Source organism: Triplophysa dalaica, chromosome 1 (assembly GCF_015846415.1).
Source record: "Triplophysa dalaica isolate WHDGS20190420 chromosome 1, ASM1584641v1, whole genome shotgun sequence".
In the NCBI taxonomy this organism is placed as follows: Eukaryota; Metazoa; Chordata; class Actinopteri; order Cypriniformes; family Nemacheilidae; genus Triplophysa; species Triplophysa dalaica.
Window position 1 is genome coordinate 649426 of NC_079542.1, and position 144179 is coordinate 793604.

The 144179-nt window shown below is 40.3% G+C and overlaps 7 protein-coding genes and 2 long non-coding RNA genes across 15 annotated transcripts in view; 4 read left to right on the forward strand and 5 right to left on the reverse strand.

Annotated features, from left to right (window-relative positions):
* rela (v-rel avian reticuloendotheliosis viral oncogene homolog A) overlaps positions 1-1134 on the reverse strand; it is a 6793-nt gene extending 5659 nt beyond the window's left edge. Inside the window, exon 1 of the mRNA XM_056743695.1 lies at positions 949-1134. Coding sequence (XP_056599673.1) covers positions 949-955 — 7 coding nt within the window. The 5' untranslated portion in view covers positions 956-1134. The remainder of the gene's footprint in view (positions 1-948) is intronic.
* Positions 1135-2930: 1796 nt separating this feature from the next.
* si:cabz01076231.1 (calcium-binding protein 2) lies at positions 2931-7945 on the reverse strand. 2 transcript variants are annotated; one of them, XM_056755154.1, is made up of 9 exons: positions 7808-7945; positions 6632-6776; positions 5617-5660; positions 5382-5535; positions 4410-4440; positions 4181-4324; positions 3435-3544; positions 3177-3324; positions 2931-3054 (listed from the first exon to the last, which is right to left on the reverse strand). In XM_056755154.1, exons 3-9 carry the CDS (start codon positions 5652-5654, stop codon positions 3026-3028), a joined length of 654 nt encoding a protein of 217 aa, XP_056611132.1. In that variant the 5' UTR covers positions 5655-5660; positions 6632-6776; positions 7808-7945; the 3' UTR covers positions 2931-3025. The 2 variants fall into 2 exon arrangements, with proteins under 2 accessions (XP_056611132.1, XP_056611125.1); XM_056755147.1 differs by lacking the exon at positions 7808-7945 and adding an exon at positions 6987-7332.
* Positions 7569-15900, forward strand: LOC130427589 (butyrophilin subfamily 1 member A1-like). Its single transcript, XM_056755136.1, has 9 exons — positions 7569-7788; positions 7879-7926; positions 11887-12249; positions 12320-12619; positions 13247-13339; positions 13418-13453; positions 13565-13606; positions 13683-13721; positions 13828-15900. The coding sequence occupies exons 1-9, from the start codon at positions 7608-7610 to the stop codon at positions 14436-14438; spliced, it is 1713 nt and encodes a 570-aa protein (XP_056611114.1). The 5' UTR covers positions 7569-7607; the 3' UTR covers positions 14439-15900.
* Positions 15901-20958: 5058 nt separating this feature from the next.
* Positions 20959-21608, forward strand: LOC130419402 (uncharacterized). Its single transcript, XR_008906503.1, has 3 exons — positions 20959-21026; positions 21218-21286; positions 21514-21608. It is a non-coding gene; the product is annotated as an uncharacterized LOC130419402 (long non-coding RNA).
* Positions 21609-22354: 746 nt separating this feature from the next.
* LOC130427510 (uncharacterized) lies at positions 22355-26828 on the forward strand. Its single transcript, XM_056755035.1, has 9 exons — positions 22355-22637; positions 22907-23152; positions 23638-23988; positions 24085-24193; positions 24352-24443; positions 24586-24703; positions 25161-25245; positions 26122-26284; positions 26653-26828. Exons 3-8 carry the CDS (start codon positions 23776-23778, stop codon positions 26126-26128), a joined length of 624 nt encoding a protein of 207 aa, XP_056611013.1. The 5' UTR covers positions 22355-22637; positions 22907-23152; positions 23638-23775; the 3' UTR covers positions 26129-26284; positions 26653-26828.
* Positions 26829-37109: 10281 nt separating this feature from the next.
* Positions 37110-66912, forward strand: LOC130428869 (butyrophilin subfamily 1 member A1-like). Of its 2 annotated transcripts, none has more exons than XM_056757192.1 (9): positions 37110-37250; positions 37341-37388; positions 62851-63213; positions 63286-63582; positions 64703-64795; positions 64874-64909; positions 65021-65062; positions 65139-65177; positions 65284-66912. In XM_056757192.1, exons 1-9 carry the CDS (start codon positions 37181-37183, stop codon positions 65892-65894), a joined length of 1599 nt encoding a protein of 532 aa, XP_056613170.1. In that variant the 5' UTR covers positions 37110-37180; the 3' UTR covers positions 65895-66912. The 2 variants fall into 2 exon arrangements, with proteins under 2 accessions (XP_056613170.1, XP_056613245.1); XM_056757267.1 differs by having other exon boundaries at positions 63292-63582.
* Positions 66913-67203: 291 nt separating this feature from the next.
* On the reverse strand, positions 67204-76276 carry LOC130428743 (uncharacterized). Of its 2 annotated transcripts, none has more exons than XM_056756997.1 (9): positions 75868-76276; positions 75181-75290; positions 74958-75042; positions 74688-74883; positions 74425-74493; positions 72988-73910; positions 69607-70394; positions 69249-69437; positions 67204-68837 (listed from the first exon to the last, which is right to left on the reverse strand). In XM_056756997.1, exons 1-9 carry the CDS (start codon positions 75990-75992, stop codon positions 68590-68592), a joined length of 2733 nt encoding a protein of 910 aa, XP_056612975.1. In that variant the 5' UTR covers positions 75993-76276; the 3' UTR covers positions 67204-68589. The 2 variants fall into 2 exon arrangements, with proteins under 2 accessions (XP_056612975.1, XP_056613056.1); XM_056757078.1 differs by having other exon boundaries at positions 69607-70391; positions 75868-76274.
* Positions 76277-87892: 11616 nt separating this feature from the next.
* LOC130424640 (serine/arginine repetitive matrix protein 2-like) lies at positions 87893-102027 on the reverse strand. 4 transcript variants are annotated; one of them, XM_056750493.1, is made up of 9 exons: positions 101941-102027; positions 100037-100105; positions 96972-99246; positions 96568-96664; positions 94532-94661; positions 93148-93435; positions 92627-93011; positions 90956-91115; positions 87893-88299 (listed from the first exon to the last, which is right to left on the reverse strand). In XM_056750493.1, exons 3-7 carry the CDS (start codon positions 97231-97233, stop codon positions 93003-93005), a joined length of 786 nt encoding a protein of 261 aa, XP_056606471.1. In that variant the 5' UTR covers positions 97234-99246; positions 100037-100105; positions 101941-102027; the 3' UTR covers positions 87893-88299; positions 90956-91115; positions 92627-93002. The 4 variants fall into 4 exon arrangements, with proteins under 4 accessions (XP_056606471.1, XP_056606462.1, XP_056606445.1 ...); XM_056750484.1 differs by having other exon boundaries at positions 92627-93435; positions 96972-97177; XM_056750467.1 differs by having other exon boundaries at positions 92627-93435.
* Positions 102028-131122: 29095 nt separating this feature from the next.
* Positions 131123-132175, reverse strand: LOC130437728 (uncharacterized). Its single transcript, XR_008909224.1, has 3 exons — positions 132040-132175; positions 131801-131937; positions 131123-131183 (listed from the first exon to the last, which is right to left on the reverse strand). It is a non-coding gene; the product is annotated as an uncharacterized LOC130437728 (long non-coding RNA).
* Positions 132176-144179: the final 12004 nt, after the last annotated feature.

Consider the following 144179-nt stretch of genomic DNA (forward strand, 5'->3'; position numbering starts at 1 on the left):
CATGAATCCATCACTTTAACTGTCCCTACATGAACCTATAATCCGTGTTCAGAGCTCACCGTGGAACGGGGGCGGGGATTCATTTGCATATTCATGAAACCATGCATACTTAATGAAGCAGGGGTGTCGAGTTGGATTCCAGTCATTTTAAGGCATGAGGAATTGATAATGACATGCAAAAACGTTTATAGATGCTATTTCGATGCTTAAAGATGAGTTTTAAGAGATGAAATGATCTGTAGAAGCGAAGCGTATGACGCAAACACCCGCCCGAGCCCAAACTGTCTGAAGGAACACTGTTTACACACATAATAAATCTGTTTGTGCGATGATGACTATAGAAATAAAAGAGAAGTGATCTGAATGTGCAGCTGCTGGTCTGCTCAACTGAAACCAGTGAAGTGTGATAAATGACAAGTGAGTTATTTTGATTATACGCCTAAACAACATCTGAGTATCTCGACAGAGAAACGCATCATCAACGTCATTAATAAATGAAAATAACTGATGATGATTAACATGATTGTGTACTCAGTCCCATCTGACACACGTTTTTATTTACAGTTCAGTGTTTGTTTTTGTTTAGAGGGAGGAGATGCTGAGGAGTCTCGTCGTGTTGTGAGATGAACTCTGACACACACACACACACACACACACTTGTTGAAATGATCCAAATGGAAAGGAAAACTTTTAGTGTCGTGTTTCACTGTGTTTATGACGTAACGCACGCACGTACACAAACACACAGACACAATGTACACACAAACAGGAAGTCATTAAATCAAGTGACAGGACTCTCGGTGATTATTCTTAACTTTCTCGGTGTCGGGCGAACGGAAGCGTTTTCACATTAGCACCGGAGCGCGAGCTTTGGGTTCGGGAGTGTCCTCTCGGCGCGCACACGACACGAACAAATGCGCGCACGCGCGGCGATCAAACTTGACTTACCGTCCATTTCACCGTCTGTCGGGAGGCAGTCGGCCGGTTTCGGACTTCGGTGAAGAACTAACAACCCTAAAGAAACACCGCGACGACGCTTTCCTTCCGCGAGCCTCCGCGATGCGAAAGTGTCCCCTGAAGCCCCGCCCTGCGGAAAAACCCGCGTGACGCACCTACATAACAGCACACACACACACACACACACACACACAGAAGTGTGCTCACACATGAAACACGTTCAGGGGCGATTCCGGGATTTTTTTTAAGCGGTGACACAGGAAACCGGAAAATTCTGCCAATAAACAAACACATAAACAGACGATTTCCGGTCTTATTGTGGCACACAAAGCCGTACAGGTGACACTGAATCCATTACAGTAAAACGGTAGTAAACACTTATTGAAGTTTTTTCTTTAAGTCGAGAAAGTTTTATTAGACATCACACATCAGACGTTCTCTCTCACAGCAGCTCACTAACGCATTTTTCTCGCACGCGCGGCGGGGAAACGTAAAGTGTGTATTCTTGTAAGTATCGACCGATCAGTGTATGACATCACAGTCCCACGAGAACGACACGAGGTCATACGGGGCAGTCTGATCTCGCGACACCTTGATTGCACATGTCGATCGATCTGCGCAGCGATGCATGACCGAAGCTAACGTCTCTGACTGTCTGTTACACTTTTATACGTTGTTTCCTGTAGAACTGGACAGTAGTTACGTGTTTCTAATCAAGTATCTGTATAATTGATCATATAAAATATTTTATAAGAATGATTGTACTTTCCTTCACTACATTATAAAGCAGATGATCATACTTGTTCATACATTCAATTTCATTACCTTAAATGCTTAAGTACATTAAAGGGGTCATTTGACGGGGCTATACCGAATATTATTGTTTGTTTTAGATGTAATAAAATGTGTATACACGATTTAAGGTTAAAAAGCGCTGTATTTTCCACATACACTGCATGTTCGTATCTCCTCTTTGCTCCGCCACTGATACGCGCAGATATTTTATAAAGCTCATCGCTTGAAAAGCGAGGTGTGCTCTGATTGGCCAGTTCATCAGTGTGTGGTGATTGGTGGAATATTGGAAGCGTGTGAGGGAAATGTAACGCCTCTGACCATATTCGGAACATCAAGCTTCGACGGTACAATGAGATTTACAAGAGCGCCACCTTCCTGCGTTTAGATTTGGGAGGTCTTAATCAAATCGTGTTACGAACTGACGTAGATTTGTGGGGGTGTGGTTACACAAGCTGTTTCAGGCAGGTCTGGTTGAGCATGTGCTTTAAGATAGAATGCACCTTTTGTTCCGACACTAACATTTTTGCAATTTTACATGTTTAATACATGCATGGGCAACTTAATCATCTGGTGTCTTATTACATTTCATTAAACTAAACTATGATGCTTTACAATGACATGTTTATTTTAAAAGGAAGTACTAGTCTATATATGGTGTTGACTTTATTACCTCATTTGAACACATAGCAAGTGGAGAAGAAAGACGAGATAATTTGATATTCTTGTTTTTATTGTCAGTTATGTTTGTTAGTGTGTTTGTTTTCTTTTCCCCTTCTAATATGTGAATGAATTGTTTAGAAAAATATATAATGGACATGTTAATGTTTAATAATAATAATAAAAAAAGAAAAATTGTCAAAAGCCTGTAAAGTCTTACACCTGCGGTCGGGTGTGACACCTTCAGAGGGAACAAAATCAAGAGCATGATTTTATGACGCAATGCTTAAAAAACACATTTTTACATTCATGAAACATCTGCAGACTTTATAATCCTGTGGTGTTGTGCTTTTATTTCAGGAAGTTCATTTGCATGTATTTATTTCATTGCAGTTTAACAGCTGTTAATGAAATCCACCCGAGATTTATTATGTTCATATGAAAATAATCATTTCCACACATTTTTTCAGATCTTTACCGTTTATTAACAAAACTGAAAAACATATGACATTATGTACAAAGTCCTAGTGATGTTGTTGAGAAGATGGAATAAGTAAACAACAGTGATGACATCATCCTCTACCTGCCGCTGTCTGATGATGATGATGATGAAGATTCACCGCACTGACAACATCATCACAAACTCTAGAAGAAAACAGATCCGTCACTTTCATCACATATGGACAATATGACCATCCACAGCAAAAGTCAAAAGTGTGTGTGTGTGTGTGTGTGTGTATGACATAGACGTGTGTAGATGTGCTCACCATCAAAGTCCACCGTTCCATCACCGTTCAGATCTAACTCCTTGAGAATCTCCTCCAGTTCTCCCTTCTTCAGTTTCTCTCCTAACAGAGTCTTCAGCGCCTCCTTCATCTCATCCAGAGTGATCTGTCCATCTCCATCTGAGTCAAACTGTCTCACACACACACACACACACAGAGGAGGATGAAAGCCTCTGTTATACACACTACTCATTAGTTTGTTTGTTTGTTTGTTGTTCAGAGATGTGGGAAAGCACTGACCTGACTGAAGGAGCATTTGAGTTCTCTGAGACCGAGCATGTCCGCTGTCTCCACCATCATCCTGGGACCCATCAACTCACAGAAATCATCGAAATCCATCAGACCGCCCACTACACACACAAGACAACAACACAATTACATCAGCTGAAGCTAAACACACACACACAAACTCACACACACAATTACATCATTTGAAGCTAAACACACACACACGCTCATACACACAACTACATCAGCTGAATCGAAACACACACATACACACACAAGGCAGTAACACAATTTCATCAGCTGAAGCTAAGCGCACGTAGGCACACATGCAGACAATTACATCAGCTGAAGAAAAACACACACACAAACATACACAATCCTGAACATGCACAAACAAACACACGCTCACACACACACACACACACAACTACATCAGCTGAAGCAAAACACACACATGCTCATACACTCACACATGCACACACACACTCATACACACACACACACACACCTACATCAGCGGAAGGGAAGCAAAACAAACACACACACACACTCATACACACAACTACATCAGCTGAAGCTAAACGCACATTGGCACACATGCACACAAACGCACAATTACATCAGCTGAAGAAAAACACACAAAAGCATGTACACACACACACACACACACACAAACATACACAATCATGAACACACACATGCACAAACAAACACACACACACGTATGCACACACACATACACACAGACGGAATCTCACATCTCATTTTAATCTGTTGAATGATCTCCAGGAGTTCCATCTCAGTGGGCATGTAACCCATCGTCCTCATGCATTCTGCCAGATCTTTATAGTTCAGATATCCGTCCTGATCATAATCAAACTCTTTAAACGCTTCAGCCAGCTCTGAGAAACACACACACATCACAGCACATGTATGATGTACTCATGATGTTCATTGTGATTCAATGATGTCATGATCAATACTCACCATCCAGCTCGGGCTGAGATAACTCTCTCTCCTGATCAACACACACAGAGAGAGAGAGAGAGAGAGAGAGAGAGAACAACACTCACAACAGCTAAACAAACCATCTTCACCACAACACACATCAGTGTAAATGAAGAGTGACACTGAATCCCTGTCAGCACCTATTATTACCTGCATTACACGGATTACACCAGTGCTTTAACACACACACACACACACACACACATGTATGTTTTATTGTCTCTGTGGGGACAGTCCATAGGTGTAATGAGTTGTATACCGTACAAACTGTATATTTCATCCCCTAACCCAGAGGATCTCAAAGTTTATATTCAAAGGTCCCAATCTGAATTCTTGTCAAGTCAAAGGTCCGGTATAATTATTATTACAAAACTTGCTCTTAATAAACATTTAAAACAACTTTAAATAAGTAAAAAAAAACAAATCTATATGAAGAGTTTATTTGGGAAAACAGATTTAGTTTAAAAAATCATGTTTTTATTGTGTTAGTTAGCTGTATTTTATATTATCACTTAATCAAAAGAACCCAGAACTGCAGTTTCATTGATATTAATTTGAATTCACAGTAAAAACATTGTTTTTGAACATCTTGTGTACAAGTTTTTTTTTAAGTCAACTCTTCATATGCTAATCATCATATTCATGACGTCATCTAGTCGTACTTGCGTTTACTGTCTTAACTGTTACATACAGTGATGCGTCTAACAGCAATAAACGCGTTTTACGTGATCGGTCCCCTACACGGGGTTTGTGCGCGATGCGCGCCTGTGTTTGTGTGTGTGTGTGTGTGTGTGTTTGTTTGTTTGGAACTTGGCGGGCCCGGATCGAATTCCCTCCCCGTCTAAATCCGGACCAGAGTCCGGACTTTGGGAAGGGCTGCACAATCCCTGAACCTAAAGATCGTTGATTCAATATATGAAACGATGAGTGATGACGTAAGCAAACACACACCTGACCAAAGACGTTGTTCAGCAGGTTGGTGTAAACTTTATTCATGGCTTCCTCGCTTGATTTCTTGTTTGTTGTTTTTGTGTTGCTGTCACCGGACGCTGTCTTCCGGAGGGCTGATTTAGAGACGGCATCGGACGACTGGACAGATTTAACGCTGTCACGGGAAAACACCCACGTTTCATTTTCAGTTATTTGATCTCAGTTAAACATCACAGAAATGAACAGATTCCTCTACCTGTCTGTGGATGGCGCTCTCTCTGCTTTCTGTGCCATTCTTCACTGTAGGGATACAGCCACAGCGGGAGGATTTATATTCTTTTTTATTCACCACAACGCATATTTTCATTGTGTCTCTTAAATGAGATGTGTATCATAACAATCATTTAAAACGTGTTATACCATGGTCTGTTTGAATACAGAATTCTGATTGGCTGGAAGGTGTGCAACATTTTAAATTTACTGACAAAGTAACCCTCATTTTCAGCTCTTTGACCTAAAATGACACTCTTAACATAAATAAAAGCTTTTATCTGGCATATAAACATGGTATAAACGGGATAATCCACGGGTTCTTTTCCTCGTCGTAAATCGTGCATTATAATCCTTTAATGAACGGCTAGCCGTGGATTATCCCTTACTTGATTGTCAGACAAAGATAAATAATCTCCACCTGTACTGGGATCCAAGACGATATTAAGAAATTGTATCCGATGTAACAATTTTTGGTTCCCAGAAAGTTCCCCTAACTTTACAGAAACCATGAAACTAACGTGTTATTTGCGTAAAGATAACCAAAAAACAAATATTTATGGTTGAAAAACAATTAACCTGAAAAGAACGTTCCCAAAAATAACTAAAAGGGAACCAAAAACTAACGTTAGCTAACGTTACAGAAACCATCAAACTAACGTTTTATTTCCCTAAAGATAACCAAAAAATAATAATAATTCTGTTTGCAAAAAATAACTAACAGAGAACGTTATTTTCTGATTATTATTGTTTAAAACAGCCTGCAACGTTCTGAGAACGTTATTTTTGATCCCCCAAAAATAACCAAAAGGGGACCAAAAACTAACGTTAGGGGAACGTCCTGTATTTGCTGGGATTTAGTAAAGGTCATCTGAACAATACAACTTTACTGTGAGATAGAAAATTCATTCACAATGTTATGAATAACAGGCAAGTTTACTTGATATCAAATAAAACAGTTTACAAACAGATAATTCATGATGGATGAATGATGTTCTTACCCTGAACAGAATGAAAGTGTGGCGGATTCTTCACATGTGTGTAAAGTGTTCGTCTCGCTGTCACAGGACATTTTAAAGGTGATTAATGGATCAAGAGTCCAGATTAAAACAGCAAGCGAGTGGGCGTGGCCTCAGTCGCAAAGCCCTTCAATCACATCAACATACTTTTAAAACGACATATCATAAGGAAAGTAACTTTGAAGATAATAAGAAAATATGTTTTTTAAGATTATGAATTAACATGGTGGTTACTGTTATTTGTGAGGATTTACAGATGTACACAATGCTGTCAAATTTACTCATGTTCATATAATATCGTTAATATTTTTTTTAATTTGGAAAGTAATTTTATTACCACAATGATAACGTCCAGAGCTGTTGAAGAACAGAGTTACGACACTCGCACAGACGCCCGTTGCGAGATATATTTAGCAAAATGTATGCAAATATAGTTGCTGTTGTCTGTGCCGCTAAATTGCATTCAAATAGTTGAATTTGCTTGGAACTATTGAGCGCTTTATGAACCACGTGACCACACGTTGCCGAGATCGAGTGTCGTAACTCTGTTTTTCAGCGGTTATGGAAATGTCTGAAATATGATATTACATTCATGCATGATGTCCTCATTCTCCACTCCTGTAGATGTGTTATTTATCATGACAATGAAAACATTTTACGACAACAAGAAAATAAAGTATGTGAAATAATGTAAACAGCTTGCGTCACATTAACTCATATTTCTTCTCATGATCGTTAAATTCATATAAGAGAATATAACGATCATTCATTTAATCCGTAGATTTGCCTCTCGTGACTTTCTCAGAATGAAGTTCGTGTGTTCTACGTCACTATAACATAAAACACAAATATAAACACGGTCACATGTTACAGACTATTATTAATGTTGACTTTATTGTAAACTGTGTGTGTTTTTGTAGGCATTTATGATGATGATGTATAATTGTGAGCTGATTTGATGACGTGTGATCGAATCCCGAATGGAGAGAAAGTGAAACTAGAGGACGAAACGAGGCGGGATTTTGCGGCCATTTCTATTGTCAGATTTGAGCTCTATATCTGTATTAATATGTGTATTATGATCATACTGAATATGTCTGAAGGCTTCAGTTCTCGAGGACAATCTTTATGTGTCTGCAGTGAGTTTCTGTTGTTTACATTAGTCGTGTTTGTGTGAACACCTCGCGCAGCTCCTCGTGACTCTGTTTTATTCTTTTATATTCTCACAGGAATGCTGTTGTTGGTTGTTTTCAGTCTGATTCTCGTGGAGGCTTCAGGTAAGAAGAAGTAATGCTTCACAATGCTTTCTGTTTATAAAGAAACACGAGATCAATGACAATCTCTTTCTCTTCGGTGTTATTTACATGAACACATGAGACACACAGAGCGCGTGCTCACTCTTCACGTGTCTGAGATTCAACCATCTTACAAGAGAGCGATGTCGTCTAATAACCGTCGAAATAAATCCCGGACGTCTAGAATACATGGCTAGATTTGGGCTGTCAGTATAAATCTAAAAGACTATAGAATACATCTAAACTATAGATCAAGAATACATCAGTCATCAATAGCAATCCGTGTATCTTTCGTTCTTTTCATATTCAATTTTTCATTTTCAGTTATTTGATCTCAGTTAAACATCACAGAAATGAACAGATTCCTCTACCTGTCTGTGGATGGCGCTCTCTCTGCTTTCTGTGCCATTCTTCACTGTAGGGATACAGCCACAGCGGGAGGATTTATATTCTTTTTTATTCACCACAACGCATATTTTCATTGTGTCTCTTAAATGAGATGTGTATCATAACAATCATTTAAAACGTGTTATACCATGGTCTGTTTGAATACAGAATTCTGATTGGCTGGAAGGTGTGCAACATTTTAAATTTACTGACAAAGTAACCCTCATTTTCAGCTCTTTGACCTAAAATGACACTCTTAACATAAATAAAAGCTTTTATCTGGCATATAAACATGGTATAAACGGGATAATCCACGGGTTCTTTTCCTCGTCGTAAATCGTGCATTATAATCCTTTAATGAACGGCTAGCCGTGGATTATCCCTTACTTGATTGTCAGACAAAGATAAATAATCTCCACCTGTACTGGTATCCAAGACGATATTAAGAAATTGTATCCGATGTAACAATTTTTGGTTCCCAGAAAGTTCCCCTAACTTTACAGAAACCATGAAACTAACGTGTTATTTGCGTAAAGATAACCAAAAAACAAATATTTATGGTTGAAAAACAATTAACCTGAAAAGAACGTTCCCAAAAATAACTAAAAGGGAACCAAAAACTAACGTTAGCTAACGTTACAGAAACCATCAAACTAACGTTTTATTTCCCTAAAGATAACCAAAAAATAATAATAATTCTGTTTGCAAAAAATAACTAACAGAGAACGTTATTTTCTGATTATTATTGTTTAAAACAGCCTGCAACGTTCTGAGAACGTTATTTTTGATCCCCCAAAAATAACCAAAAGGGGACCAAAAACTAACGTTAGGGGAACGTCCTGTATTTGCTGGGATTTAGTAAAGGTCATCTGAACAATACAACTTTACTGTGAGATAGAAAATTCATTCACAATGTTATGAATAACAGGCAAGTTTACTTGATATCAAATAAAACAGTTTACAATTGTACAGAATTCTGTACAATTGAGATTCCAAAATCGGAAAATTAAAAAATGGTTTGTTATTTCGTTATTCGTTTATAAATGTAATACCAAAAACCAAATAACGGGTCATTTTTCGTACTTTTGATTTAATGCTCAGATCAAAAATCGGAAATGAAATAAAGGGGCACGACCGATTTTGATTTTGATACTTAATTTGTTCGATTTGCGTGAACCGGAAGTTATCTTCGTGTGCGTGTGTGTGTGTGTGTGTGCGTGTGTGTGTGTGTGTGTGCGTGTGTGTGTGTGTGCGTGTGTGTGTGTTGCACTTGGAAGTTTTCCGCAATAGCAAAAAGTTAAATGAATCCTGAAAAAGCTCAATCTTGCAGTGATTGTATTTTTTTAAGAAATTTCCTATCAACACCATGGCTGCACTGGAATCATATGCTGATTTAATTAAAGACTTATTTGAAAGTGTCAAGACACATAAAGAGATTTTCACTACGCTGCAGAAGAAGGGTATCCAGCGATGTTCTGCTACAATAAAAATATCTTTCTTTTGACTAGATGTTAGTCACGAATACTGGGTATAACTCCAATGTAGAACGTCTAACGTACCCTCAAAGAAAGTCGAGATATGGCACCCCAAATTGTCCCAATAACCCCAAAATGCAAAAGTAAAACTGTTTTCTTGCATGACGGTAGACATCAAGACAAGATATAACCTAGCTGTGGAACTTTTAACGCATAATCAAAGACATACTTGTACAAAAACACAGTTCTTGTAGAGGCACACAGACACACGCGCAGGCACACAGACACACGCGCAGGCACACAGACACACGCGCAGGCACACAGACACACGCGCAGGCACACAGACACACGCGCAGTCACAGACACATGCGCAGTCACACAGACACACGCGCAGGCACACAGACACACGCGCAGGCACACAGACACACGCGCAGGCACACAGACACACGCGCAGTCACAGACACACGCGCAGTCACAGACACACACGCAGGCACACGCGCAGGCACAGACACACGCGCAGACACACGCGCAGTCACAGACACACGCGCAGGCACAGACACACACGCAGACACACGCGCAGGCACAGACACACGCGCAGACACACGCGCAGTCACAGACACACGCGCAGGCACAGACACACGCGCAGGCACAGACACACGCGCAGGCACACAGACACACGCGCAGACAGACGCGCAGGCACAGACACACGCGCAGACACACGCGCAGGCACAGACACACGCGCAGACACACGCGCAGGCACAGACACACGCGCAGGCACAGACACACGCGCAGGCACAGACACACGCGCAGACACACGCGCAGTCACAGACACACGCGCAGGCACAGACACACACGCAGGCACAGACACACACGCAGGCACACGCGCAGGCACAGACACACGCGCAGACACACGCGCAGTCACAGGCACACGCGCAGTCACAGACACACGCACAGACACACGCGCAGGCACAGACACACGCACAGACACACGCGCAGTCACAGACACACGCGCAGGCACACACACGCGCAGGCACACACACACACGTGCAGGCACAGACACACGCGCAGGCACAGACACACGCGCAGGCACAGACACAGACACACGTACAGGCACAGACACACGCGCAGGCACACACGCGCAGGCACAGACACACGCGCAGGCACACACGCGCAGGCACAGACACACGCGCAGGCACACAGACACACGCGCAGTCACAGACACAGGCACACTCACACGTGCAAGCACACACACACGCGCAGGCACACACACACGCGCAGGCACACACACACGCGCAGGCAGACACACACACGTGCAGGCACAGACACATGCGCAGGCACACAGACACACGCGCACACAGACAATCTAAAAAATGAATAGTTGGTTTTATTTCTTCATCCCCTCCCCTCTTCTCACTGGTGCTTGCTGGGAAGATGATCATCACATCATCTGCCAAATAAGAAAATAAAAACATGCTTGACAAAATATTTTTGACTTTCATAACACAAACTAAAACCAGAGTGGTTGTCTTTAGCTTTGTGGCACAATATGTCATTGCAACATAACTTTTTAAAATGTTTTTAATTATCTTATTGTATTGTCTTTATACAATGCCATAAATTGCCTTGTGTTTTATGCAAAGCATGTAAGATCCCCTTGTTGTTAAAACATACCTTGCCAAAACAAAGCTATAAAGCTATAGATAAAATATATACATGGCTTTCATACCAAATTCTAATAGGTTGCACATTTTGGATTATGATAATTAGAGTTAATGGGCACACGGAAACACTTGCATGTAAATTAACATGTTTAAGCTAACCACAACATGGCTACACATTGTTAACGGCTAAATTTTACTTTACAAATTACATACACGGCCGATTCGCACGGGATTAAGATCACAAACAACCTCTGAATGTATTACACATGACTAGAGATAGAGGCAAGGGGGACTGATATTCGGGAGCGGTCAGGAGAGTTTCACTGTCGGAATATTATCATACAGACGGGACCATAGTTCTCCTACCCAGACCAATATCTGATCAAATCAGTAACTCACTCATGTCCATGTTTTTTCAGACTCAAAGCACGCAGTGGAGGTTCTCCCGGGTCAGATTGTGGGTCGGGTGGGTTTGGCGGTCACTCTGCCCTGCTGGATCTCTCCTCAGACGGACGCCGGGACTCTGGAGGTCCGCTGGTATCGTCCCGAACGCTACGACACTCCTGTTCTCTTCTATCAGAAAGGAAAGATTCAGGAGGTTCAGGAGGAAGGGTACAGGAACCGCAGCTCTCTGAGCCGGCGCTCCGCTCTGTCTAACGGACTGAAGGACGGAGACGTGTCTCTGCGTTTGGACAATCTCACAATTCAGGACGGAGGCGTGTTTTACTGTTATGTGAGTGGAGACTGGTACGACAGTCAACCTGTAACGCTCAACATCAGCGGTGAGTCAAGAGAAGATTTTACAACATGTGGTGTTTTCTGTTCTCTGTTATAAACCATCTTTCCGTTCAGCTTTAGGACGGACACCAGTCCTGTCTCCACAGCCCCTGAATGACACACACGTGAACGTCAGCTGTAGATCCAGCGGCTGGTTTCCGGAGCCGAGTGTCGTGTGGATGTCAGCCAGAAGAAGGCTTCTCTCCGCTGGACGAGTTTGTCACAGTCGTGGAGCTGACGGGACGTTCTCTGTCCACGGCTGGAAAGCGGTCTCTCTCTCTGATGCTTCACAGGTGTTCTGTCTTCTGTCACTCAGCAGTGGAGAGGAGAGAGAGGGAGCAGTGGACGTACGGGCCTTCAGACCTTCACCGTCAGGTGAGAGAACATCTCAGATTGTGAAAATATACTTTTCAATTAAAATACATTTGTAGAATAACAGACGTTGATAAAAACAAAACGATCGTGAAACGAGCTTGAATCAAGTTAATGTGTATGACAGACAGACAGTAATGTTTCATTTTATTGGTTGATGTGTTCTTTAAAAACTGTTTTATTATAGATTTATTATAGATTCTATTCTTAGATATGAAATCTCTACAATACACAAGGTTTGCCATCTAACTAATGTACAGAAGCGTCACAGTTCAGATGTGTGTTTAGTCATCAGTCTGTGTGTGAGTTTGACAAAGAGGTGTTGTTCCAACACAAAATAAATGTGTTTGTTTTAAGAGCAACGTTATCAGTGAATCCAGCCTGAGCAAACTGTGATGTTTATCTGGTCAAATATAAACTCCACATTAAATATACAAAAGTGTTCACATTTTTCACAAAGTCATGTTTTTATTGTGCATTACAGTTGGTTGGTTTTTGTTTAAGCCAAAATAACAAAAAAATACAACTAAATAACATAATAAAACAAAAACATGATAACATAATAAAATGGAGTTATCTCATTTTGGAACCGAAACTTTCACATGTGTGGCCTTTTGTTTCTTTCTGAAGGTCCGTGGAAGGCTCTTTTCATCACTTTTGTGATTTTTGTTCTTCTGGGTCTGTTTGGTTTCGTCTTATTTAAACACAGAGACAGACTAACAGGTGAGACCTACAGACAGTTTACAGACATATTTTATCCAGCACATCATGTGTTGACATATGTTTTGTGTTCACGTGTAGGTAAACAAACAACAAAGAACGAGAACGATGAACTGAGTGAGTATTATCATTCATTCAACAGTCAGATGAAGGTTCAGGATATCTACAAATGCTCATTGTTCATTTTGTGATCTGTGGTAAACTGGTCTAACACTCATTTCATTTCAGACAACAGAGAAATGAAAGCAGAAATCACAACACCGTCCACTGGTGAGTAATAATCTCTTCAGTTTTGACATTCATTCGTCACTTTTTATAAATATTTGTATTTTTTCTTTCATTTTAGCTCATGTTGAAATTATAGAGCAGCTGAGAAAACACTCAGGTATGAATGGATCTCAGTTACTATACAGCTTGTGTTTAATTGTTTGTGTTTATAAAATCTCAGGTCATTGAGAAGTGTTGTGGGTTTATGTTTATTTTCCTGACAGTTGTGATCACTCTCGACCATGAGTCTGCACATCCAGATCTGAGGATCTTAAAGGATCATAATAAAGTGAGAGACTCTCCCAACTATCAGCAGAGAGGAGATGAATTTCCATATGAACTGTGTGTCTGTGGAGCTGAAACATTCACGTCTGGACGACATTATTGGGAGGTTGGGTTGGTTGATAATAATGTAGATCCTAAACATTTCTGGCTAATTGGCGTAGCAATAAAAGGGAATTATCAGTCTGCAGATAAAACTGGTTTGACTGCATCAAAGGGCTTCTGGTGGTTGTGCTCAGACGGTCCAAAAGGCTTTTACACAAACACTGAACCACCAATAACTCTCCCTCTTTCACCCAGACCTCAGTGTGTTGGTGTTCTGTTAGATTATGATTTAGGTCAGCTGTCGTTTTATGACGTCACTGAGAGTAAACATCTACTGACCATCAGCACTAGATTCTCTGGACCAGTTGTTCCTCTCTTTAATCCTGGTGTAGGTGATACAAGTGCATTAAAAATTGTAGATCCTCCAGAACCTCAAGAATCACCTGAAGAGTCCACTCAGCCTTTACTGCAGAACTCACAAACTCGGTCTGAAAAACACAATGTTTAACCTTAGTGGCCGTATGGGTCTTTAAACATTTGTGACCCTGGACAACAAAACCAGTTTTCTGGGTCAATCTTTCGAAATTGAGATTTTTGCATAATCTGAAAGCTGAATCATTAAGATTTCTATGGATGTGTGAGTTGTTAGGATAAGACAATATCTGTCTGAGATACAATCGTTTAAACTCAGGAATCTGAGAGTGCAGGAAAAACTAAATATTGAGTAAATTGCGTGTAAAGTTGTTCATCAGAGACTCTGATGTCTTAATAAGGGGCACCACTCAGACAAACAAAGTTTTGATATATTTTAGGTAGCACATTTTCAAAATATCTTCATGGAACATGATCTTTACTTCATATCCTAATTATATTTGGCATGAAAGAAAAGTCGATCAATTTGACCCCCAAAATGTATTTTTGTCTTTTACTAAAAATGTTCCTGTGCTACTTAACACTGGTTTAGTGATCCAGGGTCACATCTAAGTGTAAAACATTCAGTATCTGACGCTTCAGAGACACGCTGGGTTGTGTTTGACTGATGCTGGAGATTTCTGCTCATAATGTTGTCAATAATGTTCAGTGTCCTCTAAAAAGAGAGAGTCATTTGCTTTATATGTCAACATATGAGGAGACGCTGGGATTGATCTGCTTTAGAAACTTAAAGAAGTAGTTCACCTTCAAAATGAGAATTTGTAGTTTCAGTTTTTGGTCACCATCTCCTTTTGTGTTCGGCAGAAGAAAGAAAATCACACAGGTTTAAAATGACAACAGGGTGAGCTGATGATCACAGACTTCTCATTTTGGAGGTGAACTTCTCCTTTAAAGACAGGAAACCTGATGAATCTTCTTAAGCGTTCTACTGAAGAAACAATGTCACCTACATCTCAGATGTCCTCATGAGGCTAAATAAACCGCATGATCTATATAACGCGTCATCATATAGTGAGACAGACGGATAGATCAAACACAACCTTCACCAGCATCTGTCGATCTGTCATTATATTTAACATGAATCACAGAAATGAATGAGCAGTATGTGCACATCACACACATGTTTATATTCACATAGAATTGACTTTTTTAAGTCTGTGCTGATACACAGAACACTCATATAAAGGGTTAAGGAAATAGAACTCATGCATTTATTTCATCAAGGTCCATTAAAGTTCATCAACATGACGTTTGTTCATCATCTCTTTGGATTGAACTCTGTATATTCTGATAAATGTAAGGTTTGAGTTAACCGTACTAATGATGACACCAAAATGTGTCTTCATATCTTACCACATGTACAAACTAAATCTACATTTTCACTTTGAATGAACTTTCATTTGTATTTGTGCTCAGATAATCTGTGTGTAAACAATGTTGTGTGTTGACCGTGTGTTAAACTCTTCTGTCTCTGTTTTTTTTTTTTTTAAGTGAATTGTAATACTGTTATATTGATATTAAACCTGAAACGTTTTCAATTCAGTGTCTGATGAGATTGCTGTTGATTATATTTAACACTTGTCATGAAGATGGTGGTGAAACACACTACGTCACTCATTTTTACTCGTGAATGCACCAGTTTTGATGTTATAATCGCACGTCAAACGCTACAGAAGATAGAATGGGTTTTTATAGCATGTAGATATCATATATAAATATTTTGAGAAATGTCTCAGTGGTTTTATTGCCATAGATTGGAAAACAAAGGGGGCCCAATGTTGTTTGATGATCAACATTCTTCAAAATATCTTTTGTGTTCTGCAGAATAAATACAGGCAGGTTTAGAATGACAGAAGGTTTAGTAAATGATGAAAATTTATGAATGAAATATTACTTTTCACTATAACATGACTTTGGTTTATTCTTATGTGCAAAATGGACTTAGCAATATTATTGTGTGAAAAACAAATACAGTTGAACAGGCCAATCTAAATGGTCCAAACTACAGGTAAAATGGAAGAATTGTGAGTTTATTCAAGTGTTTTTTTAAGTGAGTGTATTGACTGTAAACTTGCTGTTAAAAGTGGTAAATGAACTGATGAAAGTAATAAACTACTTAAATGACAATATATTATTTTTAACTTGGCAAAATATAAAATGAACCCTGTTACACATTCATGTGGAAGAAAAGTGGCACATTTACTAAAAGGACAGCCCGTCAATTTTATGGAAAAATAATACGTGTGAAAACGGCGGTTATTTCTTTTTGTGAGGTAAAAATCTAAAGGACAAAACAAACTCACATAATGAGACTTGACAAGCAAAAGAAAATGCATAAATATAATGGGTACAAGAAACGTGACGCTGATTGGTTGTTTGTTGTCACGTGACCTACGGTGGGCTTTCGTGAATCTAGAAAATATATAAAATATGTGTTTAATTTTTTAATAATAATAAGTTGAATATTTATCATTTTTATTTCACTTAATTTTCCGTTGATTTTTTAAATTAATTTATTAGATTTCAGAGGATGGGGCAATAAGTGAAGCACAGTCATTGTATTTAGTATGTCTTCGTTCATGTGTGTGTCTGTGTGCTTACTGCCTGTTCAGATTTCAACCTATTCAATGTAGTCCCTGTTAGGCAGTGTCAATGTTTCATAGCCTAAATTATTCTCCCCATTTTTAAAACCACTTAGAATAACTGAATAAAGGCACATTTTTATATAGGAATATATAGAGATATAGCAAATGCAACAAAAGTAAAAACATGTTAAACTATTCTGATGAAGCATTTAATAAAAAAACATTAAATGCAAAAAAATCTCCCCAACAAAGTAGGACATACGGCAAAAATATATATTTTTTCAGACCAAAATATATTTAAAATATATGTTATACACAGTGAAGCTCAATGAAATATATTTTTAGATGTGAAAATGTATTTTGTTTTAACAATCACATATTAAAATAGATTTCAAAATGTATTTCAGGGCAAGAAAATATAACTGTAGCCATACATTGAGGGTAAATCCAAACGTGGATGGAATAGCTTACTACAGTTCAAAAGATTAGATTCAAGAGATTTAATATTTCCTTTTAGATACCATGTTTATTATTGTCTATTCTTGTGTTTGGAGTAACAGTTACAAAAAAAAAAATGGTTGTTTACGGAAAAGACAGAGACAAGGGTTTAGTATGAATTATAAAACAGCTCATTTATATAATCCTTTGAACATTGAAAATGATACAAATGACACTTACATCATACAATGTTTTACAATCTGGTTGTATTACAATGTTTAAAAGACAATCTATTAAACATTTGAATTTTGTTTAAATAAACAGAACAAAATGTATAAAGCTGCCAATATAATGCACAAATATCCTCAATAAATATTCAATAAATTCATCATCAAAGTTTACATAAAATAGATAAACTACTTGCTGTGTATGCTAACACAAAAGCTCACATTGTATTACACAAAATGCCAGTTTAATGCACATGAATAACAATTTAAGCAACTCTTGGCTTCATTTACCATCTGATTTAAAGAATTCACACCCATTAATGTTTCTGAAAATGTAATCAACTTTGAGTTTTTCAGTATGAATGATCAGACATTTGCACTTGATAGCTGAAGCGGGAACAGCTGTAAGATGTCAGAGATGTTGTGAAACTGGCACAGAGATTTTGCTTTGCACGTTCATAGAATCTTCCAATGGCATAACACATCTCATCTTCATTTTGGCAAATCAAGAATCTTTTAAAACTAAAAAAGCTTTGATCTGCATCTTTCAACGCAAAAGTGAATGAAGTGTGTTTAAATACACAACTGTAATCTTCTGATTGAATGACCTCGCCCTTTACAATGATCTGTTGAGAGTACTATACTCTGTCTCTTTGCACCCCATACTGATTTAAAGCCATATAGTCATCTTTATCAAGTTATCTCACTTTAGGCCGATCCAGTGCAGTGATACCACATGAGTCACATGTTTCAACTGTTTTGGTCCTGTCAGAATTTCGAAGATCTCCTTACATTCATTAGAGGCATCTTTCATGATCCTTTGACCATAAAAAGGTAAAGCTTTCTGTAACCAAAAAGTTTTGACTATCTGTAGTGCCACCCCTTGAGAACTTTTGATCATGTCTAGAAGTTTAGCATTATATGACTCAAATACAACGGCAAATGAGCCACCAATTAACTACACATCTTGTTAATGGAGGGAAAGATGGACATTATAAGACATATTGGCTTCTCCATAGTATACCTCCATATCTTTCACAAAATGTGTCAGAAATGCCTCAGACTCCCTGATATGCTCTCTGGTTATGTTTTCACCCAACAAAAGTGATTCACCCTTAACTAGTTTGGACCAGTGATTCAGCAATGGTTCTGGAAAGAGACCTTTTAGGACAGGTAAGCTATAATAAAAGAGCCACATGTACCACTCATGGGCCTTCGAGAATTTCCTCAACGTGACTGTCCTTGACACACGAGTACATAACATGGCAGTTTGACCTTCAAAAGCAAATCAACCATCAGGTTTGTAGATCTACCAACATACCAATGCATTTCATGGTTTTCACTGTTTAACCACAGACCCGTAACAGTTCTTGCAACACACAAAAGTACTGAATGCATATAGTCTGGGACTGACCCTTCAATAGCATCAAGATTGGGAAGTCAACACAATATATTTGGTCCTTTGACCCCCAAAACAGGCTGAACTGTTTCTAGTGCACTTTCTACAAATTCATGGGTTTGGTCCTGACTGCGAAGCTGGAGGTTTTCCTGAAAGGGATACACGCCAGTAGTTCCTTACCCATTTAACCATTTTTCCTTTGTGAAGGCAATAAGAGAAACCATATTCACCATTAAACCGTTTAACATTCTGTATTAAAGGTCTGACAACTGAGTCACTCACTAGAACTAGAGGGAATACTTTTGTATTGATAGAAAGACCCTTGTCCGTTTCCCAGTGAATCCACTGTCTTCTAGCTTTACACATTCGTCCACAAAAGGCTTTAAGAATGTTCTCATCTCCACACTACAGTCCACTACATTATCCCGTCTCATTTTCACAGGCAACTCATTAATGGTGCATAAAAGGGGCCAAATAATACAAGGGGATTTTTAAAAGCTGCCACACCATCACAGCTAAATGTTACAGTAAGAGATTGAAGGGGTGTATCTGAACCACCTAAAGCTTTCTGATACAGAAATCCATCAGTAATATCGCTGACAGATGTTTCTGTTTCTGTTTGCCTTTGCACCAGTTTGTCTGTAATTTCTGGGATTTTCAAAAGATTATAGTTCAATGTTTACACCACATTAAGACTTTCCAAGGTCAGAGCTGTGCCCATGACATGTGGTGCAAATGAAAGTTATAAGTGAATGAACTATTCATCTTAAAACATACCTAATGACACTCCTTGAGAACATTATCAAATTATTCTGCTGCCTTAATTCTAAAACGGGAGATGGTGGTCTAGTGGGTTAAACCACTGAACTGGTAAATCAAAGGTTGCTGGTTTGATCCCAGCATCCACCACCAGTGTGTCCTTGAGCAAGACACTTTACTCCATGTTGCTCCAGGGGGATTGTCCCTGTAATAAGTGCACTTAAAGTCGCTAAACCTTAATATTAGACACTTTGCGTATTTATGTACAATTTTAAAAGCAGTTTGAACCTTTTATCAAACTCTAGCTATCATGTGCTATAGAAGTACAGGTTTATTAAAAGTCTTAGATTTGTTTTTTATGTATATTAATAGGGTGGAATATGTAATAAATTAAGAGTTTATTTGTTTTTCCGTTTTAAAAATAAAACTGAATAAACGAATAATCAGCTAGGGTATTGAAATCGACAAGCTAAGTGTTAGATTTACTTTAAATGTGAAATTAAACGTCCAGTAGGTGGTTAGTTAATAACTGGAATATTCAACCAAGTTTCACTCAAGAACAAAGCAAGTGTTTTATTGAATCACTCACTTTCACTGAATCATTGTCTCATTGACACTCATTTAGTAGAGAAACACCGCTAAAAGGCAGATGTAACGTTAAGTGTTTAAATAAACATTCATGCACATTACTTAGGAAAGTACGACACTACCGTTTAAAAATGGAGCGGCATCGCCCATTTAGCATCGATGCTAGCATCAGTACCGTGCAAGCCTTATAAGAACCATAAAATGATCCACACACCTTTTTTTCTGTGGTTCTTGAAGGAAGTTTCTCTTCGTCATTAAGAAGGTTAGGAGTAATTAATAACGTTTATACGAGATCCTCTATGGAGGTTCGCTCATTGTGGCTGTGGACGTCGAAACGAATCATGTGATCAGCTGATGAAATGAAGATGACAGAATGAGGATTAATCGGAGATCTATTAATAGTGAACATCTCAGCTAAAAACATAATGTTCTTTCATCGATGCTTACAAGAAGTAATCCTGCTATTTGGATAAATTGAAAACTAATTCAATCATTCATGTTTCTACAATATGTTAGGCTATTAGTTTTAGTTTAATGAAGGATTAAAGGGATAGTTCAGCCTAAATGAAAACCTACAAGTTTTTGTAAATTCAATTTTTTAGACCGATCTGAAAGACCAGTTGCCTCAACCAGTGCCTCTTCAAATAACCCTCAAGAAGTTGAGCTTGGTAAGCAATTTTTGTTTTTGTTGATTCGATGTACAATCATGTGTTCAACCAAATGCTGTTTATCTTTCACGTATACTAACAGACAGGTAATTTGATAAAATACATTCCCATATGAGCTGCTCAACAGTGGAAAGAGTTCCCATTGCATCTGTTCTGTTCTTTGTATGCCTGCTACTGCATTAAAATTCTAGAAACTACAAACACATCTGAAGCCTCAACTACCAAACATTTTGGAGAAGTAGATGCACATCGGATTATTGGTATGCTTACTTTAAATTTGTTTTGTGTAGTAAGTTTTTACCAATCAGAACTGTCTCTGAATTAATAAAAGAGCAAGCATTTTATGAAAATGTACAGATTTGCTTCAGAACATTTAGGTGTAGCACTCAAGAGATTGTTTTTTTAAACAACATAAACTGTGTTTGTGTTCTTTGTTTACAAGCTTGTTCATGATAAGGAATTGTAATTTAAATTAATTTATTGCAAGATTTACAAGTACATCTACTCCAAGATGCAATGGACTGTGATGAACCCAGATCAACAGCATCTAATGATTGGGCACTGAGGCGATCCTTGTCTGAAGAACGCTGGCAGGATCAAGACCAAAACTCCTTGACAGTTTGCTTGCTTCAGACTGTGTACATCTTGGTCCTTGTGATCACTGCAGCTTGAAAGAAGCAGTCATCAGGTGCAAGGACTGTTTGCCGAAACCCCGTTACTGTGGGAAGTGTGATGTTTCTACGCATCAACATCTAGTTTTTCACAACAGAGAGACTCTTATAGATGGTTTCTATAAACCTGTCCCTCCATCAACTGCTGTGCAAGACTTCAGTGGCCAAAATGTCATATATGAGCAAGGTAGGAATTACTGGAAAGCTTTTTTAAGCTTATTTTTATATATGTTATTTTTTTGTTAATATATTTTTCCTTTCATCTAGTGTTCTTGCTGCCAATCACACAACCTGAAAAAGTGTGTGATTGTGACCCTCAAAACCTGTCAATTGCATTTATACCCCAGAGATTTTAAAATATTTTTTTGAATAATTATTACATTTGCATGTTCATTGGTTCTCTTTCATTGGTTATGGTAAAATCGCATGCGTGTAAACAAATACATTATTTTATTTTTTAGTAGTTTTTTATTTTAATATTAAAATGATTTTTTATAATTTAACATTTGTATTATTTAATTAATCGTTAGCCTTTCATATAAACTCTTAAACCCCCGCAGTTCCTTCACAAATACCATTCTGGAAAACCTTGACATAATATAATGTTAAGTTGTTAGAAACAACAAATGTAATATTCTTACTCTTTGTATTTTTATAATGATATGACATAATATTATCCCATTCACGAGTTCACCTGAGCAGATAATGAAGATAGCAGGGGTAGTAAAAGTATGCGTGTTTGGCGTGCTGTCCGGGGAGCAGGTTCCGAGCTCGCCGATTCCATCCGATCCCGGAACGCTCCCGCCCCCCAGTAGGGGCGAGTGTGCCGAGCTCGGAAACGGCCGAACCCAGAACTCACCCCCGGAGTTCTATCGACAAGAGCTCAAGTAGAGGAGCCGGGGAGGTGGTGGGATGTGTAATCCTTGAGAGATGGCTTCAGGTAAGAATCTTTCTCTACTTATGTGCTGGTTCGCTTGAGCTGATAGGGTAGAGTCTATGATTGCTGATTGCGAACCAGCCCGTCTTAATTATATGCTCTGGCTTCTCCCGAACTTTGTTAATCTATAGTCATCCATTAACATCATTTGAAACAATTTAGGTCAAAAGTTATTTAAAGTTGTCTTATTATTACCTAAAATGTGTAATTTAATGGGATGTAATTGGAATCAGAAATGGATAAAAAAATGTAAGTGATCTAATCTTTTTCAGGTCGCTATGACATGTACCTGCCAGTTATGAATTGCAGAACATGTCTTGCGTCATGGACACCTGAAGTGGGGGACCTGCTGTGTAGTGGTTACTGGCCGGGCACTGTGGGATTTCAAACCATATACCAGCTAGACCTTTTCATCTCTTTTGAGGACTTGAAGATCAATGCACCTGGTCTTTCAAGACAAGCATTTGTCAAAATGTTAGAACAGCGCTCACAACAATCGGAAGGGTAACATTTGGAAGGTCATTTGTTTTCTTCATTTGTGCAAGTCTAACTGGCATGTCACTGTATTCAAATTTTTGTAATTCAATAGAGGTTACATTTGTGGCGACATCTTCCAAAAAGCTTTCCTTGAATGGACATATTGTCGTCATGAAAGAGTAAAACAATTCTCTTGCCCAGCTTGCACCCCAGATACAGTTGCTGTGTCTGCAGATGGAAACAGAAAATTATATAGATTCAGCAAAACAAAGGGGTATAATATTATTGATAACATTACACTGTCAAAATGTCTTGTGAATCATTTTTGCTATTTTTTAAACCATTTTTTGATGTAGTTTTTCTGGCCAATGACAAAGCTGTAGCAACATTTGTTGATTATGTTCATGAGAAGATCAAGCCAGTAAGATATTTGTCAAAAGACTTAGGACTGTAGTCAGTAAATCAGCATTTACTTTGTGTATATATTTGATATGACTCATATATATTTTTTGATACTGTGTTACAGGTAAATGGAAAAGGCACCTGTGGAACATCAACATGGGCTGCAGCCAGGGAGACCTCTAAGAAGACAAACTCCAAATGTGACGAAGAAGGCCTAGAGGTGGCAGTTTGCAGACAATGCATATTGCGTAGAGGTCTGAACATGTTTAGGGGGGAGATATTTGCATACCCTCTGTTTTTGCAAAATGATCTGGCCACAAAAACAAATTGCAAGTTCTTCTGCACCGACATCATGTGTAGATATTGGCCTTATCTACAAAAGGTGGCTCAAGCATTCCCAGAAATGAAAAAATTGACTGAGATGACGCCATTTCTTTCGGTCATGCATGCAAAGGGGCATTCTACAAAATGTGAGGTAAATATATCTTCAAACAATATGGTAAGTTCTTTACCTGTTTGACCTCCTTGAACTCAATATGTGTGGTTTGGACATCTGGTGTGCATGCTTTAGGTGCAGTGGGGTGGCAAAAACCAAACAGGGGCAGGCACTACCATTGGTGAAGAAGTTGAACAAGTCAACAGCTTTTTGTCCCGTGTGGCTCTAACTACAAAATACATGAGTAAGTGAGTTTTTAAGGCTCATGAGTGTTTTTTTTCATTGCTCACGGATTGTGCTTTGGTAGCATTACAATTAAAACAGCTTGCTTTTTTCAAGAATCATACTTGGAGATTAACCATCACTGCTCAAAAAGCTCATTTAATTCTTTCATCTTTACAGCGCAAGTAGATATGATCACATTGCATGCCAGAGGATGGAATGAGCGAAAAAAAAGAAACCTGCACAAGTACTTGTCTACACGGTATTTGAAGGTAAGTAAAAACTAAAAAATATTCATCAATGCAGATTACATTTCATCTGAATGATGTTCGCTGATAACTTGTATGTACTCAGTTTCTTATACATTTAGGATTGCCACAGTTTTGTGTGACTTTCCATTAATTATGCTTTTAGACTATCCAGAAGACAAAGGAAGTCAAAGAGGACATTGAGGCTATAAAGGAGTCCACGCAAAGGTCCGATGAGGAACTACAACAGCGGGTTACTGATGTGAGACAGTGGGCAGTTGACAGTAAGTACTTGTTGCTGCCTCCTTTAAATAAAAAAATTATTGAATACGTTATTTTTCCTTGCTGGTTTGTGTTTAAACACCTGACTCCTCTAGTGACATTGAATGACCAAACCAAACAATAAAACAATTGGCATAATTGGGAGCTCTTTCTCTTTTTAAAGTAAACTTAGATGATGAAACTTTCTCCCTAAAAACTTCATAACACTTATTCACCAATTAGCAAACTGAGCAAATGTTCTCAGATTCTTTGGCAAAACATTTGTTGATATCCATTGTCAATATTTACATATATTCTTATGACATTCTTATTGAATACTTATTTTTTCACTAAATGTTAACCACCTTATCCCTAAAAATGTCTATATTAGGTGTTTTATAGAAATAGTATAATTGTTCTATTTTTGATGCAACAGAAAGTGCATGATATTGATTAAATACCTTTACTAAATATTTACAGCTCCAGATGACCTCCGAACAGATGATCCAGTGGCGTTGCAACATCTGATTGAAGGCCTATTCTTGGACATCCAGCAGAAAAAGAGGTATATGTATCGTGTAACCGGTAAGTAGGCTCCATGCCTAGGGTTGGGTATTTTGATGATTTTGATTTCCGATTCTGCTTATCATTTCAATTGTAATCGATTCCCAGTTTTGATTCCACAGTTGAAGCAAAACTTTGATCTGTAGGGTCCTTTAAGCCTGCGTATTGACAGGTTTGCCAAAAATATCGGTTTATGAGCACCATTCTGTGTACATAGCAACCATGTTTTGTCTGATTTATAAAAAATGTATTACCATAGTTTAATACCAACTACATCATGGTTAAATAAATGTGTGGTAAATTTGTATTTCATTTGCTTTATCCGAAGTTTACACATGCACATTTCTGAAAATATGCACATAGGAATTGATAAGTGTAATTTAAATTTCAAGTGTTCGATTCTTATTCGATTCGATTCCGAATTTGAATTGAATTTTTCAATTCCTAACCCTTTCCATGCCCTCATGTACTTGTAGGGTTAATTTTAAAATGTGATATGTATTGATATTATTAAGTTATTTAAATGTTATCACATCTGAACACTGAAGTCTCACATCTACAGTACACTGTGCATATAGAACCATTATTAACCTTTATACTGTGAGTGTACATTGAGTGAACTGTCCTAACTCTGCCTATATGTCCAATGTTACCAGCACCCAACTTTCTGGATAACTTGAAAATTGGTCACTTACAAGGTTATCTATTATGTTTTTATGACCACAGTTGTATTATTGTAGTTTAAATATTCTCCAATTGCATTTTTAATCCCTGATGTTCTGTGAGCTCTATACCGTAGTTTATAAGGCGCCATTAGCACAATGACCTTCATGCATATCCTCCTGAAACCTCTTTCCGTGGTGTTTTTGTGCTGCAGACCGTAACAAACAGCGACACAAGATCCGAAGACGGATTGGAGAGGATAAGAAAAAGCTGTTTAATGCCATATTAATGCCAATGTCTTCCAACCACAACAGAATCTGTTGGTTCAATTGAAGACCTTCTTACAACAGAAAGTCCTATCTGGCCTTGGGATTCTGGTATGTAAAGTTTGACAAGAATCATTTTGGTGAATCCTCTTCAAACACTTACTTCATTAAACTCTGGCTTTCAAAGGAAAAGGCCCATGTGCTTATCGTTTGTTTCAGACCATAGAAATGCACAGACATCATTGCATTCTTTAAGCTTTTTTTAGCTCACTCAAACTACAGTCCAGAGGAAGTTACTACAGGTCACTCCTCAGAGTAATGTGTCAAGTCGGTTTGTCCTTTTGTTTCCCACACTGTAGATCCAACACCAATCACTTGTTGCCTGAGACATCTTTTCCACTAACATCGGATATTGCTAACAAAAGGCATTAAGATTAGTAGTATTATGTTAATTGAACTGTTTTTTTTTATCTTTGTAGAACCTGACACTTCCTTAGGCATGAAGAAGAAAGTTTTTGACAAGGTGATGTAAGTGGAGAGACTGATTGAGGAAGAGGCTGTACTTGTAGAGGAAATGAAACAACATTGGACACAGCTTACAAGAACCTACAGGGCCTTGAAGGACCAGGCTAGTGCAGTGTCAGATGACCTGGCCACACAGAATGAGTACTAATTTCTAAATACTGTTTACTTAGTATAGCCTAGTTATAATAACCTGCTTTAAAGATCATACCTGGAAAGTCCCAAATTGATGCATTGGTGCATACTTCTTAAAACTTTCTTATTTTCTATCCGAAATGTTAGGCTTCCCTTCAGGACTTTCTGGTGAAGCTTACCGTGGCCTATACAGTGCTGTCCTACAAAAATGTGAGGAGATCAAGAGAGACCTGTTGACTGTTAAAGAAATGTATTCCCGAATAGTGTTAGGTGGCAATGATGGACTTGTTGTTGAAGAAGAAGATGAAGACCCCTTTGAGCGAATTATAGTTTTGACTAGAGTTTTGACTGGTCTTCTTACTCTAGGTGGCTCAAGTTTGCTGGGTGCAGTAATTTACTCCTCTCCTGTAAAAGTAGCAACTTAAATCAGACTTTCTCTGCTCTACTCAGCCACTTTGATGAATCTGTTTTTTGAAGCCATGTTTTCTCCCCATTGTAAAGAATAAAACCTTGACCCTGAATGTTCTATCACTGCCTGACTGAGTCTTGATTCCTTAATTACAAAATATCATTTAACGTCAAAGTTTGGTTATAGTTTGTAATTTTTTCTTGTACAAATTTGTTTACTACATACTTCACTACATTAACACATGGATCAATAACAGAATTACAATATAACAAAAATATTATAACATGCAATACATAAAGTTTCACCAAACTTTTTGATAATAGGCTTAATAAGTTAAATGTTCTGTGATCGTGCTTAAATATTTAATTTTGCTTAAGATGTACTTAAGATCTAACCACAAAACACATTTATATACAAACCTGATTCCAAAAAAGTTGTGACACAGTACAAATTGTGAATAAAAACAGAATGCAATGATGTGGAATTTTCAAATTTCAATATTTTATTCAGAATTCAACATAGATGACATATCAAATGTTTAAACTTATAAAATATATAATTTTAAGGGAAAAATAAGTTGTGTTTTAAATTTCAATAGTATCAACACATCTCAAAAAAGTTGGGACAAAGCCATGTTTACCACTGTGTGGCATTCCCTCTTCTTTTTATAACAGTCTGCAAACGTCTGGGGACTGAGGAGACAAGTTGCTCAAGTTTAGGAATAGGAATGTTGTCCCATTCTTGTCTAATACAGGCTTCTAGTTGCTCTACTGTCTAAGGTCTTCTTTGTCGCATCTTCCTCTTTATGATGCACCAAATGTTTTCTATGGGTGAAGATCTGGACTTCAGGCAGGCCATTTAAGTAACTGGATCCTTCTACGCAGCCATGATGTTGTAATTGATGCATTATGTGGTCTGGCATTGTCATGTTGGAAAATGCAAGGTCTTCCCTGAAAGAGACGACGTCTGGATGGGAGCATATGTTGTTCTAGAACTTGGATATACCTTTCAGCATTAATGGTGCCTTTCCAGATGTGTAAGCTGCCCACGCACTCATGCAACCCCATGCCATCAGAGATGCAGGTTTCTGAACTGAGTGCTGATAACAACTTGGGTTGTCTTTAGTCCGGATTACATAGCGTCCCAGTTTTCCAAAAAGAACCTCAAGTTGTGATTCGTCTGACCACAGAACAGTTTTCCACTTTGCCACAGTCCATTTTTAATGAGCCTTGGCCCACAGAAAACGCCTGCGCTTCACAATCGTGTTTAGATATGGCTTCTTTTTTTACCTATAGAGTTTTAGCCGGCAACGGCGAATGGCACGGTGGATTGTGTTCACAGACAATGTTGTCTGGAAGGATTCCTGAGCCCATGTTGTGATTTGCATTACAGTAGCATTCCTGTATGTGACGCAGTGCCGTCTAAGGGCCCGAAGATCACGGGCATCCAGTATGGTTTTCCGGCCTTGACCCTTACGCACAGAGATTGTTCCAGATTCTCTGAATCTTTGGATGATATTATGCACTGTAGATGATGATAAATTCAAACTCTTTGCAATTTTTCTCTGAGAAACTCCTTTCTGATTTTGCTTCACTATTTTTCACCGCAGCATTTGGGGAATTGGTGATCCTATGCCCATCTTGCCCTTTGAGAGACACTGCCACTCTGAGAGGCTCTTTTTATACCCAATCATGTTGCAAATTGGTCCTCCAGCTGTTCCTTTATATGTACACTTTTCCGGCCTCTTATTCCTACCTGTCCCAACTTTTTTGGAATGTGTAGCTCTCATGAAATCCAAAATGAGCCCATATTTAGCATGACATTTCAAAATGTCTCACTTTCAACATTTGCCATTAAAACTTTTCATACTGACATGTTACTCTCCATGTCGTGACCTTTCCGAAAATTTATTTTGTTTGGTCTTATTACAAGATTTCATTTCAATATTTCATGGAGACTGCCCGGTACCAGGCATTGTTTTAGGTAAACCTTTGGAACCCGACCTCACCCTTCAATTCAAGTTTATTTATATAGCGCTTTTCACAATGTGTATTGTTTCAAAGCAGCTTTACAGGGGCAAACAGGAAAAACAGAAAAGTTAAAACACAGCACAGTGCATGGTATTTATACAACGAGTAAGTTCATTCTAATAAATAACATCTAATTTCTAAATAAATAAATAAATGAATGCAGTGTCCCGGTGAGCAGGCCAACACTGCCCTGCTGTGGCGAGGAACCCAAACTCCAATGATTGATTAATGGAGAAAAAAACCTCGGGAGAAACCAGGCTCAACCGGGAGGGCCAGATCCCCTCTGACGTGTCATAGCTGCACTCAAACTGCTGACATGTGATTTAAGTTTAGCATTTAATACCAAATATTGTAACTTCAGCATTAATAAGACAAATAGTCCGTCTTTGCTCTTGGTTGGGGATGTAGTGGTCTGAGCTGGGATGGTCCGATGGTCATATTTCTCTTGGCAGCTGGTGGAATTGCCTTAGATGGAGCTGGGATGGTCAGTCAGTATGCAGCTGTATCTGGTGTAATCTCAAATTGGGGATGGGCATCTGTCGGTCGCCTGGACATGGTGGAACTTCTTCCTACCTCGGGATGCCCATAGAGGCGGAAAGAGAATAAAGAGAATAATTAGCGTAGCTGCTGTTCATTAACTATGCATTAAGTGAAAGCTTGGCTGAAAAGATGTGTCACAGGCAATGCCATCAACAATGTGTTTATTAAAGTAGTGAACATATGTATGTGCCACACCCAAGACTCAGTGTGTATGCATGAGTCATGAACTTGTAAGCATCTGCAGTAGTCTAAAGTCAGACAAATGGTATATTATTTTCATAGAAAGTTCACACAGCAGACATTTATGCCATTATTATTGTGTTTATTACAGCAGTGAACATATGCATGAAGACAAATTAATACATTTCTCTGTACAGTTTTACAGGATGTCAGTGAAAGTGGATTTGATTTATGTCTATATTGATGTACACTTGGATGATGCGATATGGAAATCATTACAGAAATACATCTATGATTTAAATTCCATTTGATGGGGTTCATCAACAGGTATGCTTAAACGACAAACAGCATGTATGCATCAAGACAAATGAAGACATTTCCACATACTATTGCAATCATAGCTTACATACATACACACACACACCACAATAATACACAAAATATATTTTAACGCAATGCTCTTACCAATGGGCTACAGGAAAGCTACTGATGTAAATGTAAATACAGAAAATGTTCTTAACTCTTTTTCTTTTTCTTGCTGGCTTCCATCTGTTGGACTGGATCTGTATCAATATATCACACTTTATTATACAGTAAGTTATTACTTCTTAAGAATGTCAAGAGTTCGGACACACTTTACTGAGTATTAAGGACATACAGTGTACTTCATTTATTGGTCTATTTTTGGCCTTCTGGGGGGCTGGTGGCAGTGGGTTCTGGGGGGCTGGTGGCTTCTGGGGGGCTGGTGGCAGTGGCTTCTGGAGGGCTGGTGGCAGTAGCTTCCGGGGGGTTGGTGGCAGCAGCTTCTGGGGGGATGGTGGCAGCAGCTTCTGGGGGGTTGGTGGCAGCAGCTTCTGGGGGCTGGTGGCAGCAGCTTCTGGAGGGCTGGTGGCAGCAGCTTCTGGGGGGATGGTGGCAGCAGCTTCTGGGGGGTTGGTGGCAGCAGCAGCTTCTGGGGGGCTGGTGGCAGCAGCTTCTGGGGGGTTGGTGGCAGCAGCTTCTGGAGGGCTGGTGGCAGCAGCTTCTGGGGGGCTGGTGGCAGCAGCTTCTGGGGGACTGGTGGCAGCAACTTCTGGAGGGCTGGTGGCAGCAGCTTCTGGGGGCTGGTGGCAGCAGCTTCTGGGGGGTTGGTGGCAGCAGCTTCTGGAGGGCTGGTGGCAGTAGCTTCTGGGAGGTTTGAGGCAGCAGCTTCTGGGGGGCTGGTGGCAGCAACTTCTGGAGGGCTGGTGGCAGTAGCTTATGGGGGGCTGGTGGCAGTAGCTTATGGGGGGCTGGTGGCAGCAGCTTCTGGGGGGTTGGTGGCAGTAGCTTCTGGGGGGCTGGTGGCAGTAGCTTCTGGGGGGCTGGTGGCAGCAGCTTCTGGGGGGTTGGTGGCAGCAGCTTCTGGGGGGCTGGTGGCAGCAGCTTCTGGGGGGTTGGTGGCAGCAGCTTCTGGAGGGCTGGTGGCAGTAGCTTCTGGGAGGTTTGAGGCAGCAGCTTCTGGGGGGCTGGTGGCAGCAACTTCTGGAGGGCTGGTGGCAGTAGCTTATGGGGGGCTGGTGGCAGTAGCTTCTGGGGGGCTGGTGGCAGCAGCTTCTGGGGGGCTGGTGGCAGCAGCTTCTGGGGGGCTGGTGGCAGCAGCTTCTGGGGGGTTGGTGGCAGCAGCTTCTGGAGGGCTGGTGGCAGTAGCTGCTGGGGGGATTTAGATTAAGAACTTTGCATATGACTAATTATTAAAAACATAACAATGCCTGAATGCAAGTGTAAGAGGTTAGTATTTATAATAGAATAGTGTTATGTTATGATTGAAAAGAGCCATTAAGGATCTACGGTATATGTCAAGAGATCTAGTCATCAAGGCAATACTGTACTTAGCGTTTGATCAAAGCATTCTAAATTTTCATGATTATGACAGGGGGATAATGCTACAGAAGCTGCAACTAGTTGTATATAAAGAGGAGGTATCCAACCCCAAAATATTAAATGTATTCTCATGCTTCTATCACTTTTTAGAACCAAATTTCTCCAAAGGTGTTTAAGGTGAGGTCTCAACAGGATAAATAGTCAAGCAGAGTTTATACTAAAATTAATATTACATTCTCTGTTTCTCCCACAAGACAACATTGGTGTTTGTGAAGGAGGCTGAAATTGTCCTAACTAATTTATGAGAAGAAGACTGTTAAATGCTGTTGTGGAGAGGGAAATGTAGTAGATCTTTCTTTTTATCTACGGTAAAAGTTTACAATAGAGTTCCTCATATCTTTTCTGTCTCAAACTGATTGTTTTAAGGAAATGGAGCAAAATCTGTGATTAAATGGATACATAAATGAAACAATAACGAGATTACATCCAGGTCTCCTGAGCTATCAAAGATCTGGCCCATGGCCAGAATTTAAAGAACGCTAGCTTCAGAACAATGTTTCCACAGGAAGATCAATTCTTACCAAACGCTATGAGCCAGAAAGCATAAACTACATGTGCAGTATACTGCCCCTATCAGGAATAGGTAGATCATTTTTTACTTTAACTTAAATCAGGGGCAATTCAAAGACCTAAAACATGTCTTCAAAGAATATTGTAATTTTAAGGCTTTATTTTTACCTGACACACATGTTATGGTTCAAACTGAAATGAATTGTGTCCAGTCGAAAAGTTGTATATGCATACATTTGAAGGTAACACATTTTAGTGTTGTAATAGCAATACCGTGAAACCGTGGTATTCGTTGAGCAAGGTTATTATAGCACCAAAATCTCATACCGGCCCATGTCTACTTATATCAAGAAATTAATTACTACTGGTTTGTAACTAAATATTCACCAAAATGCTATCACTGTCATATTTATTTCTGCTTCATCAGCCATGTTTTCATCAATGTATTTTTCCCAGGGGGGGGGGAACGAGACGGCCTCATGGCGGGAGGATCCCGTTGCGGGAATTTATTGACTCAAAACCAGTTGATGGAAACACATGTGATTCATATTTTCTTTTTTTTGCCACATTTCATAAAAGTTCACTTGACAGCTGCATGGAAACATGACATTTGACCGTTTAACTTTACTACGTTTACTGAGTTGACCTCATGTACCACCCTATTTGTATGCTTAGCCCTGACCTAAACTTACCATTACATGGCAGCTATTAAGTACAACTGTCCTGTTGTTGTTAAAGGCTAAACATGCCTTTAAGGATTTTAAAGCACAATGTGAGGACCAAGAAGTGCATAAAAATCCTTTAAAATGATCCAGTAAAAAGGGGTCAAATTGTTACGCTACATATCATTATAACATAAATGAACTTTTTAAAACTAGGTTGTTACTTTAAAGTCCAGCCACATGGGCAGGTATCATTAGCTCGAGCTCCACTCATTCTGTGGCAGGTACGGCTGCTACATAAAATGCATGTTCAATACATAAATAAATGTAGTAATATGTACTCATATGCAAGCATGGCATTGGCACAAGTTGGTGCTACATGGAAAGACTAACCTGATAAGTCAACGTTTCACTATACGTTTTTGAATTACTTGTAGTCTGATTAAAAATATTTTAAAATGTAATTTAGCCTAATTACAACTATGCCAATAGACAAATACAACCAATTTTCATTGGTTAATGGAAAAGTGTTTTAAAGCTTGACGTTTTGCTAGAGTTATATTTGACATAAGAATACAAACTGTATTTAGGGATTACATTTTATGGAACATATATTTCCATAATTATTTATTAAACCTAGTCTGTGGGGTAAAACGACCCCAGCAGGTATCACTGATAGTAAGTATGTACATCACGTCCTTTCTTATTCCATCATGTAGTTTCTCAGGTTAGATACATTTTCATATAAATAAATAAATAAGTTATTTCGGTTTAGTGCTTGTCACGTATGTAATGTGTTGAAAAACAAGTTAAAACAGGGGTCACGCATGGATAAATGCATAACATTATAATACCACATCAACTGAAACGATGAATGATGCATGCGTTTTAAATTACTTTTTAACTTCTGTTACTATAATATTTCGTCTTTTCACGTAAACATTTCAAATTGACTTCGATGTGTCCACATTCAACGATGTCTGCAGATTAGGACTACACCAACAACTGTGGGTTTTGACCTAAGTGTGATTTTCAGTTACAAATATTATCCTTAAACTGGACATGAGTAACTTGAATTCAGTTCACTGAAGACTCGCTATGAACGGCTCATTTGAATCATTGAGTAGTTCATACAATCGTAGATGAATCATTTGGCGTGATTTGCGAACCGATTACCCGGTTCATTAAAATAATCATTTCTTTCTTGAGGGGCACATCGTGATTTCTTTATTTCCAAATAAGGAGTAACGATATGCTTTATGTAATATAGCGGAGTAAAAAGATAAAAACGTCATTACTGTCCACCACTGCGAACAATAAACTGAATTATAAAGCGATCTATTTATATTTTCAAAGGTCGCCAAAAGCTTTATTAAGCTTACCGGATAACAAGCCACATAGCTACTAAATCTACCGCAGAATTCGTAACGGTAATTGTAAAAAAAAAACTTTAATTGTCGGCGGTGGCTAACGCTAGCTAAATTACTCATGCGTTAGCTTCACTTAACTGTCCTACTGGCGTCACGAGCAGTCACATGATTCTAACGTTACAGTTTAGTTACCATGAGAGCAAACATGTTTCAGTAAAACAACGTGACACTTTACAATTTAACTAAACTAACGCAGACAGCATTAGGATAATGTGATATACTGTACATACCTCTGACTGTCAATCGTGTTGTATGTGGAGTCGACCGTCATCGATGTGTCACACAGAGGTCTTCTCTTTAGCGCCCCCAGTGGACTTTCGTGTCTGAAAACTGTAGAAATATGTACCTGCTAGAACGTATTTAGTGGCGCTGCAGTGTGCAGAGGTACGTCTTACCCATGAGACCAGGTTGGGTGAAGCGGATATTTAAAGACCGTGCTGCTGCCAGTTTGGAAGAACCTTTGGTAGAGAGCTTTGTATTGAGAACCTTTGGTAGAGAGCTTTGTATTGAGAACCTTTGATAGAGACCTTTTTTATTGAGAACCTTTGGTAGAGAGCTTTGTATTGAGAACCTTTGGTAGAGAGCTTTGTATTGAGAACCTTTGGTAGAGACCTTTGTATTGAGAACCTTTGGTAGAGAGCTTTGTATTGAGAACCTTTGGTAGAGACCTTTGTATTGAGAACCTTTGGTAGAGACCTTTGTATTGAGAACCTTTGGTAGAGAGCTTTGTATTGAGAACCTTTGCTTATAGAAAACTGCTTGTAAGTTTTATTACATTGTTCTCATGTTCATCGTTCCTTGCTTTGGCTGTGGCCAAACCCGTTTCACTTGTGAATGTTGTGCTTGTGCTCCACAAAGGCGAAGGAGATAGGTGAGATGTCACGTGACGTACATTGTACACGTAGTGAATTTGTTGTATTAAAACACTAGTTAGGGATTTGTGCCACCCGCTGTATTTAAGTTTATTAGTTAGTGTAGTTAAGTTACGATGTCACGGACGTTGAAGTCTTTTCTTTTTAGTTTAGTATTAGAGGATAAATGTGTTAACTTTTTTTGCTTATATTACTTTTGTTTGTTTGGCACAATCCGTTTTCCCCTTTCTTTTCTTTGTGGTTGGGTTTTGTTCTTATATACATATATTGTCATTATATTTATTAAACTCGTATTCACTTTATTCAGTGGTCTTTCGTGTTTTCTCACTTCACTCCGTGTTATAAGAGATTTTTGTCGGAGGTGGTTACATATGTTCCGCTCCTAAAAACCCTAGACGTGTACGACTCATAGGAGGGTCGTAAGCCTAAGGGTTATGCCATGACTCCGCTGCAAGACAAGAATAAACATGACATGATAGCGGAATCATGACAGATATGGACACCGGTGAGGTTGGACTGGGCACGGGACACATACATTATATGAAGCAAAGATTTATGTTTTGACATCAACCTACCAGCTAATTTTCCTCATGATTCCTTTGTCCACGTCTATCATATTGACAGAAAAAGGCTTTTCTTTTTCGAAATGTCTGTCAGAATTGAAACATATCTGTCCAATAAAGGTTAAACAAAGGTGACATAATAATGTATAATAGGTATATATAATAATATATTTCGTATATTAAAGTGGCTATTATATATTAAATGAAATGTTCACTATATGTCCTTACACAAAAAACAGCAGTGATTGATCTGGTGTTATTGATATTATTAAATCTATGTGTGCATTAACTCAAAAAAAGCCTTATGCTGATGTGTTATTGTTATTAAGCGTTTCTTTTAAATAGACTAATCCATTCATTTAAATCAACATAAATAACACGTCTTACACATTAGAAGTCAGCCTAGTTATATTTTGGTACTATCACAACGTCTTTTGAACGTCTTATTGCAACGTGGAGATTACGTACATTTAACACATAAAACGTGAAGTTACGGTTCGGTCTGGGTTTTTTTCTGTTGTAAGTGATATTTACGATTTTAAAAAGCTGTAAAGAAAGCATATGTTTGGTTTGTGTTTGGCTAGTGTCTAATAATATAACTATTTTTATTTGTTTTGATTTATGTCAATATTAATTTATATTATTATTTTATTGTATAATAATTTCATTAAATAAACAATTTGTTGAATGGGCCCTGTACTGTAGTCTGACACATTTAAACAAACCGTATGGTACATTAACATCTAGCGGTTGAGCTTTATATCGGACTCTAAATTCATAATATTTATTCAAGTTCTTTTCTGTTCTCATGCGCAGTAAAGTTTGTTTATTTTATCAAGATGAAACAGTCTATAAAATAAATATTTTAAAAGATATTCAACACAATTTTCAACATTTAGCAATAATAATAGTAATTATCATAAAAAATGTTATAATTAAAGGTTTAAATTTAGCCTAGTTATATTTTTGTAGCCTACTATCACAATGTGTTTTGAACGTCTTATTGCAACGTGTGTTATTTAAACACCTAAATAAAACATTTCACAAAAGTTACCGTTTTCGGTGTAAACACTTCACTTTTTTTGACGTCTTAAAAACGTTTTATTTTGGTTGCATATTTTTTTTTATTTAGGGTGTGGACTGACGTGATGATCGAATCCCGAATGGAGAGAAAGTGAAACTAGAGGACGAAACGAGGCGGGATTTTGCGGCCATTTCTATTGTCAGATTTGAGCTCTATATCTGTATTAATATGTGTATTATGATCATACTGAATATGTCTGAAGGCTTCAGTTCTCGAGGACAATCTTTATGTGTCTGCAGTGAGTTTCTGTTGTTTACATTAGTCGTGTTTGTGTGAACACCTCGCGCAGCTCCTCGTGACTCTGTTTTATTCTTTTATATTCTCACAGGAATGCTGTTGTTGGTTGTTTTCAGTCTGATTCTCGTGGAGGCTTCAGGTAAGAAGAAGTAATGCTTCACAATGCTTTCTGTTTATAAAGAAACACGAGATCAATGACAATCTCTTTCTCTTCGGTGTTATTTACATGAACACATGAGACACACAGAGCGCGTGCTCACTCTCTCTCTCACTCTCTCTCTCTCTCACTCTCTCACTCTCTCTCTCACTCTCTCTCTCTCACTCTCTGGAGAAAGTTTTGCAGTCTTTTATTAATGATCGAACAGAATATTTTCCCCAGGTTGCTGTTGACACATATGCCTCTGTAATTGTTTGGCTCAAATTTGTCTCCTTGTTTAAAGATGGGTGTAATTAGGCCTTGATTCCAGGTGTCCGGAAAATATCCTACACTCAAAACTATGTTAAAGAATTTGGTTATCACCGTCTTGAATTTTTCATTGGTGTATTTAATAATTTCATTTAATATTCCATCAATGCCACATGCTTTGTTTGGTTTTAATTCATGCAATCGATCTGTGAGCTCATTTATTGTGATTGGGAAATCAAGAGGATTTTGATTATCTTTAATCTTATTTATTATAATTTACAATTTGCTTTTTATTTCATTTCGAGCAGAATTCATTTCTGTTGTTTTGTACAATGTTTCAAAGTGTGTCTTCCATATGTTCCCATTTTGGATGGCCAGTTCTTGTTGCCGTGTTTGATAGTTCTCTCGGCTGTTTTTTGTCCACTTGTAAGATGGTTGTAGACTTTGTAATTGTGAGGGTTGTGTGCATGTTTCAGTGGTTCAAGTTAACTTTAAATGTAATGTAACTTTTGTTCGTCAATTTATCATATTATTTCTGGAATGAACTAAAGGCAGGTGATGGTGGTTGTTTGTAATATATTTGTCTCCCTGTGTGTTAATAAAGTCTAGTTCATTTCCAGTTCTGGCATTTAAATCGCCACACAATATAACATTTCCTTTTGTCTGGAAAATGCAGATCTCATCTTGTAGGATGGAAAAGATTTCTTCGCTATAATAGGGAGATTCAGCCGGGGGTAAATATGTAGCACACAAGAATATGTGATGGTCAGTGGAGACGATCTCTTTATGGATTTTTAACCAAATGTAAAATTAACCAGTTTTTATAATTGTAATGGAGTCTATCAGTTCAGTCTTGTACCATATGATCATTCCTCCCGAGTCTCTTCCTTTAGTCACCCCCCTTAGTTTATTTGATGGTAAAACTATTTCTCTAAATCCAATAGAACAGCCAGTGGACAGATCTCTTACATTCCATGTTTCCTGTAAAATTATAATGTCAGAATTCTGAATTTCTTTTTTGAAGTCTGAATGATTACTCTTAATACCAAAAACAGAGGACTTAAGTCCTTGAATATTCCAACAGGAGATTTTTAAAGAGTATGAGCACATTAACTAATCCTGTAGGCTATTTCAGAAACAAGACAGACATTAGCTTCTTGAATTGACCGGTAATAATAAAAAATAAAATAAAAAATGTTGAGTATAATAAATACGTTTGATCATATACGGATATCAATGAAATATATATCACATAAATATTTACATTTTTCATTTAGGCCTACTAATATTTGATACTTTTTTCTTTCATTCACTAACCCATTAGATGAGAGCACAACAAAGTCAGCATGTGTTGTATGTTTTTGAGGTCTCTGGATGGGGATGAGGTGGACTCAGGTACCGTGCTGGTGTTGGAGTGAATCAGTGATCTGCTGACAGCTTCAGCGTAGCTCTGGGTGTCTGGATGCGGTTCACGTCCTTGTGAAGGAGAGGGGACTGCCGGTCTTGTTCTTTGGTGTCTTTCACGGGGAGGCCTGGAGTCTGTCCTGGGGTTTCTCTGGTCAGAAGTGAAGCGCTGAAGGGGCTCTGTGAGGAGTCTGTGTGGTCGCTGCGGTGTGGTTGAGCTGCGGTTCAGTGTCATGTCCTTCAGAGTCTTAGCAAAGATGGGTACAGCCTCTCTGTGGAGATGAACGTGATCGTAGAGGCTCCTCAGATTCAGAGTAGGGTGATGAGCCAGGTGAACGTTGGGCTTTAGAGCACAGTGTCTAGACACTCTTGCGTTGATATGCCTGATGGTGTCTGGGTGGAAATCGGATCGAGGTAACAGGGTGGAGAGGATCATTTTGGAGTTGGGGAAGATGGAGGATGCTTTCTCTATCACATTCATTAGAGCTGTGGCTACTCTGTCTTGCTGGGCTCTCAGGTCATTGGTGCCGGTGTGAATGATGATGTGAGTGGGGGAACCCAGTTGTTCTTCACACAAGAGCTCCAGGGCCTTCTGTGTGTTTGGACACCATATTTTCCTGACGTTTCTCCTCGGGAACAGTTTATTTTCATCAATAAATTTGCCATTGGAGTCCATCAGGAGTATAATCTGAGGCTGTGTTTGATTGTAGGAGTCAGATGGAGGAGGGCTGCTGGAGTCTGTGTCTGTTGTAGCTGGAGGAGAATTGGGTTGATGTTCTTCTGTTTGTGTCACCTGTTCCTTCAGGGCTGGCAGATGTTTTCTGTATAATTCTCTGTCTTCTCTTAACTCTTCCATCTCTTGTCTCATTTTACAAAGTTGATTGTTGTATTCTTCTCTGTGGTTTCTCAGTTCTTGAAGTTCTTCTTTTAGTTTTGCTATTTCTGAGCGGTTATTCTCTTCTTTGTCGGTGGGTTTGTTTTGTTGTATTCCTCCATGTATCTCGTCTCTCAGCTGAACGAGTTCCAGCTCCATCTCTCTGAATTTTTCCTTCATGTCACAGATGATGTTGTGAAGAAGAGAGATCTCCTCATTGTCGTCATTTCTAGATTGAAAGGTGAAGGTCTCTGCTGTCTGCTTCAGTGTTGATTGGTTGTTCTTATTCTGTTGAACTTTTTCTTTTATCTGAGGAAAGTCTTTTTCAAACTGTTGCAGATTTCCCTGAATCAATACCGTCCCATTTTTATACACGTTGGTTTTTGTCATGATCAAATCTGAATCCTCCTCTTTAATCTGTAGTTTCCATCCGTTGCTGATGCCCTTTCTGATGACTGTGGAGTAATGCTGTCTAATGGCTAAGTGCCAGGCTTCAGGGTCTTCTGTGTAAAATATGATGTTACTGACCTCTCCACTCTTGTATAGTCTGAGAACAGGGTTTCTGCTTCGTCCTTGAGGAGCTTTTCTTTATGCTTTTTCTTTAAGCTCTCATTTGTAGCATTAGATGGGTATGTTATAGGGACTGATTCTGTCATTCTTCAAATATTTTGACATTTGCTGACCGTTATCTGTTGATCTTTAAATATGCAACTGTCCACTGAATCTTAGCCGCTATATTGAAGATTAATTTGTCCAAACTAACCCCCTTTTAGACAATTTTCCTTCAAAATAATGTTTTGTTGATTGCAGATCTTTACTCACATTGAAATGTCTTATTTTCTTCCCTTTTTGCAGGTCGTTGTAGGAATTGTTTTAAGCTCTTTTCAGCCAGTTGTCTTCTGCTGGTTTTCTTTGTTATTTTAACTCTTCTTTCATCAAATAAATGTTGAAGATAGTTTTCTTATCTTGAATTTGTCAAAACTGAATGTCTGTCTTAGTTCAAAATAACATTAAAAAGTAAAATAATCAGGAGCTCATCTTCCTGCTGCAGCTCAACTCTCTCTCTCTCTCTCTCTCTCTCTCACTCTCTTTTTATCTATCTCAATCTCTCTCTCTCTCTCTCACTCTCTTTTTATCTCTCTCTCTCTCTCTCTCTCTCTGTCTCTCTCTCTCTCTCTCTCTCTCACTCTCTTTTTCTCTCTCTCTCTCTCTCTCTCTCTCTCTCTCTCTCTCACTCTCTTTTTATCTCTCTCTCTCTCTCTCTCTCTCACTCTCTTTTTATCTCTCTCAATCTCTCTCTCTCTCTCTCTTTTTATCTCTCTCTCTCTCTCTCTCTCTCACTCTCTTTTTATCTCTCTCAATCTCTCTCAATCTCTCTCTCTCTCTCTCTCTCTCTCTCACTCTCTTTTTATCTCTCTCAATCTCTCTCTCACTCTCTTTTTATCTCTCTCTCTCTCTCTCTCTCTCTCTCTGTCTCTCTCTCTCTCTCTCTCTCTCTCTCTCTCTCTCTCTCTCTCTCTCTGTCTCTCTCTGTCGGAGTGCATGCTGGGAGTGAGTGAAGCGTTGCGAGCTGAGTGTGAGCGCGATTCGTGCTTGTTTTTCTTTTTCCTCTTTCTTTCTTTTCTTTCTTTTTTTGTTTTGGTAGGTTTAGGTTTTTTATTTTGGTTTGTAGGGGGTGGGTGTTTTTGGGTGTGTGAGGAACATGGCGGTTCCAGGTGCACAGGGTTTGAGTTCACTTACACGTCGTCATGGAGTAAAAGTGGCGTCTACAGTGAGTGTTGAGAGTTGTTGTTTGGCTGTGGGGGAAGTTGTGGGACATGAGAATATAATGTCTGCCTCTAGGATGAACAGCGCTATTGTCATCTTTTTTAATACAATAGAAAAAGCAAACGAAATAGTTCAGACGGGAATTAGTATCGACGGTGTTCTCACGCCCGTTTTGCCAATTTCGTTACCGTCTAAAAGAGTCACACTCTCGAATGTCCCGCCGTTTATTAGTGATGTTGTTTTAACACAAGCACTATCTCGCTATGGAAGATTGGTCTCCTCGATTAAAAAAATTCCAATTGGCCGCGTTTCTCCTTTACTGAAACATGTTGTGTCTTTTAGACGTTCCGTTTACATGGTTGTAAACAACGACGCTGATCTAGACCTTAAGCTGAATTTCCGAGTGGATGATTTTGATTATGTGGTTTTCATCACCACGGATAAGATCAAATGCTTCGGCTGTGGTAAAGTCGGCCACTTGATCCGAGCTTGTCCTAGCAAACAAGTGGAAGACAACATTCGTTCAGCTGACGCGGAAGGTGCAGCTAACGTTACTGATCAGCCGGCCGGTGAGACCGGTAAAGCCGGTGAGGCCGAGGCCGGTAATGCCGCCGAGGCCGGTAAAGCCGGTGAGGCCGAGGACGGTAATGCCGCCGAGGCCGGTAAAGCCGGTGAGGCCGAGGCGGAATCAGCGGTGGCGGAATCAGCGGTGACGCGTGCGAGCAATCCTGATGGAGCTCAAAGCGCTGGGACGTCGAAGGATACTTTGGTTTCAGTGGAGGAGGAAATCGAAAGTGAAACAAATGTTGAAACCGAGGAAGACAAAGGTGAGTCAAGCGATACAAGAGTTTTGGAAGTTGTTATGGGGGATGTTCGGGAGGTTGACGGTAGGCCTAATGAAAGTGTTTCAGAACAAACGGTGTTTAAAGTGCCATTAAAAAGGAAGAAGACAGATAAAGCTCACGAGTATAGACAACAAAAGAAAATAGACCTTGAAGATGTTACTGGTCAGATTGATTCAGAGAGTGACAGTGAGTCTGACTCGAGTGTTACTTTGTCACAAAGCGAGTTTTCCAGCCGCAACTACGATGTAGATGATATTAAACTGTTCCTTCAGTCAACTAAGAATAAGAGGGGGGTTTTAGTCAATGAGTACTTCCCAGATGTAGGACAGTTTGTGGAAAAAGCAAAGAATTTTATGACTGAAAGCTTTTTTTCAAACAAGGAGGTGTATCGTTTAAAGAAAATAGTGCGGAAACTCAACGTGAATTTAAATGATGGCAGTGAGAAAGTTTAAATCCATGATTATGAATCATAGTTTGATTTTATTTTTGTTTTTTAGCATGATTGAAGTGTGTATTGCATCATTGAATGTGAATGGTGCTAGAAATGGCAAAAAAAGAGCTGAATTGTTTGAAGTTATTAAACAGAAAAAAATAGATGTTACTTTTATTCAAGAGACACACAGTGATGTTGGAAATGCTGCTGATTGGATGCAGGAGTGGGATGGCATTTCTGTCCTTAGTCATAATACCACACTTAGTGGTGGAGTGGGTATATTGTTCACTAAGAGTTTTAGTCCTGTCTCTTATCAAGTTGATGAGATTGTGAAAGGAAGATTGTTAAAAATAAGAGCTATTTTTGAAAAATATGCCTTTGTTTTTGTTTGTGTTTATGCTCCAACGTCAGCAATGGAAAGATTGGTGTTTTTAGATGCACTCAGTTCAACTTTGCAAGGATGCAGTACTGAAGATTATTTATTTTTAGGAGGAGGGTTTTAATTGTACTGAAGAAAATATCGACAGAAATCACATTGAGCCTCATATGCCTTCACGTGAACGTCTTACTAAGATGGTAAAAATAAATGATCTTTGTGATATTTGGAGGCATTTTCATGACGGTCAGAGACAGTATACATGGGCTCATACTCGTGACAATGTTATATCTCTTGCCAGGTTAGATCGTTTTTATGGTTTCAAACATCAGTTGGGTATTTTTAAAAGTTGTGTCATTTCACCGGTCAGTTTTTCTGATCATCATATGGTGTTGGGGTTTTTCTTCTTAAATCAAATTAAACCACACAGTGCATACTGGCACTTCAATACTAATTTATTGTGTAGTAAGGATTTTAAGGATGTATTTAAAGTATTTTGGGAAGAGTTTAAAAAGACACAAGATTCATTTAAAGACCTACAGCAATGGTGGGATTTTGGAAAGGTCCAAATAAAACAGTTTTGCCAACAGTACACTCGAAATGTCACCAAAGAATTAAATAGTTCTATGAAAGCCTTGGAGACAGAAATAATTAAATTACAGATTTTAGCTGATTCAAAAAGTAATCAAAGTTATACAGAGATGATCTCAAACAAGAAAACCCAGCTAGCTGACCTTCTGGGGGTGAAAACACAAGGAGCTCTGGTTCGTTCTCGGTTTTTAAGTATTGACCAGATGGATGTACCATCAAAATATTTTTTTAGCCTTGAAAAGAAAAATGGGCAAAAACGTTTTTTGCACGCTTTACGCTCTGAGGCAGGAGTGATTTTATCTAGTCATGCAGAAATACGAACAAGAGCTTGTGGGTTTTATGAAAATTTGTACAAGAATGAGTTGGGAACAGGATGGGATACTGAAAGCGTTTTTTTTAAAGGATTGACCCAAGTGTCAGATGGTGCCAATGCAGAGCTCTCAGGAGCTTTAAGCCTGGGGGAGTTGCATAATGCCCTTCAAGGCATGCATTCTGGGAAAGTGCCAGGTATTGACGGTCTTCCTGTTGAATTTTATAATTTCTTTTGGACAGAGGTAGGGGAGGACCTTTTGCGGGTGCTTAATGATAGTTTGGGCTCAGGTAAGTTGCCTTTGAGTAGCCGTAGAGCGGTCATCACTCTCCTCCCCAAAAAAGGAGATCTTTTAGAAATTAAGAATTGGCGTCCTGTCTCGCTCCTTTGTTTTGATTATAAAATACTCTCAAAGGCTTTAGCTAATAGGTTAGCTAAAATTATTGATCAGGTGGTACATCCAGACCAGACTTATTGTGTCCCTGGTAGGTCCATTTTTGACAATATCACCCTTATTAGGGATATTTTTCATGTCTCCAAGTTGCTCAACATTAATATTGGAATTATTTCTTTAGATCAAGAAAAAGCGTTTGATAGGGTCGAACACCTTTATTTGTGGAGAACTTTAAAAGCTTTTGGTTTCTGCCAGGATTTCATTGATAAAGTGAAAGTGCTCTATGGTGACGTTGAGAGTGTGCTTAAGATAAACGGTGGCTTATGCACTCCTTTTAAGTTCTGTAGGGGTATTAGACAGGGCTGTTCGTTGTCTGGAATGTTATATGCACTTGCCATAGAACCTATGTTGCAACAATTAAGAGAACATATTTGTGGTTTGAATATACCCATTTGTAGAAACAGCATTTCTTTGTCTGCTTATGCTGATGATGTGGTAGTTTTGATTAATGGACAAAATGATGTACAGGTTTTAATGAATGTTTTAGAAGATTTTAGAGTTTTGTCATCAGCAAAAGTTAACTGGAACAAGAGTGAAGCACTTTTAATTGGATATTGGCCAAAAGTGAAACCAAGCCTTCCTGATGGTTTAACCTGGGGAACAGGAGGTTTTAAGTATTTAGGAGTATATTTGGGAGAGGAAATGTCCATTCAGAAAAATTGCGAAGGGGTTGTTGATAAGGTGAAAGGCAGGCTTGACAAATGGAAATGGTTAATACCAAAGTTGTCATATAAAGGGAGGACATTAATTGTGAATAATTTAGCAGCTTCCTGCCTTTGGCATAGGTTAGCATGTTTGGATCCTCCTGCACAATTTCTAACAAAAATTCAAGGGATTTTGGTTGATTTTTTTTGGGATAAATTACACTGGGTCCCTCAGAGTGTGTTGCATTTATCTAAAGAGGAGGGTGGCCATGGTTTGATACATTTGAAAAGTAGAATAGCAGCTTTTCGTCTGCAATTTTTACAAAAATTTCTGTATAAATCATCAGTGAATGGGTGGCGAGCTGTTACATGCGCCATTTTACACAGAACTGAAGGTCTGGGGTTGGACAAATCTTTGTTTTTAATGGACCCCTGTAAAGTGAATGTGAATGGACTGCCAGTGTTTTGGAAAAAGTTTGGAGTCTTTTTGAATCACAGAGAAAGGAGACCACACCTTCTCTTCATTGGCTTCTGGAGGAGCCGCTAATAAACGGAGCTCGTTTCGATTTATCAAATGAGAGTTGCTCCTTTCATGGACTTAAGGTGCTTTTGCAGAAATCACAGATCTTCACGTTTGGACGTTTAATTCATGTAGCTGGACTGGATTTTGAAAGAACAGAAGAAGTGGCTTTTTGTCTGAAGGTCAGGTCTGTGCGGACTGTTGAACAGATGCTGAAGAACTGGAAATCTTTGGTCAGTAATGAAGAAAAAGACTTACTGATGGACAGTCATGGAGGAGTAAGCACTCCTAGTACAGAAGACTCTTTTCCTGGTGTTACCATGTTGCCTAAATTGGATGGTTGTAGTGGGCCTTTTTTAGATGCTGAAATACCTCTGTGTTTAGACTTGTGTACAGCACCTGGCAAAGCTTTTTATAAAATGTCTGTAAAAGTTTTTAATAAAAAGGTACTAAATGATAAAGTTGACACACCATGGCGCAGAGTATTGGGTGTTGAAGAAAGTGTGAAACCTGAGTGGAGGTCACTTTATAAGCCACCGTTATCTAAAAGGGCAGGGGATCTACAGTGGAGGCTTCTTCACTGTGCCATTGCTGTTAATGCTTTTATTTCAGTTCTTAATCCTGAAGTTATTGCTGATTGTCCTTTCTGCTCAAAAAGAGAAACTATTTTTCATGCTTTTATGGAATGTGACAGACTGAAACCTTTATTTTCGATTTTGGAAAATGTTTTTATTTCTTTTAGTGAATTGTTTTCCATGAGGATCTTTATTTTTGGTTTTAAATTTGTTCGAAGTAGAATGTTTACTTGTCAGCTTTTGAATTTTGTTTTAGGACAGGCAAAACTGGCCATTCACATGAGCAGAAAAAATATGGTTGAAAGATTGTCTGGTGAAGATGTTGTAATACTGTTTTTAAATCTAATGAAATCACGAATATTGATAGATTTTTGTTTTTATAAGTCTACAAAGGATCTATTGACGTTTGAAATGAAATGGTGTGGTAATGGAGCGTTGTGCTCTGTTGTTGAAGAGGAATTAGTTTTTTCATTGTAACTTATTGTGATTTAAGATTCTGTAATTTGCTGAAAAGTGTTTAATGAAGAGTGATATATAGGAATAAAAGTCAATTTTAAAATCAAAAAAAAAAAAAAATCTCTCTCACTCTCTTTTTATCTCTCTCTCTCTCTCTCTCTCTCTCTCTCTCTCTCTCTCACTCTCTTTTTATCTCTCTCTCTCTCTCTCTCTCTCTCTCTCTCTCACTCTCTTTTTATCTCTCTCAATCTCTCTCAATCTCTCTCTCTCACTCTCTTTTTATCTCTCTCTCTCTCTCTCTCTCTCTCTCTCTCTCTCTCTCTCTCACTCTCTTTTTATCTCTCTCAATCTCTCTCAATCTCTCTCTCTCTCTCTGTCTCTCTCTCTGTCTCTCTCTCTCTCTCTCTCTCTCTCTCTCTCTCTGTCTCTCTCTCTTTCTCTCTCTCTCTCTCATTTCCGGTGCGAGTGTTGAGCGTGAGTGAACGGAGTAGCGTTAGCGCGGTGCAGAGTGGTGTGAGTGGATCTTGATTACTTTCCTTTATTTCCTATTAATTCTGTCTCTGATCTTAGCGTTGTGTTTTCTGGGGCCGCGTGCTGTCCATTTTTGGAAGTATGACGGCCCAGCGAGTGCAAGGTTTGTCCAAACTCACGCGGCGTCACGCAGTTAAGGTGGCGACTGCAGTGAGTGTGGAAGATTGTTGTTTAGCTGTGGGAGAAGTAGTGGGGCACTCAGCGATCTTATCTGCGTCGAGAATGAACAATGCAATGGTGTTTTTTCTGGAAAGTGAAGATAAAGCGATTGATTTGGTAGAAAGAGGGATTGTAATAGAAGGGGAGTTCGTGTCCGTTCTCCCGCTTTCTTTACCTGCAAAAAAAGTAACTTTATCAAATGTGCCACCTTTTGTGAGCGATGAGATTCTATCGCAAGCTTTGTCACGTTATGGAAAACTGGCGTCACCAATAAAAAAGATGCCAATCAGTAGCAAATCACCTTTATTGAAACATATAGTTTCCTTTAGGCGTTTTGTCTATATGGTAATTCCAGAGGACGTGGATTTAGATTTGACACTTAATTTCCGGATTGATGATTTCAGCTACACGATTTTTGTTACCACTGGGAAGGGTAAATGCTTTGGATGCGGAAAAACGGGACATTTGATAAGAAATTGTCCCGATAAAAGTATGGAGGAGAAGGAGAGTGGAAAAAATAGTGTAAATGATGATGTGGTGCAGGATGAAGTGGTAGCGCAGGAAACAGTTTCGACTGTCATAGAGGCAAATGACGACATTCAGCAGGAGATTGAGTCTGTTCCGGTCTCATCTCGAACGGGGCTAATTGATCCAATTCTTAAGGAAATCGGAAATGATTCTAGTGATTCATTGAGTATGGTTTCTTCATCAGATAAACAAAAAGAGATGACAAATGATGAAATATCTAAAGTGTCTGTAAATGAAACTGGTGAGGAGGCACAGTTAGAAGTGGGCCAAGAGGAGCAGTTTTTCAAAGTTCCGGTTAAGAGAAAAATACAAAACAAACCGTTGGATGCAAAAATAAGTAAAATTGCTGAGTCACAACATTATGAAATGCAAGAAACAGAGAGTGACAGTGACTCTTCAGAATGTAGTTTGGGTCTCTCACAAAGTGAAGTTATAGAACGTAGTTATGAACTTGAAGACTTTAGACTTTTTCTTAAGACATCAAAAAACAAGAGAGGAATGAAGGTGCAAGATTATTTTCCTGATCTGAGGCAATTTGTTGATAAGGCAAAAATTTTGATGGCAAGGGATTGCTTTGTCAACAAGGAAGTTTATAGATTAAGAAAGATTGTGGGAAAGGTCAATAGTGCCTTAAAAAATGATGCTGTTTGATATGGAAACAAGCTATTGTCATAGGAAGTGTATTTTCTTTCTTTTTTTATTTATAATGAATGAAGTGCATTTTGCTACTATGAATGTTAATGGCGCAAGGAATTTTAAAAAAAGAGCCCAAATATTTGAGGAAATAGAACAGAAAAATATAGATATTGCTTTTTTACAAGAGACGCATAGTAGTTTGGATAATGTTGTTGATTGGATGAAAGAATTTAACGGGTTGTCTGTTTTAAGTCATAATTCTACTTTGAGTGGCGGAGTTGCCATTTTGTTTGGTAGGAATTTTAAACCACATTCATATGATGTAAATGAAGTTATAAAAGGTAGACTTTTAAAAGTCAGAGCTATTTATGAAAAATTTGTTTTTGTTTTTATTTGCATCTATGCTCCAACTGCACCGGTAGAAAGATTAGTGTTTCTAGACACCCTTGGCTCAACCTTACAAAATTGTTGTACTGAAGAGTTTTTGTTTGTAGGGGGTGATTTTAACTGCACTGAACTTGATATCGACAGGAATCATGTTGAACCTCATATGGCTTCACGTAAATGTTTAAACCACTTAATTAGAAAATATGACTTATGTGATGTTTGGAGAACTATGAATGGAAATGAGAGACAGTATACTTGGGCTCATAGAAATGATAATCATTTATCTTTAGCGAGACTAGACAGGTTCTATGTTTTTAAGCACAATTTGAATATGTTTAGTAAATGTGATGTTATACCTTTACCATTTACTGATCATAATATGGTGAAATGTTCATTTATTTTAAATTCAGTGAAACCTAAAAGTGCTTATTGGCATTTCAATACACATCTGCTTAATGATAAGTTTTTTAGGGAGTCCTTTACGTTCTTTTGGAAAGGTTTTAAGGAGAAAAAGTCATATTTTAAATCCATACAGCAATGGTGGGATTATGGAAAGGTACAAATAAAACAATTTACACAGCAATACACTCTAAATGTCACAAAAGAATTATCTCGGTCAGTAAAAGAGTTAGAAAAACAAATAATGGAGTTGCAGAAATTGACGGAGACTTCAGGTGATATCAAGTTTTTGGAAGACTTATTAAGGAAGAAAGCTGAATTTAAAGACCTGCTAGATCATAAAGCACAAGGGGCTTTGGTACGGGCAAAATTTTTGAATATTGATCAGATGGATACACCTTCTAAATATTTCTTTGGTCATGAAAGGAAAAATGGACAAAAACGTACACTTCATGCTTTACGTTCTGAGGATGGAATTTTGCTTTCAAATCCTAAGGAGATTCGTAAAGTGGCAAGTCAGTTTTATCTGTCCCTGTATAGAAGTGAGCTAGAGCTAGTAGATGGGGGAACAAATGGTTTCCTACAAGATCTACCAAAAATATCAGAGGATTCTAACAAAGAACTAGAAAGGGCCCTAACCCTAGGAGAACTTCATAATGCGCTCCAGGGTATGAAGTCTGGAAAAAACTCCGGGTATGGATGGGATTCCGGTTGATTTTTTTAAATCATTTTGGCATGAGATAGGAGTTGACCTGCTGGAGGTGTTCAATGACAGCATACAGAAGGGTGAGTTGCCTTTGAGCTGCCGAAGAGCAGTAGTTACCCTTCTCCCGAAAAAAGGAGATCTTACTGAGATCAAAAATTGGAGGCCGGTCTCACTTTTATGCTGTGACAGTAAAGTATTTTCGAAAACATTGGCAATTAGATTGGCTAAGGTAATGGGACAGGTGGTCCATCCAGATCAATCTTATTGTATGCCTGGCAGATCGATATTTGATAACATCTCCTTAATTAGAGATGTTATACAGGCTTCCAGAGTACTTGATGTTAAATGCGGTTTGTTGTCATTGGATCAAGAGAAAGCATTTGATCGGGTGGAGCACTCCTATTTGTGGAATACTTTGGAAGCTTTTGGATTCCCAAAAAAATTCCTACGTATGGTAAAAATTCTTTATAGTGACATTGAGAGTTTAATTAAAATTAATGGTGGTTTATGCGCTCCATTCAAGGTTAAAAGAGGAATTAGACAGGGCTGTGCATTATCAGGAATGTTGTATTCACTTGCTATCGAACCTCTACTCCAAAAGATTAGAAAACGTCTGGAGGGTTTGAGAGCACCATTTTGTGATTTCAATTTTTGTTTATCAGCATATGCCGATGACGTTGTAATAATAATAAACAAACAAGATGATGTAAATGTTGTAGTAAAGATAATAGAGGAATTTGGAAAATGGTCCTCAGCAAGGGTTAATTGGAGAAAAAGTGAGGCTTTGCTATTAGGAGTTTGGAATGATGTAAAACCAACTCTGCCTGAAGGTTTAGTTTGGAGTAGAGGGGGTATAAAATACCTTGGAGTGTTTTTGGGGGATGACAGTGTTGTACAAAAAAATTGGGATGGAATGTTACAAAAAGTAAGAGGTCGTTTAGACAAATGGAAATGGCTTTTACCAAATTTGTCTTACAGGGGAAGAACACTTATTGTCAATAATCTGGTTGCTTCACTTTTATGGCACAGACTGGCATGTACTGACCCTCCTGCAAGGATGTTGGCTGAAATTCAAGCAATCTTTGTAAATTTCTTTTGGGACAAACATCACTGGATACCACAGAGTATTTTGTATCTACCAAGGGAAGAAGGTGGCCAAGGTCTAATTCATCTGCAAAGTAGAATTGCAACATTCCGCTTGAATTTTCTACAAAGACTCTTAGATGGACCAATGAATGTAAGCTGGAAAGCTATCAGCTGTGCTCTATTACGAACTGTTGGAGGGTTTGAATTGGACAGATCTCTTTTTTTGATGGACCCCAAAAGTTTGAATCTCTCACAACTGTCTCCTTTTTATAAAAATCTTTTTAAAGTATGGGACTTGTTTCATATTCAGAAAACTGAGAATTTCTATTCTAGTTACTGGCTGTTGAAGGAACCTTTGATTTGTCAGGCAAGACTGGACATTGCATCTATGTTTTCACCGGGATTCAGCAAAGCTCTACAAACAGCAGGAATTTTTGTTTTAAGCCAGCTACTGTCTCTAACTGGACCTCATTTTAAGGAGACAGGAGCTGTTGCGGAAAGACTGGGATTTCGATCTATTCGTACAATTAATCGCTATTTAGCTAGGTTAATGGAAGCACTTACAAGTGAAGAAAAATTGATTTTAGAAGATTTTTTCTTGGGGAATAATATCCCTGATAGTAAGGATGGTTTTCCTTGTTTAATAATTCAACCAAAACTTGAGGAATGTGAAGGGTTGTTTCTAAAACAAGGACAATCCCTTTCTGTTGATTTCTTGGCCTGTACAGGAAAAGTTTTGTATAAAATGTGTGTTCTTGTTTTTAATAAGAAAATGCTTGATAAGAAGACGGATACCCCATGGCGTTCAGTTTTTAAATTGTGTGATAATGTGAAACCTGAATGGAGAGTGTTATATAAACCACCATTATCAAAAAGAACAGGGGACCTGCAGTGGAGAATTTTACATGGAGCCATTGCAGTTAATGTTTTTATTTCTGTTTTAAATCCTAATAATAGTTCTGATTGCCCGTTTTGCTCTCAAAGAGAAACGTTTTTTCATGCGTTTATGGACTGCTCTAGACTTTGTACGTTATTTGTCTTGATCCAAGAATTGTGTTTCAAATTTAAAGAGAAATTTGATCTCCAGACGTTTATTCTTGGTTTTAAATATCTGAAGGAAGAACGTATTAAATTTCAATTATTGAATTTTATTTTTGGTCAAGCTAAATTGGCAATTTACATGAGCAGGAAAAGTAAAATAGAGCAAGGGGGTAACGGTGATGTAATTGTTGTTTTTGGGGCTTTACTCAAAGCAAGAATAATGATTGACTTTAAGTTTTACAATGACATGAATGATCGATCAACGTTTGAAATGAAATGGTGCAGTAATGAAGTGTTATGTACAATAATTGAAGATGAATTAATTTTTTGTTTTTGATTTATAATTTAAAAAAAAAAAAAAAAAAAAAAAAAAAAAAAAACTTATATATATATATATATATATATATACATGAATTGTGAATTGTGAAAATAGAGTTCTATATGTTTTGCCTTTGAAAAATTATCTGGTATTAAAGGATTTTCAAAATTCAAAATTCTCTGTCTCTCTCTCTCTCTCTCTCTCTCTGTCTCTCTCTCTGTCTCTCTCTCTGTCTCTCTCTCTCTCTCTCTCTATGTCTCTCTCTCTCTCTGTCTCTCTCTCTCTCTCTCTGTCTCTCTCTCTCTCTGTCTCTCTCTCTGTCTCTCTCTCTGTCTCTCTCTCTCTCTCTCTGTCTCTCAAGATTCAAGATTCAAAGGAGCTTTATTGGCATGATAAAAGAAAATTTACATTGCCAAAGCACAAGATTAAATATAAACATGCAGAAATACAGATTAAGATAAAAAATAAGATAGAATAAAATTAAAAGTCTATAAGTAAAAATCTATATATATATACATCTCAATATAAACAGAAAAAGAGTTTTAATTAAAGTTCTCAATGAGGGTGACAGTGTCAGTTTGTGTGTGTTGTCCTGTCAGTGTTGTGTTGTGTTGTGCTGGTTGTTCTTTGGTCGTGGCAGGACTTGACATATCTTGCAGCAGGTTTGAGCTTCTTGACTTTTCTCCCAGTATGTATGAGATCTTGTCCTTTTGTTGAAACTGGTCAAAGTCTTTGTGTAAGTTTGTAAACTGGGGGAAGAATGTTTCTCTGATGTGTGTGTAGTTGGGACAGGAGAGGAGAAAGTGCAGCTCTGTTTCCACTTGATTGTGTGTGCAGTGTGGACACAGTCGCTCTTCTCTCGGTGTCCATGTGTGTCTGTGTCTGCCCGTCTCTACAGTGAGCTGGTGATCACTGAGTCTGTACATGCTCAACACTTTTCTTAGTTTAGGGTCTGATACGCTTGTGAGGTATTCTGACACTTTATATTCTCTCTTTAGTGACCGATAGCATTCCACTTTACTTTGCTGAGCTGTTGCTTCTGTCCAGTGTTGGAGATATTTCTCTTTTTGTCTTTTCATCATTTGGTTTAGTCTGGCTGGGGTTTGGGGTTGACTTGGGCATGTTTGGGGTTGTAGAGTTAGTTGTGAGATCAGTTGGATGAAGGGGTTTCTCTCTGGGCTCAGCTCTTGATGACTTAAGGCTTTGTGATGGAGTGTGTCTGTGTCGCTGTTCTTAAGGTGTGTGTAGAATTTTAAAGCTCTTTTTTGTATTTTAATGATTAGAGGATACAGTCCTAATTCTGCTCTGCAGGCGTTGTTTGGAGTTTTTCTCTGTACCCGTAGAATGTTTTTACACATTTCTGTTTGCAGAATCTCTATTGGGTGTTTGTCCCATCTGCTGAACTCTTGGTTGGCGAGAGGACCCCAAACCTCACTTCCATACAGCGCGATTGGTTCTATAATTGATTGTATTATTTTCAGCCAGATTACGGTTGGGATGTCAATTTTAATATTCTTTTTTATTGCGTAAAAGGCTCTTCGTGCCTTGTCTCTCAGGTCGTTCACAGCCTTGTTTAAGTTTCCGGTGTTACTAATGTTTATACCAAGATATGTGTAGTTCTTGGTGTGTTCTAGGGGCACGTTGTTTAGTTTGAAACGGTGATGTTGATTTTGGCTACTGGGCTTTTTTTGGAATATCATGACTCGAGTCTTCTTAAGGTTAACCGATAGGGCCCATGTTTGGCAGAAAGTGTGCAGGGTGTCCAGATGTTGCTGTAGACCTTCTTTTGTGGGTGACAGCAGCACCAGATCGTCTGCAAACAGGAGACATTTCACTTCGGTGTCTTGTAAGGTCGGACCGGGTGCTGGTGACTGTTCTTGAGCTCCAGCTAATTCATTGATGTAAATGTTAAATAGTGTAGGACTTAGACTACAGCCCTGTCTCACTCCACGACTCTGGGAGAGAAAGTCTGTGTGCTTGTTGCCAATTTTAACTCCAAATGTGTTATTGGTGTACATTGATTTGATGATGTCGTAGGTTTTTCCTCCGATGCCGCATTGAATCAACTGAAGAAAAAGTCCCTCATGCCAGATTGAGTCAAAAGCTTTTTTGAAGTTAACAAAGCATGAGTAGAGCTTTCTTTTATTTTGGTTCGTTTCTTTGTCAATTAAGGTACGAAGAGTGTATATATGATCAGATGTGCGGTATTTGGGTTGGAAACCAATTTGGCATTTTCTCAGGATGTTTTGGTTGTTTAGATATTGGAGAAGTCTGCTGTTAAGAATGTTACAGAGGAGTTTACCTAGATTACTGTTTACACATATTCCGCGGTAATTATTAGGGTCGAATTTGTCTCCACTTTTATGGATTGGAGTTATGAGACCTTGGTTCCAGACTGTGGGAAATATACCTGTACTAAAGATGATATTAAACAGTTTGAGGATGGCGAGTGTAAGTTTTTGGTCTGCGTGTTTAATCATCTCGTTTAGGATACCGTCAATACCACTTGCTTTTTGGGATTTAAGTTTTGGTATATTTTGTTCTAGCTCAGTGAGTGTAATTGGATAGTCTAAAGGGTTTTGGTAATCTTTAATTGTTGACTCCAGAGTGCATAGTTTGTTGTGTAGGTTAGTTTGTTCATGGTTCTTGGTTATTTTACTAAAGAGGTTTGAGAAGTGCTTTATCCATACGTCTCCGTTCTGAATGGGAAGATCTTCATGGTGGGGTTTGTTAAGTGTGTTCCAATGTTCCCAGAAGCGATTTGTTTCTAGAGATTGTTCAATTGCTTTTAACTGGTTTTGTGTATCTTGTTTCTTTTTCTTCCTTAGTGTTTCCTTATATTGTTTAACTTTTTCATGGTAGAGTTGGCGTGTGTTTACATTGTCAGCATCTCTGTGTTTCTGATTTGATAGAATTCTTACTTCTTTTCTAAGGTTTTTACACTCCTTATCAAACCATTTCTCATTTACAGGCTTTTTGTTTGGTTTTGTGTTAGTGGGTTTTAGGTTAGATAGCGTTGCAGATATTGTAAAAATTTGGTTAATCCTGTCTACTGCTAAATCTACACCTTCATTATTGTGTGGAAATGGGGTATCGAGGAATTTATTCAGTAGGTTTGAATTTTAGGTTCACGAGTTATGCTTTTGTATGTCTCTTCACAGTTTTGTTTCCACCTGAAAGTTTGTTTTAGGGTATGGAGGTGAGTTTGTTTTGATGCCTCTGTGTTAGGTTTGGATCTATTGAGGTAGAGAGTGATTTTACTGTGATCTGACAATGGGGATGGTGGGCTGACTGTGAACGCTCTGAGGGAGTTATGATTCAGATCCGTGATGAAATAGTCTACCGTACTGTTACCCAGCTTAGAACTATAGGTGTACCTACCGTATGAATCTCCTCGTAGTCGTCCATTGACCATGTACAGACCCAGTGTGCGACAAAGATGGAGAAGTTTTAATCCATTTTTGTTTGTTGTTTTATCGTAGTTCAGTCTTTGTGTGTGTGTAGGTATGGAAAGGGCATCTCCTCCTGGAATGTGTTTGTCTCCCTTGGTGTGAACTGAGTCTGATTCTTCGCCTGTCCTGGCATTTAGGTCACCGCAGTTTAGAACATTGCCCTGTGACTGGAAGAAGTTGATCACCTCTTCCAGGATCGTGAAACTGTCCTCATTGAAGTAGGGTGACTCTGCTGGAGGGATGTAGGTTGCACACAGGAAGATATTCTTATCTGTTGAAGTGATGGTCTTGTTGATTTCTATCCATGTGTAAAACTGGCAAGTTTTAGTCATTTTTATTCCGTGGGCGTATTCGGACTTATGCCAGATCAGCATTCCGCCTGAGTCTCTTCCCTGTGTGACGCCAGGCAGTTTGACGGATGGAATGATGAATTCTCTGTAGTTTGTAGGGTGACCAGTGGGTCCGTCTCCTCTACTCCATGTCTCCTGTAGGATGAGGATGTCTGAGTTTTTTGTTTCAGAGCTGAAGTCTATGTTTTTGCTTTTCAGTCCAAAAGCAGATGACCTCAGGCCTTGAATATTCCAACATGATATTGTAAATGATTTGTTATCCATAAGGTATTTATTTATTGCAGATTTTGTCTTAACACAGTAGGTTTGAGCAGATCAGGTTCAGCATCTGATGGATGTCTTTTAGCTCGGCTGTTGGAGCTTGTGCAGATGTCGGTGTGGAGTTTCTGCTCACTGTCTGGGCATAGCTTAGGCTGCTGGAGTTCTGTTGCATATGCCGGGTGGGGGGTGTAGGCAGCAGGGGTGGTGCTCTGGTCTGTTGGCTGTTGTTTTGGCAGGAAAGGGTTCCCAGTCTTTGGCTGTTTTTTGTAGGTGCGCTGTGGTTCATCCATGGTCTGGGTAGGTGCTGCCTTGCTCTGTTGCTCCTATGAGGGTTGTTGGTGCTGCGGTTTAGAGCAACATCTTTTAATTTCTTTGCAAAGATGAAAGAAAATCTCTCTCTCTCTCTCTCTCTCTCTGTCTCTCTCTCTCTGTCTCTGTCTGTCTCTCTCTCTCTTTCTCTCTCTATCTCTCTCTTTAAATTCAAATGAGCTATGTTGGCATTACTGTGAACAAACAGAAATATTGCCAATTTGTAGTCGGTTCTTATATTCCAGAAGCAAGTTAATTTGTTTACGTCATTGATCTTATTTTGCCAGTAAAGAAGATATTCTTCTTGAGTCGTGTTTAAAATGTGTCTGAGTTTAGACTGTCTGAACTGATCTGATGAGTTCAGCTGATGTTTGTTCAGGAGGTGTAGGAAAGGATCGCTCTCTGGATGTGATGTATTATGTCTGAAAGCACTATGATGGTAGTTGTCTGGTGAACTCTCAGATAAGTGAAACCAGAACTTAGATGCCCTCTTCTGGATTTCAGACAGGAGAGGAAACTTTCCAAGTTCTGCTCTACATCCCAGATTTGAGGTATTTCTGTGAGTTCCCAGGATGTTTTTGCAAAACTCAAGTTGGAAAATTTCCACTGGACATTTGTCCCAGGATTCATAGTTCAGTTGGAATTTGGGGCCCCAGATTTCACTACCATATAGAAGAATCAAAGATTTTCAGCCACAGTCTAATAGGGAGGTTCAACTGAAAAAGTGTTTTTCTTAGACCATAATAAACTCTACGGGCTTTCTCAGCAAGTTCTTTAATTGCCATGTTTAATTGTCCTGAAGCAGAGATGGTCAGACCCAAATAGTTATAGTTTGTCACATGACTAAGAATTGATCCCCCAAGTGTAAAAATGTATTTTTTCTCTGTAAAATGACTTTTCTTTTGAAATATGATTATTTTGGACTTGTCCATGTTTATTGGGAAGGCCCATTCACTGCAGTGATGTTCTAGAACTGACAGACGTTCACGCAGACATTCTTCATTTGGTGACAAAAGCAGAAGGTCGTCCGCATACAAAAGACATTTCATTTCTCTGTCCTCAAGAGTTAAACCAGGACTAGAGGATTCTTCAAGCTTTGTGGCCAATTCGTTGATATAAATATTGAATAAAGTCGGGCTTAGAGAACATCCTTGGCGAACTCCTTCAGTGTGTCTAAAATAGTCAGTTCTTTCGTTGTTGATTTTGATGAAACACTTGTTGTCCTTATACATGTTCTTAATTACATCATAAACTTTTCCCCCTATTCCACTCTGGATGAGTTTAAGAAAGAGCCCGTTGTGCCAAACCGAATCAAAGGCCTTTTTAAAATCTATAAAACAACCAAATATTTTTCCTTGTTTTGTTTGATGAACATGTTTCTTTATAAGTGTATTTAATGTGTATATATGATCAGTGGTCCTTTGTTTGGGCAAAAATCCAATTTGACAGTTATTTAGACTTTTGTTGTCATGGAGAAACTGCACTAATCGCTCATTAATAATGGAGCAGAATAGTTTGCCGAGGTTACTGCTTACAGTGATACCTCTGTAGTTATCAGGGTCACATTTGTCCCCTTTTTTGAAGATTGGTGTTATTTGACTTTCTTTCCATTCGTCAGGAAAGTGTCCTGATCGCAACAGCAAATTAAATAAATGGAGAATGGCATCTCTTAATTTAGGGCTGCTATATTTCAACATCTCATTTTTTATTCCGTCTGGGCCACAAGATTTTTTATTCTTCAGAGATTTTATTTTTTCTGTCAGTTCATTTAATGAAATAGGACTGTCTAATTGGTTCATTTGGTCTTTGATAGTGTGTTCTAGTTCATGTAGATGGGATGTAAGGTGTTTTTGGGAGGGGTTTGGTTCATTTTGTTTATAAAGGTTACCAAAATGTTCGGTCCAAATATGTGGATCATCGATGGAATGTGTTTTTCTTTTTTAGACTTATTTAAATTGTTCCAAAAGTCCCAAAATGAATTTTGGTTTACTGCCTCTTCAATCATGTTAAACTTAGTTGTCATATGTTCAACTTTTTTCCTCTTTAACAGTGACTTGTATGTTTTAAGGGTTTGTTGATAAAGAGCACGTGTCTGATGGTCTGAAGGATCTCTGTGTTTTTTATTTGATAACATTCGTAGTTCTCTTCTAGACATTTGACATTCTTTATCAAACCAGTCATCTTTGTCCATCTCTTTCTTACCATGGTTCAATTTGATTATGTTCAAAGATTTGTTGGCCACATTCCCAAAAAAATAACGTGATTGTTTTGTTGCCAGATTGACACTTTTCTCATCTTCTTTAAACACGGAGAGAAGAAATGTTTCTATCATGTTTTCAGATTGAGTGTTGCTGAGCTTCATATTGTTCACGACTGGATCTCCTCCAGTAAAATCTTCTCGGCAGGGGAAACAGTTTGTGTTTGTGATGTGAAGCTGGTAAAGGGTGAAGGGATTTGTTTAAACTAATGACTATGTGGCAGTGGTCTGATAAAGGTAACTGTGGCATGACTGTGAAATAATTGATCTTGTTTTGCTGTAAATCTGTGATGACATAGTCAACGGTGCTGCTGCCCAGACGTGAGCTGTATGTAAACTGACCCATAGAATCACCTTTTGTTCGCCCATTAACTATATATAGACCCAGACTTTTGCACATCTGTATGACTTGTTTACTATTTTTGTTTATAGTGTCATCATAGTTCTGACAGGGTTTAGTTTTAACTTTGTTTTGCTGTACGTTTGAAATCTTGATATATTTATCTCCAGTAGAATTAATGATGTCCAGTTCTTTCCCAGTTCTTGCATTGAAGTCCCCCATTAACAGAACTGATCCTAAAGACTGGAACTGAATGATCTCCGACTGTAATGTTGGGAAAATGTCTTCATCATAATATGGAGACTCGTGTGGAGGGATGTATGCGGCACACATGTATGTGTCCTCATCTGAACACATGAGTTCTCTTTTCATTTTTAGCCAGATATGTGTTTTCCCTTGTTTAACAGGCTGAATGTAATGCAGCAGTTGTTCTTTAAACCACACAATTATTCCTCCAGAATCCCGTCCAACTTTCACATGAGGACGCTTAACTGATGGTATAAATATTTCTTTGTAGTTTAAAGGAGCGGAGATCTGACTTTCCAACCGACTCCAGGTCTCAAGTAATATTATGATATCAGAACTATTTACAATATTTACAAGATCAGGGTTTCTGTGTTTCTCTCCAAAAGCAGAAGAATACATTCCCTGAATGTTATAGCATGTTATTTTAAGGGAGGACATGTTATTGTTTTCTTTAACCAGAAATAATGTATGATTTCTCAATCACGTTGTGCAGATAAAAGGCAATATTGCAGAGTAAATATTAAGTAAAGTAAATGTAGAAAGAAATAAACATGTGCATAATATAAATCATGAAAAATAAATATTTAAATGAATAGATGAATGTACCTAACTATCATTACATATTTAGTGTAAGAAGTTGTCACATATGAGTTTCAGCATGTGTTTGATCTGATGGAGGTCTCTGTTGTCTGCTGTGGTGTAACTGACCGTCTGTCTGACTCTCTCCTCATGGACACGATGTGTTGTGTGAGGACTTCTTAAAGTTGCCTCCTTTAGTGTTTGTGCGAACAGTCTCATGCCGTCTCTATGGATGTGGATGTGATCGTACAGATGGTCATGACTGATGCGCTGATGGTTTGCGATGGAGACGTTCTTCAGTTGGGCACAGACTCTGGCTAACTCTCCGTTAATTTGGTAAATGATGTTTTGTGGAATGTCTCGACGGGGCAGAAGGGTTGAGAAGATGACTTTAGCGCTGGGGTAGATCCTGCAGGCTGTCCTCAGTACATCTGACAGAGCTTTGGTGACGTCTGTTCTTCTTCCGGTGAGGTCGTTGGTTCCAGTGTGGAGTATGATGTGTGTTGGTGCGCCCAGCACATCTTCTCTCAGTAGATTCAGTGCAGACTGGGAGGTGGGACACCAAAACTTCTTCACGTTTCTTCCTGGAAACAGTCGTCTCTGATGGAGGTGATGACCGTTGGAGTCACACAAGATGACGATGTTCTCTTTTCTCATCTCTTCTCTGTTGGTGCTGTTGGGTGATGTTGTTGTCAGTGGATTGCTCTGTCTGACGCTGCTCTTCTTCTTTCTGTTGTCTTGTGAATTAATTGTTTGTGTGATTGTAGTAGAAGAGATGCTCTTTCTTTGTGTGCCGATGTTCTGTCCATGTTGTGTTGTGTTTGTGCTGTTCCTCTCAGTAGATGTGCTCTGTGTTGATGGGAGGATGTCTTGCAGACGTTGTGTCTCCTCAGCAGAAGAGATGCTCTGTGATAGTGTGTTGACTTCAGGCTGATGTTGTGCTGTGTTCTCAGTGGATGAGGTGTTGTGTTTGTTGTGTTGTATGAGTGTGTTTAATTGTCTCCTCATCTCGTCTGTCTGTCTCTCTATGATGATGTAGTGTTGTTCTCTTGTGACCAGCTCCTGTCTCACTCTCCTCAGCTCCTGTCGCATCTCCTCGTTGTCCTCCTCCAGCTGTCTGACAGTGTTGTGTAGTTGTTTCATGTGTTGTGTGTTGGGATGGTTGATCAGACTCTGGAGTTGGTGAAGACTGTTGCTGGTTTCCTCTTTAAACAGACAGTAGTCCTGCTCCAGTTCTGACAGGTTGTCTCTCAGGATCTTTATTTTAGGTGAGGTTGGAGTGCTGATGTCTCTGTATGTTGGAGCAGAATATGATCTTTGATCAGTGTTGTTGTCCGCTGTGGTGCACGTCTCATCTGGTGTGATGTTCTTCACTTCAGGATCTTTCTTTATTTTTTGACAGTAACAGTAACAGATAACCGCACTAAAGACATTGACATGGATCTATGATTGTATTTTCATTTAGCTGAACTAGTTTAAACTAGACATTAAAGGGCACATTTATTAATTTCATTTGCTCATATTATGTACTGTGATCTTAATTTCCTATTTTTACCATTAAAAATTACCAAAAAGAATCATCGTGTTTTATTTTCTGTAATTTTCTGGTTGCAAAAAACCCCCAAAAAGAATCATCAGGGAACGTTGTTTTGTTGCTACTAAAAATAGCAGCAGGTCGTTGGAAAGCCATGGCCGAGACCCTTCGAAGGACACTGGCCACGAGTCTCTACGACAATTTGTTCCAGAGCTACACCCTTCAGAATGTCAATTTTTTCTGCCACGAATAACTGCGGAACGGGGGTCCCAGCTCCTCAAAAAAAAGAAAGCAAGCAAATGTAGCGAGTTTGCATTGCAAATGACCCAAAATAAACAAAAAAAAGAAACATAATACACATAAAATACAAATGTCATGTCTACATCAAACCTGTTGTCATATTCAAGTCATGTTCATCGTTTCAGAACTATTAAAACACAAAAATATCTTAAATCTGAAATGCCCCCAAAATTCTGTCATCGTGTATTCAGTCTCATGTTCTGAACCGTAATAAACGTGTTTGTTCTGTTAAACACCAAAGAAGATTAAACAGTGTTCCGAGGCTTCTCCATCTATTGTAGTCCAAAGTTCCCCAGAACCACCATTCTTCACAAGATCTTCCTTTCAGGTTCTGAATAACTGAGTAAAAGATGACAGAATTTCAATTTTTCAGAAGAACAATATTGCTTTAGAGAAAACGGATTGTGAAATATAAAAATGTCTGGTTATTATAACAGTTCAGATGGATGTGACTTCCACACTTTCTATAGTGTTCTGTTCACAGACAGTTTACAGCAGTAACTCACTCATGTCCATGTTTTTTCAGACTCAAAGCACTCAGTCAAGGTTCTCCCGGGTCAGATTGTGGGTCGGGTGGGTTTGGCGGTCACTCTGCCCTGCTGGATCTCTCCTCAGACGGACGCCGGGACTCTGGAGGTCCGCTGGTATCGTCCCGAACGCTACGACACTCCTGTTCTCTTCTATCAGAAAGGAAAGATTCAGGAGGTTCAGGAGGAAGGGTACAGGAACCGCAGCTCTCTGAGCCGGCGCTCCGCTCTGTCTAACGGACTGAAGGACGGAGACGTGTCTCTGCGTTTGGACAATCTCACACTTCAGGACGGAGGCGTGTTTTACTGTTATGTAAGAGGAGACTGGACCGACAATCAAGCTGTAACCCTCAACATCAGCGGTGAGTACAGAGAACAAGAGGTGTTTTCTGTTCTCTGTTCTTTTCTCTATGACTAACTGTCTTTTGGTTCAGCTTTAGGACAGACACCAGTCCTGTCTACACAGCCAGTGAATGACACACATGTGAACGTCAGCTGTAGATCCAGCGGCTGGTTTCCGGAGCCGAGTGTCGTGTGGATGTCCAACAGAAGGCTTCTCTCCGCTGGACGAGTTTGTCACAGTCGTGGAGCTGACGGGACGTTCTCTGTCCACGGCTGGAAAGCGGTCTCTCTCTCTGATGCTTCACAGGTGTTCTGTCTTCTGTCACTCAGCAGTGGAGAGGAGAGAGAGGGAGCAGTGGACGTGCAGACCATTAGATGTTCACCTTCAGGTGAGAAAACACAAACACAATGCTCTTCATCTCATATGTTAAACACACACATTAGAAATTAAATGCACTTTATCATTACAAATCTATTGTAAACTTAGATTTATAATAGATTGATTAAACTACTGGCTGACAAGCAGTCTGGCTTCAAAACAAATCACTCCACTGAGACTGCATTGCTATTGGTCACAGAAGGCGGAATCTAAATCTGTGGTCCTGATTCTGCTAGACTTATCAGCAGCGTTTGACACTGTCAATCACCAGATACTGCTAGCAACCCTGTCATCGCTAGGAATCTCATGCTCGCCTCTCCGCTGGTTCAAATCCTACCTCCCCGGCAGATCCTTCAGGGTTTCATGGTCCCTCAGGGATCAGTGCTTTGAACGCTTCATTTTCCATCTACACGACATCCTTGGGACCCATCATACAGGCACATGGCTTCTCGAATCACTGTTATGCCGACGACACCCAGATCTAGTTTCACTCAGATGATAACACTGTAGCACTGTAGCAGCTCACATTACAGCATACCTAGAAGACATTACAGCATCACCTCCAGCTGAACCCTGCTAAGACAGAACTACTCATGTTTTCGGCACACCCCACGGGGCAATCCATTAATCTTGGCAATACAACGATAACTCCTTCCAAAACAGACAGGAACCTGTGAGTCATATTTGTTGAGCAGCTGTCCTTCAATGATCACATTGCAAAGACAACACGATCATGCCGATATGCCTTATTCAACATAAGAAAGGCTGGATCACGTGACTCCCCTTTTCATCTCCCTCCACTGGCTACCTGTATTAACACTGTATTAACACCTATTGTATTATTGCTCCTGTATGACATATCCCTTATTGCTCCTTAAAGTGTCTGTAAAATAACTAAATGTACACTTATAGAATAACAGACGTTGATAAAAACTCACTTGATAAAAATTCAGATGTGTGTTTAGTCATCAGTCTGTGTGTGAGTTTGAGAAAGAGGTGTTGCTCCAACACAAAATAAATGTGTTTGTTTTTATCACTAAATCCAGCCTCAGGAAACTGTGATGTTTATCTGGTCAAATATAACCTCCACATGAAATATATCATGTGTGGCCTTTTGTTTCTTTCTGAAGGTCCGTGGAAGGCTCTTTTCATCACTTTTGTGATTTTTGTTCTTCTGGGTCTGTTTGGTTTCGTCTTATTTAAACACAGGGACAGACTAACAGGTGAGACCTACAGACAGTTTACAGACATATTTTATCCAGCACATCATGTGTTGACATATGTTTTGTGTTCACGTGTAGGTAAACAAACAACAAAGAACGAGAACGATGAACTGAGTGAGTATTATCATTCATTCAACAGTCAGATGAAGGTTCAGGATATCTACAAATGCTCATTGTTCATTTTGTGATCTGTGGTAAACTGGTCTAACACTCATTTCATTTCAGACAACAGAGAAATGAAAGCAGAAATCACAACACCGTCCACTGGTGAGTAATAATCTCTTCAGTTTTGACATTCATTCGTCACTTTTTATAAATATTTGTATTTTTTCTTTCATTTTAGCTCATGTTGAAATTATAGAGCAGCTGAGAAAACACTCAGGTATGAATGGATCTCAGTTACTATACAGCTTGTGTTTAATTGTTTGTGTTTATAAAATCTCAGGTCATTGAGAAGTGTTGTGGGTTTATGTTTATTTTCCTGACAGTTGTGATCACTCTCGACCATGAGTCTGCACATCCAGATCTGAGGATCTCAAAGGATCTTAATAAAGTGAGAGACTCTACCAACTATCAGCAGAGAGGAGATGAATTTCCATATGAACTGTGTGTCTGTGGAGCTGAAACATTCACGTCTGGACGACATTATTGGGAGGTTGGGTTGGTTCATAATAATGTAGATCCTAAACATTTCTGGCTAATTGGCGTAGCAATAAAAGGGAATTATCAGTTAGCAGATAAAACTGGTTTCACTGCATCAAAGGGCTTCTGGTGGTTGTGCTCAGACGGTCCAAAAGGCTTTTACACAAACACTGAACCACCAATAACTCTCCCTCTTTCACCCAGACCTCAGTGTGTTGGTGTTCTGTTAGATTATGATTTAGGTCAGCTGTCGTTTTATGACGTCACTGAGAGTAAACATCTACTGACCATCAGCACTAGATTCTCTGGACCAGTTGTTCCTCTCTTTAATCCTGGTGTAGGTGATACAAATCCATTAAAAATTGTAGATCCTCCAGAACCTCAAGAATCACCTGAAGAGTCCACTCAGCCTTTACTGCAGAACTCACAAACTCGGTCTGAAAAACACAATGTTTAACTTTAGTGGCCGTATGGGTCTTTAAACATTTAAGTGTAAAAAATTAATATGTTGTCAATAATGTTCAGTTTATGAACAGAGCAAGATTCAAGTTTATGAACAGATCCATTTGCTTTATAGATGTCAACATATCAGGCTGAGATCGATCTTCTTTAGAAACTTAAATAAATAGATCACCTTCAAAATGAGAATTCTGTCATCATTTACACATCCTCTTGTCATTTAAAACCTTCATGAGTTTATTCTGTAGAACACCAAAGAAGATATTTTGAAAAAGGTTGGTAACAACCGTCGGTCCCCATTGACTTCCATTGGTTTTGTGTCCATATAATAGAAGTCAATGGGGACCAACAGATTTTGGTTACTGACATTTTCCAAAATATCTCCTTATGTTTTCTGCAGAAGAAAGAAATCAAGATTAAGTTTGTTCATCATCTGTCTTTGGAATGAACTATATATATTTTGATAAATGTAAAGTTAAATGAGTTTACTGTTCTAATGTAACTTTTCATATCTTAACACATTAGAAACTAAATCAACTTTTTCACTTTGAATGAACTTTGATTTGTATTTTTTTTCAGATGCCCTTTAAATTATTCAGTATGTAAAAAATATTGTGTGTTGACCTTGAGTTTGTCTAAAAATGCTTCTTTTGTGTGTCATTCTTAATAATCAGAGACAAACGTCTGTAGACACATAATCCTTAACAAAAAGCTGCTTTACAAGTGAAAATTAAACTGTTAATGTTGAGAATGACAAAAAAAATCAATTTGACATTTAATTTAACAAACCATTATAAAAAAGAAACAAAATAGAAACACAAAACATATCTAAACATGACAGTAATTGTGATATTGTTGCTTTTATATTTAAACACAATACTTTGTGCGTGTTGTTTGAGCGGCGAGTTTGGTGTTGTTGCTGGTCTCAGTTCAGTAGTTTGCTTCAGGTGTGTCTTTCATGTTTGTTAAAGTTTAATCACAGACTGAAGCAGGTTTAGTTATCCAGTAACAGAACACGTGTTCACTTCTGACTCAAGAAGGCCGTTGACCAATCATAGACATTCAGTGACTCCGTTCATATTTAACAAACGAAAAACTCAGACAACTTCACAGAAAAGTCTTAGACCGAATATTATAAACTCAAACATCACCGTCATCATGTCTGATCTTTTACACATTACTCCTTTAATAAAAAACAACAATCTGAAATGCAAGTTAAAGAGTCATTTGTGATGTGACATGAACGTGTGTATTGTACAAGATATCATCCGTCTCTTTACAACAGCAGTGAATAAACAACAAGAATGTTAAAATGTGGTTCTTTTATAGAAGTCAATCAATATTTACAGAATGTACAACATCACTCCAGAAACATCTCTACAGTCTAACAGCGTTACAATACATCAATGTACACAGAAGAGAGAGATGTGCGTGTGTGAATATACTGATATAAAACAGACTCGAGGCTGCCGGACGGCAGGTCACAAAACAACATGATGTGCATGTGCTGACCCAGATGAAAATAAAGATGAGAGGTTCCAATATAATAAACATCAGTGGACCAGTTTACAAGCAAAAATCGGATTATATTTGAGAAAAGAAATAATAAGACAACAAACCTTTTCAGATGAATGAGGTCAGAAATACATCTGCCTTATACTTCACCCTTCACATGTGAAAACAAGAACATGAATGCTGTTTAATAACAACAGCGCTCAACACTCAACTGGAATGTGAAATGTGTGTTTGTATTTATATGAAACTATTTACACATCTTTTACGCCGTCTCTGTTGAGAAAAAAAATACTGTGTTGTTTCTGTTCTGTGGTGAGAATACTGACGTGTGATTTAATCTAGAAATATATGAGTCAGACATGTTTACACGTGACAGAATCACTGACGTCTCGCTCTGAAACCCAAACTCGGTCAAACAGAGAAAGATCCAGAGCTGTGTGGATACTGAAGCGCACACGTCCTCTGATGGATGTTGAGCTGAATATATGATGCTAACGGACACGGGAATGAAGGAGGTGTGTGTGATGGACATTAAAACAACAACCCACCCAAAAAAGAAAATTCTGTCATCATTTACTCTCCTTTGAGATGTTACAAACCGTATAAAAGTCTTTGTTGTGATACACAGAGAAAGATATTTGGAAGAATGCTTGTAACCAAACAGATTTTGCCCCCGATTGACCCCCATAGTGGGAAAAGCTGATTTGTGGTGGACATCCAGGTGGATGCTGCACATTGGTGGTGGTTGAGGAGATTCCCCCTTCCATGTAAAGCGCTATATAAACGTAACGGATTAGTAATTAATTATTATCATTATTTTGCCCCCTATTGACCCCCATAGTTGGAAAAGTTATGTTCCAAATTTGTATACAATTCTTTGTTTTGTTGAACACAAAAGAAGATATTTTGAAGAATGTAGGACAGCAAACAGTTCTGGGGCACTTTAGAACACTATTGTATTTTTCCCATTATGTGGGTCAATCCGGGGCAAAATCTGTCAGGTTATACGCATTCTTCCAAACATCTTTATTGGTATTCATCAGAAAAAAGACATTTATACACATTTGGAACAACTGGAAGGTGCGTAAACGATGACAGAATTTTCATTTTTAGGTGAAGTGTCCCTGTAAGTGTGAAGGTTTGTATGTTATTGATTTGGATGTGAGTGAGGTGTTGTGTTAGCAGACAGCCCTCATAGATCCGTCTCTTCGGCCCTGTTTCCTCAGTAACTGGATGCGGTTGTGACAGTAGAATTTAATGGCCCTCCAGTCGCGCTGGTTGGACACCAGCAGGGGGCAGTGCTGCAGACAGCGCTCACAGTCCGCCTTCGCCGGGACCCTCAGATCCACAATGTTCTGCTTCAGGTGCGTTTCCACGGCGACCCGCTCGGCTTCAGACCAGGGCCGCTTCAGAACGCCACGTTTACCTGAGACGCACAAACACAGTGACGCATCCTTAAAGATCCAACACAGAGAATGAGGCACATTCTGTAAAGCACTCGTGTATTACAACTCCTTCATTGTCCATTAAATATTAAATATTTGTCTTTATGCAGTGAACGTGTCTACTTAATAATCCTTAAACACAATCAAGACACGAAGAGACAAAACTAAGTGAAATATTCAAGACCAGAACAGCATATTTAGTCTTCAGAGGTACATTCTTCTCTGACATAAACTGAACATCATCACAGGCTTCCAAGGTAATAAAAACTATGCGGTGAACACCACTGCCTCACTCCAGGACGAGTTAAACACCTTTTACTTCTACAAACCGATTCTGATATTGTTTTGTTCTCCACGAGCGTGTTGTTGTTGTTTTATGACAGTCGACTCACCTGATTTCACCTGTGTGCCCCGCCTCTTGTGTGCAGCCGACGGTGAGGGCGTGGCTGGCGGGGCTTTTTTGGGGCGTGGCACTCGACCTTTGGACCCTCCCTTCTTTTTCACCTGAGCTCTGTCTTTATTCTTACCGTCCTCTCCGGCGGAATCCTCAGAGAACGAGTCAGCAGATTTTCCTGACATCACTGTCCGAAGGAAGAGAAGAAACTTTAACCTCTTATAAAAGCGTCTTGTTTTTGTTCAGAATATAAATGTTCTGTGTGTTTAAGCTTTCAAATGATGGACAGATGATTGAACATTAATGTAAAAATGCCCTTTTCATTTAATTGAGAGAATAAAGAGACTATCCCTCACCATCCAGTTCAAGACAGATGTGCTGAAGACTCATTCCTCTGAACAGCACCCCGTCTCTCTCTCCGTACAGCACCACCCGCCCCACCCCACTCATCAGCCCCGGGTCCTGACCAATCCGGGAGCAGTTCTGAGTCACGTGGTACTCTCTCTGTAGGAATTCTTCCAGTCGTTTGACGGAAGCGCCCACGGGCCGTTCGCCCTCCTCCAGCAGGAGGAGCTGAGTGAAGATGGCCACCTGATGGCGAGCGCGAGGCGCGGTGAGCGCCGTGGGATTTTTTGCGCTGCTGGAGCGCGCCAGACCCCGGAGGAGATCTGTCCCGCGGAGCGGCGTGGCCGGCGAGTGGTACGGCCTGGAAAAGACGTACTGGCTCTCCGGGTCGACGCCCACGTCCGCCGAGGTCTTCAGGAGAAGATCCAGACACGCCTCGGTGTGAGGAGGAAGGACGAGGGGCTGAACGCGGCCGCGCTTGCCTAACACTCCCGCCCGGGGCAGGTGACACAGGACGTGCTGTTCAAACGGTGAAAGAGACGCCTCCAGCGGTGAGAGGGAGGAGGGGCTGGAGCGGTTACGGTAGTCCTGTATGGTGAGTTTGGCCACCTCACACTCGCGGTGACGGTTGTACAGGATCAGAAGAGCCAAACTGGAATGACAGAGCAGACGCCAGGCCTCGGCCGAGCCCGGAGAGCACGAGAGAGAGAGAAAAGAAGTGTGCTGCTGTCGCCGGAGATACAGAACCAGTGTAGAGAGAGAGGAGAGAAGAGGAGACGTGTGTGACCGCGGACAGCTGCTGGAAAACATGAGCATCAATCAACTTCTACACAACACAATCATAAATCAATTCTATATCAGTCAATATTTTGTGTTTTTTAAGGTCCTATTTTGGTTTATGGAGCATCCAACAACAAATCTACGCACATACACGGTGTGAAAAAACACTTCAGTGACTCTCAAATAATTTGTTCAGTGATTCATCGTCTAATCTCCAGAATCTTTTCTTTTTCAGATTTTGACTCTTGTCCAGCAGTAACTGTATGATGATTAGATTCATCGGTTTACATTGAGGACAATCAAGAGACTCGTTCACTACTATTACAATAGATAGAAACCATTCATTTAAAGAGTACATAACATCAGATCATATAAATGTCACAAAAAAAGCAAGGCGGAACTTGCCTTACACGGCAGCACAACCGCATGATGGAGCATTTAAAAAGGAAACATCCCTGAGCAGGAGAGAGGTGAGTGTTCTCCATCTACTGCTAACTAACTAACTTAGCGGTAAATCTTTTTATGAGAGAATGCAATAATAATAAAAATGATAATAACAACAATAATCATATCATATACAGTTATGTTATTATTTGTTTTGCAAAGTATAAAGCTTAGATCGAGCTTAGGAGTCAATCCTGTTTTGATTATTATAACACTATTAGGTATTACACGAGAGGAAAATGATTATAAGAGAGGGACGTTAAGTGATAGGAGTCTTATATCTTGACATTTTTAAAATATTTTCTTCTGTTACTTTTTCATTAACTCTTTCACCAACATTGATGATTTATCTCATCATTTAAACAAAAAACGGTTCCCCGCCAAAGACGGCAATCAGTGTTTGTACTGTTGTACAGCAGGTGGCGCTGTTACACACCTTTGGGAAAAAGTACAGAATCCCAGAACCTAGAACGTATGTTTCTTATTGGTTTTTAATGATTGTTCTGAGTGTTATCTGGGCGGAATCTGTGAGAAAAAATGATAATTATCTCGGCTGTTTAATCAAAGTGATGCATTTTTGAAGAAACCTACCCAGATCTACAGAGTGATAAAAAAAGAACAAATGAAGATAGAAGAATACGGTTTCTTTTTTTTTTAAAGCACAGACTCTGTTCTTTCATTGGACATATTTTAAGTCCATATATTCTTTACAGAAAATGTACTGTGAGCCATTAAAATTTGGTTAAAATGATTAAAAAAAAGCTGGTGTAGGCTGGCAACTTTTTTTTTAAAAGGCTGGCGGGGAAAGTGTTTAACTGAAAAATTGGTCTAATGTACCCAATTTATTTATTTTTATTTGTATTTAAAAGTTTGTAGGGAGTATTTGTTTGACTTGAGTTGGATAGAATCATCAAAATTAAAGAGATTAACCATTTGGTTCATGTTCATTAAAAAAAATTACAAAAGCTGAATTGATTTTATTCATTACATAAATTATGTATAACTCAATGTTTTAACTAGTTGCAAAAGCTGAATAATCATTAAAACGTGCCGATTAGTCATTGAAATAATAGATTATTAGTCGATTAATCGGTCTAACAGTCGTTAGATTAATCGATTATCAAAATAATCGTTTGTTGCAGCCCTATTTGAAAGTAAGCAGTCTGACAAGTTGTAAATCCGAAGGTGAATGAACGATGTTATACACGACTCAATCTCGTCTTGATTTTAAATGGAGCAGATGAGCAGCACTTCCTACTGATCACACAGCCGTAGTTCACGGAAGAGCTGTGCAGAAAACATTGAATCGATTTAGAAATGTATAATTAGTGTGAATCGTGATATATTGCCCACCCCTAGTAGTGTGTACTGTAGCCATGTTTGAAAACTAGCAGCTATTGGCTTGAGGAAAAGGAGTAGACTTGGAATCACACGAACGTGTCGTCCCTTGTTCAAGTCCAACCCGCCTTCACTACATATAGTCCCCGCCTACGTTTAGCTAGAACTCCCTCAAACAGTGGAGCTAGCTCGCCATAGACCAATCACAGCAGACTAGACCATCTGACCAATCACAGCAGAGCAGACCATCTGATCAATCACAGCAGACTAGATCATCTGACCAATCACAGCAGAGCAAACCATCTGATCAATCACAGCAGACTAGATCATCTGACCAATCACAGCAGAGTAGGAGGGGATTAGACTGATGAATTGCCAAACTAATCATTTGAGAGTCACTCAAGAAGTGAGGTAACAATAATTGTATTTTTACACTTTGTACATGCGTAAACTTGTTGTTGGACGCTCCATACACCAAAGTAGGACCTTAAAAAAACACAAAACATTGACTCTTTAATGTCAGGTGGGTGTGAACCTCTGAAAAAGATTCATAAAAAAGATCATTTATATTTTAATTTGTTCTTTTAGTAATGTCTTTTGAAGCTCTTAAATGTATGTTTTTAAATCCTGTCCGAAGAATTAAACATGAACAAATGAAGAAGAGTCGTGAACGAGGCGTTTCATTGTTTACTGGTAGACAGTCTGATGTCACAGGAATGTGTTTATCTATGTCATGTGTGTGAACTGTATGATAATTATTCATAAACCTCACGCTCACTGGAGCTCAAACACACAAAAGAGATTTCAGATCAGACAGAGCACAGATGTACCTCTCCATCTCGGCGCTCTTCTGGTCTCCACGTCCATCACCTCTTGTGTCATCTTCATTCTCCTTCTGACCTGGAGTGGGAGGAGCTTCGTCCTGGGCCAGCTTCACCTCCTCGTGTTTCTTCTGTTGCTCTGCTTTCTCTCTCTTTGGAGGTCGTCCCCTCCTGGCAGGGGGCTTGGGCGTGACGGGTGGGGTCTTGACAGCACTGGCTGCGGGCGACGGGCCTTTTTTACTCGCTGCCGCAGAAGTCTTTTTGGAGGTGTTTGAGGGAAGAGGCGGAGCCAGCGAGAGAGAGAATGACACCGCTCCGGGTTTAGGCGTGGAGGATTCGTGCTCGTGGGAAAACAGCGAGGGTCCGGAAGAGGACGGGGGTTGAGTGGGAGATGCGAACGGTAAGGCGGGCGAGGCCGTCTGGAGGTGAGACAGCTCCATAGCAGCTCTCACCTCCGGCTGCTGGTCGTGATGTTTCTCCAGATGACGTGCCAGCGAGCGGAAGTGACGCCCGCAGTAGGGACAGTGCTGCCGGTGGGTGAGCGAGCTGCTCGTGCCGTGCCCGATGTTAATGTTTATGTTATTGTTTATGTTTGTGGTGGGTGTGGTCAAAGACTGCCGGAAGGGAGATGAGGAAGAAGGGGCGGGGCGAGTGAAGGGCAGGGGGCGGGGCTGGGTCCTGGGTGGTGCCTTTTTCTTCACGGCGGCTGCAGTTTTCTGTTTCTTGCGGCGTCTCATCATACGGCCTCTCAGTTCCTCGAGCTCATCGTCGTCATCATCCTCGTCGTCGTCTTCCTCCTCTTCGTCTTCCTCTCGGTCCGAGTCGCTGGCCTCAGAGTGAGAGAGCGGTGAGGAGGAGGGCGAGAGAGACCATGACGGAGTGAGATAGTCAGAAACACTGAGAGACAGGGGAAGTGAACCCGGCTCCTCCTCCTGCAGACAGAGACAGATGTTTGTAGATATTTCCTAAACAAACTCACAGCAACAGTGTCGACGTTCGGTGCTTCCATTGTGCGTTTACTGTCAAGCTGCTATTTATTCTTTCAACTGACGACAGACAGACAGATGTGAACATGTTGGATGTCACGGAGGTGAGTGATCTATAAAATGACCTCAGATCATTAGAGCTGCTGCAGCAGAAGACAACACTGGTCTAGAAGCACTTCCTGTTTCAGTTTACTCTACAAAAAACATTTGATCAAATACAACAGACAATGAATAAATGTGAACAGTGAATAAATGTCATTAAACCCCTCTGTTTTAAATTGCTGCCCCACTTCCCTAATGGCACATAAACCAGTGTACACGGTACAAAAGCATCCGTCGAGTTACCGGCTGGACGTATAAACGTGAACATTAGTCTCTGAATGTTCTGTTATGTCTGACGCCAGAAGCATTAAATATGTTATGCGGTGTGTGTGTGTGTGTGTGTGTCTGTGTTCATCACCTTCTTGATGTTGTTCTCGGAGTTAAATCCACACTCGAAGCCTCGTGGGGACACAGAACCATGAAAACCCTGCGATTGAACAAACACACACACAATAAATCACAACACACACACACACACACACAATAAATCACAACACACACACACACAACAAATCACAACACACACACACCACACACACACACACAATAAATCACAACACACACACACACACCGCAGCATTCAGTCAGACGGTCCGTGTCAGTGTGTGTTATTTTGAGTACCATGGCATTTTCTCCCCAGTCAGTGAGGCTGTAGTCCACCGTGATCTCTTCCCCTTTAGAGATGTCTCGAATCGCTATGACGACAAGCCGCACCTGACTCCCACAATGCACCTCTCTAATCCTGCAGTTAGGTGGCGGGTGGAAGAGAACGGGCCCTCGGACTCCACTCGAACCCTCCTCACCGAGTTCTGGCACACTACACAACACACAATGTTATTCTATCAAAGCTAACAGACACTCATGATGTGTGTGTGTGTGTGTGTGTCACACCAGAGCTGTGAGTGGTCAGTGATGTAGTATGGGCTGCCCGGAGGAGGAAGTCTGTCCTCAGCACCCTCAGCATACTGCTCGTCCCCTGACAACACAAACACACACGTCATTACTGCACGCCTGTGATATGAACATCATTCACACTGTAATCTACACAATCATGTCATAAAGGCTCATAACAGAAACACACAATGTCTATAAGGACACACACTGATGTGTGTACCTGGGCTGTAGCTGTGTTCAGACAGACTCTCTTCTTCATCTTCTGACACATACGCCGCTCGCTCACACACCTTCACCGGCGTCCCCTTCCTCTTCCTGCCACACACACGCCTGCTTCACACAAACACACACACAGTACATCACATCATGACACATACACAATAAAACGGAAAATGGTCACCATGGTAACCACGTTTTCCGCCAAATTATCAGAGTTTCTACGACTGTAAAGTAAACCGCCTGTGCAGAAACGGATAAAGATTTCATTATTACTGTATATTCAACACACAACACGGTCCGTGCGGTTATTCAACAATAATCACACAAATAATCAAATGCGCCGGTTGTCATGGTGAATATTGTAACGGTTATTTGCTCGGCTGGCACGCGCACAGCAGGACTGGCCGCGTACGCGCGCTAACCGCGGGCACGCGCTGTGTTTTGCTAATCGTCCGAGTGTCCGTCGCAACGTGCATTCACGCGTCCCGGTGAAACGGGCGGAAATAAACAACGAGTGACAAACAACGCACGAGCTCAGAGCGCGAGAGAAGCGTCGCCTTACGGCCTCATCGCGAGGACACAACGGAACCGGACCGCTAACTGTTAGCACCAGCGCTATCGTTCCCTTCAAAACAACGCGCGACGTCCGGACCGCGAGCGTGCGACACGCGCTAGCGGAGATACTGACCCGCGCGGCGGCGGCGGTTTGCTGCCTTCCCCGTCACTGTCGAGGGTCGGAGGCTCCCGGTAGTCAAACGGCGACCGTACGCTCTCCGCCATTAGCGCTGCTCCGGTGCGCAGGCTGGCGCGCATGCGCAGTGATTCCAGAGGCCCTGAGAGCTGCAGATGAGCTCCATCAGACTAGAATCAGAAGAGCTTTATCATTATTATATTAAATGTTAATTTTCAGTCTAAAAAGATCCCACAAATACGCATATATCAAATAAAAGAAGTTTGTACAGAAAATGGGAATTATAACATACATGAGACATTATACAGGGTAGGTTGAAATTACATATTTATAGGTGGTACACCATTTGCATGTAGAAGTAGTGTTATATGTGTAGAAATAACATTTACATATAATAAGGGATTATAACGTACATTGTTAGGATGTTTTTACTCTATTATTTATATAAAATTATTTTGAATCGAAGCCCTAAAGTCAAAGCACTTAATAAAGATTAAAGAAACTAGAAATATACGCACTTTAATGAGCTTTGTGTATGACGTCACGAACCTGTCTTTTCTTACTTAAAGGGACAGTTCGCTCGAAACTGCTGTCATCGTTTACCTATAAACACTTCTTTGCTCTGTTAAACACAAAGAGCTGAAAATTGCGGACATTCTTTAAAAGAATTCTGTGACGTCATCCACTATAGTAGGGGGGAAAATCATCTTTGTTTTGTTCAGTTGAAAACAAAGTGAGATATTTGAAGAAATACAAAGAGTTCTGGGCGCCTTTGACTGCCATGTAATGTGTCCTATTATGGCAGTTAATGATGGCACAGAATTAAAAATGGCAAACCTTCTTTACATATCGTCTTTATACAGGTATGAAATGACTACAGAGGGTGAGTAAAGGATGACAGAATTTACATGTTTGGGGGAAGTATCCCTTTAATGTGTGTGTACATTTTAATGTCTCTGATGTAAACAAAACCCTTACGCGCACACCAAAGAATTGCATGTCAAATTCTATTCTCATAATTTATTGATTAATGTCAAACACACACACATTATACAGTAGTCACTAAAGAAGAGAATGAGAGACATCAGTCATGCAGTCTGCTGTAAAGGGTTCAGTTATTGCCAATGACACGTGTGCAGACATCTTCAGATAAAACTCAACATTCACAGCAAACAGAACATCATCATCAGTTACAGCCGTCAGTAATCGCTGGTATTAGAGGAAAAACAAGAACATCACAGTGTTATATTTGCATGAAACTGAATTCAGTGAGAAATAATCAAGATGGCATCGTGTCGTTCTTCTGCTAAGAACAATCATGTTATTCCATTATTCACCCACGCCTTCACTTTTAAAACAGCTTCAAAAGAATATCTGAATAAAACAGCAGTAGTTCACAGTAAGATTCACATCAGCTCGGTTAGTACAGTCAAGTTTTGAGCTAATACATTTGCGAGTTATATATATTTATATATGAATAAATTTGTTGGACAGCAAGGAGAAAGAGTTTAGTATTTGAATACACACATACATCAAACTCAAAAAAGCTTGATAAACACAGAAATATTCAATACAGTTTGATGCCAATAAAGAATACAGAAAAATGACATTAAACTCCTGGAAAATCTGTTTTAAAATATCAAATGTCATTTTGACGGATGTAAATGTATGAAAACTTAAAGAATAAAAACAAAAGTGTAGTCCGCTTTAATCATCAGCTGAAAACGTTCTCTAACTTCTAACTGATCTCAGATTCATCCTGAACTAAACTTAAAGGGACAGTTCACCCAAAAATAAAAATTCTGTCATCGTTTAATCACCATCAAGTTGTTCCAAACCTCTAAACATATCTTTGTTCTGATGAACGCAGAGAATGATATTTGGAAGAATGTAAGCAACGAGAACTCAGGGGCATCATTGACTTGATTTTTTCTTAGGAATTTAGGACAGCAAAAAGTTCTGGGGCACCTCTGACTACCATTTTTTGCTACGGTGGTCAATGATGTCCCAGAAATGTCAGTTGCTAACATTCTTCCAAAGATATATTTGTGTTTAAGCATACAGAGAAATGTATACAGGTTTGGAATTACTGGACAGCAAGTTATTTGTGACAGAATTTTCTTTTTCGGGTCCATTCACTTGTATTGGTTTTGTGTACATACCAGAGCCGGCCCAAGGCATAAGCCAACTAATCGGCTGCTTAGGCCCCAATGGCCACCAGAGGGCCCCCAAGACTCTTTAAAAAATGTATATAATATTTCAATGGATAAGGGCAATGAATAAAATGCATTATTCAATGAAAAAAATTGAGATAGTATGTTAGGTAGAGTTAAAATAAAGTGTTTTTTTTAGAAACCTATTCTCAGTTTTTCATTACAATTGTATTTATTTTTCATGTAAGAAGATCCTGTTTTTGTTTGACTTTATTTGTAGTTGACTGGTATTAAGCTTTATATGTTTTTTTTGAACCACCTTATTACAGATCCACCTGATCCGTTAATTTTGTTATGATTTTATTATTTAGTTTAATATTGTCCATTTTGGCCGGCCCTGGTCTATACAATAGAAGTGAATGGGGTCCAAATATCTTCTTTTGTGTTCTGCGGAGAAGAAAAGAAAGGGCGAGTAATTTGTGACAGAATGTTTGGGTGAACTATCCCTTTAAACTTCAATGTTGCCCAACACGTGATGTATATAGAATATAATTGTGTCTGGTTATTGTCTGTGTTGGTGTGTTGATTACTGCATGATTTAATCTACACGGAAGCGGTTCAGTCCAGGACACGTTTCATTCATGTGTGTGTGTGGTTTCTACAGTATCTGCTCGTATTGTTGTCCTTGTGTTTCAGTGTGGAACACGTGAAGAGTCTGAGAAGCCCAATCTGTCCAGTGGATGAGCTCCAGTAAGACTCGATACGTCCAAAGTTTAGCCGCAAACATACCCGACCCTTCAACTTCATCCTGACCCTGTGAATCACAGACATTATCATCAGTCTCCAGACATGCACGTTTTTATCATAATCGTTCTTCTCGCATCGTTACAAAGTAATCTTATATTCATATGTAATCACTGGTTTTGTGCATTAAAGCAGCATTATTTCATAAAAACATCTGTTGTGTGCAATATAATCTCCTGATGACACGTACACATAAAACTGACAATTGGTGAAAAGAGTGGACATTAACATCATAATCAGCACACTTCTCTAAGTTTAAACACATCCGCAGTTCTTTGTGCAGATTTCTCTTGAGAATGTGATAAATTGCGAAAAACTAATGTTTCCTAATGTATTCTGCATACAGAAAGGTTTCTAGATATAAAAGAAATGTGCACACCCATCCTGTGATCCATTTCAGGAGCCAAAGAGAACAAAAATAGAGAAGCTCGACGCCAACGCATAAAGAGCCAAGAAAAGTTTGTGTTTTGTTTACAGGAAACTTAAAACTTCATTTCATAAACACCTTCATTATCTCTGATCTGTTGGGAAGTGACTAGTTTTAACTACATCCCTGGGAGCATGACCGTAAATCAGCTGCTTTCAAAATAAAGGAGCTATATTCATCACTTTCATGGTAATTTAACGGTTCAAGTAGTGTGAACTTAATTTTGTATAAAGAAATGAATATTTTGAGTTCCCATAACTCATTTTTACTTTTGAGTTAGTTTAACTTAATTTCAACAAGCTCCTTCGAGACAATTTGTTGAGAACAGTGTGGGGCAAGTTACTCTGAAAAAGTAATGAGTTACTAGTTACATGTTACATGTTTAATAGTTTAATTAGATTACTGTACAAATGACTCTCTCCAAAAACTTATTTACTTACTCATTATTAATGACTTTCTATATCTTATATCAACCTTGATTAGAATGGATTTAAGGATAGACATGAAACAACTCTTTTAATTCATTCAAGTAATTAATGAATAGCTACATAAATTATTATTATTAACTGACCAAAGTATACAAATATGAGAAGGAGACATTAAAGCACAGATTTTAAGATTAAACTTATAATTTTGTTGTCATTTACGCTATAGTAAACATTACACAGTATTTAGTTCAATTACATCAGAAGTAACTGTAATTTAATTACAGACAAAATAAGAGTAATCCATTACTTTAATTTTTCAAGGGAAAGTAATTAAATTACAGTAACAAGTTACTTAGTAACTAGTTACACCCAACAATGTTTGAGAATGAACTTAAGTTCCCAGCATGCTTTGCTTTAGGAGAGTAAATTTTGAAATGAAGTTTTGAGAAAGGAAAAAGCCTTTTTGATGCATCACTCTCTTACAATTACCTGCAGCTCTGTTTGGTAATTATTGATACAGCTAAAATGTTTGGTTGCCTTAATAAGACCTTTCTTTAATTTAACTGTTAATAAAAAAAGATACTTTGCTAAATGTTCAAAATTAAAAGGAGTTAATAATAGTAAACCAAACTCTTAACTTAATAGTTCTACCGTGTAGCAGTAAAACACTGCTTTTAAGCTTTATTGATTTTATTATATTCATGCATACACACAGACACGCGCACACCACACACACACACAACACACGCACACACACTAAAAAAACACACACAACACAAACAGCAAGGCCTTTGAAGAGCTTGTTTTACGACTCTTTGCAGTCAAAGACTGACTGTCAAGTTCTGGATCTCAGCTGAATCTGTGCTTGTCGTGTTTTAGGAATTCAGGCAGTTCTGTAATGTGACTTTCACTTTAAATAAACTCCTCATCATGCAGAAATCTGCGTCTCTAACAGCATTACATTATAGTACAACACTAGCTGAATGGTTGTCAAATCTATTTCCACCTACTGACTATTTTTCAAAGAGTTAAATCGCTTGAAACTTCTGGTGGTTTTGTAGGGTGTTAGATCAGCCTGAAGGCAACGGCTGTTGGTAGTTTAGAGAGGTCTAGGGCTTACTGGAAAAGAGATTTAGGATTTAGTGTCGCGGCTTGCAAATATTTGTCCAAATGCTTATGTCTGCTTCAGCAGTGCACCCAAACAACGCGCGGGATGGGGAACAGAGACGTTCCCAAGAAAGAATGCCCGACACCAAAGTGATTATTCAAATGATTTGGATTCAGGTTCCATAAATAAAGGTTTGGAAACACGCCGGGGGTGTCTGTACCTCAGCACACTTTGTCTCCGGTGAAGGAGGACAGCCACCTTCTGAGTTCTCCAGCAGAGCTCCGGTACTGTGCACCAGATGACCCAGTCGGTCCTTCACGGCCTTCCGGAGGGTCTCGTACTCGCCCTCCATCTCCTCGCCCATTTCCTCCACCTCTCGGCTGATGATACACTCCAGGAGCTCGGTGCACCTCCTCAGGGCCGAGCGGACGTGACCCACCTGCTCATCTGCGGTCAGGGCCTCGCGACAGAGGGCGAGAGAAACCAGACGCTCACCGTCCGGGACGTGGTGAGACAGAAAGCTCTCTCGCTCTTTCTGAGGAGGAGGACGACACAAGGGTTAAATTGAGTTATTACAGGAAGCGTTTAGAGGAAATTGAGTCACGTGGAGCGTCCACTGCATGTTTACGGTTATGTTGTTGTCATTTTCTACCCACCTGTAAACAAGAAAAGATCCCAATGAGGGAGTTTCATGAGTCACTTCTGTAAATGCATTTGGTGTCAATTATGAATCACGGCTGACAGCGACAAACACGGCAGAAAATATGAGAACTGAGGTGAGTTTTAAAACTTTATTGTGGCCTTAAAACGCCACGTTGCTAAAAGTGACTATTTCCTTTGGCGGGGGACGCTAGACATCATCACGCTCACGAATAATGCAACATGTGCCTTGGATCAATTGAGTTTAAAAGTAAGAAATGTACGAACATTAATACAAGACAATTTTCCATAATGTCCATTATAGGTCTCTTTCTTGGACAAAAATGACTTCAACATATTAGAAACACTTTTAAAGTTCCCAGTTCATCCTAAAATTAAATAAATTAATAATAAATAAATTAAATAATATAAATTTAATAAATTAATTTTATAGGATATCTATCCATCTTGGAGTTTCTAAGGATAAGATTTAATCTTGAAACAAGTCATTTGTAACCAGAAAATACAGAACAGATTTTACTTTATTGCAAATATTCTAGGAAAAAAATAAATTATGGTTAAATGAGAAAAATGTGGTTGAAGTGAGTTTCGTGTATGGATAATAAGTATGGAAACTACGAAGAAGATGGTCAAAAATGTTATTTTGATTAACAGTTTACTACTGATAGCAAAACATTGTAGGATTTTCAATCACCCCACCTGTTTGTTGTGTTGAAAGATTATTTAAGACAATACATAAAATCTATCATAACACTAAGATTAAAAAAGCTAAATCCTATTAGATTTGTTAGATAAATATGATCTTTAATGACATGTTCCCCTTTGTAAGATCTATATTTAAGGATATGGTGTGTTTAATTTAAGCGCTTAATGATGAAATGTATAGCAATGTAAAGGAGACATAGACAAGTAAGCAGGATACTGATACTTTAAATTGAATGTTGTCTAATCGCCTTCAACCACATTTAGCAGGTTCCTTAGATCTAAATTCAAAATAAAGGATACCAAGGGTTTCCAAAAATTCTCAAAATATAAAAGTTTCCCTATTAAGGTATATGTTATCTTTTCCATAGCTAAACAAAAGGACATATTATTTATCCAAGTTATGATAGACAGCATTTCTAATCTTTTCAAATACAAAGCAATTAAACGATTAGCCTGAAGTTTGTCTATGTCAATCAATTTACGGATATTACTACAAAATACAATATGTTTTGGGATACTTCCCAAAATAAAAATCTCTGGTTCCATTGGAAGATTTACTGAGACCACTTGGTAAATTAATGTCGCCACCTCCCTCCAAAATTCTTTCCCCTTAGGGCAGCTCCACATACAATGTAGAAGAGTACCTTTATCAACTGAACATTTAATGCATGTGTCTGGAATATTCAGGTTTATTTTGTTCAACCTCACTGGCGTAATGTTCGTTCTCATTAACCAGTTATATTGTATCAGTTTAAGACTGCTATTGAATGTTTGCAATTGTGCTTTCATACGTATTTCCTCCCACTTAATTAAAGGGATGTTTGATTTTAAGTCCTCATTCCAACGACTCAATTTATCTTTCGATGATTCCTTAGAATTTAACTCTTACAATATATAAAACTGAGATATTAAACCTTTAGACTGTGGGTGTTTAGAAAATACATTTTTCAGAGGTGTCTTGGTAGGTTTTGTATGCTTTTCACCCTGATTAGAAAAAATATAACTTCTTAACTGTAAAACATTTAAGAAATGTTTTGGGCGGATATTGAATTGTGCTACCAATTCTGAAAAGGACATTAAATCTTTTCCCTTATACAAGTCCTCAATTTTTCATCCCAAAGTTTAAATCCAGAATCAATGCTAGCGGATTTAAAATATTAATTTCCCCATATTGGAGTAAAGCATGATACAGTATTGGACTGACCTAAATATTTGTGTACGTCAAACCAAATTTGAATTATATTTAAAAGAATCGGATTAAAAGATACCATATCTTTCCTTTTTCCTGATATTTTTGATATCTGTCGAGTATAGATAAAGATTAAGGGGCAAGTTTGATTTTATAAAGGAGGATTCGACATCCAACCAAGGAGTACTTATTTCAGAATAAAAATAATATATAACAGCTCGAAGTTGTGCAGCCCAATAATACCTATCTAGCTTGGGAAATTGGAGACCTCCTTTATTGTATGGTAGATATAATAGTGACAGGCGAACACAAATTCTTTTATTGTTCCAAATAAAATTTGTAAATAGCTTACGAAGTGTAATGAAAAAGTTAGAAGGAGGACATAAAGGGATATTTTGAAAGAGATATAGTATTTTAGGTAATATATTCATTTTTATTCTGTTTATGCGTCCAATTAAAGAAATAGGTAAACTATTCCATCTTTTAATAGATTTAGAAATGGTTAGATTCCTTATTTTAACTACATTTTTATACCTTCCATTTTTATGTTGTTGTCTTCTTCTGTGCCAATGCCCTTTAAAATAAAGAATATATTGAATTTATTGTTGCCATTTTGTTATGTAAATATGTAACATTTTGTTAGGTTTTAATAAATAAAATAAAAACATAATAATAATAATAATGCAACTTGGGTGTAGATGCGGTTGATTGACGGAGTTAATTGTTAACAGGGAACGCGTTTTTAATCAAGTTAGAAAGAGTTGGCGGTGGTGACGTTGATATCGAGCGACCTTAAGTGTAGTCTGTTTACAGCATCGGGTCAGCTTTTTACTTCTGCCGACTGTATTTCGGCTTCAAAAGTAACAAATGTTGTGTTAATGTGTAAAGATGATCTTGATAGACAAACCATGTTAACATCATATACCGTTGTTAATCACAGAGCTTATGTTTTACTTTTAAATATGCATCGGCTTCCGGTCAAGGGAACCAGCGCGGCGCTTACTTCCGGGTTAGCTTACAAAATTACGTCATCATTGAACCTCTCCATTGTGTTGATAATTAACAGTTTCTAAGAGAAATTAAACAATATGTGCAAACTTTAACAAAAAAGACTTACGAAGCACTATGTAATCTAAGTGTACGATTTCTAGGGATATCCAAAGTTTTAATTATGTAAAAGTTATTTTATTTTTGCTGTATTGAGTTGTTGTGTACTCTTTTGTGCTATAATAAAATAAAATAAAGTCTTTGGATGTATTTTTGGTATATTTTATGTAGTGTATGCAAAGTGTGCATTACATTTTATATTTACATTTAGGCATTTGGCAGACGCTTTTATCCAAAGCGACTTACATTGCTCTATCCTATACATTTATACATAGGTATTTGGGATCCCCTGGGATCGAACCCACTGAGCTACAGTAAAGCTATCTATTGTCTAATTTCTCTTAGAAACTGTTAATTATTAACACAATGGAGAGGTTCAATGATGGCGTATTTTTGTAAACTAACCCCGATTATCAGTATAGTAACAATTTACAGTTAAATCTCATTAAAATCACTATATCAATTCTAATGGATTAAATACAAATGCTGGTGGCTTCCATTCCAACCCGATAATGACCCATCAGCTGTTTTCTATCCCCAAAGATCCTTCATGTAGCCTAATGTGTTGTGGGTGATGGTGTTTTATTGGCTCCCACCTGCCAGATAATAATCCGGTAAAATTATAGATCCCATTAAAACAAATACAATTCTTATTATAACCATAAAGTCCATCTTTCAGATTTTGTGTAATGTTTTTCTTAGCAGGACTGTGCTGTTCCGTGCTCACTTCTGTGAGGTGTGAACCTGCGTGATATCAATTCCACGCACATATAGGAATTCACACGAATGCGTGCACACACTTCACGATAAAAGGCACGAGGCCTCTGGTCCTATAAACAGCTCGATACCTCCGTTAATATCGTGAAGTGAACCGCGTGAATGTGTGCGCGTGATCACGCTAAACCGTTCATGAATCGCTGCACAACAACGCATTTCTCATTCAATGACTGACGGTGCGCTGAGGAAAACCACCGCAGTAAACCACCACAGACCAGTTCAAGCGGCTCTGTCTGTAACCGAACATTGGCTTTACGATTAATACGGTATATGTCCGCAGCGTGAGAACAGACGTCGTCACGGTCGCGTGAATAACGGGCGCGTCTGTACTACTCACGTAGAGCTCCAGCAGGCGCGTGCAGTCCCGGTGCAGTAAGCGCGCGAGCGCCGACGCTCTGTCCGCCGCCGATCTCGCCGGGACGGGCGCGTTCGATTCCGCTCCCTCCATACAGTCCCGGTTCCGTTATACAGACGTTACCGCAGGTCCTCTCTCGGGCGATGCGCGCGTCCCCTCGAGCCTTTTAAATACGGCCCGCAGACGCCGCGGGGAGCGCGCCTCGTCCCGCGGGACACCGTGAATACCACAGGGCGTGGTGACGTCATTGGCGCCGGTTCCGAGAAATTAAAAGCTCCGGTAATTAAAACAATTACACACCGCCTCTTTATGCGGCGTGAGCGGTTTGTGGCACACTGACCTGAGATCAGTCGACACGTCATGACTTTTTTGTATGGGGTAATTGTTTACATCCCTTACGAAATCAAACCATGAATTTACCACAAAAACGCACTCTATAGATTCCTATAGTTACAGAAATTCCTCGTGCGTTTGTTACCTGTGGTCGATTATGATTCAGTGCCGTTGCAAGATTTATTTAAGAAAAAAAAAAGAGAAAACGGCTGCTTTTATATGTGTACATTTATTTAAAGTAGCCTACTCAAATATGCGTCATACCTCGTAACATCTAAAGGTCTGCGATCATTCATGAATTAACTGAATTAATCTGCCTAAGCTTGTGCTTTTATTAAATTCTTTCTAGTCTTAATAAACGGTGTCTTTGTGAATGATTTTTGATAAATGCTACAAGTGAACGAGGCAGTATACTTATAAATGGTTTGGGGAAAGGTACAAAAGCAATCATGCAATATTTATTCCTGTGGTGCTATGATAAACCGGACGCTGTGACATCTGAATATATTTCTGTGCAACAATAAACACCGTAACTTTCCGCAAACCTGCGGATTCCTTTTTTGCATTTGACAGATGTTTTATTCGAACACTTTTGAATATGTCTTAAATGAAGAACGTCTCAGTTAGTGCTGAAATTAATTAAGATGAATAAATGCTTATTGTTTCCTAATGCATAAACTAATGTTAAGTGATACAGCCTCGGCACACTGCGTGTTTTTGCGTGCACGCGAGCGTACGCGTAAAGCCGAACGCACAGCCTTGCAAAGTATACTGCTTTTGACTCATAGGCACGGGTTTTAACGCATGCGCATTACGACATATTCCAATACCTCTCCGGGTCTACAGGGGTCAGCTTTTCTTCAACTACAATGAATCGATGCACCGAGAACACGGTTGCCACCTGGAGGCTACTGCAAGAAATGTAATGTGTATGCGCATGCGTAACCCGAGCGTACATTGCACGAGGTATATATTTTTTGGAGTTAGGGAGTTAGACTTTGGGTTTTTGATAAATAATTTCCTTATTTTGGGGAAATTCCATATTCATAAGTGTAAGTGCCTTGAAACAAAACCATTTTTATTTTTATTTTTCCAAAAAAAATTTTTTTGGATTTACTGTAAATCATTGAGGAAAATTAAATCGAAAGTCTGACGACAACTATTACAATTGGTTGAAGAGGTTGAGCTTTTAGAAGACCCGGATGTTATGTAGGTTATTAGATTTTCATTTTTTTTTCTCTCCTTGTGTCTTATTTTTATTTATTTATCTTCACTCAGTAATTGCCCAGCCAGCAATGACATGTGGGGCCCAGATGAGGGCTTCATGGGCGGCAAATGTGGGCCCCATTATGGGCTTGCACCCGGGATCCACATTGGGGAAAGCCATGGAAGCCCAGACGTACTAAAAGTTGGACCTGTAAGGGTACTGCATGGGTCTTAATTGGGCAATTCATGTCAGACCCATTTGGGCCCCTCCTGCCCAAAGGGGTCCAAAGTGGGATTTGCAGCATGGATCCACATGGGGGCCAGCCGTGGATGCCCAGATGGGCTTTAAATGGGATCTGTAAGAGTCTTATGTGGGTTCTAACCGGGCAATTAATGACAGACCCATTTGGGCCCCACCTGCCCAAAGGGGTTTAAAGTGGGTTTGCACCCGGGATCCACATGGGGGCCAGCCATGGATGCCAAGGTGGGTTGTAAGTGGGATCTGTAAGGGTCTTATGTGGGTCTTAACCGGGCAATTTGTGTCAGACCCATTTGGGCCCCACCTGCCTAAAGGGGTTTAAAGCGGGCGTGCACCAGGATTCAACCATGAATGCCCATATGGGCTTAAAGTGGGCTCTGTAAGGATCTTATGTTGGTTCTAACTGGGCAATTCATGCAAGGTGAGCCCAACTATTCATTTAAGGAAACAATCTAAGAAAAATTAAAAACGAAGAATGAATGTAAGTACAAGATAAATACAAGACACTTGATGCTTTGAACTGCAAGAAATATATTAAATTGAACAACAAAAATTATCTTTAAAAAACAATGTCACAACATACGGTAAACTAAAAAAATATTTTTAAAAAATCTCTGAAAAAAAACAATACAAAATACACTCATTGAACAACAAACATAATCTTTAACAATTTAAATTTTACCATGTACCGGTAAATTTTTTTTTTTTAAATTTCTGAAAAAAGGAAAACAAAACATCTCTCCAAAAAATACATCCAAAACAGTCATGGTGTTTGTGTTGTCGATGTTCGTTTTTCTCTTAGGGCTCTTGCAGCCCTCTCCCCGCCACGGTCACGTGCGCCTGTGAACCATTTCCCCAGTGCCATTTCCACATCCTTTCGGTTCACATTCTGAGTTATAGCGTTACTCTTCAGTGCACCTAAAAACAAGGGAGCATAAGTCAATTTAGCAAGGTTCTTTTTTGAACCTGATGGCTCCAACTTGCAACTCTTCAAATCATTCATTCAAGTAACACATTTCCACATGTGGTAAGCTAAAATGTTAACCCTAGGGTGACATTTACCATGGAGTTTTATGCCAACCTATAACCCTTTTTCCATTACATGTTGAAATTTAGCCTCAAATGAGCGACATTAAAAACAGTTTTCCATGAATATATCATGTCATATCACATTACTTCCAGTCGAATCACAGACACGTGAGTTTTACTCGCACACAGACATCAAAAATCAGCATCATCGAAACTTATCCATGGCTCCCAGAATGCATTGCACCATTGAAGCATGTCACCATTGTTGAGATTCATATGCTGATTCTTGATGTCTGTGTACGAGTAAAACTCACAGGAGCCCAAAATATGTAAATGGTGTGTTCTAAATCGTTCGATGTTCTGATTAAATTCTATTATTCCCTAGCCATTTTTTCATCAGATGTGTCACGAAAAATGCCAAAGCGCTGCGGCGCAAGATAGAATGCTCCTTACTTTATTGCATTTACATTCCTACACTTGACTAGGCTATTTCAAATACAGGGAAACTGTTTCAAATGTGAGAATTACACTGTTGTGTAGGCTAAATGCAATCCCTCTGTATTCAGGCATAATAGGTAGCAGTTGAAAAAGAAATATTTTAAAATATTCTGCTTGACATTCATATTTGGTGACAACTTCAGGTTTGTGAAACTTCACAAGAACGCAGATTTTAGTAGACCTGTGATTGTGAGTACTCTCACCCTTCAGTACTCTTTTGGACAGGGTGACCAGGCAGCTGGATTCAGTGCACCCTCACACCAGGATTTTATTTATGGACTTTTCCTCTGCTTTTAATACTGTACACACACACACTATTGTACCGTCTGGAGGAGCTTCAGACCCATCCAGCACTGATTTTATGGATTAAGGGTTTTTTACAGAATAGCAGGTTTTAGTAAATGGTTTTAAATCTAGTAAACTGTTTTTAAACTCAGGACTCCCACAAGGTTGTGTTTTATCACCCGATCTCTTCTCTGTCCATCTCTTGCAGCAGTGAAGGAATGACTCTTTAAATATGCAGACGACATGGCCTTAGTAGCCCATCTGACAGGTGCCAATGCGCTGTCTGACTACCATCAGGCAGTTAGCAATCTGGCCAGGACTTTTAAGGCAAGTTTCCTCGAGCTCAACATTGGAAAGACCAAGGAACTGTGTTGTGGTAGCAGAGGAACACTTACCACGACACAAACACAGCTTTTCCAGCCGATCAGCATTTATGGCTGTAGTAGAGTAGGCAGGGCGAGACCGTGGTTCGAGTCCGGTGAGTAATTGTGAATTAGCGCCAGCTGTACGCACACTGGCCTCAAATCACGTAGGAGATGGGAGCATATAAAAGTATATTTATATTTATGTTCATGTTTTGTTCGCCGGCGGTCGTCCGTGAGGGGCCGCCGGCTCTTAAATTACTTTATTAAATGTTTGCCGGTTTCCGCCTCCTTCCTTCCTTTTATGGAGAATTTGTTACAATGGCCAACCTGTAGAACAGGTCAAATCTTTTAGATAACTCGGAACAGAAATAGACGGATCCCTCTCTTTCTCCGAACACACAGAATATGTGTACAAGAAGGCCCAGCAGCGCCTCCACCCGAGAAAGCTCAGGACTTTTAATGTCACAAAGGACATATTAACCACAGTCTACACATTACTGATAGAATCCACTCTCACATTATAAAATCTCTTCTTGGTACAATGCACTCACCACTAAATACAAAACAAACCTCACACAAATAATAACACAGGCCTACAAAATAATGGGCTCCCCCTAGACCCCCCATCAGATATTTACACTCACTCAGTACTTTGGAAAGCCACCAACATCACACAAGACCCCACCAACCCTCTTCTTTGACTGCCTTAGTCTTAAACTAATCTTATCGAGAGTCTATGCAGAGGCTCTTACTTCCGTTATTAAATGCCATCGAAACGTCACAATGACGTAGGTCCAAAGTGGGTCTAAAGGCCTACATTTTATTCGCCATTAATTTAGGTAGGAGACCTGCACACAGTATAGGCCTACACAATGTTGCTAAAGTGTTGACGGGCCCCCCTTAGAAACAATTAAAGTATCACTGGACTAGTTCAGTTCACTTACACATTTTTTACTTTTTTAAACACAGTGTATTGGAGAAAAGTTGTAGTATACTTCAAAGATAAGACTAACTGTTAAAGTGTGGATTTTGCAGAGAAGAATCCTGATTCTGTGGAGAAAAATTCTTGAAGTTGATTTTTCGGCCATGAAGGCAAATTAATGTAATAATTCAAGTCATAAATTTGGCATATTTTGACAAGACACGAAAATGGGCACTACACTCATGCCAGTAGAACGAAACCTTCCAAATTTGAGATCGATTGGGCGAGTGGTTAGAGAGTTGCATGTGGAACAGACAAGTGGTTATAATGCTGAAATTGTCCTTAATGTTATGTTAAAATGTTGATAATCTCCAACTAAATTGTGTTTTGACAAACAACTGTATCATTTAACTTTGGATAAATAAAAGAAAGGCCAAAGACAACTTTCATTGAGCAATTAAAAAACTGAATTTACCATAGAAAACTTCAAAAAGACGCAGATCTTTGAAGCACAGCATGCCCATCCGTCCGGTCACGTTGTACTGCCGTTGCAGTTCTGGCACCATCAGGAACTTCATCATCCTCCTAGTGGCATCTTCAAGTGAGGAACCCCCTATGTCTGCAACCATGGCAACCTTAAGAGTATACAGTAATAGAGCACAGTACATTTAAAGTCACAGGATCAGAAAACATAAATAAATATCATAAAATATTCTCTGTCTCCATTACATAGCCAAACACCCCGCTTTAAACCTGGCATCCTTATTGTTGGCATGTCAATAATAATAATAATAATAATGATAATGAAGTGTTAAACCAATTATGTGCTTGATAGCATAAAATACCAGTTCCCTAAAACCTACAAGACTGGCATTGTGAATATGGCCTATAGGCCATATTCACAATGCCAGTTTTCCCTTTTCAGCATAGAGCTTCACAGCCAAACTGCCTCAAGGGGGTGATCTACTACAGAATGACCATGATTATGTCCATGGGGAAATGAAGACATTTTCCATCAAGCATAATTTTGTGTAGAAGTCCACCCTCAATATTTTTGACTTGAACTTATTTTTGCACTTTCCAGTAGGGGTGTGCCAAAAAGTCGATAAAGATCTTGATACGACACGTGACAATTCGATTCAGATTCTCAAACTCTGGAAAATCGACCATGAATAGCCTATATGACAAACACACGGAGCAAAAATAACAGGTGGAACCAACAATCTCATTACCTCAATCACTACGTAGTTTATATTAGAGATTTTTCAGGTTCAACAGCAGACAAAAGCCAGAAGAGGGTGCTGGCCACATAAATATTTTTTAAGTTATTGTATATTGTTCTCATGTGTGTCAAGTTGTACAAGACTTGTGTAAGTAATGATATAAAATTTCATTCATAATTTTAGTTTTATGCACTTAAAAGTATTGAATATAAAAATCGAAAATCCCATCACAATATTTGTCAAAATTGTGCACCCCGCAAGCGCTATGGCGATTTCAATCAGTAGTCATGTAATGTTGAAGTCTTGTATGACTATATTGTTTGTGATCCCTACTTAGTGCCTACCACACTTCTTTTACACCAGTCAAATTGGTGGAAATCTGAGGATTTTGGTCAGCGACGACAATATTGTTGTTGGGGTTATCCGGTTATTGAGGGGGTGGGTTGCTGAGTGAAAATATCACCGTGGGTCCTCAATCCTGCATTCGGAAAAATGCCTATTATAACATGGGAGTCAATGGGCAAATCAGCATTGTTTTCCCCAATATGGTGCACGTGGCGGGAGCAAGGCTGTTGGGGCGTATCCAATTTTGCCGACTATAGCTATACAAGTATAATGGTCTTAATAACTTATCTATTTAGCTAAGGGCTGTTTTGCTGAGGACAATTCCCATCAGATTTGAAATTAAGATTAGTCAATGCAGCAGTGAACTGATGTTCAAGTATACTTAAGTCTCTTCTGTATTGGGACTACATGTAGGTGAAAAATGTTAAGTTGTAGCAGACATGGTTGATTTGAAGCAACCTGGCATGGGTCTTGAACCCTGCAAAGTTTAGTGATTCATTATGCATGGGAAGGATTTTGTCAGAAGAAAGAAAAAGAAAACACAGGAAAACAATAGGATCTGGCCCCCAAAATCTTACCACTGCAGACAGGAATTCAGGGTCTGAGAGCTTCTCATTCATGGCGAGAAACGTCCTCAACGTTGGCCAGGGGGAAAACCGCACCGTCTGGTATTGCCATGACTGGCATGGAATCTTTTTTGAGCAGTGTGTTTAGCATCTGCCCATGCAGCTTCAGTGTGTCCTTCACTTCTTCTAGCAATGTCACTAGTGTGATGAACATTGCTCCATCAATTTTTTGGGGAGCTAAACTTTGGCCACGCAGTAACTGGGCTGCTCTGTGGCCATGAGACGGGGTGGAGCTGCCGCCAAGTAGGCTCATGCTGAGGCCACTTGTGGGGGACCCACAGGGGTTTCGCGGGGTCAGACTCTGTCTTGCTGGGCTGACCCTGGTTACCTATACAATCTGGAAGCAGAAACTTTGACTTTAAGGAACATTTCAATACCTCTAAACGAAAACAAAAAAACGAATACAAATACTGAAATGGCAGATCTACAAGCTCATAATGCATTGAAACATAAGGCGTTGTGAACTCGCTCACACTCCCAGAAACGTTGTGGCTGCGGGATCCCTGGGACCTGCTCCGCCACCCGGAAACGTGAGGGCTGCTTAGTCCCCTCTGGGACACACAAGGGCTTCGGCTTCCCCTATGGAACACATGAGGGCTGCGACTTCTTCTCTGGGACACACGAGGGCTGCGGCTTCTTCTCTGGGACACACGAGGGCTGCGGCTTCTTCTCTGGGACACACGAGGGCTGCGGCTTCCCCTATGAGACACATGAGGGCTGCTGAGTCCCCTCTGGGACACACGAGGGCTGCGGCTTCTCCTCTGCACAATATGAAAGCAGAAGTACAGCATTAACACCATTTCAATAGCCTAAGAGGAAGAAATACCGGTAACACTGCAGCAAATTAAAAACACAACACTACCATTAAATAACTAGACCAACACATCATAGGTCAAAGACCGGGGTCTTGTAGCGCAATGTCAGTGGTTAATGGTGATTTGCAGGGTTTGCGGCTAGATTGGCTTAATCGGATTGATGCTGACTTCTGTGCTGCAGGGAACATTGTTCCGTCTAGGATACTTAGACTAGCCTACATTTTTACATGTCACCAAAGGCTGTTGCAGCGCTTTAGAAGTTAAGGAGCTTTATGATTCTGCAGAAATATAGGCTACATTGTCAAAATACAAATTGCAGCAATTTAGCCATCGTGTAGGTTGCTTGTAATTTAATCATACAAGTCTGCATATTCACATTTCAATAACTATCGGCATTCATTGGAAGATTAGGCAACTGAAATCGAGTTTGCCTTTTACCAGAGCTAAGGCTCTTTAGCATTGGGCGACAAAACGTAGCCTAGGCCAATGGTTCTTATCCTAGGGATTGCGACCCCAAGGGAGTTGCAAGACGTTTCCGATGGGTCGCGAGATGCTCTCCATGTATATTGTTGAGAAAAGAGCAAGAGAAAATGAAGATTTGAATAAGGTGTCTTAAAATATTAATGTCTTACAATATAGCCTACTGAATGAATGAATGAAACAGCATTTCAGAATTTTCTGTCTGACACTATAAACAATCGAATGCAAAGAGAGAATTTATCTTATCGTAGGCGACGTTTTCAGCATGTGATATTTCCCCTCTGTGACAGAATGCTGCAGATTCACCGTAATTTGTGAATGGATAAGCTATTCTCTGACAAAAGAGTTTTAAGAACCAGTGGCTAGGCGATATGCGGGCAATCACTCGAAAGTCAATGGATGGGCAGTGCATCAATTAAATTTAAAATAAAATAAATCCTGACAATATAGCATATTTACATTTCTCATGGAAAGAGGGACATTTTCACTTCTCCTTTTGTAGGCCAATATACCTATTGTAGGTCTTGTTTCACTTCATCACTTCACACACTTAATCACTAACCCTGTTTTTTGTCCGGGCTTCACCTGCACCCCACATTTTCTTAGACACAAACGCCTCGGGAGGAGGTGGCAAGACATCTCCCTCAATGTCCGTTTCCTCTTCACTGGAAGCCAGCAGGGGTTTTGGTGCTCTATATTCAGTTAAAAGCATACATTTAAACTTTTACAATAGAATACACTGAAAAAAACAGTTAGAGGTGTTTGTTATCCCCCTTTTCCCCTGCACATTTTCGTAACGGCTCCGCACAGCACGCTTTATTTGTGTTTTCACTGGGAGACCCGGGACCCGTTACCCGTTTTTCGCACCCGTTTCAGAGGTGGCTCTAACCGTGCTGATCCAACACAAAACGTGATGTAACAGGCTGCTGTCCACTGATTGGTTAGAGAAAATAAGTGCGACGAAACACACAAACAAGGAAGTGAGAGAGAGGCAGAGGAGTTGATGACAAGTCCAGATGAGCGGTGTAAAATTAATCTTAGAAGTGGAGAAGTACAGGGAGTTGTATGATCCCCAGCACATGTTCTACAAGGACAACAGCTGATCAGAAGCGCTTGCCGACCGTCGCAGAGAAATACGTGTCTGGTGTAAACAGGGGGGCAGCAGATCGAGCGTGATTTAAGCGAGTGTGCCATGTGTGTAAAACACAACAGAACACACAACACAACAGCCTTGCCTCTTCTAAATGTTCCTGGCTCTGTCTTTTGGCGTTTTCGCTGACTACAAACCACAGCGCAAACAACAGCAGCAGTAACACCTCTAAGGCCTCCATTGTTGTGTTTACTTTACTGACCACGGCGTGACAGTACATATGCAGTCTAATAAAAACGACGTCACAGCAGTGTCGCCACGCCAACTATACCCACTTCCAGGTCGTAACGACACTACCTTCTGTATGGAAACAAAAACCGCCCTGGTTGTCCAAAGCTGGTGGTGCTGTACCGCGCCATACCGTGCCGTACCGTGTTGCTGGGGAAATGTGGCATAAGAGGCATACTGATCTAGTTTTGGACTATAAAATATTGGCATCAATATTGCTTTTTATGATATATTCCCACGGAAAGGAGTTTATTATACTTTATGTGGCTCAAGGAATTTTTTCTAACAACTGCCATATTTGACGTAAATGAAAAATGGAAATTAAAGGGAAAGGAAAAGTTTTTTTGTAACCTGGACCTTATTTCCAGCACGAAATAAGTTCATAAACTCAGCCGGAGAAGTTTGGAGTAACCTGATGTTGTTCGCGAGAAATTTACATCCATCTCAGTGAGTGCTATTCCAGCAAAATGGTAGAGTTCAGGGACAGTAACATTACAGCCTAAATAAAACATTATCAGTAACAACACGTCTTCTTTTCACCAATATGTAGTTATACATTGCTAGTGCTATTCCTCGATGACTTTGGAGCAGCTTGGTTGTCTTCCAGGGCTTTTTAAAAAATTCAGCAAACAAGCCTAAGGTTAGTTCTAGATAGCTTTGGGTTGACAGAAGACGTCGATGACGTCACTTCCACAAAATTGCGCACAATGAAGATGTCCAACATATCCTCAAAATCGGATATTCTGCTATATTGTACTAGCAGTAGCAAGTTAGCAGGCCATTGGATGTAGTGAACAAGGCTGAAATAAAATAATCATGTGGTGGCAAACGGCAATGACGTCATCGGCTCGTATTGACAAATCTTTTTTAAAATGCCATGATGACAAACAAGCTGTTCTGAAGTCATCGAGGGATAGCACTAGCAATGCATAACTACATACTGGTGAAAAGAAGATGTTTTGTCACTGATAATGTTTTATTTAGGCTTACAGGCCCCAACCTCTACCGTTTTGCTGGAATAACATGGATCTAAATATCTCCAGAAGGACAAAAAGTCACTCCAAACTTCCCCGGGTAAGATTATGAAATAAACATGATAGAAACAAGGTTTAAAAAAACAGTACAGGTTAAAAAACAGTACTTTTCCTTTAATGCCAGAAATTCTGCAACGTTAATTATACAACATTATATAACACTATATATTCTGTGTATTACATTACCTCCTTTTTCGCCTTGCAGGTAAATCATCACCATCTGTCTGTAAGTCAGATGTTGCCTCCGCTTTTTTAGATTTTTTGCGAGCAGCCTCGAAAGTGTCTTAGTAACAAAAGGAAAAAGGGTATTAGTATGCAATCTATACTGACCGTGATAAAAAAATCATTTTGGTATTTGCACCTATAAATAATCTCAAATGCCTGGAGTTGAGTAAAGATGAAAAAATATTGTTTACCATTCATGATGACTGATGTTGGTTCAGAAAAAGACAATTGAATATAGAAATCACAATTTTACAGCCTAAATTTGAAGTACATTATTGGCACTTATAGAAATTGATGCCTTATTGACATTGAGCTAGATAGATGACAGACAGAGTATTTGACAAATTCAGAAAAGAACCTCTTACCTGCCCATCCAAGTACCCTGATGGAGTATTTCGGCCACGATTCCTCTTGCTTCTGTCGGTCCTTCACTGCCTTGGTTACATTACGTCCTGATGGCCAGAAACACTTATTTTGTTCTTCGGTCATCCAGCATGTTGGAATTATATCCACCACAGATTGGCCATCGAAGGTCTCATCAATAAACTCGACAACACAGAACAGGGGCATGCTGCAAAGTTCATAATAGTTACCGATTGTGTAATTGGATAAATGCAACAGCTCCATCCTGCAATGGCAGAAGTATTAGTCTCTCAGTTAAATCTGTGACTGACACACCGTGCAGCTGGTGAGACAGCCGTGTCACTGTTCTAATCCCCACACACGTTGACTCAATAGGGTAGTTGTAAAAGCTGCCTTCTTTTTCATAAAACTGACAGACTGCGTACATACCCCCTGATACCAACTCAACAATGTTCCGCACCACAGCAACTTTGCCCTTAACATTAAAACAATTGCTGCCTTCACGACGAGAAATTATATTGCTCTCATGTCTGTACTTCATGTACTGCATGCGGACAGGAACATCAGGGAGAGTCGGACCTGAGAAATGTGGTTGTAGAGGCTTATTTGCCCTCTCTTTTCCACTTTTAAGGGAGAGCGAACGCTGCTTTTCACTGAGACGTCTTACGAGTTGTTGAACTGTGCCTTGGGGACGTCTCACTAGCCGCTTCATAGTCCCCAGATGGTTTTCGAAAGGGAAACATGAGACGTTGTCTAGGGCACCAAAGTTTCTGGCATCATCAGCAAGATGGATGAGTGAGTGAGTGTTATAGACTAGCTGCTCTGATCCATATATCCGTCCAAAATTTGTCACATAACATTTCAGTAGCTTGTCTGCATATTCACAGTGCTTAGAGCACAAGGCTGGACTGAGAAGTATCCTCATTGCAACAGAAATTAGCATAAAGTTTTTGTACAGCCTTGTTGGTAGGCGTCCTTTCAGTACCACAGGACCTGTGTACAACAGAAACTGCCGATATTCAGTGGCCTTCCAATTTCTGTATTCTCGAAGAAAATTGACCTTAGCTTACGTGAAAAATTCTGTGGGAGATTTGCTCTGATTGATTCCAAGTGATCAGAAATCATGTTGATTGTGGAAGCAGAAAGACGACTACTTAAAGGTCCCTTGGTCCAAAGATGTACAATTCTTCTAACATGTCCTAAGCATACCAAATGCATATAGTCAAGGACAAAGCTCGAGACCATTGTAATGCCAAGCTCTTGTAGCGGTGAGACTATATCATTATGGTGATGTTCACTATCAAGCTGCTGATCAAAGGTCAAGTCTGTCCGAAGCGGTGCAGTCAATTCTGGAAACACAACTGTACCTAAATGAACCCCATACTCAGTACATCGCTCACAGGAGCTGTAGCCAGTGTGACCTTTGATGCATTTCAAGTAGGCACGAGCAGGTGCATCACAAATAAATGCATCTGGAAGAGCAACATTGTAATGTCTTTCATTGTATTCTAGACCATCACGCATTAATAGCTTCAACTCCTCAATTAAATCCTTTAGGTATTCATGAACCAATTGAGGCTTTGTTGGGCCTGCAAACAGACCAATGACACCAACATTAGCTCTGGGAAGTTCCTTGATCTTAGCCAGAATAGGCCATAACTCCTGTTTAGAGCTGCCTGAGAGGGGTATACCATCAATGTTAATGCGCAGTGTTATAGTGTCTACTGAGGAATGTGCTTCCTTTGACAGCGCTGAAATGATTAAGTTAGACACTCAATATGGCAATAGCATCCAGTTCCGATGTCTTTGATTTCATAGGTTGTTAAGGTTGACAAAAGAGTTCTTGGATCTTTTGGTAACTCTAAGCCACACTGCACTAATAAGTGCAACAACTCTGAAAGGGCACTATGTGAAATATTGTGATTTACTGCCCAGTCTCTCAATTTCCTACAAGGGTCTGAGTTGTCACCTGTGCTTTCCGAATCAGTCTGATCATTTGTGGCTTCAAAACTGTGTTTGGAAACAACTTCAGAATGTGATTCATCACTTTGACACCCCAACTCTTCACTATGATGTCCATAGATCTGTCTGTCATTTGAATTGTTACTTCCATGAGACTCCAACTCTTCCTCTGATGCAATTAAATCGATATTTGTTGGTTCAATGTCCTCGTCATTATGGCAGTCTGCCAAAAACTTCAAGTGCTCCTGTACTTTCATTTTAACACGTCTTCGTTTAGTCCAACGACTGTCATCATAATCCATTTTTCTTTTTGATCTGTAACAGACAAAGCTTTTGTACTATACAAAACTGACAGACATATTGAGGTGTTTAAGTTTAAGACCTGCTGACTGTCACACACATGTGTGTGTGAAATTAATAGTGGCTCAGAGATAATATATTCCAATATCCAAAGATCGTGACACATCACTAATCTGTGATGGTATGTTTAAAGGAGTCATATGTAAGATTGTGGCCAGAAATGATATTACAATCATGTTTAATTGAGCAATATCAGGGTTTTTCCTTGGCCAAAAATGGAGAGTGGCGGTAACCCCTCGCGGAGCACACGGCATGGTGCGATCATAGCTACGACAGTGGGGGGGTGCTAGCGTAACTGTAAGATCCAGAAATAGCATGGGTCGCGCAGAATAAGAAAACCCAGCGCACCCGACAGACAGCGCTTGAAGTATTTATTTTTGGATTTCCTCATCGTGAGGCGGTGGCGGCAAGAAATAACGTGGTGGTGGCCGCCACCGAAATCTCTATGGAGGAAAAACCCTTCATGTAAGAAATTGATAAAAATGGGCAAAATGGGTTAAATAAAATATCCACCCAAATTCTGAATACTTTAGAGCCCTCCTCTCCCTGATTGGGAACGTTCATCAAATATCAAATGTCAACAATATCAGTTGTGGGCTGCACTTCTGCTTTTGAAATGATAATATCCTGGTTAAACTAATGTGATATAAGTCATAAGCATTTGAAATTAACATAATTTGTCAACGTCTTGTAATATATCAGGAGCATTTAAAGGAAACTTTAAGGTCGATGTATGGAAACTTACGCCATATTTATGAACAACAGGGTACACCTCCTCCTGTCTTGTTGGCTCCTGTCTTCTGGCTGGCAAGACCTTAATGAAATTAGACAAAAAATGAGCAAATCAGTGTTCAACAGGAGCTTTCAATAAAAAAATAAGTAACCATTTAACATCAAATAACCAGCTTACATGACACTAAGTGTGTGCAAGCGTCCACGATAAGCAAGGCTCACGTGTAACTCAGCAATATGCGTATTAGGGCTGCAATGATTTGTCAATGTTTTCGACAAAAATCGATAATAGAAATAGTCGACAATGAATTCCATTGTGGACAATTGTCGCCAGACATGTTTTTCCAACGGAGTGAGGCATCTCACTACAATCTTTGCCGTGAGTTGCACATGCACAATTGCATCTCTGCCGAGCGGTAGCGTACAGTAATGGCGGTGTCCTATACAGCAGCTAAAGTTTGGGAGCTTTTTAGCCTGGATAAAGCGAATAATTTCAGACTGGTGAGAATTGTAAAGTTCTTTTGCACCAGACTGTGCAGTTGTCCACTGAATGTACTTCACAAAATTCACTTAATATTTGTTGTGTTCACTGTTTAACTGCTGCTATGTGCCTGCCCTTGGTTTACAGGAAACATGTTCACTTGATTTTTTTTTTATAAAACACATTAGCCTGTCCTTAAAAATGGATATGTTTATTTGTTTATGGATTTATGTCTATACTGACCGAACACTGTGCCTAATTGGTTTTAGATTTACTTTTTTATTTACTTTTTGTATGAATCGGCCTATCCCTCCCTCCTCTACCCTCTCGGCCATCTTTTACCTACATAAAAAGGGGCATGAGTCCCGGTCTCCCTGTGCGTCTTGCTGGCTTCTATCGTTAGTTGTAGTGTTGCAGTTACAACTACACTATTACAAAATGAAGAATAAATATTGACTAAGGTTGAATTTTGTTTGCTTGCATAACCCAAAGAGCAAATATCTTATTATAAAAAATATAAGAATTATTAAAACACGTAAAATATTCTGAGAAAGGAGATAAATAAATGATAAATGTATCATTTCAATGACAATTGTATAATTTGATGGAGCTGAATTAATATCAGCCTTATCCCAGGAACATCACGGTTGATGCTCATGATGCCAAACCACTCAGATGTTCCTGGGATAAGCCTGATATTAATTCAGCTCCAACAAATTGGCTGTGTTTGTTTTACTTTCATATACTTAAAATGTACGTAGTTATATTATTATTATACAATTATCATTTATTTAGCTCCTTTCTCAGAATATTTTACGTGTTTTAATAATTCTTATATTTTTATAATAAGATATCTGCAGCTATATTTGCTCTTTGGGTTATGCAAGCAAACAAAATTCAACCTTAGTCCATATTTATTCTTCATTTTGTAATAGTGCAGTTGTAACTGCAACACTAAAACTAACGATAGAAGCCAGCAAGATGCACAGGGAGACCGACATTAAGATGTTTACAAGCCCAAAACATTTGAGACTGTTTGCTTACACATTTATTTTGATTTGTTCCAATTTATTCTTAGAGCAAAAGGTGGGGACATTACAATATGTTGAAGTATGTGTTATTCAATATGTGCAATATGTTTTTATGTTTGAAGCATGAGGAAGGGTTCGGGACGGAACCAAACTCTGAATCTGATATTGACTCAGATGAATTTGAAGTGAAATAATGATGAATATATTTTATATCATATCACCGTTATTGAATAAAAGTATATTGTGATATATTGATACTGAATTATTGTCCAGCCCTATAGCTAAACCAAACCTGCTGTTTTTCCTTTTGGTTAGATTCTACATCAGATTTAACAGCACAAACCAAAAATACAGACTATTTCATCTGCATTGTTATTTTTATGGCAACATAATATTTCAATTTACCTTAATTTTATGGAAATTCGGCGTTGGTCCTTCAGAAAAAAATGCACTTCACCTCCAAGTCACAGCCAGCTTGTTTTCCGATTCCGAATGGACCGTTAAAGTTTTGAGCGCGAAACACAGCCTTTGCATACAGGCCCCAGAGATGTCCGAACTGCCTGACCAAATAACAATTTAATACAGTAAAATTCGTAAATTAAGGATATGTGAGAGAATTAACAAACGACTTAAGTGCTTCGCTGGCTTCATTATGAATGAGCCTAATTAGGTGTTGTTGTGCATAACAGGCAGTGGTGGAGAGTACTGAAAATCTGTAGTTAAGTACAATTAAGTGCATTGCTAAAATATTACTCAATTACGAGTAAAAGTACCGGTGTTAGAGAAATACTCAAGTAAAAGTACAGTTTGTAAAAAAAAATTTTTTTTTTAAAACTCTTTTTTTTAAACTATAATTTTTTTTAAAGAAAATTTTCTAACCACTGATGTCACCGTCACTTCTCCAGACAAGGGCTGGAAATTATGTGTTTTCCTTTACCAGAAGTTGCCAACAATCTATTAATCATAATAATAGATAAGATGCAAAACAAGTGTTTTTCCCCAAAATTTTTCTCATTTAAGTTTTTATTTCCTTACTAAGCAAATGTCTCCGGCAGACAAAAAACTAAATTATGAGGAGCCACGACTGATTAAATATCCATGAATACATTTTTAACTGGTTAAGTTCTTCATTCAGAATGAAAGATCATAAACGTCCTTTTTTTGTTTTGTTTTGTTTTCCGTCCTCATGACCCGGTTTTCATCGTCTTGTTTGCTATCAAATCACCTTACTTGCTACAAAAATGCAGATAAAAGGTTTGGATATGGATCAGTAATCAACTATGATTTTAAAAGTAATTTAGTAGATTACATGGATTAATGAATATTACAAGTAAAAGTACAGGCTTGAAAATCTACTCATAAAAGTACAAGTACCCCAAAAAACTACTTAATTTACAGTAATCTGAGTATTTGTAATTAATGACTTCCACCTGAGATACCAGAAACCACTCCCCAAGCGGGTCTTTAATCTGGGTATCCGGCGTGGTAGATGGCTGTACAAACTGACCAAAAGCCAATTGGGTAGCAAAATGGGTCCTATGAGGCATCAGGGAGGGATTTACCCAACATTCTACAGGCAACTATATGTTATAAGCAATTTATGTTAAGTTAGCAAAATATTCATACAATATAAATATTGTAAATATTCAATTGTCAGCAGTAGCAATGCTGTCTCCTTTACACTTATCCCCATAAATCTGTACCAATCTGGGTCACTGCACCAATGAAAGTGTTTATGTGAATGCTCCATGCACTGTCGGAAGGCTTTCTGCAGCTTTTTTCTTTTACTTAAATTGAAAGGGCCTCTGTCCTTACAGGCCTACTTCTTTAACTACCTCAGCCCCTCCCTTTACCGTCTTAAACCATAAACCATGTATATGTCAATGCATCCTGAAGATCTTCAGATAGCCTAACCAAACAGATCTACTGTACCTCTTACAGCCAACACATCAGTCATTGTTGGTGTATGAGCTACACCTTGATAGAAACACATGCTACTCCTTGGTCCAAGGACATCTAACAACACAGAAGCGGCAGACAGATTGATGATGAGGCCTCCTGAAAGTCCTTTTTTTCTTTTTTCCACTTGTCCTGTCCAGCATCGAAGCACACAGAATGATGCTCTGTCTGCCATGTTGTGACGAGCAGATTTTGCTTTGCCAAGAGGAGGATGGGTGTATTTCTAAATGTAGATTCTTTTTTGTTTTATTTGGGCTCTTGACTTTCTTAGAAATTGTATTGTCAAATTTAATATGACTTATTATAATTGTTTTTGTAGCATGATAAAAAAAAAACATTGCGCAAGGTAATAAAATTTGAGAGGGGTTGTCGCTACCTGATCCGTCCCGGAAATACGATTTGTTCCGCGCATGCGCGAAAATTCGTCTAATTCCGGCCGAATCAATTTACGGCAGTTGAAAAAAAGTAGTTTGACACAACTCGTTCCATACCGGATTTTTTTTTATAAACTCTTTATTGAAAATTGCACTTAACATCAAAAGACAATAAACTAATAACAATTTTTAATGGTTTGGAGAAATGTACTGAATGAGGGATAGGCTACACTACCCCTTTAAGAGGTCTTTTTTTATTAATTTTGATACTTTTTTATTTTATTTTTGATTACCAATGAAAATACAATATAAAAAAATGATTAGTGTCATGAGTGAGAAATATTATTTATTTATAAAATATTTTTTTATGTATAGAAAAAAACGAATATATAATAGTTTTTATTAGTGATTATCATTTTTTGGCAAAATATGTCACGGTTAATATGTGGCACAAATTGTTACCCCGATTGAATAACTACAAAAAATCTAATTTAACAGTTTACATTTGTAAAATGTAAATTTTAATTATTTTGGATGGAAGCCAAAACCAAACGATGTTGTGCTAACAGGTGCCCATGCTGGAGACGCCTCTAACTCTGCGATATTGGCTGCAATTGGTACTCTTCAAAACATGATGCAGGACTTCAAAACGGAGCTAAAGCAGAACACACTGACCATAGTCAACATTGCGAAAGCTGTAGAGTTTAACTCTACCTAGATCAAAGATTGTAAAAAACAGTGCCCGTCGAGTTGGCTAAGAGGGACTTGTCAATACTAGGTCAAATTTACCTAACTAAGATGGAATGTTTATCAAGATGTATTTACCCAGCCTATTCCAATGCCATTCCAAACAAATTGATTAAATCTATCCACCAAATCAACCTAAACTTCATTTGGAGAAATAGACCACATTATATGAAGAAAAGCAATATGTTTAAAGACACAAAGGATAGAGGACTAAAAGTAATTGATTTTGACTCCCTTAATGGAACCTTAAAAATAAATTGGTTAAAATCTTGGATCAAACACAACAACTCCTTTTGCTATTGTATTCAGAAGGACTTATTCAAGAAAATCGGAGGATTAGAATTTCTTCTTCGAGCGGACTTTAATGTTAACAGATTATGAGATGGTGGTCTAGTGGGTTAAACCACTGAACTGGTAAATCAAAGGTTGCTGGTTCGATCCCAGCATCCACCACCAGTGTGTCCTTGAGCAAGACACTTTACTCCATGTTGCTCCAGGGGGATAGTCCCTGTAATAAATGCACTGTAAGTCGCTTTGGATTAAAGAGTCTGCCAAATGACTAAATGTAAGTGTAAATGTACCCATATCATTGTCAGAGTTTCACAAACAAATACTGTTGCATTGGAAAATCCTATACGTACATAGCTTCTCACCCCATACATCTGTACTCTGGAACAACAGATATATTTTGCCGCGCAACCGATCTCTGTTCTTTGAGGATTGGTATGGGAGAAACATTTGGTCCATGGCCGACTTGATGGATACCAACGGTCATTTCTTCAATTATGATTTTTTTTGCATCAAACATAATTTCAAACCCTCAAAAAATTATACTTTTCAAAATTACATAAAGCACTACCCCAAGGTTTTGTCCTTCTAACATGAAACATTACAGCATACTATACGATACAACCACCATTGGCCCCACGATCAATTCAAGGGATCTTTGTTCTGGATAAAAAATGCTGAACGACTTTATTAGAAAATGTTTTACTGATTATCTTTACCCTAAAAGCCAAAATAAAAATAAGATCTTACAAAAATTTGATAAAGACTCAATCACTAAACTAAGAACTATGTATCTAACACTCCCTATTCCCCCTAAAGTGTAAGAAACACACTTCAAAGTGATGAACAATATTTTCCCCTATAAAAATTTAATAATAATAATTGAGCAGACGCATTTATCCAAATCGACTTACAGTGCACTTATTACAGGGACAATCCCCCTGGAGCAACATGGAGTAAAGTGTCTTGCTCAAGGACACACTGGTGGTGGATGCTGGGATCAAACCAGCAACCTTTTGATTTACCAGTTCAGTGGTTTAACCCACTAGACCACCATCTCACCATATCACATCACATTACACATTACAATTTACTGAGTCTACGCTTTGGTATAGATGACAATTCATGTACATTCTGTGAAAATTATGATGAAACTATGGCCCATGTGTTTTTCTCATGTAATGTGATACAGACATTTTGGTGTGATGTATAAAAATGGGTAAAGCAACAGATGTCTTCACTCCCAATCTCTTTCTCTAGGGACGATATAACATTTGGAGTGATATTGCAAAACAAGGGTGATGAGCTCTGTACTACAATTGTATGTCTAGCTAAATTCTTCTTCCTCAAATGTAGAGTTGTGAAATCATTTCCCAAATTAGTTTTTTTTTAAATGGATTTAAACTGTATATGAAGTCTTTAAAAATGTTGAAAGGTCCTAAAGCACAAAAAATATATGATACCCTAAAATACTTCCCAACTAAGGTTAATAGCTGAACAATAACGGAATTCTCCCCTTATGTCATGTTGTAATTTTCTTAAATTTTAATCTATTTTATTTACATCTTTTTTCTTTTTTCTAAGACTGCATATATATTTCCTGTTTGTATTAAGAGCTGCTCCCTCCGGCTATGTCTTTTCTGGATTATATTATGAAGAAACGGATGTTATGCAGCCATGTTTGTTTGTAAATCTTGATAATTTCAAAAAAAAAAAAAAAAGCCGATGGGGCGAGTGGAGCTCCACTCTCGAACAGGAAATACGTCACCTCCACTCAATATAAAGAAGGGGCAAAATGGCATGATGAGCTCTCCAAAGTTCCAACTTAAAAGTGGCAGCTAAAAATCAATCCACTTCTTTTAGTACTACAGACACAAGATAAAGACAAGTTATTTTAAGTTCAGAAAAAAATAAATAAAGGAATGATAGTTTCATAAACAAACCCACAAGAATAAAGTTGAAGTATTTTATTGTTTTCTTAGACTTTTGTGAGAGTACAAAAATGAAGAAGGTCGATTAAGTTCTTTAGAGTTTACAGAGTTCTTCAATTTAAGAGTTATTTGGGCAAGAGAAGATTATGTTATTTAACGCAGGTTGTAGAACTGTATTTAGGAAAATTGTAATGTTCAACAATTTATGTAATAACAATAACAATAAAAAAAAATGAAAAAATGTGTATTGAAGCAAAGTTTATGTTTTTTTTGTATACTGTCAATTATAGTTTGTGCATATAAAATCGCAATCGGCAAAAATCAAAATCTGCACGTTTCACTAATAAAAAAATCGGAATCAGCAAAGAAAATTGCAATCGGTGCATCTCTAATATTTATACAATTCACCAGAATTATTTGGTAATCAGTAACAAAAAGACAACCTTCTTTAAACCAAACGCTTCAAAACATAGTCTTGTTTTTGAGTAATACGTTGATTGTTCCATATAGCATATAACAAAATGAAACTTAAATTAAATAAAGACACAATAGAATAATATAAAATAAACTTAAGAACATAATAGAATAATTTAAACTAAACTAAACTAGACAAAAGAAAATTACAGAATAACTTAAACTAAACTTAAGGACACTATAGAAAATTTTAACTAAATGAAACTCAATTGAAATAAAGACATAATATCATAATTTAAAATAAACGTAAAGACACAATTGAAATATTTAAACTAAATGAAACGTAAATGAAATTAAGACATAATAGAATAATTTCAAATAAACTTAAGAACATGATATAATTATTTAAACTAAACTAAATAAAATTACAGAATAAATTAAACTTAACTTAAGGACAAAATAAAATCATTTAAACTAAATGAAACTCAATTGAAATAAAGACATAATAGAATAATTTAAAATAAATGTAAATACACAATAGAAATATTTACACTAAATGAAACTTAAATGAAATAAAGACATTATAGAATTATTTCAACTAATAATAGTTTAATTGATTTGAGGTTTATTCCATATCACCACATTATTCATGAAGACATTAGATGACCATCTGAAAGTTTCAGGTCAAGGAGTTTCATCACAAGATCCTGCAAATGAAACATAACGCATGATATTTAATAATGGGATAAATTCTTATCATCTGTTTTAGATGAATGTGTTTAGATGTGTTTTATACTTTCACATTAAAGAGTGCTGATCACTTAAAAATAAAGGTGCAAGTTCATCACAGCGATGCCTTAGAGCCAGTTTTATTTATATACGTTTTAATTAAATACTCTTCATATACAGTTGAAAGAAAAAGTATGTGAACCCTTTGGGCTTACTTGGATTTCTTCATAAATTGGTCATAAAATGAGTTCTGATCTTCATCTAAGCCACAACAATAGTGAAACACAGTCTGCTTAAACTAATACCGCACAAACATTATACGTTTTCATGTTTTTATTGAACACAACATGTAAACATTCATAGTGCAGGGTGGAAAAAGTATGTGAAACCCTAGGCTAATGACTTCTCCAAGAGCTAATTGGAGCCAGGAGTCAGCCAACCTGGAGTCCAATCAATGTGATGAGATTGGATGTGTTGATTAAAGCTGGTCTGTCCAATAAAAAACACACACCAGTTTTGAGTTTGCTGTTCTGAAGAAGCGTTGTCTGATATGAACCATGCCTCGCACAAAAGAGCTCTCAGAAGACCTACGATCAAGAATTGTTGACTTACATAAAGCTGGAAAGGGCTACAAAAGTATATCTAAAAGCCTTGATGTCCATGTGTCCACAGTAAGACAGATTGTCTACAAATGGAGAAAGTTCAGCACTGTTGCTACACTCCCTAGGCGTGGTCGTCCTGTAAAGATGACTGCAAGAGCACAGGGCAGAATGCTCAATGAGGTGAAGAAGAATCCTAGAGTGTCAGCTAAACACTTACAGAAATCTCTGGCACATGCTAACATTTTTGTTGACAAATCTACAATAAGGAAAACATTAAACAAGAATGGACTTCATGGGAGGACACCACGGAGGAAGCCACTGCTGTCCAAAAAAAAACATTGCAGCACGTTTGAAGTTTGCAAAAGAGCACCTGGATGTTCCACAGCACTACTGGCAAAACATTCTGTGGACAGATGAAACCAAAATTGAGTTGTTTGGAAAGAACACACAACGCTATGTGTGGAGAACAAAAGGCACAGCACACCAACATCAAAACCTCATCCCAACTGTGAAATATGGTGGAGGAGCATCATGGTTTGGGGCTGCTTTGCTGCCTCAGGCCCTGGACGGATTACTGTCATCGATGGAAAAATGAATTCCAAAGTTTATCAAGACATTTTGCAGGAAAACTTAAGACCATCTGTCCGCCAACTGAAGCTTAACAGAGGATGGACGATGCAACAGGACAACGACCCAAAGCATAGAAGTAAATCAACAACAGAATGGCTTCAACAGAAGAAAATACGCCTTCTGGAGTGGCCCAGTCAGAGTCCTGACCTCAACCCGATTGAGATGCTGTGGCATGACCTCAAGAGAGCGATTCACACCAGACATCCCAAGAATATTGCTGAACTGAAACACTTTTGTGAAGAGGAATGGTCCAAAATTTCTCCTGACCGTTGTGCAGGTCTGATCTGCAACTATAGGAAACGTTTGGTTGAGGTTATTGCTGCCAAAGGAGGGTCAACCAGTTATTAAACCCAAAGGTTCACAAACTTTTTCCACCCTGCACTATGAATGTTTACATGTTGTGTTCAATAAAAACATGAAAACGTATAATGTTTGTGCGGCATTAGTTTAAGCAGACTGTGTTTCTCTATTGTTGTGACTTAGATGAAGATCAGAACACCTTTCATGACCAATTTATGAAGAAATCCAAGTAAGCCCAAAGGGTTCACATACTTTTTCTTTCAACTGTAGTCACCAATAAATGTTTGTGAAGCAGAAATGGTTCATTCATTCATTATCATTAGTTTACGCCAGTGGCGGCTGCTGATCTTTTAAAGAGGGGATGCTCATTTTCGGCCTAAATCCTAAAAATTGTCCATTTATTTATATGTAAATTCTGCCCTACGTTCCTTTTCAAGAAAATGCTCTGTTACCCTGTCGTACCAACTAGGCGTCTTTTCCAGTGACTTGACCAGTGTCCTCTCAATGGCCAGCAGAGCTAGGCTGCTTAAACGGCCTTGGCCCATTGTGTTACGGGTGTAGAACTTGAGCCGCTTTAGACAGGAGAAGCTCCTTTCTACACCTGCAGATGTAGCTCCACCCGATTGAGATGCTGTGGCATGACCTCAAGAGAGCGATTCACACCAGACATCCCAAGAATATTGCTGAACTGAAACACTTTTGTAAAGAGGAATGGTCCAAAATTTCTCCTGACCGTTGTGCAGGTCTGATCTGCAACTATAGGAAACGTTTGGTTGAGGTTATTGCTGCCAAAGGAGGGTCAACCAGTTTGTGGAGAAGTGGGCGTGGTTCAGCACGGTCTGCGGGAGGAGAGAGTGTCGGGAGAAAGACGGTGAGTAGGCAGATCAACGGTTTAGTGAAAACACCTGCTTCTCGTTCTAGTAATTGGCGGGGAGACGCTATAAAACGGATCGACAGATCCAGAGGCGGGAGAGAGGGAGACTGGGAAAAACGTGTGTGCGTGCCGGAGCCAAGAGAGGTTGCGTCCAAAGGGCTGACAAGAAGGAATCTACGATCCAGAAAGATTGTGTAGAAATACCCGGAAGTACTTTCGAAATAAAGAGATTCTTACAGTTTTTCCCAGCCACGCCGACTCCTTTCTTCCCTCCCATTATTGAACCTGTTTACATTGGTGCCAAAACCCGGGAGAAAGGAGCAGCAGCCGCCAGCATGCAGAGTCCGCCAGGATCGCCGTTTGCGGAGGTAATTTCATCACTCGCTGGTCTCCACCATCAACACCACCAGGCCCTGTTGGGTCTAAGAGAAGATCAGGAGAGACGGTTCCAGGCTCTCCTACAGACCCAACGGGAGGACTGCGAGTCATTCCGGAGCTGGGTGGACCAGGAGAGAAGCGGACGTGAATCGTCGACCGCATCCCCCACCATCCCGCTGCTCAAGATGGGGCCCCAGGACGAGCTGGAAGCCTTCCTAGAGCTGTCCGAGAGGTCCGCGGAGCTGTCCGGATGGCAGCAGGATGCTTGGGCAGCCTGTTTGATTCCCCTACTGACAGGCCAGGCCCAGATGTCCGCCCAGCAGCTGCCAGTGGCGAATCTCCTCCAGTATGAGGACCTCAAGAAGGCGATCCTGGAGCGAGTGGGGCTCAGTCCAGAACAGCACCGCAGCGGTTCCGGTCTCTGGAACTCGGGGATCGCGGTCAACCTTTCGCATTCGCCCACTAGCTATGGCCGACGCCAGCACCAACCACCAGATCGTCGATAAGGTGACACTGGAGCAATTCGTGGGACGGCTCCCTAGGAAGACCGCCCAGTGGGTCCAGTGTCACCGACACAGGCCATCCAGCTGGCGGAGGATCAGTTGGTGGCGTGCCCAGGGGTCGGCGTACCCCCATCATCTTCTCTCTCTCTCCCTATAACCCCCTCCCCTTCTCCCAGACCTGTTCCCTTTCCCAGGTCCAGTGGGAATTTCTTTCCCCGGCCAGCCCGCGTACCCTGATGTCACCGGAGATGGGGCCACACGGAGCTGCCAGGTCCTTCGAAGGAGCCGGGAACCTACAGGGCCAGGGCCCCAACGGCTCTTTCCCCCCGACAGCCTCTCCTCGCCAATTCGGGGGTCTGCCTCCTGCCGCTAGGGCGGCGGGAACTTCTGGGCCGGCCTGCTGACGTTGTGGGGACCCCGGACATTTTGTCGACCGATGTCCCATGATGGAGGTCGGCATGATGATCCGGGTAACAGACAACCCACAGGCTGCCCTCGGTCAGGACGGGCTGTACCAGATACCTGTGAGTATTAGGGGGGTACATATCAGGCTTTGGTGGATTCAGGGTGTAACCAAACCTCAATACATCAAAGCCTGACTCAATTTGTGGCAAGGGATACGGGCCGTATGGTTATGGTAAGGTGTGTACACAGGGATGTGGTGAACTATCCTTTGGTGCCCTTGACCATCAAATTTTAGGGGCAAAAACATAGTGTAGACGTGGCTGTTAACGAGCACCTCCGACATCCGCTAATTTTGGGAACAAATTGGCCGTTATTTTCAGTATTACTGGGGCAGTTATGCGCGGATGTTTCTGGGCGCAACCAAAAGCAAGGGGGAGGGGTGGTCGCTCAGTTGGGAGAGGTTGAGCCGGGACCACTGATGACTGGCTCAGAGGGAAATAGCGCTGTGGAGAAAATAAATCTCTCCCAGGGTGATGATTTTCCTCTGGAGCAGTCTCAGGACGACTCGCTCAAAAATGTGCTTGATCAGGTCCGTTCCATCGACGGACAACCTCTCCACCCTGCACAACCGATATCCTACCCCTATTTTGCTACATTAAAAGACCGGTTGTATCAAGTGACCCAAGACACTCAGTCAAAGCAGGATACAACCCAGTTGGTCGTACCAAAGAGCCGTCGGGAAATGCTTTTCCAGGCGGCTCACTGTAATCCAATGGCAGGGCACCTAGGTCAGGCTGCAACTGTCAATCGTCTAACGACCCGATTTTTTTCAGATGGGCTGGTCGAACGCTTTAATCGCACATTAAAAACCATCATCCGGAAATTCGTTCACGAAGACGCCAAGAATTGGGATAAGTGGCTGGAACCCCTGTTGTTTGCGGTCCGCGAGGTCCCCCAAGCCTCCACAGGGTTTTCCCCATTTGAGCTCCTCTACGGTCGTCAGCCCCGCGGGGTTTTAGACGTCCTAAGAGAGGCTTGGGAGGACGGGCCTTCCGCGAGTAAAAATCTAATTCAATATGTCCTGGACCTGCGAACAAAACTCCATACACTGGGACGGCTCTCAATGGAGAATTTGTTACAGGCCCAGGACAGACAGAGCCGACAGTATAACAGGGGCGCCAGACTGCATAAATTTGCACCGGGAGAGAAGGTACTTGTATTACTGCCAACGTCAAGCTCCAAATTGCTCGCCAAGTGGCAAGGACCCTTTGAGGTCACACGACGAATAGGGGATCTCAATTATGAGGTAGTTCGATCGGATAGGAGCGGAGCACATCAAATTTATCACCTCAACCTCCTAAAAAAATGGAGTGAGGCGAACACCGTGATGCTGGCGACGACAGTGAGCAGAGAAGATGATCTCGGGCCGGAGGTGAACACCAAGGTGCAATCCCTCGCTCTGGCTCCAGGGGGAGATCATCTCTCGTCCTCCCAGGTCACGGATGTTGTGCGATTACAAGCAGAATTTGCTGATGTGTTTTCGCCCCTACCCGGTCGCACAAATCTCATAGAGCACCACATTGAGACCAAACCAGGTGCGATAGTGCGAGGTCGCCCATATAGACTACCTGAACACAAAAAAATGGTGGTTCAGAGGGAATTAGAAGCGATGCTGGACATGGGCGTAATAGAAGAGTCCAACAGTGATTGGGCGAGCCCGATAGTCTTAGTGCCTAAAACCGACGGCTCCGTCCGGTTCTGTGTGGACTATCGAAAGGTGAATGCTGTATCGAAGTTCGATGCTTATCCAATGCCACGAATTGACGAATTACTTGACCGACTAGGTACGGCTCGTTTTTATTCGACATTGGATTTAACTAAAGGATATTGGCAGATCCCTCTATCTCCCTTATCCAATGAAAAGACAGCTTTTACCACGCCGTTCGGTTTACACCAATTTGTTACACTTCCGTTCGGGTTGTTCGGAGCCCCGGCGACCTTTCAGCGCCTTATGGACCGCATACTCTGACCGCATGCTGCATATGCCGCCGCGTATCTAGACGATATCATTATATATAGTAATGACTGGGAGCGGCATATGCAACACCTGAGAGCGGTCCTCGCTTCGCTGAGAGGTGCGTGACTAACGGCCAACCCGAAGAAGTGTGCAGTTGGGCGGGTAGAAATAAGGTATCTGGGTTTTCACTTGGGTCATGGGGAGGTGCGTCCCCAAATTAAAAAGACGGCCGCGATTGCGACCGCACCGAGACCCAAGACCAAAAAGGAGGTGAGGCAGTTCCTGGGGCTGGCGGGATATTACAGGCGGTTTGTACCCAATTATTCGGACCTCACCAGCCTGCTGACTGACCTCACTAAAAAGGGGGCACCAGATACCATCCAATGGACGGAGAAGTGCGGGGGTTTATCCAAGTGAAGGCTGCTCTGTGTGGCGGACCGTTATTGCACTCTCCGGACTTTACTCTTCCCTTTCTCTTGCAGACCGATGCATCGGACAGGGGCGTGGGGGCAGTATTGTCCCAGGAGATTGGGGGAGAGGACCGCCCGGTGCTGTACATCAGTCGTAAGCTCTCACAGAGGGAGACGAAGTACAGCACCATCGAGAAAGAATGCCTGGCGATCAGGTGGGCGGTCCGCACCCTTCGCTAATATCTCCTAGGGCGGGAGTTTACGCTCTGTTCGGACCACGCGCTTCTCCAGTGGCTCCAACGCATGAAAGATACCAACGCGCAGATCACTCGTTGGTATCTCGCATTACAACCCTTCAAATTTCAGGTGATCCACAGGCCGGGGACGCAGATGGCTGTTGCTGACTTCCTCTCCAGGGGGGGGGGGGCGGGAAGCTGTAGGCCGGATGGGGCCCCGGCCTGAGTCGGGCGGTGGGGGTATGTGGAGAAGTGGGCGTGGTTCAGCACGGTCTGCGGGAGGAGAGAGTGTCGGGAGAAAGACGGTGAGTAGGCAGATCAACGGTTTAGTGAAAACACCTGCTTCTCGTTCTAGTAATTGGCGGGGAGACGCTATAAAACGGATCGACAGATCCAGAGGCGGGAGAGAGGGAGACTGGGAAAAACGTGTGTGCGTGCCGGAGCCAAAGGGCTGACAAGAAGGAATCTACGATCCAGAAAGATTGTGTAGAAATTTGTATGTTGAAGCCGGAAGTGAATACCCGAAAGTACTTTCGAAATAAAGAGATTCTTACAGTTTTTCCCAGCCACGCCGACCCCGACTCCTTTCTTCCCTCCCATTATTGAACCTGTTTACACAGTTATTAAACCCAAAGGTTCACATACTTTTTCCACCCTGCACTATGAATGTTTACATGTTGTGTTCAATAAAAACATGAAAACGTATAATGTTTGTGCGGTATTAGTTTAAGCAGACTGTGTTTCTCTATTGTTGTGACTTAGATGAAGATCAGAACACATTTTATGACCAATTTATGAAGAAATCCAAGTAAGCCCAAAGGGTTCACATACTTTTTCTTTCAACTGTAGTCACCAATAAATGTTTGTGAAGCAGAAATGGTTCATTCATTCATTATCATTAGTTTACGCCAGTGGCGGCTGCTGATCTTTTAAAGAGGGGAAGCTCATTTTCGGCCTAAATCCTAAAAATTGTCCATTTATTTATATGTAAATTCTGCACTACGTTCCTTTTCAAGAAAATGCTCTGTAACCCTGTCGTACCAACTAGGCGTCTTTTCCAGTGACTTGACCAGTGTCCTCTCAATGGCCAGCAGAGCTAGGCTGCTTAAACGGCCTTGGCCCATTGTGTTACGGGTGTAGAACTTGAGCCGCTTTAAACAGGAGAAGCTCCTTTCTACACCTGCAGATGTAGCTCCAATTGTTGGCACTAATGAGAACAGTTTGTAAAGCTGAGGCATTGCACTGTCCAACTCCATGTCTTTAAGGAACACCATGTAATCACACAGCTTTCCCCTGTTACTCTGCAAGTCCTGATCTGAATACAGGACTTGAAGTTCAGACCTCAGTCTCCTGAATCAAAGTGATGGCCATAACTTTTCAGGACACTTTGGAAGGCCTCCTCTGGAAATGCTTGTCTCATGTCATCAAATTTCCCTGGATTGACTAATTCTAAGAAAAGCATACTTTCCAAATTTGAAAAACGTTGAGGAATCTGCTCCAAGAGGTTATCAAGGATGGCCATGTACAAATTTCTGTAGCGCTCTTGGGGGATCCTGCAATTGGGTCAGACAGTGCTTTCTCATGGGCTCATCTCTTGGGTCTGATGTGAGATCTGCTGCTTTGGCATAAACAGCTTGGAAAGCCCCCTCTGACCTCTTCTCTTTGACAAATGGAAGAAGAGACTCAATTCTTTTCTTGCAGTAAAGAACATCCATCGCTCTCTGTTGGACAATATCAAAGACCACATCAGTCTCAGAGAAGATTTGTTCATATGTGTACAACATGAACACAAACTCAAAATCCTCCAGTTTCCTCACGAAGCCTTTGGCACAATCCAGTGTATCATCATCCATTGTCGTATCTGCAATGATGTTATCAAATGTCTGCAGGAGGCCATCATAATTGTTTGCCACAGTGCTCACAATCCGTGATGTGAAATTCCATCAAGTAGGAGCGTTTCTGGGCAACCTTGAGCAGCCTGCAGACTCCAGAAAAGACGTCCTCTTTGTGGATTTTGAGAAAAATGTGGCAAACCCAGAGAGTGATGCAAAAAACATTCTGCACTCAGGCAAGCATTTGGCCCCCTGTGACAGCACCAGATTCAGTCTGTGTGCATAGCAATGCACAAACATTGCACTGGGGGCTATTGCTTTCACTTTGGCCTGCAGACCATTGAGAGCTGAAGCCATGACAGCAGCCCCATCATAGGTCTGTGCCACAAGCTTATCCTTAAAATTGTAGCCCTGAATGTTCTCATTTAAATCATAAAAAATGGACTGATCATCTTGCCCCCCTGTTACATCAAAAAATCCAATGAAGCGCTCCTGAATTTTACCTACACTATCCACATAGCGAACAATGACAGAGAGTTGGGCACGGCAGGATATATCAGTGGTTTCATCCACCTGCCATCCAAAAAAGGGAGCATCCTGAATTTCATCTCTGATCTGATCAGAAATGGTGGCTGCAAGAGCAGAGATCAAGTCATTTTGAATAGTGTGTGACATACCAGAAAACACAGTTGAGGACTCGAATTGTGTGGACAGGACAGAGTCATATATAGCTAATGTTTCTGTGAACTCTCTGTAATTCCCCTTGTTGGATGATTCACTACTCTCATCATGTCCCCTAAATGACAGCTCCTGCCGGCCAAGCAAGGATGTCACATCAATAAGGCGGTTTAGGAAGGCCCTGTTTTGTTTAAAAGTTTCATTATGTTTAGCCACTTGAATGCGAGCACCTTCATTGATTGCATGCTCAACCCTGATCCTGCCCATGCAACTTAATCTTGCACATGCACTCACATGTTCATTGCTGTTTTCATGCCTTTTATATGCCCTGTCAAAGTTTGACAGATCCCCAAACCCCAATTTTGACCAAACAACACATCCATGAGATGGTTTCATCAAGAGACATGGCCAGCAGTACATTTTCTTTTTCACAGCACTTCCAGTCAGCCAGCTAACTTTGTCATAGCAGGAGAGCTGAAAAGACCTGTTACTTTTCTCTATCTTTTGCACTAAATCAATCTTAGGTGTTGATCTGCCCCGCTGTTTAATTCTAAGTTTCTCCTCTAAGGAAGACTTTCTAATGGCTTTGCCAAAATCAGGTCGACAATATTAGCACTGTCTGCCATCGTGTGCAGTTTGCGAGCTGGCTAGTTCAGACTATATGAATTAATGAACAAACGATCTAATATATATATATATATATATATATTTAACTCAACGGGAGGAAATGTGGGAATTATGTTAAACTGAAACAATGAATGTGGTGTGAAATTGTGTGAAATATACGATGAAGGTTGCAGCAGTTTGTCTTTCGACTACACATGCAAAATCCGTGATGGGACTGAGTTGGAAATGGAGACACAGAGTGATACGCGTCATAATCTGAAGACCACGCCCACACCAACCGTCTCTTTGCATTGCGAGAAACTGCCGCCTCCTTGTCATTTATGATTTATAACAAAAAAAATAAAAAATGTCTAAAAGCTGATATGTGACAATGTGTATAGCAAACAATCTAAAAAAAAACAAGAAATACGTTTTTATAAGCTGTCGACCCCAAAAAACGAGCGTTTAATATAACGGCTCCTGAATGTTTTCTCCTCAGCAAAAAAAAACACGCTTCAACTGATGCCTTCGATGTCTTTTTATTTAACTGTCTTCCTCTCTTGAATCAGGACAATCAACATCCCAAACATCAAATGTACACCGTGAAAAACTGAAAATAAATCAAAATTACAATCAAATTCGTGATGAAATGATTTTGCCACGACGTTGTTCAATATAGCTTATTAAACTGAACAAATATACAAATAAACCATAACCAAGATATATCAACATACCGTGTGCTTTCCAAATCAGGATTCAGGAGACATTAGGAGACATATTTTGATCAACAATCTTCTCAATCTTACACCACTCAATTCGTGTGCTACACCTCGTGTTTCTCTGTTATTTTTCTGGTGTTCACGCAAAAATCAAATCACATAACCAGTATGTCTCATGGTACTAATTTTCTCCAGTAGGTGTCACTATTGCCAAACTATCATGCAAATCAACTATACTCCAAAATAAGTATTCAAGTAATGCATAATATATAAAACAAACCAACAACAACAAAAACCTTCAAAAAGGTGACACAAATATTCAGCAAGAAACTACACTATCTGTGACAGCTACACTGCCACCAAAATTTCAAGGATTTATGTCAGTAATATATATATATATATTTTTTCAAATCAAATAAATCCTGCAATGTTCCTACAAGCTGTTACTTAACATTCATTCCTCTTTCAACACTTTTACAACCAGTGTTAGTTTACCTTTATTTGAATTACACTATTTTAGATTTTGTGGTTTACTCATAGTTCAAGAGTTGTTTTCAACTATTACTACTAACCTTTGGATTGGACGCTCTAAAAAGGATATGTGTGTCAATCGTTCACCCTTTTTTCCTAATTTACTTTGTCCCATTTGGAGTTTAACCTTTCGCACCAACCCATCATCATCTGCCCTTGTCTCAACGACTCTAGCTAGCCTCCATTCATTTCAGGGAACATTGTCCTCCTTGAGAATTACTACATCTCCAACGTGAACATTTCTTCTAGGCGTGTGCCACTGTTGTCTGAGGCTGATGTTGACCAGGTATTCTATGCGCCATCTGCTCCAAAACTGTTCCGACAAGTAGTGCACTCTCCTCGATCTTTTCCTAGTGTACAAATCTTCACGGACAAATTTGCCAGGAGGAGGAAGGGACACTGAGGTTTTCATTGTGAGCAGATAATTAGGTGTCAAAGGCTCAACACTCTTCGGGTCATTTATTGTGTTAGTGGTAAGTGGACGACTATTCACAATTGACATTGCCTCTTAAAAAAAATGTCCTTAATGACGCGTCATCCAGTCTTCCTTTAGCTTGTGCTAGAACAGCGTTCATCACATTCCTAACCGTCCTTATTTGGCGTTCCCACACACCTCCCATGTGGCTTGCTTCAGGAACATTCTTAATGAAGTCACATTGTTTGCTTGCAAGATAGGTAGAGATCCTCTCTTGATCCAGATCCTTCAAACCTTTCTCAAGCTCATTCTTATCCCCCACGAAATTCGTGCCTTGGTCAGATCTAATCTGTCTCACGGCTCCTATGATTGTTAAAAGGTTTCTTATTGCCTTCCCATAAGGGCAGTAAATCGCTCTCCCGCTCTTTCTCATTCACAACTCCTTCCTGGTGGAACATTCTTCCTATCTCTGTCCGTTCAACCACATCTCTCAAAACATTTAAAAAACTACTTAAAACCATCTCTTCTGTGAATACTTGACAAACAAATGAGAAAAAAAAGATTAAAAAAAATACACTAACCCTTTCTCTCAACAGGTAGTGTTCTAGCTTTTGTTGAAACCAGTAACTTTGTATTGGCACCTAATGTATTATGGCTCCTGTATGAACTTTCGCTTATTGCTCCTAAACTCTTTGTAAGTCGCTTTGGATAAAAGCGTCTGCTAAATGTCTAAATGTAAATGTAATGTAAATGATTGCTATGAAACATCTTAAGGCATTCAGAAATCCATCGGTGAACTAACAGTCCAAACCTCTTGAATTCCCTTCGACCTTGTTTTGTGTAGAAGGGGCCGAAACAGTCGACACCAGAATACAAGAATGGAGGCGAGGGTTCCACTCGGTCAGCTGAAAGGTCAGCCATACGTTGTTCTTCGACTGATCTACGCAGCTTTCTGCAAGTAACACAATTTTTTTTATGCTCTTGGCCACTACATTGCTTGGACCTAACCAATAGCCACTGGCTCGGAGTTCATTCAAGGTTTGACCTCGGCCTTGATGTTGAGTTTTCTTGTGACAAAGGTCAAGTATTAGTTGTGTGACAATGCCTTCCTTAGGAAGAATACCTGGATGTTTCAACTCAAATACTGCGTTAGACTTTCTTAATCGTCCTCTAACCCTGAGCAGTTCATCCTGGAGGATGGGATCAAGTTGGTATAACTTGTTATTCTTAGGCAATTTAGCAGGGTTTTGACTGAGCAATTTCAGTTCTTCTTCAAAGGCTTCCTTTTGTGCTGCCTTGATGAGCACAAGAGTTGCTTTCTTTTTCTCCTCTACACTAATGAACCTTGACTCGTCTTTGTTCACCAGTCTTTTGAGCCTAGCAATAGCATTGATGGCTGTATTCCAATCTGAGAATCTTGAGAGTCTTTCAAGAAAGCTACCTCTTACACAAGCATCTGTTTTCAGGACCTTTACCTCAGGGTCACCTACAAGAAGCACTGGAGATTTTTCATGAGCGCTAATCTCTTGTTCCCATAAGAACTTGGGACCTATCAACCAATTTGAGTCCATCAGGTCTGCCACCTTGAGACCCCTAGACGCACAGTCTGCAGGATTCTGACTTGTTTCCACATAGAACCATTGTCTTGGATCTGTAGAGTCTCTTTTCTTCTGTACACGATTAGCGACAAAGACATGAAAGCGCCGGGCTTCATTCTTGATGTACCCTAGCACTACCTGGGAATCCGTCCAGAAAAACTCCTCATTTACCTTCAGATCAAGCTCTTCCCTAAGAACATGACTTACTGCCGCAGAAACTGTGGCTGCGGTCAGCTCAAGGCGTGGTATGCTGAAAACCTTTGTGGGGGCTACTCTGGCCTTACCCATAACCAGTGCACAATGTACTAGTTCATCAGCAACAATTCTGATGTATGAACACTGCCCATAACCCTCACAGCTGGCATCTGAAAAATGTTGCAGTTCTATTTTCTGGATTTTGCCCATATCTCCAGGAATAAAGCATCTTGGAATTTTAACCCTTTGGAGATTCTCCAAGTTATTGATCCATGTATCCCACTTTGGCTTCAGATCAGAGGGAAGAGGATCATCCCATCCTACCCCTCGTTTGCACATCTCCTGAAGCACTCTCTTCCCAGTCAAGATATAGGGAGCGAGAAACCCTAATGGGTCGTACACACTTGCAACCACAGACAGAATTCCACGCCGAGTAGCAGCCTTTCCATTAAGGTCAACTTTGAAAGAGAATGTATCAGTCTCTATGTTCCACTTTACTCCTAGTACACTCTGCATTGGAAGCTAATTGTAGTTTAGATCTACATTCTTCACTACAGTGGCACGCTCGCTTTCTGGAATTGCACTCAAGACTTCTCTGCTATTGGACACAAACTTGTGCAAACGCAGTTTTCCCTTAGCCAAGGCTTCTTGCGCTTCACTAACCAACTTGTTGGCCTTCTCGATAGAATCAACGCTGACAAGTCCATCATCCACATAGAATTTTTTGCGGATGAAGCTCGCTCCTAGTGGGTAGTCCTTTTCATACTTTCAGGCAAGATATTTCATGCCGTAGTTCGCACAACCTGGAGAGGATGCAGCTCCGAAAATATGCACTCGCATGCGGTATTCCTTGGGTTCCCTTTCGGTGTTCCCGTTTTCCCACCAGAGGAATCTCAGGTAATCACGATCATCTGGACTGACGTGAAATCGGTGGAACATCTTGTCCACATCACAAACATCGCAATCTGATGCTGACGAAATCTGCACAACACTCCTGTTAGAGCATTTGTTAAGTCTGGACCTGTGAGTAAGTGGTCATTTAGAGATGTACCTTCAAATTTGGCTGAGCAGTCAAATACCACTCTTATTTTTTCTGGCTTCCTGGGATGATACACCCCATGGTGCGGAATGTAACATGCATTGCCTCCTTTTGGTTTGGTGTCTGCTTCTTCGGCATCACCATCTCTAAAGACACTATCCATAAATCTCACATAGTCTTCTCTGTACTTGGATTTCGCTCTAGTTTTCTTTTCAAATGTTTCAAACGAACAGTAGCAAGCTGCTTATTATTCGGTAATTGAGGATGCTCTCTGAAAGGTAAGGGCATTTCCACATGTCCTTCTTTGTTGTGTTGAGTCATTTAATCCAACTGTTGAAGAAATTGAATGACCTCCTGAGATAATGTCTTTTCTCTTGAGTCTGTATCCCGAAAATCCGCTTCTAATGTCCTGATTACAGAAGCAGGTGTTATTGCTGGGAGTTCCTTCACAGAAATTCGCTGACAGAATCCTGTTACATTTCTAGAGCAAATATGGGGTGTAATTGATCCCACTATACTCCAGCCTAAGTCTGTCTTGACTGCATATGGTTCGTGATCCTTCCCTGATATCACTTGGGTTGGCTTCAGAGCCCTTGGACAATCAAAGCCAATTTGAAGCCCTGCTGGACAATTCATCAAATCTGGCATCTGGTTTGCAACACTGAGCAGGTGAATCCATCTCTGAGCCTTTCTGCAAGTAGGAATGCTATCTCGTTCCAAGGGAATGTATTCTCGAGTGTATACGGGTGGCAACTCTATGTACTCTTGCAGACCATAACCTCTCACTCTTAGTCCAACTGCTCTCTGACAATTATCTATTGAAGCTCTATCAGTCATTGTGGACAGCTTTAATTTCACAGGTTCTGTGTTTACTTGCAGTTTATCACAGATGTCTTGATTGTACTGCACTGCGTGTCCAGGAATGCGTAGGCTAAAATTTCTGGGCTGTCCTTTGTTGCACAAGAGAGCCATACTGGAACAATCATCGAAGAGTGATTACCATTATCCATCTCCACACTGCATGAGCTAGTGAAAGTCCTTTCATCAAGTGAAGCTTCTGGCTTTCCTCCTTGAGAGCGTTCCTCGTGAAGTGGAGAGGGGTGACTCTGCCTGCAGATGTTGCAAGTAGCTCGCTTCCTACAGATTTTGGAGACATGGCCGACTCTGAGACAACCAAAGCACATCTTGTTATTTATGACAAACCTTTTCTTCTCCTCAAGAGGCATTGCTGCAAGCCGTTCACATTTGTATATAAAATGTTTTTGCTGACAGCAGACACATTCTATTTGTCTCTTATCCTGAGTGTCAGAAGGGTTTAGTTTGGAGCCTCTCCCTTTTTTTTAATGCACTCTTTGAAATGGATTTAACATTTTGCGCCAGAGCATTGGCCTTGCTACGTTTCTGCTCTTTCCCAGGCCTTTCTTCGGCATGCTTTAAAGCAAGTAGAGAGGAAACTGGATTACATGCAATACATGCCTCCTCTGCCACAAAGTCTGAAAAGTCAGCGAAGCTTGGGTATGGCCCTCTCTTCATCTAGTGCTTTAGTGACATACCTATTCCACCGAGTGGTTATCCAGTCAGGAAGTTTCTGCAGCAATTTCTGGTTTTCTTCACAATCGTCCAAAACTCTCAAACCATGTACATGAGGCATTGCATTTTTGCAAGAGATGAGGAAATCACTAAACTCCCTTAATTTCAGTGATTCTTTGGGTCCAAGTTTTGGCCAGTTATTTAGCTTTGCTCTAAATGCTCTTTGAACTACAAAGGGATGTCCATAACGTTTGTTCAGGGCATCCAAGCTTGTGTGTATGCATCCTCATTACTCAAAATGTTCCCTCTAGTACACTAAGCGCATCTGCACTTATGTACCTTTTCAGATAGAACAACCGATGTGCTGGGCTCGTACAGTTCGTTTCGATCAAAGCTTTAAAGCAGGTGCGCCATTCAGTGAACATGAGTGGGTCACCTGTAAACATGAATGGCTCTGGAGCTGGAAGTTTGGTCATTGCCAAGGATTCTTTTAGTGCTTTCACTAACAAGACCTCATCTACTTTTGTCTCTAGCTCATTTTCAGAGCAAGGTTGAGCTAAAGTTTCCTGGGAAACCTTGACGCATGAACGATTATTGTGGTGCAGTGGAAACTGACTTGGAGGCATAGTGCTTCTTTCTTTAGCATCTCCTATTTCAGCATTCAATCTTGATTCCTCTTCTGCATATACAATGTATTCAGCTTCCATTACTTCAAGATCCCTTTGCTCCTCCAGCATCTTTAACCTCTCTTGTTGGGCTAGTATCTCTTTTCTCTGAGCTGAGATTTCATTTTCTCTCTTTAGTTCAGCACGTTTCGCAGCTATGCGTGCCGCTGCTTCCGCTCTTTTTGTGGACATATGACTTCCCTGCTGACTATCTCTTTCAGCTCTCGACACAGTTGATCCATAAATTGACCTGGCGTCATCTCTTTGTAGTAGCTGAAAGAGTGTTTCCTTTACAGCTTCAGCATCAAACTTCTTAATGCCAACTTCAGCGCAACATCTTTTCAGTAGTGCAGTTATTTCACTAGTAACTGAAGTGCAGCTATCCATTCTCCTTCTTATATCTTGAGATAGGACATTCAGTGCGCAAATACTCTCATATATTTGTTTTAACTCTGCTTCACGTGTCTCAGCCGTCACCATCATATCATATAACGTGTAGGGACCTAAGATCTGATGAACTGAGCTTCAGCTTTGAAATTTAAGTACGTGAACAAAAACTTCCGTTCTCTTTTTGCTAATTCGTCATGTCTCAACTCAAGCATTTTTTCTGTTGGATGACTTTCTCTTTCTGATCGCCTAACTTCTTGCTCAACTTGTGATGATAATTCCTGAAATCTTGTCTTATTAACTTCCATATCTGCATTAATTTCAGCTAAGCGTTGTTCATATTTTTGTCTGTCAGAGGCATCAATTTCCGTTTCCAAATTCCCCTCTAATTGTATATTTTCTTCTTCAAGAGCTTGAATCACTTTGTCTAAGACAGAGCTCTCTGATCTACTTTGATCCATGTCGGTAACTTAATATAAACCACACTATTATTCAGCTTTAAACACTGATTTACAAGCTGTGAATCCAAAAGTAGAAACTCTTAATGACAGCTGAATTGTCCAAAAACAACGCAACGTTGTTACCTTGTGGCTGTTCGTCGTCACTGCAGCAATATCGTCTTGCGCCGCACGCGAAGCACAATAGAGTTTCAATGCGATGAAATCGCGTTGCTCAGTTGAATGGCGACGTCATAACTTTCACCAATGGCTGCAGTTTTCCACCGGGGTCTTCTGGAGTATGCTCTTCACATCGAGGTTCTGGCGATCTTTCCGTTTCCACGACAAACTCCTGCACTCTTCCAGGGGGGTGTAAATACACGTTTTTCAGCAGGGATGCCCAGACTTCCCTCTCCCTAGACACAGTCTCTCCAGCGTGTCCTAGGTCTTCCCCGGGGTCTCCTCCCGGTGGGACATGCCCGGAACACCTTCCCGGGAAGGCGTCCAGGGGGTATCCGGAAAAGATGCCCGAGCCACCTCAGCTGGCCCCTCTCGATGTGGAGGAGCAGCGGATCTACTCTGAGCTCCTCCCGAGTGACCGAGCTTCTCACCCTATCTCTAAGGGATCGCCCAGCCACCCTGCAGAGAAAGCTCATTTCGGCCGCCTGTATCCGGGATCTTGTCCTTTCGGTCATGACCCACAGCTTATGACCATAGGTGAGAGTGGGAACTTAGATTGACCGGTAAATCGAGAGCTTCGCCTTGCGGCTCAGCTCCTTCTTCACCACGACAGACCGGTACAGTGACCGCATTACTGCAGAAGCTGCACCGATCCGTCTGTCAATCTCCCGTTCCATCCTTCCCTCACTCGTGAACAAGACCCCCAGATACTTGAACTCCTCCACTTGAGGCAGGAACTCTCCACCTACCTGAAGTGAGCAAGCCACCCTTTTCCGACTGAGAACCATGGCTTCAGATTTGGAGGTGCTGATTCTCATCCCAGCCGCTTCACACTCAGCTGCAAACCGTCCCAGTGCATGCTGAAGATCCTGGTCTGATGGGGCCAGCACGATGACATCACCCGCAAAGAGCAGAGATGAAATCGTGTGGTCCCCAAACCCGACGCCCTCCGGCCGCGCCTAGAAATTCTGTCCTTAAAAATTATGAACAGAACCGGCGACAAAGGGCAGCCCTGCCGGAGTCCAACATGCACCGGCAACAAGCCTGACTTACTGCCGGCAATGCGAACCAAGCTCCTACTCCGGTCGTACAGGGACCGGATGGCCCTTAGCAAAGGGTCCCGAATCCCATACTCCCGGAGCACCCTCCACAAGATGCCGCGATGGACACAGTCGAATGCCTTCTCCAAATCCACAAAACACATGTGGATTGGTTGGGCAAACTCCCATGAACCCTCCAGCACCCTGGAGAGGGTATAGAGCTGGTCCAGTGTTCCACGACGTCGTTCAATATAGCTTATTAAACTGAACAAATATACAAATAAACCATAACCAAGATATATCAACATACCGTGTGCTTTCCAAATCAGGATTCAGGAGACATTAGGAGACATATTTTGATCAACAATCTTCTCAATCTTACACCACTCAATTCGTGTGCTACACCTCGTGTTTCTCTGTTATTTTTCTGGTGTTCACGCAAAAATCAAATCACATAACCAGTATGTCTCATGGTACTAATTTTCTCCAGTAGGTGTCACTATTGCCAAACTATCATGCAAATCAACTATACTCCAAAATAAGTATTCAAGTAATGCATAATATATAAAACAAACCAACAACAACAAAAAACCTTCAAAAAGGTGACACAAATATTCAGCAAGAAACTACACTATCTGTGACATTTAAGGACATAAAAGTGGATTTAAAATAGATGACAGACCCTCCAATCATCACGCAGACGCTCGGAGTCCGGGCCAGCCCACTCCTCCATTCATCCCAGAGACGCTGAGCGTCCGTGGGCGGGACATAATCGCAGCATTATCCAATGACCGTCTTGTTTCTAAGCACTGAAAAAAACTGTTTAAAGCAGCCCCATTGAAGTCAATGGACGCTGGGCTTCAACAGAGTAATATACTGTACGCTACAGGAATGAATGAGAAGGAAATCGAGTCAGCCGACCTAAGTAGCTGATTCTGAACGAAATTGTTTTCGTTCGAGATGAACGTGTTTAACGCATTTTTAGTCAATAAAATGTTAACATAATAGTACATATATTTGACCATTCATTTTTTGACAATTATAGGGGAAGCTGAGCTTCCCTTGCAGTCTTAAAGAAATTGCGTCTGGTTTACGCCCCTCACATGTTGCCCTTGTAACCTCCACTTAGTTTCTCACCTATTTAAAGCTCTTGAACTCAGCATGAAACAAGACAGAAAACACATCAGTGTTGTTTTCTTCTCATATTGTACAAATTTCTTGATTTGGGAACTCTTAATGTTCCTGGCGTCTTTCTGAAGGATTTGTTGTGTTTTTGAAATCTGACTATGGTCTGTTTCACTGGCATGGAGATTTCCCTAAACCATATCATGTTCCAAATGCAAACACCATGTGTAGAATCAACTCCTGACCTTCAACATTGGATCATTTATGAAGAAATAATTGATGGATTTTAAGCCTACACCATCGGCTAATCTTTATGTCAAAACACTGTAAACAAAGCTGAGAGGGGACACTTTGAGGCAATATTTAATCTACCACTGAAACTCCAATACATTTTGGTACACAGCTAAAATAAAAAAGTGCTTCAAATATATGAATACCTAACTCTACTCAACTTAACTTTTATTTATATATCGCTTTTTGCAGTTTTCATTGTGTATAAGCAGGAAGAAAACATGTTAACTATAAGCAATACATGAAATAACAGACAAGCACACTAACACACACCAAACACACGGTCAGATATATGTGATATTATACACTGTACTTTACTGTAATTTTGATTTGATAACTTCCTGATTATTTTTGTTTCCTTTTCTAGTAAAAATATTTAAAACTTCATTAATTACGATAAATTTATATTAAGAGAAAATTTAACTAGGAGATATAGTCTTGTTTTATGAAAGAACATATACAGTTGTGTTCAAAATTATTCTACCCCCACTGAAATTGATTGTTTTGGTCGGTTTGACATTGATTATGATCATTCAGTCATCCTGCTTACAATTTAATCAAAGAGGAACGTGTAGGTCAGACAAATATAACATAACATTTATAATGAAATAACCACAAATGTCTTTTCTGAGCTCACATCATTATCAGTTTTATTCAACCCCCAAGTGACATTCAATCTTAGTACTTAGTACAACATCCTTTTACAGTTATAACAGCTTTTAAACGTGAAGCATAGCTTGACACAAGTGTCTTGCAGCGATCTACGGGTATCTTCGCCCATTCATCATGGGCAAAAGCCTCCAGTTCAGTCACATTCTTAGGCTTGCGCACTGCAACTGCTTTCTTTAAGTACCACCAGAGGTTCTCAATCGGATTTAAGTCTGGTGACTGCAATGGCCACTTCAAAATGTTCCAGCCTTTAATCTGCAACCATGCTCTAGTGGACTTGGAGGTATGCTTGGGATCATTGTCCTGTTGAAAGGTCCAACGTCTTCCAAGCCTCAGGTTTGTGACGGACTGCATCACATTGTCATCCAATATCTCCTGGTACTGAAGAGAATTCATGGTACCTTGCACACACTGAAGCTTCCCAGTACCTGCAGAAGAAAAACAGCCCCAAAGCATGATTGACCCCCCGCCATGCTTCACAGTAGGCAAGGTGTTCTTTTCTTCATAGGCCTTATTCTTCCTCCTCCAAACATAGCGTATATCCATGGGCCCAAACAGTTCTAATTTTGTTTCATCAGTCCACAGAACACTATCCCAAAACTTCTGTGGTTTGTCCACATGACTTTTGGCATACTGCAGTCGACTCTTCTTATTCTTTGGGGACAGCAAGGGGGTGCGCCTGGGAGTTCTGGCATGGAGGCCTTCATTACGCAGGGTGCGCCGTATTGTCTGAGCAGAAACTTCAGTACCCACATCTGACAAATCTTTTCTCAGTTCCTCAGCAGTAACACGGGGACTTTTCTCCACTCTACGCTTCAGGTAGCGCACAGCAGTCAAAGTCAGCATCTTCTTTCTGCCACGACCAGGTAGCGTTTCAACAGTCCCCTCTGCCTTGAATTTGCGAATGATGCTTCCTATGGTGTCTCTTGGTATGTTTAACATCTTTGCAATCTTCTTATAGCCAATGCCCTTCCTGTGAAGAGTAATCACCTGTTCTCTTGTCTTCCTGGACCATTCTCTTGACCTCACCATGTTTGTAACCACACCAGTAAATGTCTAGAAGGAGCTGAGTATCACAGTCATTTTAAAGCTGCCTTATTGGTGCTTATTAGGCTTTATTGCTGCTCCCTGATATCCACAGGTGTTTTCAATACCTGATTGAAAACACTTCATTGAACCTCTGTTCTTCAGAGTGGTAGTCTTTAAGGGGTTGAATAATTATGTCAATGAAGAATTCACAAAAGAATCATTTACTACTGTATTACAAAACTAATTGATGTCATTTTAGTTGCATATGGTTCTTTAAGAAGTCCTTGTAGGATTTCATTCGGAATACAATTACAAATGTACACTAAATTCCCTAAAACCATTTACAGCATTGGGGGTTAAATAATTTTGAACACAACTGTAAGAACTAGTTAAGTCTATGTTTGAAACAAATTTGTCAATTAAATCTACTGCAAAGTTTTTGTTAATGTGCTATCATGAACACATAATTAAAAGAATGATCAGTATCTGCTCGAGGAAGGATATGGACATGTGTGGTTCACTTGGGGCGGAGTGATAATAGTGATAATAACATGGCAATGGATCCTGTCATCATGTGTGATCATGGACTCAAACATCAGACAAAGTGTGTGTACTCGCCTCTGTCCTCCTCCTGTTCTTCTTCTTTCTTGGGAAGTTGTGTCCAGGACAGTTTGAAATCAGAGATGTGTGATCCCAGAACAGACTCCAGCTAAAATACATCAAATATAATCCACACATGAAACATACTGTCATTTCTCATTCTCTCATCATATATTTACACACATCAAAAACTCTCATATATCACTTCTCTCTTCAATCATCACATTTACTTTTGTGTATTAAGACTCTTTTTCTCACCTGATGGAGGATTTCATCGCTCTCAGCAACTACATCACCACTGGAGGAAAACTTCAACCTCAGAAAGGTTTTTCTTTTATGAACTAAAACTGAAAACACATATTCAACAATCATATACAAATGAAAAAACGGATATTTTGTGTAAACATTGTCGTCCGTACTGAAACTTTGTATTGACAAAACAATCCAGTTTATTGAATAGTGATAAATGTGTGTTTTTGTGTATTTGTGTAGTGGATCAGCTGTGATTGAGATGAATGAGAATACAAACAGATGATTTTCGTCAGAAACTTCTTAAATCAATACTTAATTTCCGACATCAATCACATTCACACATTCACATCACCTCATATCAACACACATTCACACCATGAGTTTTAATGTACAAATATTCACACTGAAATAAATGAAACAAATAAACATTCTATATCGATATATCTCATTTGAAATGATCTCTCAAAAGACTGTATAGTTTGAAGAATGGAGCGTTTCACACAAATACCAGTTCTACCAAACAGAATAACTTTTTAGGAATTACGTTCTCCATAGACCTCCACTTCACACAGAGAGAGATGTGATGTACGTCCTGACATGACCACATTCACATAACGTCCATCCATCCCACGACATGAGTAACTGATGGAGTTAGCAGCTAGAGGATCAGAAGTTACAGCACATCTGGAGAGAGATAGAATCAATGAATCTGGTGTTTCAATCACTCAATGAAAAGTGTAAAAAGGACGTCATGAACAACTTTACATGGGATTGTTGTTTCCATTGTTCTCCAGTGAGTTTCCAATACGAATCTCTGCTCCGTTGGCTTCATTTAAATAGTCGTCATGAGCAGTGATGATCACTGTACTAATATAATAATAATCCAAGAGATCCAACCTCCACCATGGGTTACTCTCAGATAATGTAGACGAGCAGTAGTTAAGAGCATCTCCATTTTTTACACTGTCTATGGCATGTTGAGCTTTCCAGCCGGTAGATGACTGTGTAGCTGTTCCTCTGAATGCTAAATTCTCTAGAAAATAAATATTGAAATACAGTCGATCAGACAGTGTGTAGATTTATAAAAAAACACATCTGTGAGAATCAACTCAGAATCATTTGAATCATTTTTACTCTTATGTTCACAATGGACCCACAGCTTCTTTAAACAGCTAAAACACTTTTATACTACATTGAAATATAAGACTTATACTTCATAATTTTTCATCATATTTTACACAAAAAATGTTAAAAGTCTACAACACACGGAAAAAAACACATTTGATGGATGACTCAAATTATAAATCATAACTTTTGAACATTACATACATTTCAACAGTAAAATTTTTGGATAAAAGCGTCTGCTAAATGGCTAAATGTAAATGTACTGATCTGTTATGACTCTATTTTCTTCTCTACTCTTTAAAGAAAATGAAAAAAATGAATGAATGGTTCTGTATACTGTGTTAGGTTATATGAGACCAGTCTTCTTTTTTTGATTGCACTTATGCTTTTGTTGTACTTATGCTGTCCCAATTTCTTCCATTGCCTACCCCACATGTAAGTCGCTTTGGATAAAAGCGACTGCTAAATGACTAAATGTAAATGTAAAATCAATCTAATAGTAGAGAAGTATGTTTCAGAAATAACCTGAAGCAAAGACTTCCACTTCACACAGAATGAGCATAGCTGTAAGTCCAGTCTTGATCACATTCACATAACGTCCCGACATCCCATGACATGAGAAACTCTGAGTATTACCAGGTAAATAGGAAGTAACATCACATCTAGAGAGAGAAAATCAAATAATCTCTATACAGGTGTTTCCATCCATCAATCAATCAATCAATCAATGAAAAGTGTTAAAGTGATGTCATGAATAACTTTACCTGGAATTGTTGTTTCCATTGTTTTCCAGTGAGTTTCCAATACGAATGTCTGCTCCACTGACTTCACCGTAATAGTAGTCACGCGCAGTGATGATAACTCTACTGATGTTATAAATATTCAAGAGATCCAACCTCAACCATGGGTCAGCTTTAGATTCTGTTCCAGAGCAGTATGGATCACCAAATACATCTGGACCGTATTTTATTCCGTCTATGGCAAGGTGAGGTATCCAGTTGGAGTATGTGGATGACTGTGTAACTGTTCCTCTGAATGCTAAATTCCCTAGAAAAGATATATTGAAAAACAGTTGATCAGTCAGTCTGGAGATATATAAACACATAACCTTGTGACAATCACCTTTAAACCACAGTCTCTGTAAACAGCTAAAAAACTTGAACCTGATACTTCATGACTGTTCAAAGATTAAAGTCAATTTATTATTTACAAGAATCTTGGACTTTTAAACTAAAACTACAACGCATAGGCATTTATTATTTAATTGTCGATTTTTATCAAATTAATTTAATTTGGTACAATCAGTATCAGGAATGACCTGTTGCGTAGACCTCCACCTCACACAGAGAGAGTTGACTCGTCTTTCCAGTCATGACCACATTCACATAACGTCCCACTATCCCATTACATGAATACGTGACAGTGTAATAAGCTCCAAGATCAGAAGTCACAGCACATCTAGAGAGAGAGTTAATCAATGAATGTCTCCTGAGGTGTTTCAATCAATCAATCACTGAAACGTGTTGAAGTGACGTCATAAATAACTTTACATGGGATTGTTGTTTCCATTGTTCTCCAGTGAGTTTCCAACATGAATCTCTGCTCCGTTGGTCTGATACAAACAGCAGCTTGATATAGCTGTGATGATGACAGTTTTAATCTCATATATATCCAGTAGATCCAACCTCCACCATGGGTTACTCTCAGATAATGTAGCAGAGCAGTGTGTAGAAGCATCTCCATATCTCACACCATCTATGGCATGTTGAGCTGCCCAGGCAGTACGTGTAGATGACTGTGTAACTGTACCTTTCAATGCTAAATTCTCTAGAAAATATATAATCAAAGATAGCTTATCAGTTTGATTTATGAAACTTATACAACTTTAACATTTACAGATGAATATGAGGTTAAAGTCAAGAATTGTCATGATTTGCAAGGACGAACCCAAGTGCAGGCAAGCACGAGACAAGATGGTAGGGGAAACACAGGACTTTATTAACAAAGAACACTATAAACTGAAAAAACAAAACCCACGAGGGTGAAAACAAAACAGGATAAATAATAAGCTTAAACAAGGACTAGAACACTGACTAACTAGACTATATAACAAACACTGGAAACAATCACTAAACTAACACTTACTAAGATACGATGAAAACAGGAACTTGGGAGACAAGGTACACAACATTTACATACAACGAACCAGCACAGGACAATGAAACATGAGAGGTATAAATAGGGAGACAAATATAGGGTAATTAATAGGGGCCAGGTGACACAGATAAAGCACTAAGGGGAAGCTAATGAGACGGAAAGGGCGGGGAGAGTATGGAAGGCCAAAAGGTCAACAAACGTCTCTCCCCACATGTAACAGAGGATTCTGTTTTGGTTCTGCCTCAAGACCAGGAACTAATCAACCAAGACAGGCAGAACCGTGACAAGAATGTTAGATTTGATTATTGTCTGTATGATGAGCTGAACAAGAAGTCTAATGTGAGTATATTTTCTGGATCGTCTCACATATGTTTTGAAGTGATCAACTGTGTCTGGATGTATTCATTCTTCACACATCAAAAGCATAACAGTGATTTGAAAACAGTAATATAAATGAAATAAAAATGATGTGAATATCTGCTAAACTCTAAATCTGTTGATGATATTTCCAGCTGAAGCTCTTGAAAGACTGAGCGTTCCCTTTCTGTCGGTCTCTCGACGTTGTGTGGAGAACGACAGATGGGGTTCGCCCTTGAGAACCAATCAACTCTGACTACTATAGAAAAGGCCAATGAAATTTGGCGAATGAAATTTGCATGCCGGGCTCCGCCCCCGGATATCCGGTATAAAAGGAAGCCGGCGTGCAGCATTCATTTACCTTTTGTTCTTCAGAGCCTTCGCTCATGACTACGAACAGAACGAATTCAACAAATTCTTCTTCTTCTACATTGCCGGATCTACGACGTGTAGCAGCGGATCGTCCCTACCTGCAGCGACCTTCCCCTGGACGTCTCGGCAGTTCCGAGGTGTGTGAGATTTTATCTAAAAGTCCTTTTCAGGACTGACTGAGCATTCTCCAGCGAGACTGTTCTCTTTGGTGCGGCAGGGAATGGACACGATCGCTGCATTAGGTGTGTGGGCATCCAGCACACTGAAGCAGCGTTCGTTGACACATCTGCCCGCACTGCGGGCAGATTGTCATTCAGAAGTTGCGGTCACGGGTGGCTGTCTTCCTACGGGAACCAGCCACCATTTCGTCTGCTACCCGGGCTGTGATATCTGTGGCTACGGCCCCGATGACCACCCACGTTAGCAGCGTTAGTGATATGGGGAACTCTGCGAACGTAAACCTGCCAGCTAAGTGCTCACGGGCCGATCGCACCTCGATTCGCTTTTCTGAACGTTCCCAAACTGGTGGTGGCATACCGTCCGGATTCTCACGCACACACATCGAGAACATCATGTCCCGCTGTTCTCTTGGGTGCGGCAGGGGATTGAAACGATCGCTGCATTAGGTGTGTGGGCGTCCAGCACACTGAAGCAGCGTTTGTTGACACATCTGCGCGCACTGCGGGCAGATTGTCATTTAGAAGTTGCGGTCACGGGTGGCTGTCTTCCTACGGGAACCAGTCACCATTTCGTCTGCTACTTGGGCTGTGACATCTGTGGCTACGGCCCCGATGACCACCCACGTTAGCAGCGTTAGTGATATGGGGAACTCTGCGAACCTAAACCCGCCAGCTAAGTGCTCACGGGCCGATCGCACCCCGATTCGCTTTATGAAGTTTCCCCAACTGGTGGTGGCATACTGCCGGATTCTCACGCACACACATCGGGAACATTGTGTGACGTAGATGAGATGTCGCTCGCAGCAACGGAGGGAGACTGACATCCGACTCTGACGAATCCGAGCTCCACCCCTAGTGGTCGAGTTAGGAGGAAGCAGAAATTATGTCATTCATGCTAACCCTGGTTTCCGGAGGTGCATGAGGAGCTGTGTAAAACTTGGAGCGCTCCACTCACGGACCGCTCCAGTAAAAACCAGCTCCACCTCCCTTACTTCCCTCGATGGTGGGGCAGCCAAGGGCTGCCTCCTCTCTCTTCGCCATGGCCTGCAGGTCCGCCAGGTCAGGCGTTGAGAGAGCCCCACGAGGGTAAGGCCGACCTGGGTATAATGCAGGATCTCCGTGCCGCCGCTGAAAGTGCTCTACGGGCGACTAAGGCGGCGGCACAGGCCCTGGGTCGGACGATGTCCACGGTAGTGGTCCAGGAGTGACACCCCCGGCAATACCTTGTGCAAAAGAGTGACACCAAGGAAGTCCGCTTTCTTGATGCACTCATCTCGCAGGGTGGGTTGTTGGTAAACACCGTCGAGGACTGCGCTCAGCAGTTTTTGAAGGTGAAGCAGGCAGTGGCAATTAACCACATTTTTCTCACTGCGACACGGCCGCCTAAAGGCCTCCGAGATCTCACGTGACGTCTGCTTCCCTGCAACCCAGGACCCCTTCGACATCGATTCCGGTTCCTGTGCCCCCACAGGCGGCACCCCGGAAGCAGAGATCGAGGGGGAAAACCTCCACCCCGTCAGCAAACTTCTCACGAGAAGGGACTCTGACGGGAAGACTCCAGGGAGAACAACATCGGGCCCGAACCTTCACAGCCACGGCTCTGATCGGTCGGTACGAGACGCCTCCTGCCTTGTCGTCAAGGCCGGGCCCTTTTCAGGGCCTGGCGCCCACTTACTCAAAGAGTATTTCCGTTCTCCCGGGTGTACTTGCAGCTGATCGCACACTCCACTGGACTGTGCTCGGGCGAACCGACCTCACACCCTGGCGAGGTGTGAGGTCGTACACATACGACAGCTGTCACCACTCTCAAACCGATAGTGCGTACCGTTGTCCCGCCAGGCAGGTAAAAAGGCGGAGCCAACCCTCCCTTCGGGGACCCCCCGTAACAGATGGTTAGCTTCGCCAGCCGACGAACCACCCCCGTGGGAATGATGAAGCAGACTGCCCCGTTGGTCACCCTGTACAGTCCCTGGGAGCTCGAGAGCTGCCCACACTGTCTCGCTGGCTAATGCGGGCGGTCCGTCTTGGTTACTCAATCCAGTTCGCCAGAGACTCTCCCAAGTTTCAGGGCATCATCTCTCCCTCTGTCAGAGGCAGGGACGCCTCCGTACTTCGGGTAGAGGTCACCACCCTCTGCGAAACAGGCATTGAGTTCGTCCCTCAAACCAAGATGTTCAGTGGGTCATGACCCGCACTTCATCATTCCCAAGAAAGACGGCGGGTTGCGCCCCACCGGTCTGCGTACCCTGAACAAGCACCTTCACAAGCTGCCTTTCAGATGCTCACGCAGAAGCGCATCATGACATCTATCAGGTGTCAGGATTGGTTCGTGGCAATCGACCTGAAGGACGCTTACTCTAATGTCTCGATCCTCTCAACACCGCCCGTTCCACGGTTCGCGTTCAAGGGGTGGGCATATCAGTACAGAGTCCTCCCTTTCGGTCTGTCCCTGAACTATCTCGACGACTGGCTTATCCTGGCACACTCCTGGGATCTGTTGTGTACACAAAGGGACCTGGTGCTCCGGCATCTAGATCGATTGGGATTTCAGGTCAACCGAGAACAGAGCAAACTCTCCCCAGTGCAGAGCATCGTCTTTCTCGGTATGGAACTAAACTCTGTCTGCGCAGCTGTCCGCAGCACGCGCCCAGTCAGTGTTGGAACTGGAGGCTCCTGGGACACATGGCATCCTCCGCGGGGTAATACCCGCGGGTTAATGAACATGAGACCGCTTCAACACTGGCTACAGAGTTGAGTTCCGAGGACAGCGTGGCACACCGACAGCAGGCGCATGGTGATGTCGCCCTGATGCCGATGCACCCTAACCCCTTGGTCTTCCATGACCTTCCTCCGGGCGGGGTTCCCCTCGGGCAGATTACGAGGCACGTTGTGGTGACGACGGACGCCTCGCTGCAGGGGTGGGGTGCAGTGTGCAACGGGCACGCAGCAGCGGGGCGCTGGAGGGGCCCCCGTCTGTGCTGGCATGCAACTGCCTAGAGTAGTGGTCTGTGCAGCTTGCGCTGAGAAGGCTCCGGCCTCTAGTGCAGGGCCAGCACGTGTTGGTCCTCCGGGACAGCATGACAGCCGTACCGTACATTGCCAGGGTGGCGTACGCTCACGGCAGCTAACACAACTTGCCCGACGCCTCCTCCTGTGGAGTTAGCAGGTGATCTGCTCCCTGCAGGCCATGCACATCCCAGGCAAACTTCACGCTCAGCCGTCACGCTCTCTCGTCAGTATATGCCTTGCGGAGAGTGGCGACTCCATCCCCGGTCCAGCTCATTTGGGTGCTGTTTGGACAGGCACAGATAGACCTCTTTGCCTCCCGCGACACCACCCATTGTCTGCTTTGGTACTCCCTGACCGTGGCCCCTTCGGCACGGATGCCCTCGCGCTCAGCTGATGGGCGGAAGCACACTTTCACCCCCAGGAGCCTCCTTGCACAGACACTGTGCAAGGTCAGGGAAGAGGAGCACCAAGTGTTATTGGTTACACCGCACTGGTTTAACCACACTTGGCTTCAGAGTTGATGCTCTGGACAGCGACTCCCCCTGAACCATTCCCCTGACAGAGGACCTGCTCTCTCAGGGGAAGGACACGTTCTGGCACCCAGGTCAGACCTCTGGAACTCCCATGTCTGGTCTCTAGACGGGATGAGAAGATCCTGAGATGATTACTCCCCCTATACGGCTGAGACCATCACCCAGGCTAGGGCCCCATCTACTAGGCGGTTACACGCCTCTAGACAGTGCCTCTTCTCGTCCTGGTGTCTTTCTCAACGAGAAGGACCCACTGAGGTGCTTGACCAGGATTGTGTTCCCCTTCTCACGAAACTGGAGACTAACATCACCCCTCCACACTGGAAGTGTATGTAGTCGCTCTTGCCACTCATCACAAATCAGTTGATGGAAAGTTTCTAGGGCAACACGACCTGGTCACCAGGTTCCTAACGGGCGCGAGAGGGCGGAATCCGCCTCATCTCCGCTCCATACCCTCTTTTGAGTCCCTCGGAGGTTCCGATCTTCCTCAGCTGAGTAAGACGGCACTCCTGTTTGCGCTCGCTTCCGTCAAGATGGTAGGGGACCTCCAAGCATTCTCTGTGTCCCCGGATTGCCTTAAATTCGGATGCGTGCCCAAAGTTCCCACTTCTCCCTTTGGGGACCAAGTGGTGGACTTGCAGGCGCTCCCCACTGGGGAGGAAGACCCAACCCCATCCGTGTTGTGTCCTGGACCACAAGCAGAGCTTCAGTAGCTCTGACCAGCTCCTTGTTTGTGTTGGAGGACAGCAGAAGGGGAAGGCTGTCTCCAAGCAGAGGCTGGCGCACTGGTTCGTGGATGCCGTTATGACGGCATTCCGATCTCAGAATCTCCCATCCCCATTTGCAGTGAGGGCTCACTCCACGGGTTAAGCCACCTCCTGGGCACTGGGAGAAGCGCCTCTCTAGCAGACATCTGTAGAGCTGCGGGTTGGGCTACGCCCAAACACCTCCGCAAGGGTTAACAACCTTCGGATGAACTCGGTGTCAGCCCACGTCCTGCAAGAGGTTGGGTCAGTGTCCTATCTACCCTTTTCTTCTTACCCAAACACATGGCTAAGAAAATTGGTACCTCACCAAGCTTCCTTCTTACCCAGACACTGGTTAAGAACAGGCATTCCATCCACCACTAAGCAAGCACCCCCTGGGGGTTGGCTGGGCAGAGCAGCCTTCCCCCTTAGGCCGGGATACCATGTGACCTATCACAGATAGTTCTAACCGGCCTGGTGCTATCAGACGCAGTAACACCCCCCCCCCCCGTGGGCTGTTCCGTCTGCTATACCCTCATGACAATGGTTCCCACACATGGTAACCCATGAGCTTCCCCAGGTGGACCTCCACCTCGCGGTTAACTACCCAGTCCGCACGTTCCATGCGTTCTCCTCCAAAGACGAGACCATTTATATATCTCCACCATATTCCTCCCCACAGGTAGGAGGTGGCCTCTGCAGCGCTTCTCTGATTAAGAGTTGCGCTCACCCGGTGTAAACCCGAGCGGGACGGCCTCTTGCCAGTAGAGAGCTAAGGCCCCGTCCGTGAAAGGTTACCGGTCAGGGCTGTACCCATCTTTCTCCAAGAAAGCTCTGGGACCCCCCGACCACCACACTGGAAGGTTACAGTTTCACGAAGCTTTGAGCTGACACGACCAGGCTTGTTACCGTCGCTTCGCTGAGATTGTGACGCGATACAGCGTTGTGGCGTTTTCCATAGGCAACCCCATCTGTCGTTATCGCCACAACGTCGAGAGACCGACAGAAAGGGAACGTCTTGGTTACGTATGTAACCTCAGTTCCCTGATGGAGGGAACGAGACGTTGTGTCCCTTATGCCACAAACGCGTATCGTCTTCTGCTGCAGTCGTGAGAGGCTCTCAGGCTCTTCAGAACAAGAGGAAAATGAATGCTGCACGCCGGCTTCCTTTTATACCGGATATCCGGGGGCGGAGCCCGGCATGCAAATTTCATTCGCCAAATTTCATTGGCCTTTTCTATAGTAGTCAGAGTTGATTGGTTCTCAAGGGCGAACCCCATCTGTCGTTCTCGACACAACGTCTCGTTCCCTCCATCAGGGAACTGAGGTCACATACGTAACCAAGACGTTTGGATGAGTGATGATTAAATCCAAAACAAACCAGAATGACGCACTAGAGAACAGTCAGATACACGTTCCCATGAGAATTAATCAGTCATCCAACCTCAAAATCCATTCAATGAATACATTTACATTTATGCATTTGGCAGACGCTTTTATCCAAAGCGACTTACATTGCTTTATCCTACACTGTAACGAATTACTGTAAAAACTACAGCGTTATTTTACAGAAGCTGGCTGTTTTTTAAATAATACAGAATATTGCTGTAAAGTGCAATGCATTCTGGAGTCACGTGACGGATTAACTCAAATGTGCGGAATATTGCTGTAAATTTCAAATTTTCAATGGCGGGATGATCTTCAACAGTCGAGATTGGGGTAGTGCGCAAAATGAGTGATTCACACCTGTGGTAAGTGACTTATTACGTTTTTTTTCATATTTGTTAACTATCATACTGGTAATGTTATATAGAGGTATCTACATTTGCGTTTCATATTGGTAACCCCGGATCCGCGGGGACCGAAGGAGTCTTGCGCGGGGCTTCAGCAGCGCCGTCGCGGTAAGATTTCAAACATTCTCCGTCGCTATAGCACCTGAGGACAGAAGTTGTTCATGTTATTTAGAGGTTTTGTTCACACCAGGAGCGAAGGCGGTATGTGAGAAGCTACAGTTCATTGTATTAGTAAGTTGACGGTTGTTTTTTTTTATGTTGAACATCGCGCCCGCCGTAGACTCGGTAAAAGTTACATGCTTCGACGGTTGGGATTGACGGGACTTTAGTGTTGAATAGCACACTCGGTCGTGATAATTCTGTGGTGTTATTCAAATTTGCAAATGCAGTTATCCGTTAAATCGAGAGCCCAAATTAAAACGAGTCACCAAACCTTGAGGTAAGTCGATGTTTACGGAGGATAGCCCGGTAAACTGATTAATGTACGTAACCATCTAGATATACAGTATATGTAACGGAGGCCAGCTGAGAGCTGTAGCAAAAGACGTTACCGACACCCTCATCGTTACAGCAGGACTGTCTCCCAGATAGGACCGAGGTTCGAGGGTGGGAGTGAGACGACCCGTTACAAAATACCAGTGTGACAATCTCTTGACCGTGACATCCCTAACGTTAATGGCTTACATTTCTGTACAAGTACGGTTTTAAGTGTAAGTTACTCTGTGTAATTTGCTTAGAGTTTGTTTGTAGAGTCACTTATATTAAAATGTAGTTTAAATGTACTTAAAGCTTAAAGATAAAATTGTATAGTAACTATTAACTATTGTCACATGTGGTATTGTTTGTTTTAGGACACACTTTGCCATGCAGGCCACTGGATGCTGACTACTGAAGGTTAGGTTCTGTGTGACGGTGCTCAGCACAGCTTCATGTCTGGCCTTACCAATCTGTTCATAACATGTTACATATTCAATCTTGAGCACCAGAATGGGGCAGCGTGTACTTGGAGTCCAATGAAAGGTATTAGTTGAAACACTTCCTTACCTGCATTTTATAGATTATTAATGTTATATAACCGTTAAGACCTTTAAAACAATATTTCTCAACGAGAGATGAATTTTTTTAGTGCAAATATTTAGAAGTCTCCCCTATTTAACACTAGCAACCTGATCATTTAATTCATGTATTTTAATATAATATATTTTGTACATATAATATATGACATTTTGTTTTTCCTGACTCTTTGTAGATATTAATCCAGAGAGTGGAACAAGAAGCGTCATCAAAAATATCATCAAAAATATTTCATGTACAACAAGGAACAAAATTCGTCAGTAATGTATTTTTGTATCAATTAAAAAAAATTAAACACTGTATATCCAGTATGCAAAACCTACTGGATATACAGTGATTTATGTATTTCTTCTAAATAAAGTAAATTAAAATGAAGCTATTTGCTGTAAAAAATACAGCATAATACTGTTGCTATTAAAAAATACAGGTTTTTCCTGTATTCTGCAATTACAGTAAATGCCTGTAAATTAAAATACAGTACTGTTGCTGTAAAATTTACAGTAACTGGCTGGCAACCCTGCTGCCAGTAATTTACTGTAAATTCTACAGGATTTTTTTTTACATTGTATACATTTGTTACTAAGTATCTGCAATCCCCTGGGATCGAACCCACAACCTTGCTTTACCACTGAGCTACAGAAAAGCTAAATAAACATATAACAAATAAACATTCAAAACATTAAAATTTGTATTTTTTACCTTCAGAAGTGACTAAATAACCTTGAATGGAAAGAAGACCTGTTGAAAAAAAAGGATTTTACATTTATATCTGAAAATCAGTTAAGATTCTTGCAAAACTGTGAAAAGTCTTTAATTCTTCTCTTTTAAAAGTCATGTTAAAGATTTGAATGAAGAATGTCTGACAGCATGTATAATATACAGCAGGGCTATTCAATTAGTTTGTCATGGGGCCAGTTCATGAAAAACATCCCAAATGAGGGGCCAGAGGGATATGGGTTGCAATATAAGGGATAATAACAACAATAAGAAATCCGTTTAATTTTTTCCAAAATTCCGTTTTCTCTGTTTAAATTTTTAAAGTTATTTTTATAACGTTACTAGCAAATTGACTGTAGTTTACTAAAGTAAATAATATACTCAGTAAAAAATAAAGAGGGTTGATGTAGTAAACCGGAGTATTATTTTGACGGGTCACCACAAAGGGAGATGAACAGTTGCTTTTTTCAATTCTCACATGAAACCGGAACAGTTCACATGCACGCGTTCTCTGAAAGCTCCATGTGCACACGTAAAACAATTGCAGATTGCATATTTAAACACCATTTAAATATTTGTAAAGTAAATGCACAATTTGAATTTGACGTTCATTCCTACTTTTTGGTTGAGAAATAATACATTTGCCAGATTAAGTGCCATTCCGCGTTATACAGCAAACATGCCTGGATTCCACGATTCAATCATAGGCCCCTAAATATGGGAGCCAGTATGTTGTACTTTTACATTTTCCCCATAAGACACCCACAGTTCTTTCCTACATTTAAAACATAAAACATAGATTTTGTATTTTAAACTGCACAACAACAACATCGGTGCATTGTAAGATGCCAAAGCTGAATTTCTACATTCAAACATGTTCATTGGTTGTATTTTTAAACTGCATAACAAAAAAGGGAAATTCTGTGAAACAACATTAACCTACAGAGGCGCTGTTCTCCGACGCGCTATTCTCCACCCTTGTCTCAGTACTTTTTAAATGGTGATCCTATTGGTCCTAGCGAAATGTCAGAAATGAAACTAATGAATGTGTAGGAGCCACACATTGGGTTTGACTTCATTTCTTCTTCTTGTACTGTTGTGTATGTGCACACGCATCGTGACGTCATTACTGTGGGTGGCACCGGGGGTGTGGTGTCTACATTAGTGCGTTCACCTGGGAGGTTATGGATCATGGCTGCAGGGTGAGTATATCGGCATCCAACCATTTTGCCTTAGAGACTGAGAAACGGGGCCACTTCTGTACACGTCACAGTAGTTTTATTTAATAAAACAGACATTTTTTGTACGGTCAACAGAAAGTTGGCCATCCCATCGCTCACCCTCTACCAACCATCCCAAACAAATTAACAACCCGGATATAAAGGAAACGGAAGTGAACACACCCAAAAAATCCATGATTACAATTAACCAATAAGAAAAGGAAAATTAATTAGTGCCACTACATTCCGGCCCCATGATTATTACAAATCCATAAAAAATAATAATCAAACAATTATAACCATGAAAGCAAACAACGCAATTCAAAGACCGAAATCATTCTAAATGTATGAAAATGTAAAATGCATTTTAAAGTCCATATAAAAGTCCATTTGCATTGCATGAAGTCCTTTGTAATCAATCATTTGCACAATTCTTCAGCTTCAAGTAATAAACAGACTTTTGTGACTGGTCTGTTCAAGTAATTAGTCTTTGTTTTAACTGTCACTTGACGAACTAGTCCTCTTTTATCAGATATTGTAGCAACAATTTTTCCCATTATCCATGAGTTGCGAGGAGCAGCTTCATTAACAATCAGAACAATGTCTCCAACTTCAAAATTTCTTTTGATTGACAACTATTTTTGCCGTTGTTGTAACTGAGGTAAATATTCATTTGTCCACCTCTTCCAAAATAAGTCAGACATGTACTGGACTTGTCGCCATCTACGATGTACATACAAGTCTTCCTTT

Bases quoted from the DNA above. Each gene is read 5' to 3' on its own strand.
- si:cabz01076231.1 (XM_056755154.1), bottom strand. From the start codon at position 5,654: ATGGCACAGAAAGCAGAGAGAGCGCCATCCACAGACAG. The intron at 5,536-5,616 runs GTAGAGGAATCT...TTCCCGTGACAG, and splicing joins AGAGCGCCATCCACAGACAG to CGTTAAATCTGTCCAGTCGT. The intron at 4,325-4,409 runs GTGAGTATTGAT...TGTGTTTCTCAG, and splicing joins ATCTCAGCCCGAGCTGGATG to AGCTGGCTGAAGCGTTTAAA.
- LOC130427589 (XM_056755136.1), top strand. From the start codon at position 7,608: ATGACGTGTGATCGAATCCCGAATGGAGAGAAAGTGAAACTAGAGGAC. The intron at 7,927-11,886 runs GTAAGAAGAAGT...ATGTTTTTTCAG, and splicing joins GATTCTCGTGGAGGCTTCAG to ACTCAAAGCACGCAGTGGAG. The intron at 12,250-12,319 runs GTGAGTCAAGAG...CTTTCCGTTCAG, and splicing joins TGTAACGCTCAACATCAGCG to CTTTAGGACGGACACCAGTC.
- LOC130427510 (XM_056755035.1), top strand. From the start codon at position 23,776: ATGTTTAGGGGGGAGATATTTGCATACCCTCTGTTTTTGCAAAATGAT. The intron at 24,194-24,351 runs GTAAGTGAGTTT...TCATCTTTACAG, and splicing joins TCTAACTACAAAATACATGA to CGCAAGTAGATATGATCACA. The intron at 24,444-24,585 runs GTAAGTAAAAAC...TTATGCTTTTAG, and splicing joins TGTCTACACGGTATTTGAAG to ACTATCCAGAAGACAAAGGA.
- LOC130428869 (XM_056757192.1), top strand. From the start codon at position 37,181: ATGTGTATTATGATCATACTGAATATGTCTGAAGGCTTCAGTTCTCGA. The intron at 64,796-64,873 runs GTGAGACCTACA...GTTCACGTGTAG, and splicing joins ACACAGGGACAGACTAACAG to GTAAACAAACAACAAAGAAC. The intron at 65,178-65,283 runs GTATGAATGGAT...TTTTCCTGACAG, and splicing joins GCAGCTGAGAAAACACTCAG to TTGTGATCACTCTCGACCAT.
- LOC130428743 (XM_056756997.1), bottom strand. From the start codon at position 75,992: ATGCGCGCCAGCCTGCGCACCGGAGCAGCGCTAATGGCGGAGAGCGTA. The intron at 73,911-74,424 runs GTGATGAACACA...CTCTGTCTGCAG, and splicing joins CCGAGAACAACATCAAGAAG to GAGGAGGAGCCGGGTTCACT. The intron at 69,438-69,606 runs GTGAGGGATAGT...TCCTTCGGACAG, and splicing joins CATCTGTCTTGAACTGGATG to TGATGTCAGGAAAATCTGCT.
- LOC130424640 (XM_056750467.1), bottom strand. From the start codon at position 97,233: ATGGAGCTGTTGCATTTATCCAATTACACAATCGGTAACTATTATGAA. The intron at 96,665-96,971 runs GTAAGAGGTTCT...TTTGTTACTAAG, and splicing joins CAGGGTACTTGGATGGGCAG to ACACTTTCGAGGCTGCTCGC. The intron at 94,662-96,567 runs GTAATGTAATAC...AACTGAATATAG, and splicing joins CCTGCAAGGCGAAAAAGGAG to AGCACCAAAACCCCTGCTGG.